We start from the raw sequence: 121896 nt of genomic DNA, 5'->3' as shown, positions 1-121896 counted from the left end.
GATTCTATCACTCATATTTATAATAGAGATGGGTCTGTAAGCCTTCCTTTTTGGGTATTCTCTTAGGAAAATGGGGAAAGGGATTAGGAACCAGCATTTACTAGGCTACTGCTACCTCTAGGACAATGTATTAGTGTCTTACATATATTTCATTTTTTTGGGGGCAATTTTCTAAGGTTATCTGGTTTCATACTAGTTTGATTAAAAGTATTGCTTAAATTTATTTTTCAGTATTTTCTTCAATGCACATATCATGGGAATTATCAGTTCCTAGAAAGTTTGAAGAAAGTCAACCTAGTTCCAAGACTTTTCTGGAGGTAATTATTTTATAATTGTTTCCATTTTTCCCGTGATTGTGAATTTGGGCAATTAAGAGCTTAAAAGGCCTTTCCTGACTTAGTCCTATGTACTCACATATTCAGAGTTCTCTCACTTGGATTCATTCTTACCCTCATCAAAAAAAAAAAAAAAAGAAAAAAAAAAAAAAAAAAGACCTGCACACACAGAGGTACTACACATCAACAAAAAGCACTACTTTTCAGCTCTACTGAATTTCAGTAAAATCACCAACTCCTCTGACCCCTGAGCCTCCATACTGATTCCCTTATATAAACACTCTCCTCTATGCCTGGCTAGCAGTAATTTACTCTTGAGATGTGCTACACAATACCCTCTATTCCCCTTTCACAGTCAGATCATTACTGAAAAGGTTTTTCTGATAGAACACATGTTTTACCTATTCTGTTTATGTCATACTAGTTCTGCTACATCTCTGTAATATTATCTTTGCCTTCTCCCTTTTTGGTATCCTAGTTGATTCTTTCCCCTGACTTTGCCACACACACAGTATTTTGTGCTTTGGAGGATATACAGTCTATTTTAAACTCTACCAGTGGATAGTTAGAGCCTCTTATTTTTTTAAAAATGCTTAAATGTTTATAATTCAAAGTTTAAAATCAGTGAGAAAACATTTTAAATTCTCATTTTATGGAAGAGGAAGAATTTTGCACTTTTGATTTCCAATGCCAGTTCCCCCCTTCGTCTTGTCTAATTTCCTTTTTACTTACAATAGATGAACACTTTCACATTTTACATTTTACAGTTGTGAACCAGCCAGGGTTCATCAGTGAGGGAAGGGAAGGAGGACCTTCTTCCGGGAGGACGACAGCTATCTCTGAGTGTGATCCTGAGGTGGGAGGAGGGGCAAGCAGGTGGGAGTGTGGAAGGTTGGGGAGAGGGGTTGCGTTCAAGTTTACAACGTTACAAGTAGTCAGTCTTCCCTCTAACAGTTTAATACTTCTTGCCAGTCCTTTTAAGCCTCAGCTTCCTATGCTTGGATTACTTTTGATCAATGTTCCCTATGCTTTGGGTACTATGTTAATATACTACCTCTATATAATTTGTGTTAACTTTAGAAATGAATCGCTAAACAGCTAAGAGTTTTGGGGTCAAATTTTTTTTCACTTAAAAGTATTGCCAGAGAAACATGACTTTAAAATTTTTTTTTATTGCTTGGATACTCACACTACTTATCTTTCCAATTTACAAGTCACCCAGTATGTCTAGGTTTGGACATCTGTTCATGAATTCCACCTGGAGCACTATGAATTTTCTTATTTCTAAAACTCTTATTTTTTTTTTAAGAAAAATGATTAGTATCTTTAATCACTGATTCTATTCCAATTATTATTATTATTTTTTTGCACCAATTATGCAAACACCGAGTCTCCTTAACTCATCCTCTGTAAAGTCATGGCCTCCAATTGCAACTGGGCCATCATGTTTTTTCTTCACGTCTGCTATTCCAAAACTCCTCTGCTCTTCTCAAATCTCTGAAATCAGCAAACTATGGCACCAAAGTTAAATCCTGCCCACTGCCAGCTTTTGTGAACAGTTCTAATGGAAACAGCCACCTCGTGAGCTTACATATTGTCTATGGCTGCTTTCACATTACAATGGCATAGCCGAGTGGGTAAAACGGTTACTACCTAGTCCTTTACAAAGTAAGTTTGCTGACCCCTGATCTAAACCCATCATCCACCCCCTTTACTCTGAATAGATGACTTCACAAGGAATAAAAGACATAAAATGAGTATACCAACTATCAGGCCAAAAAAAAAAAAGTATTAAATCTGACTCGACATCCTTTGCATTTCCCCTTCACATGCGTTAGGGGCAGTCTGTCTGGCATCTCATTCCACTCCTCTTCTCTTCAGACTAGGACATCAGTAATCCCTTTTGTATTCTACTTTTCTGACTCCTTATTATGACATCCTAATATACTGACATTTCTCCCACCATAAAGGAAAACAAATCAAAGTAAGAAACTGAACCTAAACCCCATCTTACAGCTACGGTTTCTGCCTTGCCATCTTCGCTGGACACCCCACAGTCTCTACTCAGAGCATACATTTCCTTACTCTAATCCTACTGCTCTCCCCACTCCAAAGACTCCTTTCATTTGCTCCCTCACAAATTGAATTTATATTTTAGTTGCCTATTTGACTGCTCAGTAGCACTTGACACTGTTAACCATCCCTTTTCTTGAAGCATTCTCTTCTCCAACTGCTAGGATGGACAGTCTTCTGGTTCTGACTTTGTGATCACTCATCTTCTTTTGCAAGCTGCTCTCTCTCTGCTCGTCCCTGTCTCTGCCCTGTGCTGCCTTCTCACCTCAGCCCGCATACACTGGTTACCATCTGTAGAATACTAAGGATTCCTGACTTTATAACTGAGATCACCCTCATGTTTATGATTCACATATCCAACCAGAATGCCCTATAAGAACCTTAAGATCAACAGGCTCCAAATCAAAATAACCTTTTTTTTCCTCCACAAACTGCTGCTACTCTTGTGATTACTGTATCAGTGAATGTATCAGTACCATCCTCCACCCAGTTGCTCAAATATCAAACCTGGGAGTCACTCTTTTGACTCCTCCATCTTCCTTCTACCATATGAATTTCCAAGTCCTCTCAGAATTTCCTCTCCAATCTCTCCATCCCAGGTCTCCTAGCCTAGCACAGAGCACTACTATTGCTCACCTCTTAAGAGGGTCTCCTTACCCTCTCTCCTCTAGCGCCCTCCAACCCACCTGAAGATTGACGGATTGTTGATGACATACTCAACACTCATAGATTAAGTTCGACTCTTCTAATAAGATCTTTAAACAATCGTGATCTTTGCTAACTGGTTTACAACATGAGATTTCTCTTCCCTTTATACAATGGGATATAGCCACACCTGTTTTTACTCCCATAAATGTTCCATATGAACCTTGCCAACACACAATCGGTTGGATGATACCACCACTAAACTGCCTAACTCCCACTCAATTTGAGATGAGCATCACTTCCTCAGGAAGGTTTATCAAGTTTAATGCATCTAACTTCACTACTCTTTTTCAACTGCATGCCACTTTCACTTTTCCTCATTTTTGCCCAATTTTCATAATAACCTGCACATTTCGGGGGCATTTATAAAGTATACATTCTAAAAACCTTCTGCTGTGGCAGTTATATCAGAGTCCTCAGGACACTGGTTGCCTTTGTGTGTGTGCGTGCTGCAAATGTTATTCCTAAACCTCACAATTTTTCTTTCTTTGCACTTATCCTGGTTTGAATTTGGACGAAAGGCCTGGTTTGAATTTGGACAAAAGGGTAAGATTAGATACCATAGGAACTGTTTGGCTCTGATGTCACAGACTGAAGCAGGACTACACTTGAATCCTTTACAAAGGAATTAAGGGTGGAGGGCAAGAGATGAGGGAGAGGTGGAAAGGAAGCACTCCTAACGGGAATGACAGACTTTTTTGCCACTAATCATTGCAGACATCTGCATGCAAACCTCCCTGGTACAAAAAATAAGAAGGTAGCAATCATGTAAACATCTCTATCAATGTCTTCTATTTAAAAACAGTGATCAAAAAGCAAATGCCAGTCTTGGCCTTCTCTTAGAAACAAATAATTCTGAGGTGATAGAACAGAGGAAACACAACATTCCAATTTTCTAAAACAAAGTATGAAGGGTGCTGGCTGCTACAGAGTAAGGGAAAAGGTTATATACAGTTCATTTAAAGTTTAGAATATGACCACTTGTCCTATCTTACTATAGTTGTATAGGTAATATTTTTTAAGTGTTTCAACCCTTCTTTTATTCTTTTAAGGGTAATTCAGTGTGTGTGGACATGTGTATGTGTGTGTTGAGAATATGGAAGGTTTTTCACTGTGCATTTCTGTGACTTTGGCCGTAATTTTTAAGCACTAATTATGTTGCTGTTACTAAGCTGGTGTAGGCATACACTGCCCCAAATTTGCTCTTTTTGAGAGCAGCAAATAATTAGCTGAAATTAAGAAAGGGTAGGAGGACCAGGGAAAGGTGATCTAAATTACATAGCATTAGCATAAGTCACACAATATTGATGGTATGCATATGTTAAAGTACATATATATGTAACATCTCAGAGTCAAGGAATAAGTTTTTAGTAGATTCCAAAAAAACACTAGTTTTCTTATGTAGAAAAGACAATTACTAAGCATAATTCTAAAAGTTACCATATCAAATACATGGCTCTTTTTGTAAAGCATCACAGTAATCGGATAAAGAATTATTCATAGTTTTCAAATAAACACAAAATAAACCAATTAATTCTGAATAAGTAGTATCAACTTTATTTTAACTCAATGTGCTGAAATGCAAAAAATATTTTCAGCAACAAGATACAAAAAGTATGTATCTCATCATTGACATCAGCTGATTAAAAATGAGGCTGAAAAGTTCAAAATGTCTTTATACATTTGAATCTTGAACATCAATTTGCCCCAGAACTGATTTTTAAATAATTTCAGCAGAATTTTATTTTCAAAAACGGGACTCACTTAAGTTATATCTTCATTCTAAAAAACTGAATGCAAAAATTAACTGGGTTACAGTATACAAGGATAAACCCTTAACAACAGAAAAAGATTTAAATATAAGAATTCTTTTTCAAACGTGAAGTCCACATACTGCAAACAGAAGACACAGTGTGGTGATTTCATTCCTAGTGAAGAAGTCTCGCATGGTAGGCACTCAATATTCGTTCAACTGGACCTAAAATTTACATCATTCCATTTAACACTTAAATAAACTAGAGCTCATAATCTGTATAAAAGAGGTTTGCAAAATACTCTTATGTGTGTTGAAAGTGCTGTCTTTATAATCTGAAAAACACTAAAACCCAACCACCCACGTTGTTTTGCAAGAAGACATTGAATATTTTCATTTTATCCATCAAAGAGCATGAACATCCAACTCAGGACAATTCACCTCTTCAAGGAGACTTGGCTTTGAGAAAAGCTTGAGTTGGATTTTAACAAAACAACTTACTAAAGTCCCTAGTGTTCTATTTTAGTAACACTGGGTAGCATCTATGATCCACAATTTTATAAACAATTCTGCTTAGGTTTTAAATTTATGCACAAAACAAATGGGTAAATAAATTAATAACTATACTTTTGGCAATTTAAGCTCTAACTTAGGTCTCGTTTAAAAATAAACCAATAATGTTCATGACAACTTTTTAAGAGATCTTTGTTAATATTTTACAACTTAATTTTAAAATTGATGTCCTTAAAAGGCACTGTTTTCACATTTCATCATGCAGTAAATTGGTCACATTTTTGAGAATTATAATTTCCTCTCAATTGTCCCCTCAAAGCACATTTAAATGGAATACACTTCAACTAACCTAAACTTTCAACATTTAACTGAGTTCTATTTTCAGAAATTCACTCTTTTGAACATACCACACACAAGTCCAAGCAAATACAAGTACATGTACACACACACGCACGTGCACGCACGCACACACACATGCCCAAATGACCACGGAATACATGCAAGAATCTCCAATTACTATTTCAAGACAATGACACATGAGTATTCAAGGAGGTAACAATGGCAGGCCATAATGTTATGGCACCTTCATATTTGTGCTCCAAATACCGATACACATTAATATTAAAAAATGAAAAAGGCACAAATACAGTGTTTCTGTATCTCAATCTAAAGAACAGTTCTCCAATAGTTACTTTTATAATATGGAACATTTAAGACCAGTTACTACTTTTCTAAGAAAAAGCTCTGTTTAGGTGACAAAAGGGAAACAGGAGCAGGCTTTAGTTCAAAAGTCAACACTGCTCAGGACAAAATCTGTGCCTACCGAAAACAATGTCTGTAGTTTAAAAATGAAAAAAAAAAAAAAGCTATTACAGCACTCACGTCAGAATACATTAACAGTTTTGTATCATTGTCTCAAGAACCCACAATACCAAAAATATACATAATAAATAAAAAAAATAAATCAACTACCATATGATTCTGTTAGTATAATGGTAGTAATTATATTATCTGAAAAGTGGACATTTCTACAAATGTGGATATTCTTACAGCACAGTGTTGGACGTTTTTGGTACAAAATGTGCTACCAAACTAAAAAAAAAAAATCTTTATAATAAAACCCTTCAGATTTGCAACAAACACTAAAGTAAGTATGTAAGTAAGGGTAAGCTGAAATGTTCATTATAATAGGTGTTATCACTGAAGTCACTATGGTTAGAAATGTAGACCCAAGCAGTGAATTAATTCAGAATGCGCCTGTGTGCATCTGACATAAATGAATACACCAGTATTTTTTTAATATATGACAACAAAATTCTAGGGCCTGAGGGATGAATTTTTGTTTTCTTCTAAGACCCTGGCAAAATCTCAAATTCTTAAAGTGTATATGTATGTGTGTGTGGTTTCTTTTTTAAATTGCACATTTTAAATTTAAAGGGCTCAATCTTATGGTGAAGTTAAGGAAGTGAATTTCTGCTCCCTATAATACTCTTACATAGGATGGAATCCATTCATATGTAAGAATCTTTCTTCTATCCGAAGGGAGTCTTCCAATTTCAAATTTAGGTTAACACAACAAAGACTCAAGCTACACAGGAAGAAATGAAGATATCTGAAAATATGATCTTTTTGAACTCCAGTTTGATGTGGATAACAAATGATTATTTGACAGTGTTTGTTCAATGTAAATATGAATCACTCTTGGTATATTAGGATTGCTTCAGTAAATACCTAACAGACAGATAACAAAAATAAAATCTATTTTAAAACTTCACGCTTCATCTTTTTCTTTTTGTCCTAAATTCAAAAACTAAATAAACGAATTATACAAATTTTAATCTGGAGAATAAAGTTATATATGTAAATATATAGGTATATGCATTTATTTTTCCAGTGAAAAAAATTTTTCCCTTGTGGTCAAATGTAAATCTTGCCTAAGAAGCATACTGCCACTGTCACAGGAAATCAGATGCAGTGACTTGACACCGATTGCTCCTGCTTCACCAGGACAATGCACCAGAACAGACTTCTGTTGTAAACAGAGCTATCGAAAACTGAAGATGTGTATGTGTTTAAAGCTAAAATTCATTTATAATAAAGAACTGGCCCGTGAAAAGCAGTTTATGAATAGTTTATCCTGTTCACATTATGCAGAATTTCACTATCATCCACAATGTTGGTACAGTAACTGAGACAGAAAGGAGAAAGCTAGGGAGGAAAAAAGGTTTCAGAGTGTAGCCTGACATATTTCTAAGGGTTCTCTCCTTTAGTCTGCAAATAATAGCAGTTCATTGCTTTTAGAAGGAGAGTAGGCTGTCCAGGATTCATTTACTGTCAGGTGCCTTCTCCAAAGCGTGATAAACAGGCGTGAATTCAATAATGAATATCTGGAAGTCAAACCAATTTAACTATAATCGAGAATATCTTCCTTATCTATTATCACAAACATCCCAGTTGCCTCCATCTGTCTTAAAAATTCTTTCAAAAGTTAAGACAATTAATTATACCTTATCAATTCTCTCAAAAGCAAAAAAAAAAAAAGTACCATTCAGTATAAAAAAGTTACACATTAAAAGTGCATATATATCTTCTTAATTGGCCCACTCATTAAATTTACATTTGGTCATCCTTACTTTTAACATGTACAGAATTCTTCATATAAATGTAGGTCACTATAAATTAAAAAAAAATTAATTCAGCACAAAACATGCTTTCTTCTTATTGAAATCTTAACCTCAATCAGTTCTCAATCACTGTAAACTTGGATAAACTCACAAAGAAACACAAGCAAAGGTTTGTTATGCTTCTCTTAGTTTGTTGGACAGATAACATAAAAACACTACAAATTTCATTAAAAATTTGGGCCAACTCATTGCATATTTGCCCCCTGAAATGAAAAATAAATTAGAATTGAAGCAGTGTATTGCCATAACTTACCTTGAAGGTAAGCAGGTTCTCCTGTATTTATAGAACTTAGACTGGAGACGTTACCAGTAATCTCCAATAGAAGTGCTTTTTTTAAGGAAAGCCTAGTTTTAAACTTTGAGATAGCATAGGACAAACCCTATAATATTCATTTGCCTTTCTCAAACTAATGGAAGATCCTTTTGAAACTTACTATCTTCAGTTATCAATATTACTGCATTATGGAGCTAGTGCAATCCTGCATAGCCTTAGTCACAATGACAAGGCACAATAAAAAAATTAAAGTATATATATGAACAAGAGAAGTCACTGAAGATAATTTAAGGCCTTGAAGTGAATTAGAGTATAATCAGTCTAATTTAAAGCTGAAGAATAAACCATAAATTATCCACCTGAAATTCAAGCAATATGCTTTCTCAGCTTCTGTTCTGTGGACAAGACAACAGAAACAACTCTTGCTTATGGTTTGTGTATTAGAATCCTTCTGGACCTGGAGGAGTAAAAGTCAGTTCCATTTTTCTACAGTTCATGGAAGATTTCAAGACTGTTTTAGCCGTTTTCGTGGAATACCAAACTGTGGACACTGTGCAGATGCTAGTGCTCGGAAGGCTTCTGCTACCAAATGTGGGTGAGACTGAATCATGGACTTCCACCCAGATGTTTCCATTATGTCTGCTGCTTGGCTGAAAAATAAAATTAAGAGATGTTTACTAAAGAATACTTTTCAAAATACACTGTTGCACTGTCAATTTTTTTTTTTTTTAATTTACAGATTTCAAAATGTCTGGAACATTCTGTTTGCCTCTCTATGTATTCAAACCATTTGAATTCATTAAAATATCATCTTTGCCTTACTGGTATTTTCTTTTGTAAATGAAACTATTCAATTTTTCTGGAAATTCTACTCTTGGAAGTGTGTGACACTTGTCTGCATAGTTCTACTCCCACTGTTACCATTTCTATACCCGCTCTTTCAAGAGCTCTTTTCCCTGGCTCTTACATGCAGGTTTTCTTTAGAGTTCTAAGTTTTGCCCTTGACTCTTCTCCCTTAACATTCTTTACTTATCTTATCTTATCCACTATTCACAATTTTAACTATCATATTCAGTGATGATAAATAATGATTTGCTAAGTCCTAGGCCTCCCCACAAAGGTTGTTCCCAACCACTTGTTCTCTTTACTTGGATGTGCCTGGAGACCCATAAATTTGGGACTGTCGGAAGGGAACTCAACACGTTTCTCCCAAGGCCCAAATTCTTCCTCTCTCATTTCCCATCAGCTAATGCTTCCACCATCACCCAGTGATTCAAGTCAGAAACCTGGAAGTCACCCTAGATGCCATCCTTTCCAATCAGTCATCAAAGCCCTATTTTAATTCCCAAAGGTATCCTGAATCCCTAGTTAAGGCCCACATCATCTCACATTTGAATTATTATGGGAGTCTCCTAATTTGTCTTCTACTCTCCTATCTTGCTCCTCTCAAACCAGATTCCATGCTGCCTTAGTAACATAAACACTAACATGAACACATCCTCTTCTACTCTTCTCCATTGCCGGTACCCAAGTTCTTTAGAAAGAGAAAGTTTCCTAGTTCTTCCCCCTAGCTTTCTACCTCCCACTTCCATGCTCTGGCACTCTGTATAATAATACTGAACTGTTTACTGTACCTGATGTACAACATGCTCTGAGTAAACACAATTACCCAAGCAAAAAATCTAGTTATCCCTCCTTGTCTCCTGTCTTCTCTCCTTTGTAACCACCCTCCATCCAAATAATATCCAAGTATTATAGATTGTCCATTCAAAATATTATATCCTTTTATTTCCCTCTGGCCACACTGTCGCCAGTCAAGTCTAATTTTGCCCTCATCTTTTGCCTGAAACACTCCAATAACTTTCCAACTGGCCTACCTATATATAACCTTGCTCCTCAACTACCACCACCAACTCAACCTCCCCACAACCATGCTTGTGGAGACATTGCTAAAAACACACACCTGATCACAGCCTACTCTAGGTTAAAACCATTTACTGTATGCCCATTCCTGTTCGAATAATGTCTAAAAGGCCTTCCGTGATCTGATCTTTGCTCTCTTCCTCCAGCTTCTCATGCCCCACCCTCCATACTGTTCTTTCTTATCACCAAAACTTTGCACACCTGAATGTCTTTTTCGGGATATACTTTCCCACCTCTTTGCTCTTCTTCATCAGGTCTTTATTTATACAACAATTCTTCAAAAGGGCTTTCTCTGACCCCTAGATTAGGTTCGGTCCCTTTGCTATATGCTCAGATGGGTATGCTCTACATTACCTATTATTACACTTAACTTCAACTACTTGTTTAATTCTTATACATCTCCTGCTAAAACATGAACTCCATGAAGGCAGGGAAAACATCTGTCATGTTCACCATTATATTCTTTGTACTAAGTAAGCACAGTGCCCTGGGAATTTACTGGATAATAAACATAAATATCTATCAAACGATTGATCAACTATTGCTTCATGCGTCTATACTTTGATTCAAGCTATGCTGTCTGCAATGCTTATTTCCTTCCTAGTTTGCTAATTCCTATTCCTGTTTTAAGACAAGCCTCAGTCATCTTCATCCCTAAACCTCCAGCCTTAGTCAAGTGCCCTGCACATAACCTTCTTTAACACATTACTTACCATATTATAATAAAATGATATATTCATGGATGTGTTCCTGTCATTAGATCAATTTCTCAAGGACAGGATTTTTCCCCATAATTGTTTTTATATGCAGGACGCCAGCATGGTGCTTGAGACACAATAGATGCTACACAAATGTTTGCTTCACTAAATAGCAGCTAATAACAATTTTAAAAAAAATTTGCCTAACATCCAATTACCAGTGTGTCGTCATGTTTATAATTTCAACTCGTTTAGAATCACACAGATACTTCTTAATTTACCTGACATTTTCATTTATTTAATTCAACAAATAGCTATTGAAGGTCTCTACACGGGATATAAAATAAGCTTATATTTTTTGACATTGAAAAAGCTATACAAGGCAAAATATTTTCTTAACAGAATAAAACTAGAGCTTGAAAGTGGCAAAGTACAAAGAATCACAAAACAGTCATTTGATTTTTTTCTAGGATAACATACCATGATAATGTATTATCACACACTGACCAATATATAGAATAATCAATATCTTAAAAGTAGCCACTAATTTTTACTTTCATAAAACAGAATTCACAAACTGTTAAGAATTCAGTTAACCAACTTCAAATTCTATCAAAACAGACAAAAGCAAGGGGCCATAAATCAAACATTCATTTTCTTGTCTCTAATGCAATTTATCAAAAGTTGTATCAACTTTTGATAAATTGCAAAAATGTAGTTTAAGGGTTTACAGGCAAAAACTAACCAAAAGCATATGCAAATTCTTCAACCTCCTGACTCCTGATACTGAATAATTGCAAAGAGTAAAAATGTTACTCTAAAAATGAGTGAAGGGCTTCCCTGGTGGCACAGTGGTTAAGAATCCGCCTGCCAATGCAGGAGACACGGGTTCGAGCCCTTGTCCGGGAAGATCCCACATGCCGCGGAGCAACTAAGCCTGTGTGCCACAACTACTGAGCCTGCGCTCTAGAGCCCACGAGCCACAACTACTGAAGCCTGCGCACCTGAAGCCCGTGCTCCTCAACAAGAGAGGCCACCGCAATGAGAAGCCCGCGCACCGCAACGAAGAGTAGCTGCCGCTCGCTGCAACTTGAGAAAGCCCACGCACAGCAATAGCAACAAAGACCCAACTCAGCCATAAATAAATAAATAAAATGAGAGAAGAAGAAAAAAAAAGGGAATAATAAATTCTAATAGTTACATCATATTCCGAAGAGCCAGGCTTAGAAAGATGTCACAACTACCCTGCTCATTATAATCTACCAGGGAAAGGAAAGATCAAATTGCTACTATTTCTGGAATGGTAGGCAGTTAGCCTAATATAACATGTGATGCAAGTTATCTGGCTACCTTAAGAAGCAGTGGGTTAGCATTCAAATGTCAAGAGTTTCTAGGCAAATATGGAGGGTACATTTCCTCATGGGATAAAATAAATATTTCCCACATTTTTAGAAATGCTTTCTGAAGGGGCAAGGGCAGGATCTCCAGCCACTGAAATACCTGGACTCAGCTATATACTACGTGAACATACGTGCTTAAGACATTAGAGCGTCCATCCCAATTCACATTAGAAGCTGATCTACAACAGAACACAGCCTCAAGAATCCACTAAGTAGTCAAATTATTATTTTTTAAACTGGCAGTTTGCTTCATATAACTAATATCTGGATTCATACTTATTGGAGATGAACAAAAGGCTATGCAAACACTTAATTTCATGTATGCAGATCAACTTTAAGTCAGAAACTGATGTCATCTTACTTGCTGTTCCAGTTTTTCCCATCTTTACACCCAAGCTGTCGAAGTACACTGCACCTGCATTGAAGATTTAAACACACTTAAGAAAAAGGTCGGTGAAGAATTGTTGAAGGTGTCATGTCCACTGAAATACAAGCATAGCTTACCTATTAATAAAGTCTATGGCTTGTGCTTTCAACTGTTCCGCACTGTGCAAATCTGCAAGGACAAGGGTATCAGCAACATTTTCTACTGAGAGGTTACTACACAAAGCTTCTTCACACATGACCTTCAGCCGTTCCAGTGCATACTATCCAAAAGGAAAACATAACATTAAACATTTACTCAAACTAGCAAGTTTTTAAATACACGATATTTGTAACTTAGAAAATGAAGTTTAAGCCCATTACACATTGAACTGAGGGTACTTTAAAAGTCTTTAAATTACTTTAAATATAAAGAAAGTATGAATTAATGCATTCAAGAGAAAGACTAATTTTTCTTAAGAAATTTCTATTTGCATAAGTGCAAGATACAGGATATTTTTTAAATAAGGTTTTATTCTTTAAAAACCCCTTATTACTCAATACTCTTAATGAGTATATTTCGCTTTTCTACTATTTTAAACACCAGTCAGTACACTGCATGTTGTCACTACTTAATTCTGAAAAATAAATTATAAGGCTAAACAAATCATATTCATAACCATTAAAAACTTAGTGTATGTTATCAGAACATCCTTGGCAATTTATTGAGGTAAAATTGACATAAAATAAATAGCACATATTTAAAGTATATACTTTGATAAGTTTATACAGCCATATAACCATCATTAAATCAAGAGAGTGGACATATTCATTACTCCCCAAAGTTTCCTTCTATCTCTCTGTAACCCTTCTTCCTCACCCCACCCCAGGCAATACCTCTGATGTGTTTTCTACTGCTACAGTCTGCATTTTCTGAAGTCTTCTATAAATGGAATCATACAATTTGCATTTGTTTTTGTCTGGCTTCCACGCATTATAATTATTTTGAGATTCACGCATGCTGTTGTCTATGTATCAATAGTTCTATGCTTTTTATTGCTCAATAGTATTCCATTGATCTACTGACAAACATTTGGGTGTTTCCAGTTTTTAGCCATTACAAATAAAGCTGCTATGAACATTCATATACAAGTCACTGTATGGGCATATGCTTTCTCTTCTCTTGAGCAGAAACCTATAAGTAAACTCGCTGAATAATATGGTATGTGTAAAACTTTAAAAAAATTGCCACATGGTCTTTCAAAGTGGTTGTATCATTTTACATTCCCATTAGCAGTATATGAGAGTCCTAATTTTTCCACATCCTTGACCATACTTCGTATGGTCTTTGTAATTTTAGTTATTATAATATAGTTACAGAAGTATCTCACAGTGGTTTTAATTTACACTACCCTAATGTGGTTGAGCATCTTTTGATATACTTGAATGACACTATTTTAGGAAGTGTCTGTTCAAATATTTTTATTTTTAGAAATAACTTTGTTTACTTATAATTGAGTTTTGAGAGGTCTTTATACAGTCTGAATACAAAAGTCCTTAATCATTTATATTCTGGACAAAAGTTGTTCATCATCAAAACAAAAAACAGGGGCTTCCCTGGTGGTGCAGTGGTTGAGAATCTGCCTGCCAATGCAGGGGACACGGGTTCGAGCCCTGGTCTGGGAAGGTCCCACATGCCGTGGAGCAACTAGGCCCGTGAGCCACACTACTGAGCCTGTGCGTCTGGAGCTTGTGCTCCGCAACAAGAGAGGCCGCAACAGTGAGAGGCCCGCGCACCGTGATGAAGAGTGGCCCCCACTCACCGCAACTAGAGAAAGCCCTTGCATAGAAACGAAGACCCAACACAGCCAAAAATAAATAAATAAATAAATATACAATTTGCTAAAAAATAAAACAAAACAAAAAACAGAAACAAACCCCAAAGTTGTTCATCAGATATATGCTTTGCAAATATGTTCTCCCAGTCTGCAGCTAGTCTTTATTTTCCTATGTCTTTTGAAGAAAAGAAGTTTTAAATTTCATTGAAGTCCAATTTATCATTTTTCCTTTTACGTATTATGTTTTTGGTGTCATAGCTAAGAAGTCTTTGCCTAATGTAAGATCATGAAGACTTTCTCCTATGTTTTCTTTTAGAAGTTTAAGATTTTTAGGTTTATAATCTATTTTGCGTTACTTTTTGTATATGATGTGAAGTTCGCATACAAAGTTTTTTCAAATGAGTTCAACCACAGTTCATCTGTTTGGACATAGGCTATCCAACTCCTATAGCACCATTTATTGAAAAGACTATCCTTTCTCCACTAAACTATCTTTGCACTTTTATAAAAAATTAAGTAGTCATACATGTGACTCTATTTCTGTACTCTATATTCTGCTTCAATGAGTTGTCTCTCTTGTCACCAATACAATGCTGTCCTAAATACTGAACCTTTATGAGTTCTCCACTTTGATCTCCTTTTTCAAAGTTATCTGACTATTCTAGGTCCTTGCACTTGCGTATAAAATTTTTAAATCAGCATGTCAATTTTTCCCCTGCAAAAAGCATGCTAGGATTTTGATAGTGACATGTTGGTTTTACTAATCAAAGGAGAATTGACATTTTAACAATGTTAAGATTTCTAGTCCATGAACAAGTTTTTTCTCTCCATTTATTGAGGTCTACCTTAATTTCTATTAGCAGTATAATTTTCAGCATACAGGTCTTGAACATATTTTGTCAGATTTATGTCTACGTATTTCAAATTTCTGACTCTATTATAATGGCATTTTTACATTTAAATCTTTATTGAGATAGTAATATACACTTGGCCCAGTTTCTCCCAATGGTACCATTTTTCAAAATGAGTATAATTATCACTATATATACATATACATACACACACACACACACACACACACACACACAGAAGTGGCATGGACATTAATACTTTTGGAGAAAGCTCCCAAAGTGCTTTAGTGCTTTGAGGATTGAGAACTACTGGCTTTGAGATTTCCTGAAATTTTTGTAGTTTCCCTACCTTCAGGAAATCACCATTATAAAAGAACATTATAAAATTAACACTGTTTTTTTCTCTATACTCTTATATTAGAAAAGAAATCTATGAATACAAGATTAAGTTAGAAAAAAATACCCAATATTTTTTTCCTTTTTTTAGACAAAGGTCATGCACTGTATCTTAACACTAAGAATATCTCAAAATTGCGATAGACTATATATGCTATTGTGTGTGTGTTCTCATAAAACAGGGTAATGATACACTCAAAACTATTGAGTCTACAGTTAATCTGCCATTTCTGTAAATTGGCTCAAGATACTTTTATGTCTTATTGATTTAAAAAAATTTCATTTCTATATTATCCCACTGTGTGTTATTTCATAATACTCTCAAGAGCCATCCACAAACGGTATAAATTGGTTCAATATTTCAAGTTATTGGGAGTTCTCATTTGATGATAGTTTTCTAGATACATCAAGCTTGAGGACATTTTTCAGCTCTTTAAGACCGAATTACTTACTTTGTCTGCAGCTGCCAACAAGTTGTCAGCCATTTTGTCAAGATTTGGCGCTTTCCCTGTGTAAATGAATCTCATCATTTCTTTAAAAACCTCAGGGTCTACATCATTTATTTCCACTCGATTCTGGTATTGAAAACAACAACAAAAAAGTTATATTTCAAGAACACACACATACACAAATGAACCAAAGCAAAACTGACAGCAACTTAAAAGCCCCAAAGTGTATTTTAAAATTGAGGTAAGTAAATCTTCAGTAGGCTAAGTAAGTAGGCAAAGTGAAGCAGGCAGGTCTAAGAGAAGTACACCAAGTCAAGCACTACCATGGAGGAACATAAACCCCAACTTCCCAGTTAAAAAGAGTTCAAACAGAAACAAAAAAAACCTGTAAGGCCAAACTAAATACATCTGAATTCAGTTTCTGACCTCTATCTTAGAAGAAGATGGTTATTAACTTTTTTTGTTGTTGAAAAGAATTAGGTGGTAATACAATGCCTAAGACTCAATAACCACTGGTTCTAGTCCCAGCTTTAAGCAAAGGTAAGGTCAGGTATTTGAGAACATACCAGAGCCCACTACCTCAGAAGTCTCCTACAAAAACGGCATGTAATATTATCTACGGGCACCTCACCTCTTTACTTGAGACATACTCAAGTCCAAAGAGGACCAGTTGCTTTTTTGCTCCTGTATCTTTGTATTTGGTCTCTCTCCTGAGATCAATGAAGCTAAATAGTTAACACTAAACAATACCAAACTTTTCTGACCCTTTGATGACAATAACATTTGACGTCACTGATCAGAAGACTGATCATACTACCTGCCCAGACCAATAATCAAAGGAAAGAAAGAAGCTACTTCGTTGCAGCTTCTAGTTCTGCAGGGAGAATAAAGCTGAGACATATAAATAGACTCAGGAGTTGCCTAGTTGGAGCAATAAGGCTCACGTGTAATGCAACCCGCAAAAATCAACCTCTGGTCTTTAATCTGACTACATTTCAAGATGACAGGTGAAAGAGAAATATCTGAGAAAACCAAATAGGTAGTATCTTGATTACAATTCATGCATACTAATAATGACATAATTTATGTCCTTTATTAAATCTAATAAATATCCTCTTATTATAGTGGTAAAAAGAATGTAGGAATTGTCTTTGTTCTAGAAAACAAGTTCCAAAATCAATTCAAAGTCTAGAAAGAAGGAATATACATCTTAACTGGAGAACTCTCAAATAGTTATGGACCAGTACAGTCCTTTTGGATAACAACTACCCACTTATTTTGCGAACAGAAGGGTGCTGAAATAGCAGTTATGTGGAATATTCACCCACAGTAAGCTACATCTATTTTTCTATGATAGAACATATTTCCCCCCATCCTTCTATTTCTTTCTAAAATCATAGTAAGAAAATGCACCTTTACTTTTAAAATATACATTCCACTATTCTACATTTGTACAAATATTAGCCCTTTAAACCATGTTTACCTTTTTGCTTTCTTCCATTTCATGCTCAAACATTGCATTAAAAACTGGGGATCGAGCTGTAACAAGATTAAGCATCATTATTTAATGTACAAATTTATGAAAGAAAGGTACTATATTACCCAAAAGTAGAAAGTACCTGCAAGTACAGATTTATGAGCTTTAAATTCTTGTCCTCTCACGAAAAAACTGCAATCTGTAAATCTTGTGTTTTCCCAGAGATTACCTAAATCATCTGCTAGTCGACATTCAGGCACCTTTAAAGTATTTGTATTAGTATGTCCTGATATATTTACTGAATCTTGGACCACACTCACCTAATAAAAAAGGGACAGCAAGAAAAAACACTTTTATAAATTAATATCAATAATAAGCTACTAAGTCTAAACTTAAACTTCTTATCATTAAAATCATGTAGAAAATTCAATGTACTCCTGATCAAAAATAGTAATACTTGGGAACTGAATTTAAGGACACAACTTAAAGGAGAGAAATAATATAGAAAACAATTGAAACGAACTAGATCATTTTAAAGTGACATTTTATGTAAATAAATGGCTTAATGATTCCTTGGAATGCTCGGCTATTAATCACAAAAAGTATTTCTCAACAAGAAAAAGGTCATAATATGATTCCAAATTCAAACAAGGAGAAGGTATTTTTGTGAGGAGTAAGAAATTTCTTTAATTTTTATTTCCTCACACTACAAACCTATCGACATTTAAAGTTTATTATACATTCAATAAACACAGCATCACACTTACGACTTTTTAGAGTATTTTAAAATGTTTTTTAAAACTACGACTACAATATGCAATTTGGGAAGTATTTTAAGTGTTGTCCCTATATGTTTCAACTCTAAACAAATTGATTTAAATATCTAGTAATATTGATTTAAATTTTAAAGTATGAGAATTCTCACAAAACCAATGTAGTTATTAATGTTTATGGAAATCTTTTATTTAAAAAAATCAACAGTAAGAACAATATAAATATAATTTAATTCGATTTGCAGACCTTTTATTTACCTGTAAAATAATCAATAAATAAAACTTGGTATGACTGCAACATCGCTTTTATATGGAGTCCAATATATATGGATTAAATTATCTCTCAGATGACTACATACTGAATGAAGTCTTAAAACACTACTGACTAAGTTTGGCACACTAATTTTTTAGGAAAAGGAATATACTATTACTAGGAATTTCATATTACATTTAATAAATTGAAGAAAATACTACCTCAACTAGTAAATCAAATGTGTCAAGAGTAAATGAACCATCTTTCACAAAAAGTGCTATATTAGTTATCTACTATTTCAAGTTACTAAGTTTTATGGTTGTTTGTTATGCAGCGATAGATGACTGTTCATTTAAAAACATATTTCATAAGGCTTTTGTTAATTAAAAGTAAGTATAAGTAAGGACAAATACAGTAAACTATGTAGAAATTGTAAATTGGAAATGGATAAATTGGACCAAACTACTAACATGCTAAGAAAGTATAATGGTCCAATATAAAATGTTTGAAGAATATTAAATCTCATTAGTCCTCACTCACCCAGATGTAATAACATCTATCTCATATGAATGAATAGACGGCTTCTAAAGAAAACTTTATTTTCTGAGGATATTTTTATTAACCATTTTGTTTGTCCGCTTTTATTAACCTTTTGGAATCACATCATAGAAATCATCTAATCCAATCACCTCATTTTTAAAAAAAAATTTGAAAAAGTGAGATCCAGAGAAGGTAACTAAAGTGTCCTAAATCCACTGCTAGTCAGTATCAGAGGACGACTAGACCTACATCCCTTTTTATAGCATTCTTTGTACTAGACAGTATTTCTTTGGATTTTTAAAGAAATTAGTAGTACGTTAATGCAATTATGGTTCTGAAGGGATTTATCACAACAATCTTCTGAGATGTTCTTCTAAATATAGGAGCCAAGACATTGTGCACATAAGTAAGTTCATGAATAAAGATTCTTCTATTAAGTTTTTAATTATTCAAGTTGTTTCTAAAATTTTACAAACTACAGAACAGAAAAAAAAAGCTTCACTAATCCTTACCTTATTGCTCTGTTACACCATACATTATAACTTAAGGATACATAAATCAAAAATGTTGGTATTAATATTCAGGGTTTAGTTAGGATCACAAAGACAGTGTTTGCTTGTTCATATCAGCACTGCTCTTGAAATTTCTAGAGAGCAGAAACTGGATTAAACTGAACAGTTCAATTACTTGCATAAAGTATGCAGTGGAGTCATGAAAATGTGACCATATTATTTAAATTTAGGAAAAGATTTCTTAAATTCTACTTATTATCTAATTATCTTAATTCAAAACAATATATTTAATGTAAAAATTTTACAAAAATCAGGTGATAGAAGGAAAAAAGGATCAAAAAATAAAGCCATTATTATCGGGCATAGATACTGATGATGATATATTTGTACTTTGTATATATAATCACAATTCAGAAGAATTTATATTATTGGCATACACATCTACATACTATTATCACAGCAACCACAAATTTTAAGTAAGACATAATTAACATTTCATATTCTGAAGAGTATTCAAGGGACTATTTATAGAGCAGAAATTAATGATCTAATTAAAACTGATATGCAATGAATTCTGATGATTATTTTCTTTGATACCTATAATTAAGAAATTGGTAAAATTTTCATTTTTTCTAGTATATATTCAAATATAGGTAATGAACATTCTTACTGAATGGAAGCTAGAGTAAAAAATTCAGAAGAAAGGCTGAGATTCTTTCCTGAGGTTAAACTGTTGTTCTTTCAAAATAAAACAGCAAATGCACAATACTCAAAACTGACAACGTAAAACCTCAAACTCATTTGACAGCTCCTTTTCAAATTTGCTTTTGGATCAACTCTGAGAATATAATTTAGACTAAAGATGAACATGTGCAGGCTCTAATCAGCTGTGACTTCCCTGGAAATCTGGGACTACTGATTCCTATTTTTAAAACTCTCAATTCTCTAAACTAATTCTGAAGGCTAGCTAGGAATATCCAAAGGTGCATAGTACTACAAATTTTGCCACTCTAATCAACTACCTAACCATCCCCTACACTGGCTCCAAAGTGATAAACTTTTAGTAGTCCAATTTCATATCATCTTCTAGAATACTGGGTCTTAGACTTTCTGGCTTTCATAGACAGGTATCCTTTTTTAGAATGCAGATGATAGAAATCAGGTTGTCAGTTTTCCATTTTGTCATTTTTAGAGAATAAAACCCAACTTCCATCCACTATCAAAAGTATTTTAAAACAGAAAGGTTAACTTAGCAACAGAAAAATAGGAGGGGAAAAAAAGTCCTTCTAAATGAATTAATTTAATTTTATGAACAATTCATTACATATATTCTACCTGTATATATAGTCTTCTGTATACCATAGAATAACATGGGTCTTTGGACCATAAGGTTATTTAAAATCTGCTGGATTCCAAAAGATAAAGCAATTTAACCAATTTTCTATTTTTCCTACTTATTCCTCAATGCCTGTTTTCTGCATCACTTTGGGAGAGAAGGGGCAGAACTGTTTACACTGCCAGAAATTTCTACCTCTGGCTATTTGACTCATAGTATGGAACTTGCAAGATTATTTACATCTTGCACCAAAGAGTAGCACCAGACTGCCTTACCTGTCTACAGCACCACTTGCAGGGGAGGGGAGGAGGCAGTTCTTTAGGTAGGCCAGTGCAATGCTTCCTCCTCTTCTGCAAGCAGTGCTGGAGATGCTGTAGAAGGAAGGGCATCAGTGAGAGGTACGGAATAAAGAGGGAAAGGGCACAAGGAATGTTTGTTCAAAGCACTTTTTGCCCACCTATGTTAAATACAGTGCCCAGGGTATAAAGGTCTACATCAGTAAAGGTATGTATTACAGTATCCAAAACTGAATTTGATCAATGTCAACTTAAAATACATGTCATGGTGGGTTCGATTTTTAGGAGGTCACTAGCTTGTATAATTTAGCATGTGAATAAAAAGTATACTTCAAAAACTTGTATCAGAAAAAGATCTTAATTTCAGCCTTCATTCTGAACTTTTTGGTTGTCTAGGTTCCAATAAAATATACTTAGGGAAATATACTTAGTAAACAATATTTCAATTCTAAAAAAAGAAATATTTTCTTAAAATGTTTATTCACAAAAAGACTTTTAGCTGCAGTAGTTTTTTTTCTTAACTGGATTACACAACCTTTAAGATCCTTTAAATTCTAAGATTATGTGATTAAAAAAAATTAACATGCTGAAATTTAAGATAACTGCTAAAATTATGAAAAGATTCTACGTTAAGAATGCTTAAATAAATAAATAAATAAAAAGAATGCTTAAATAACATAACCTACAATTATTTAAAATACTACTTAGAGCATCTTATCTATTGGCAACAAATGCTTTAGTATGTATTTTTATCAAATTATTTAACGATAAGCTCTGCTCAAGACACTTGCGGTATGTGCTTTATCAACCAAATAATTGTATTCATAACAAATTCATCATACAGTTCATTTAACTTGTCTAAGTGAAAATAAGATGCACTATATTTGCACTATGTAGTCTCTGGGGCCATATTTCAATTAGTTTGTAAATCTTGCCAAGAAATTTTACACATTTTCTATAAAAAGAGTAAAGCTACCTTAGTAGCAGTTAAGGAAGTTATTGTGCTTCCAAGACACTCATCTGTCTACAATAACCTACTGAAATATATTTAATGCTGAGGTTACCTGATCATCTCAACAATTCATATAGATAAAGCTACGTAATAACAATGACAGAACCAAGTTCAAGCCTCAAATTAAGACAAATCATAAGTGTAAATTATTAGAAGGGGCAATGCTGGTAAGTTTCAAAAGATGACATTTCATGCATATAATTATATCTTATAAGTCTGTCAACAGACATAGGTATATCTTAAAAATTTTGAGATGCTTTTGCTTATAATGCTAACATCTATTTGAATAAATGAATCTAACTGCTTGAATGAACAAAAAGCTTCCCAGCCTTTTTTCAGTCACTTTCACTTCCGTTCAAGTACGGATTCAAACTGATAAACTAGTAATAATGTTTAATATCATCAATCTGAATATGACAGAAAATACTGACCATCTATTTAGAATTATTCAGAATGAAGAAGATATTCAGAAATCTTGATATGAAGCTATACACATCCATAGTCTTCCTATGAGGAAGAAGTATTTAGTATGTGGTAGTATAACTGTATATACAATTTATAGCTTAAAGACATGACAGAATTTTTTCACACTGGGCTACTACATTGATTTCTAAGAAAATCCAGTCAGCTTTTACATGGTTAAATATTTACATATAAAATATTACCAATTACACCAGTTACTAAGTGTATATTTTTGCTTCATCACTAAATATAGCCAAACAGTGAGTTCCTTGAATAAAAAATGTACCCACCTCACAAAATAATGTAAGCTTGTCATCTGGTAAAAGACCATTAGCTTCATCAAGCAAAAAATCCCTTCGAATGAATTTTTTAAAACCCCAGTCTTTCCCTTGTACAAATCGATATGCTCTTTGGCTTTCTGGTGGAAAACAGAATAAAAGTTTAAATAAACAAGTATCCAAGAAACATTCTGTTAATGATAACACAGTTAAATGAATGTGAAAAATAGGACTGGGCCAATACATCCATCATAAAAATTACAGATATGTGTGTTCATAGGTAAAATGTCAAAAGAGTTACATTAGGTAGAACCAGATCATTTCACAGTCTACCAAAATTTCTGGCCATTATCAATGAGCTCACTTTCAGATTCCTAGATATCTAAGTAGAAGAAAAGCCAGATCAAATGTCAAGGAGAAGGAAGAGATCTTTCAAACAATCTAAGCCCTTTAACAATGAAGTAGGATTAAAATACATTGGCATAGACATACTATTCATCATCTAATATCAGAACCAACTTAGAAACATACCTCTCATTTCTTGTTCCTCCCTTTAAAAATGGATGCTCTATATCACCAGGGCATCCTGTAAGCTTTCCTGGGATAACCATCCCACTGATTTAAGTTGCATTAACTAGAGAAAAATCCATTAACTGGTAAAAAAGCTAAATAAAGTCCCCTATCATTTCTAGGTCTTCAGACACAGTCCCATTACCTCTAAAAACAATTTTCATAAAAGTCCAGAAGACGGTCTTAGTATGATTAGTAAAAGATTTAATAAATGTCTGAAGTAAATGTTTCAAATGCCTAACATACTGATTAACAGCTGTATACTATGAAATAAACAAGGTCCTTTACAGAAAGTATTCATTATCTGTTATACAAGCTGAAGGTAGAAAACCAGTAATAAATTTAACTGAGATACTCCATGTTAAGGACTGAATGTTTGTATCCCCTCAAAAGTTTCATGTTGAAACCCTATCCCCAAAGTGATGGTATTAAGAGGCCAGTGAGTGGGATTAGATGAGGTCATGAGCGTAGATACCCTCATGAATGTAAGGATTAGTGCTTCCTAGCCCTTTCCATCATGTGAAGACACAGTGAAACACTGGCAGTCTGTAAGTACAACAGTCGGACTAGAATCTGACTATGCTGGCACCCTGATCTTGGATTCAAGTCTCCCGATTTGTGAGAAATAAATGTCTGTTGTTTATAGGCCACCCAGTCTATGTTACTTTGTTATAGCAGCCTGAACTAAGACACTCGCCTGTCTTGAATGTCAGACAATGTGAAAACACATGTGAAACTATGTATTACCTTAGCAACAAAATATATTATTAACGTGTGTATTTGGAGGGTTTTTTGTAGTGAGGTTAGTACTTGCTTTTTGTTATTCACTTCCAGAAATCACTTCAAATTTAATGTAGCAGTTCATATTTTCCTACTATGCACGCTGTACATTTCCTACAATGATCTTCTGTTATGAAGTGCCAGGCTACATGGTTTCAGCTGGCTATAATTCAGAAGCTTGAATTGAATTTAACAGGTCCTGAGACTAAGAAAAACTGATTTCCTTTCGGTCAGTGTTCAGCCCACTGCTCAAAAAAATTCTAGTGACAAAATATCAGGACATTCAAACTCCTTTCACATTGTTCTTCAGATTTTATTATCTGGCAAAAATGGCAAGGAAGAAAAAGAAATGTTTCCTGAACACCTATTACATATGCCAGGCATTGAACCAGGCATCTTGCCCTGACAGTAGCTGTTTTTACAAGTGAAAAGTGAATGTCATTTTAGGGCATAAAAAATTTAAATTTTAATATGATTTAAAACTAATTTTACATGTCTTAGGAAGTCTAAGACTTAGTAAAACAACTGTAACTGTACACTGGTATTTAAAATTAACAGCCAAAATGAAATGTTTTGGGTTAAGCAGATTTTAGGTTTTAGGGAAAAATATCCGAAGTTTTTCTAAGTAAAAGTGCGGAAGTCACAGTACATAGTTACACAAAGACTTCTTCAAGTCAGTTTGGAAATCACTTACCCATTGCTTTTGTTTCTTCCCTTTTAGCGTTCAGAAGGGAAAATTTGAATTTTGCTCGAACTTCACTTTTTGGACAGCTGACTAAAAGCAAATATAAGGACAAGTAGTCTTTACTTTCATCATCTAATCCCTTTGGATTTACCCTCAGGCACCTAAAATAAAACAATAGGCTCACAAGGAGGAAAATAATACTTTAAACATTCAAGAGAGAGGATACTGAAATCATTTGTTAAATCTTTTTTTTTTTAAGAGAACTGGTTTTAATTTAGAAGTGTCTTCAATTATCCACTAATATATATATATATATATTTTTTTTTACAAAGTAAGTTTATCTTCTTTTTTTTTAATGTTAAATCTTAATAATAGAACAGCACTCCTGTCAATATCCTCACAGTTCTTTACAATTCTCTATACTATTAGGAACTTATTATAAATCTAATATAAAATTAGACAAATATCCATTCAGAAACAGTAACAACAAAATTTTAAAGTAGCCGATGATCATATCAAAAACAAATACCCAAAACAAACAAACATCTTACCATTTCATTTTGTCACTGGGGCTCGATGAGAATGTTGAACTTTTTAACACTTCACCCATTTCCTCTCGACAAAAACTGAAGTTATTAATGGTCCACATGTAGGAAAACTTTACAACTTTAACCTAAAACATTCAGAAAAGCACTTTTACAATGATGACTTTTACACTCTTGACCTGTCACATGTTAAACATTCTTTGACCCACTCTTCTAACACTTCTAGTAACAATGCCAAAGTGCTTCACAATATTCTCAAAATACTACACAACTTGTAAGTGACATAAAGGAAGGCATTTTTAACAGTATGTACCTGTGTGTAACACCAGCTTTCTGCTATAGGACCAGTAGACATATCTCCAGAGAGAGGTGGGGTGGGTTCCCGAGACATTGCCACTTTATTGTAGTCTTCTAAGATTTATGCAATATCCCACACAGTTGAGTGCTTTACTACAAAGAAAAGAAGTTTAATTTACTAATCAAAAAGTTTAACTAACTGAATCAAGAGGAAAGAAGTATTTAAACAGTCATAAAACAATTACTTTCTCAAATTACATTATGAGGAAACATGAGGATTTCATTTAATGAAAATTAATTTTTTAGAAATAAAACCATAAAACTTTATGGCATATAATGCTTGAAATCTGAATGAAGTTAATACTTACAGATTTTATTATACAAAGGCATGCTTTCCAAAACTGTCACAAATCAAAAAATAACATATAGCTTAATAGTAAGATCAAAAACATAAAATCACAAAATAACGTGGAAACTTGTAACAATTAATATTTGATTCACCTTCCTTCACCTTTCCGTTGACATATTTATGAAAATCAAAAGGGCTACGAAGTTAGAACAGCCCTGGAAACTACAAATATTACTCGTCTCTCAGACCCCCAAGTTCTGACCAACTAAAAACACAGAATGAGACATAACAGGCAATGCTGAAGAATTATATTCAACAGAAATCTACCTCTGTCTCAGACACACAGGTTCTCAGATAAGACTTTGTCCCTATCAGAGTGTCCCCTACCAGATAATATGTACCGTCTCATAAAATTTCCTCCCAATTGGCTGTTCTTGAACTACATCTATTTGGACACATAATTAATCATCATAACCTGGCCAGGACATTAGTGACTAGATGGTGCTTTGCAACTTGGAAAAGAAAAGAGGCAAAATCCAGAAGAGCTATGTAAGTATTGCACTTTGCAGGGGTGTAGGCGGCGGTGTTGAGATTACATTCCAGTACAAGGAATCAAGTCTGGAGAACACTGTTTTCATTTACGAATAATTAATGAGTGAAGAAAAGCACATGAGTCCTATAAAAAGAAACTACTAAGGGAAAAAAAAGAAAGGACTTCATTCAAAATGTAGAAGAAAATATCTGCTCTGTGTCTACAACCAATGAAACAATAGTATGAAATAAGAAAACAAAGACTGAAGAAAGCTACCTGAAAGATACATAAAAACAAAAAGAGGGCTTCCCTGGTGGCGCAGTGGTTGAGAGTCTGCCTGCTGATGCAGGGGACACGGGTTCGTGCCCCGGTCCGGGAAGATCCCACATGCCGCGGAGTGGCTGGGCCTGTGAGCCATGGCCGCTGAGCCTGCGCGTCCAGAGCCTGGACTCTGCAGTGGGAGAGGCCACAACAGTGAGAGGCCCACGTACCGCAAAAAAAAACCCAAAAACAAAAATCAAAAAAGATATAAAAGGTATAAAAAAATGCCAAACTACAAATAAAGATGCACATTCAAAATCTGTACTAGAAATAAACAATAAAAATAAGAAACCACCACCAAGATTAAAAAAAAAATCACAAGTATCATGTTTGATTAAAGGAACAAAAATCAGGATGGCCCCATTTTTCTCCTCATTGTTAAATACATATAGAAAACAGGATTAATTACTACAGAGGTCTAAGGGGAAAAGGGCTGTAGCACAAAGATTCTGCACTATATCATGTTTCTACTCCTTTATGATTGGATTGTTTGAGTAATTCCCCCTTTCAATAATGGCATCTCTACTAATATACTCACCCAAATGTATTTATGTAGGTTCCTCACATACAAGAGTTCCTGTCACATCATGTACTTGCAGCATGACACAACTAGGCAATCAGCAAAGTAGCCAGGCAAGAAAGTCAGGATGATAACATTGGGAACACTCTATGAGGAGCACTTAAAAGTCACAATCAGCATTAAAGGAGAGGTGAAGAAAAGTGGATGTCCCTTACTTAAGTAAGCTAGAGGAGATAAATGGTTGAAGGAAGGAAGAGTGCCTCAAAGAAAAGTGAATACACAATTTAAGAGCATTGTACACTGTCACTTTAACAAGAATTATTCACTTCTACATAAAAATGAGGTACTGCTTGTAAGTACCTCCAGCTGTTATCTTCAGTTACTTTTATAAACCACAAATGGTTATGTACGTTTGAAAACAGAACAGCAAACAGGTAGTCACAACAGGGAGATCCAGAGCACCATCAAAGATGTTGGTTCCCCCTCCATATTTAACAGCTTTACTGAGGTATAATTTACATATCATGAAATTCATTGATTTTAAATGTACAGATCAATGATTTTTAGTGAATTTATACAGTTGTCCACTCATCAATACAGTATTAGAGTACTTCCAGCATCCCCAAAGGTCCTTCCCACCCCCAAATTTAGGGAACCACTCATGCTTTCCATAGTTACACCTTATCTAGAAATTCCATGTAAACAGAATTGTACAACATGTAGTTTTATGTGTGGCTTCTGCTCTTTCCCCTGAATATGTATTACAGTTTCCTGTTTCTTTGCATATCTGATAATATTTGGCTGAAAGCTGGACTTGTTAGTCAATACACTGTAGCAACTCTGGATTCTCATTTGTTTTTCTATGGGTGGTTGTTTTCTTTTTAGTAACCTGCTAGGACTTAACTGCAGTATCCATCTCCACCATATTGTATAGCTGCTGATATCTGTTTGGCTTTTTATTCTTAACTTTTTTTGCCTGGTTAGCAAAGCTGCAGGCTGTCCCCTTTCTTTCAAACCAAGTTTGCTACTTTTAGCTGACAAAGCCAAGTTCCTCCCACTCCCTCCTTGGCCCCAAATCAAGCCCTGAATCAAGTCCACCTGATCTGGCAGCAAAGCTGCTGGTCTTCCTGGCTAGCCCCAGACTAGTAAAGCTACCACTGTTTTCTACCGGGTTGAAGGTGGAAATAGGAGCAGAAACACGAGTTGGATATTTCTCTTAAGCAAATTCACAATTAATAAATGTACCGAAAGGGCAACGATTATCAACTTACCCATTAGGAATATGTGAAAGAGCCTGTCCTAGTCAATACTTTTGCCACTGATTCTGAAGCAAGCTAATAAAATAAGCCACAATAACCAACCTTGAAAACAACAAACCAAGAAAAGTATCTGCAATGCACATAGCACACAAAAGGGTAATTTCCCTAATACATAAAGAATTCCTAAAAATCAGAAAGAAAAAGTAAAGAATACAAATAATTCATAGAAAAAGAACTTTACTCATAATTAGAGTAGTATAAATTGAAACTAAGTTAAGAAGCCGTTTTTTAACCCAGGACACTAGTGATAATCCAAAAAAAGTGGTGAGAGTTTAAGGACAGGCATTCTCATACATTTCTTGTGGGAATGTATATAAATTGTAAAGTTGTTTTAATAACCTCCCTCATTTTTTTTTGCGGTACGCGGGCCTCTCACTGTTGTGGCCTCTCCCATTGCGGAGCACAGGCTCCGGACGCGCAGGCTCAGCGGCCATGGCTCACGGGCCCAGCCGCTCCGCGGCATGTGGGATCTTCCCGGACCAGGGCACGAACCCGCGTCCCCTGCATCGGCAGACGGACTCTCAACCACTGCGCCACCTTCGGGAAGCCCCTTCCTCATTTTTTTAATGGTGAAATTTCTGGCAAAAGGGAAAGGAAATGATGCTAATAAATAAACTACTATTTTACAAGTATAAAAATGCTGATGCTTCTCATGGACATCAAATAACACTAATTATATGGTTTCTGTCAACTAAGAATGATTTCAGAAAGATTCAGAAAAAGTTAGTGAGATGAAAAAGCAATTTGCAGGAGAATAGCTAAAAAGGGGAGAGTGGAGTTTAACCTCCTTTATAATCAGTTATAAAAGAATCCATGGGGCTTCCGTGGTGGCGCCGTGGTTGAAAGTCCGCCTGCCGATGCAGGGGACGTGGGTTCGTGCCCCGGTCCGGGAAGATCCCACATGCCACGGAGCGGCTGGGCCCGTGAGCCATGGCCGCTGAGCCTGCGTGTCTGGAGCCTGTGCTCTGCAACGGGAGAGGCCACAGCAGTGAGAGGCGCGCGTACTGAAAAAAAAAAAAAAAAAAAAGAATCCATACCATTTTTCACCTATAGTATTTATTTTCAAAGATTATTTTAAACTGTCAATTCCTATAGCCAGGAAAACTGCAGAGAAGCAGATATTACTTTACTGACAAATCTTTTCTGTAGGACAATCTTACAATTAGTATCAAAAGAAATTTTTTTCTCAGATTCATTCTAGAAATTCATCTTGGGACAAATATCACAACTGTGGGAAAAGATAACTAAGTATAAGCGTAGTATGTTTTTGTGATATATTTATATACACAGAACTATGCAACCATTAAGAATGTACTTAATTTTCTTAATGACAGGTAAAGTATTCAACATATGTTTAAAGTAAAACATTAAACAGAGTATGCCTTAAAGGACCTCACTTTAAATAGCACATACAGGCATAGCTCAAGATACTGAGGGTTCGGTTCCAGACCACCACAGTAAAGCGACTATCACAAAGTGAGTCACATGAAATTTTTGGTTTCCCAATGCATATAAAAGTTATGTTGACACCATGCTGTAGTCTATTAAATGTTCAATAGCATTACGCCTAAAAAATGTACAGACCTTAATTAAAAGATACTTTATTGCTTAAAAATGTAACCATCACCTGAGCTTACAGAGAATCATAATCTTTTTGCAATAGTAACATCAAATATCACTGATCAGATCACCATAACAAATGAAAAAGTTGGAAATATTTTAAGAATTACCAAAATGTGACACAGAGACATGACATTAGTAAATGCTGTTGAAAAAATGGCACTAATAGACTTGTTTGATGCAGGGTTGCCATAAACCCTCAATTTGTAAAAAGTGCAGCATCTGTGAAGTGCAAAAAAGTGAAGCACAATAAAACGAAGTATGCTTGTAGAGTTATTACAAGTATGGGTGCATAGAGAAAAACAGACTGGCACATAGACACACTGAGTTGAACTTTGGCACTGATAATGCTGCTAAGATATATATCTTAAGTATTAACAGAGGCTACCTCTGGGTGGTGGGATTTTTGCTTATTTTTATTTGTTTATATTTTCTAAGTATGTTATTATGTTTTAATTAACAGAGATACAAGTCATTATTTTTAAAAGAAGTAGAAAATCAGTTATTTGCATGCTTACATTAGCCCACAGAAAATGTGTTTGTGTGTGTGTGTGTGTGTGTGTGTGTGTGTGTATGTGACAGAGAGAGACTTTTCAAGTAGTAGACATTGAGAGACATTAGGTCAAAGAAGATGGTAAGTCAAAGAAAACTTTAATCATAATCTTTAATACTTAACTTTCTATAAGAAGATGCTAAGTTAATACTAATAAAATAAATAAAACGTAAGTTTAAAGAATCTAGAGTAAAAAACAAAAGTTCTTTAATGCCTCTACAAGAGTTTTTACCTTGCTCAAGTGTAACTCACAACATAATCCATGTATGTGTATATATATATATATATATATATATATATATATATATATATATATAAAGAACCAAGTAAAAGGTTACAAAGATTTTTGTCTTTTTTCCAACTACTTCAAATGATGTAGTTATGTAATGGGGGTATGAAGAATACTGGTGAGCAGACTGCATTTGTGCATACTTACAAGACATTATGTACCTTGTTTATTCCTCCACAACTCTATGAGATGGATGTTAATAACCCCACCTTAACCATGAGAAAATGACTAGACAAGTTAGAAAGCTTACTTTAGACTTTATTAACCAGAAAGTGGCTGAACATAAATGTGCCTGGCTCCAAAGTCTATACTCTTTCCATAGAATAATGCTGCTGCTCCTGATATAATAGAGCTGAAACAGCCCTTAACCTGTCTGGTCCAACTCTTACTTTACAGTTGAGGACCAAGATGAGAGAAATGGACCAAACTAGAAAAATACACTGCCCATGTTTACATTGCTGGATAAATATCGGAAGAAGAACAAAGACAAAGATCTCCTAATGTCCATTTCAGTGTTATTGCCAGTATTCTATTTTTTCTTCTCTTCAAACGTTAAAAAATAAAAAAAAAGATAGTAGACCATCAGCTACATTCAGGACTTCCTATTCTTGTTCTTGCAGAAAGAGCCCAACTAATATAAAATCTAGAGAATAACTGTAAACAATCTACACAAATTAACAAATAAAGGTTTCACCCATATTCTAAATATGTTTCTTTTAAAAATTTTAAGTGTGATGTTTTATAGCTTTATTTTAAAAAGCAAGACTTATTAGAATAAACATATATGTAATTTTCTACTTAAAAAAAAAATGTTTGAGTGCCAGACTTAACGTTCTATTATAGCAGTCCCCAAGCTTTTTGGCACCAGAGACTGCTTTCATGGAAGACAATTTTCCCACGGATGGGGGTGGGGGGTGGTGACATGGCCCAGGCGTTAATGTGAGCGATGGGGAGCGGCAGATGAAGCTTTGCTCGCTTGCCTGCTGCTCACCTCCTGCTGTGTGGCCCAGTTCCTAACAGGCCATGGACCGGTACTGGTCCACGGCCCGGGGGTTGAGGACCCCTGTTCTATTAGGCATACGTAACGGACACACACTCAGCTACATAAATTCACCATAAAGAATGTCAAATATCCAGAATATATATAAAGAACCGTATGTCAAACAACCATCTTCCTACCACCAAACCTCTTCTTCCTACCAGAAGTTATCTGTATCTTAAAGTTCTAGCATAGCAAAGAATTTCTTCACATTCTTGTGTATCTGTGAATCCCTAAATTATATAGATAGAAATTTACAGATGTAGTAAAGTATATGCATATAGACCTCACTGAAAATGGCAAAGTGGGGTGTGCTTTGTGCAGGCTGGTAACCTTCCTGAAGGATCAGCTTAAGGGCTTGCCTTTGTCTCACCTGTCTTGGAGCTTCTGCAGGGTAGAAGCAGCATTCTGGGTGGCAGCATTTGTCAAAACCATTTAAAAGCAAATGTATTACTGTACCTGTCTGGAACAGGGGAAAGTGTTGGGGCAATCATCAGCCAGATAGGAAAGCCTGAGGAGAAAGAAACTGAGAAAGATACTTGGGAGAAAAGGGCTTTTAAAAGCTCTCACACATACAGGGGAAGTTAGAAGGTCATGTGCATAACTGAGTCCAAACATATCCTTGGAAAAAATGTGAGACAACCCTGAGCTATCAACTCTGGCTGACCTTTAGGTGTCACACAAGCAGAAAGTGAAGACTAAGGCAGAGCTGTAAATGGTGAAGCTTTGAAGGAGTGCTCAAAAGAAAAAGCCAATTTCTACAAAACTAGAAAAGCATGTTTTTGGCTCCGTGTATTTATGGAAATCAAAAATAAGTTGAAAGTAAAAAGATGAGAAAAGATATTCCATGTGAAGAACCAAAAGAGAGCTGGGTAGCTATCGTAATAAGACAAATGGACTTTAGTCAAAAGTTATCACAGGAGACAAAGCAGTACAGTACATATTGATAAAAAGGTGAACCATGACGAAGACATAACTATAAACATATATGCAAACAGAGCTCCAAACTATATCAAGAAAGAACTAATGAAATTGGAAACAGTCAATTGCTCAATAATAGTTGGAAATATCAATATGCGACTTTCAATAATACATAGAACACCCAGGAAGATGATCAATAAAGAAACTGAGGACTTGAACAACATCATAAAACAACTAAACCTAACAGACATTCACATGTCGACAACAGAATACAAATACACATTCTTTTCAAGTGCACATGGAATATTCTCCACTTAGACTGTATGCTATGCCACAAAACAAGTCTCTGACAAATTTTAAAATACTGAAAAAGTATCTTCTCTAATTGCGCTCCCTCTTTCCCCTTGGGGCTCAGGTATCGATCTTACTGGGAAGAGCAGGATGTCAACACTTCCCACTCTATTGCTGAAGCTAAGCTCCCAAGTGAATGTGGCCAAGAGATGGCGGGGGTTGGGGGGCGGGGGGGGGGTGAATGTAGGATCTACCTTGGGTGTGGTGCTGTTGTAGCACTGACTGCTACTGTTGTAGCCTGTAAGGTGGGAGTCCCATACTGGGAGGACCAAGCCAGGAAGACCCGAGGGTGCCATTCCCCTCCTCTACCCCCATTCCACCAAGTGCTTAGCTCCTAGAGCAGAGATATCACTGGGAGAGAAATACATCACTGTACTCACTCCAGACTCCAGAAACCTGACCTGGAGATACTGCCTGTGGGGCAAGGAGGCCATAAAACTGAGAGCTTCAAATCTTTTCCTAGAGAAATAGCAATTCATTTGCAAGGGAATGAGCAAGGGTGCTCTGAAAAACAGGAGAGGTCCTGGTGAAAGGCAATTGAGAGGAGATTAGAGGAATCTTGGGACGTAAAAGCTAAACTGTAGGCCAGTTTGTTTGCTAGGGAGCAATGGAAACAACTAGGAGGAGCCTTCCTGGGGTCAGAACATATCTCAAGCACTGATTTAGGAAAACTTTCCTCCAAAGGAACTCAAATTTGATTAGTACCTGAAGCAATTAATGCCTCAGGCCATTGCTAACATTATAGTGCAATTAGCCTTAGATTAGTGGACCATAACAGTTCTAAGTTGTCAGGGAAAGAGACAGTCAAGAACTCTGCCAATATCATTGTCATCCCAGCGTTAACCATTGGAAAACGTAGGGCTATAACCCTAGAGAAGTAACATCAGAGGCTGTGTGTGTTCGCGCACATGTGTGTGTGTGTGTGTGTACGTGTTGGGGGGTGTGGTGGGGGAGTGGGGTGGATGGAAGGAGAGGAAAACAAACTCCACTAAAATAATCCCGCAAGTCACTGAACAAATAAACAAACAGGTAAGAATAATATGCACTGGAAGGGAGAAACCAACTCCAAGAATTTCTAACATTATATAAAATGTTCAGTTTCAAACATAAAATTATGCAGATTTTCTTTGCAAAACACATGCAAAGAAACAAGAAAGCATGACCCATATAATGGGGAAAAAGTAGGTAATAGAAACTGTCTATGTAGGAGATGTTGTATACACATGTGAAGAACTAAAGGAAACCGTGATTAAACAAGTAAAGTATGTTGATAATGTCACAAAAAATAGAGCATATCAATGTAGAGGTAAAAATTATTATTATTTTTTTAAAGAAACTCTGGACTTGAAAAGTACAATAATTGAAATGGAAGAATGACATAAGGGGCCATGTTCATATACAGCAGATATGAAGGTAGAAGAATTACTGAACCTGCTGAGAGATCAAGAGATTATGCAATCCATAGATGAAAGAATGAAGAAAAATAAACAGAGCCTAAGAGAAGTGTGGGACCCTATTAAGTACACTGACATACATATAATGGGAAAAAAAAGACAAAATGGAGCAGAAGAAAAAAATATTCTAAGAAACGTTGAAAACTTCCCAAATTTATTGAAAAACAACAATATATACACATTTAGGGAGCTCAACTAACTCCATGTAGGATACACGCAAAGAGATCCATAGACACATCACAGTAAAAATGATGAAAGCCAAAGACAAGGAAAAAATAGTCACTAGGATGGTTATGCTACAATTAAAAAATGGAAAATTACCAGCATTGGTGAGAATGTGGAGGAATTAGAAACCTTGCATATTGCTGGTGGAAACAAAATGGTTCATTTCAGCTGCTGTGGTATATTTGGCAGTTCCTCAAAAAGTAATTCCATTCCTAATTATACATCCAAAATAACTGAAGACAGGTGTTCGAACAAAAACTTGTACATCGATGTTCACAGCAGCACTATTCACAATAGCCAAAAGTTTATTGGCTAATAATCCAAATCATCAACTGATGAACTGATAAACAAAATGTATAACCACGTGGGGCTTCCCTGGTGGTGCAGTGGTTGGGAGTCTGCCTGCCGATGCAGGGGACATGGGTTCATGCCCCGGTCTGGGAGGATCCCACATGCCGCGAAGCAGCTGGGCCCGTGGGCCATGGCCGCTGAGCCTGCGCTCCGCAGCAGGAGAGGCCACAACAGTGAGAGGCCCACGTAACGCAAAAAAAAAAAAATGTATATCCACGCAATGGAATATCATATAGCCAGAAAAAGTAATGAAGTATGTGCTATAACATGGATGAACCTCAAAATATCATGCTAAATGCAAAAAGCCAAACACAAAAGGCCACACACTGTATGATTTCATTTACATGAAATATCCAGAATATGATATGACATATGGACAGAAAACAGATTAGTGGTTGCCAGGGGCTAGAGGGAGGGTGAGACATGGGGAGTGACTGTTCAGTGGGTATGGGGTTTCCTTTTGGAGTAATAAAAATGTTCTGGAACTAGATAGTGGTGCTGGTTACACAATACTGTGAATGTACTATAAACACCAATGAACTGTATACTTTAAAACTGTTAAGGGACTTCCCTGGTGGTCCAGTGGGTAAGAATCTGCATTCCCAAAGCAGGGGACCTGAGTTCAATCCCTAGTCGGGGAACTAGATCCCACGTGCATGCCACAACTAAGAAGTCTGCATGCTGCAACTAAGAGCCCACATGCTGCAATGAAGATCCTGCGTGCCACAAATAAGACCCAGCACAGCCATAAATAAATAAGTAAATATTTTGGGACTTCCCTGGTGGCACAGTGGATAAGACTCCGCACTCCCAATGCAGGGGACCCGGGTTCGATCTCTGGTCAGGGAACTAGATCCCACATGCAGGCTACAACTAAGAGTTCACATGCTGCAACTAAAGAGCCTGTGTGCTGCAACTAAGGAGCTGGCAAGCCACACCTAAGGAGCCCACTTGCTGCAACTAAGGACCCCGTGAGCCACAACTAAGACCTGGTGCAACCAAATAAATAAATATTAAAAAGAAAACAACTGTTAAAATGGTGAGTTTTATGTTATATGAATTTTACCTCATTTAAAAAATATATGCACATACATGTCCATATCTACATATACACACATATTTCTTTTGTCATTAAAAATAATGGAATTATAAAGTCTCTTCTGTAACTGTTGAGACTAAATTAGCTACTATTAGAGAATAAAGTACTAAAGAGATTATTTTTAATAACTCCCAAGAGAGACATTTTCAACAGCTGTGTAGTATTCCTAGTGTGTTAGCTATCAAGCTTCCAGACTATTGGAATATATGAATTATCCAGCAAAGTTCGGGTTTTTTTTTTAAAGCCATACTGTCTGAAGAATATTATCGAAATTCTATCCAGTTATAAAATGTGACTCGTGTATTTACGAGGTACCTCTTTTGTACTGTCATCTGTAATCAGTGCAAGTCTTCTAGGAGCTTTCTTAACCAAATGTGATGTTGATCATAACATTTTTGTGTATTAATTCTTCAACTAACAAAATGTAAATCACGCTGCAACTGTGAAATACTACCATATTTATCCTAAAAGTTATAGAACTGCTTCATGAAGTTATAACTGAAAATACTGTCTGAGGTCAAGGCAATTTTATATATATCAACTATAATTACATAATGAAATAAGTTAGTATGTAACTTAATATATAATAATATATAATGTTCAACAGTTTTGTTAAGACTTATCAGGAAGAATAAAGATAAAATAATAACAATACATGTATCATAAGCTTCTTAAATCTCTTTAAATTAAGCATATGGGGACTTCCCTGGTTGCACAGTGGTAAAGAATCCATCTGTCAATCCAGGGGACATGGGTTCGAGCCCTGGTCCGGGAAGATCCCACATGCCGCAGAGCAACTAAGCCCATGAGCTACAACTACTAAGCCAGTGCATATACAAGTTATGTTTACACTATACTATAGTTTACTAAGTGTGCAGTAGCATTATGTCTAAAAAAATGTACATACATTAATTTAAAAATATTTTCTTGCTAAAAATGCTGACCATCATCTGACAACACAGGGTTGCCACAACCTTCAATTTGTAAAGACACATTATCTGTGAAGCACAATAAAGCAAAATGCAATAAACGTTGTGCCTGTATAAGGGTAAAGAAAAGTTTAGGTTAAAAATAATGAGAATAAATATATAACTGACAAATCCTATCCAAAACAAAGCAGGTACAGCTACATTAGCTAAATTTAAAATTTAAAAGAAATTTTAAAGCAAGAAGTATTCAGAGACATAAAAAGGAAAATAATAAGATGAGAAAAAAGGTCAATCATAAAAACATAATACTAAATGTGTCTGTATGCAATAGGATGATTCCAAAAATCACACTGGGAGACTTTACTTCACTTCTCTCAGTAAGTGAAAGAACAATCTTAATGACATATATAGGTAAATATACATACACATATTCATATATATATATGAGGGGCCAGAGGGAGGGAGAGAGGCAGGAGTTGAGGGGAGAGATATGGCACCCAACAGCAAAAGAATGCAAATTATTTTCAATGGCACAGGAATCATTGCCCAAAACTGACCATATTACTGCAAGATGAAGAAAGCCTTACAAACAAACACTGGTCAATGAAATCAATCAAAGTATAAACCTTAATCACAGTGGGATTAAGTTAAAAATCAATAAGCAAAAAGATAACTAGAAAATACTTAATCTCCAAAAATTAAATAATAGCTTTCTAAATCTATGGGTGAAAAAAGAAATCACAATGAGAATTAGAAAACATTTTGAACTGAATATTAAAGATAAGAAATTTCCAAACTTGTAAGATGTAGTTATATCAATGCTTAGGAAATTTATACCTTTCATGCATCTATCAGATAAGGAAGGCTGAAAATCAATGACAAGCTTCTATCTAAGGAAGCTAGAAAAGAGTATGTCAAACCCAAAGAAAGGAGAGTAATAAAAGTATGAGCAGAAAGCAATGACTAGGAAAAAAAGTGTACGACAGACAACAGAAAAAAATGCAAAGCCAAATGCTTTGTATTATTTTTGAAAAAAATAATAAAATCGATAGCTTTAGACTAATCAAGGGAAATGAGAGAGGACACAAATTTACAACACCTAAAATGATGCTCTGAAGGATAATGAGGCTATCATGAAAATGTTACACCAACTTAATTGATAATTTAAGTAAAATGAGAAAATTACCTGAAAAAATCACTTTCCAAAACTGACATACAATATGAAAGAGAAAATTATAAAGTCCTATTTTTGTTAAACTTTAATTATTAAAAACCCTCTCACAAGGAAAACTTACAGGAATGGCTTCACTGCACAAGCTCTTCCACAAAATGGAAAACAAACTTCACAGCTTGTCTGATGAAACCAGTGTAACTTTTATACCAAAACCTGTCAAGCACATTACAAGAAGGAAAAATATAGGAAAGTCTGTCTCGTGAACATACATATAAAAATCCTAAGCAAACTAATAGCAAGTCAAACCTAGGACGGCATGAAAAGTATATTTCATGACCAATGAAGTTTTATTTGAGTAATGCAAGGGTGATTAACATCAGAATCTATTAGTTTTTTCTATTAACCAAAAAAGGGGGAAAACAGATCACCCTGACAGATGCAGAAAAAGCATCTGATAAAATTTAATACCCATTTGGGATAAAAACTCTTTAAAAAACTGTGAATAAAAGAGAACTTCCAAAAAAAAAAGAACTTCTTTAATTTTACAAAAAGTGTCTTAAAACACATACCCACACCCCTACAGTAAGAGTTCCAGGTGAGATGAGACAAAGAAAGACCACTATCAGCACTTTCACGCAACACTGCACTTGAAGTCCCAGGCAGTACCTTAAAGCAGGAAAAAAATAAAGGCATAAGAATTGGAAAAGAAAAAAGAAAATCATCATCATTCCCAGATAACACACATGATTGTGTACAAAGTAACAGAATTAACAAGGAATTTTGTACAAGTTGCTGTATAACATATAAAAATCTATTGTATTTCTATATGTTAGCAACAATTATAAAATAGAAAATTTTAAAGATACCATTTATAATATAATTAAAAAATCCACTTTTCCTAGAAGTAAATCTAATGAAAGATGCTCACGAACTCTATACTGAAAACTACAAAATGGTACTGAGAGAAAAGTAAAGTAAAAAGAAATATGCCATGGTTCATGAAATGTAAAATAAATCTTATAAAGAATTCTCCCCAGATTGACAAAAATTCAGTACAATCACTATCAAAATCCCAATTTTGCTTTTTGTGGAAATTGTCAGATGAATTCTAAAATTTATATGGATATGCAAAAGCATTCTTGAAGAACAACAAAGCTAAAGGACTATAAGTACGTCAAGTGTATGACATCAAGACTTAAGTATAAAAAACAAGTATAAAATTTCAAGACTTAAAATGTAGCTATTGAAATTAAGACAGAGTGGAACTGGTGAAAAAATTAGAGAAACTGATCAATGGAAGAAAACAGAATCCGGAAACAGATGTACGCATATTTAGCATATTTATGACAAATAACGAAATGCAGTACAGAAATGATGGTCTTTATGGTCCTGGGTCAAATGGACGGTCATAGAGAAAAATAAAATCTTGACTCCTACCTCATGTCATATACAATGATCAATTCCAGATTTAGTTCAGATATAAATACGAAAGTAAAGCAATAAAACTTGGAGGGAGTGGGGAATGGGAGAATATCTTTACAACTCTGGGGTAGGCAAATATTTCTTAAGCAGGACACAGGGTAGAAAAAGATATTTGCAATACAGGGATCTGATACAGGGCTTATATCCAGAGTATACAGAGAATTCCTACAAATTATTATAAAAAGTGCAGGGAATTGAACAGAAAAATTGGCCAAAGACTTAAATACTTCATAGAAAGTGAAAAAAAAAAAAAGATATCCAAAAGGTCAGTCAACATATGAAAAGGTGTTCAACTTCATTAGTCATCAGACAAATATATTAAGACAACAGTGTGATAACCACTACTCACACAACAGGATGGCTAAAATTAAAAAAGATAATACATGTTGCCAGAGAGGGAGAAATGAATCTCTAAAATTACACTGATGGTGAAAGTATAAATTAGTCTAGCCACTTTGGAAAACTGCAATATCTATTAAAGCCAAACAATTGAATACCTTTGAAACCCATCAATTCCACTCCTGGGTATACAGCCAGAAGCATACATTCATATGTTCTTCAAAATATGTGTACAAGATTGCTCATTGATGGGCTCTACATATAAATATAAAAACAAAGCAGTAAAGCTCTTGTGATTGTCAAAAACTGAAAACTACCCAATTATTCCTAAGTAATAGAATGGGTAAACTATGGTACATTCATATAGTGAAATATTATACAGCAATGAGAATGAAGTCAGAAGAGCAGAGGTATAAGTGACAAGGTTTTGAGGAATTATGGATATCAAGGTTTGTAGTTTAGAAAACAGACTTAAGTCAATGATAAAGGTGATTCATGTAAGAGACAATAAGAAGCTGCGTTTCTGGACAATTTAACAGTTTGGGGGTAGGAGAGGAAGTGGAATTATCATCACATTCAAGAAGACCATAAAAATATACATATTTATTATAATTTACAGAAGTACACACACAGAAAAATGATACAATGAGATGAGTGTTATTTATTAGCTTCCTATGAGTCCAATCATGCAAAGAACCCTATTACTATTCCAGTAGGTGCTTACTAAGAGGGAACAAAAATCTCTAGCAGTTACTGCAAAGTATATTTGCTACTGATTCCAGCAAGTCACCAACAGACTTCATCCAAGGTTTTCAACTCATGGAATTGAGGAAGTTTTCTCTGCAAATGCATCTTCAGTACTATACAAAGAATCATTGTGAAAATTGATTTTATAATAATCAACTTCATAGCCAACTTTAGAGAAACTTATCTGTTCTATAAGGAAAGAGTTATCTAAAATGTGTAACTTTTTCCTGAATAGAAGCAATCTAACAATATCAAGAATAAATATTTTGTAAAGGCTTTCTATATGCCAGGCCTAAGTATTTGTCTAATTTGATTCCCAAAATAACTCTACGAGGAGAGTAATCACTGCTTCTGCCAATGTTATAGGGGAGTAAACTAGAGTGCAAAAAGGCTACATAATCTACCCAGGATTATAATGCTAAAATTTCGCAATGTCTGCCTGCCTGCCTGGATTCAGCCTAAGCTTATAATTCTTAAAGATGACCTTTCTAGCATGTTAGTAACAGAAAAAAACAACAAAAACCAAAACAAACAAACAAAGGGGTTTCATACTCTCTTCCAAACTCATGTGACAGATTATATGGCCTTCCATCAACTTTCTAATTTCTAGATGTCTGGATCAGATATTGTACCCAAGATGGAACTTTGAAAGCAGTACACAGTTCAAGGCAGTCAAGTGAGCATATTTATCTGTCTTTTTTATTTCTCAACATACCAATGAGATGAAAACAAATTTTTGCAAAAGAATGTAGTCATAACTGGGCTGGAAAATACAAAAGGATGATATTGGTGGATCAGAAATTTTGAGAAATTTAAGGCAGATAAATGGGAACAAATTAGCAGAGAAATCAATTAGATAGGAACAAGTCAGCAGAGAAACTTAAAGGAGAAAATCACAACAGACAATTGGGAAAAGGTCCAAAACTGTAAAATAAAACAAAATAACCCTGGTAGAAATGGAGACAATTTAGGGGACAGAATGGTACACTTAAATAAAACAGGAATAAGCTGCTTTGAACAAGTGGTTAGAAAACAAGAATTCTTGTTAAGTAAAAATATAAATGGGGGACTTCCCTGGTGGTCCAGTGGTTAAGAATCCGCCTTCCAACGCAGGGGACGCTGGTTCAATCCCTGGTCAGGGAACTAAGATCCCACATGCTGGAGGGCAACTAAGCCCACGTGTCACAACTAGAGAGCCCAAGCATCGCAACTACTGAGCCCACACACTGTGGAGCCACGTGCCACAACTAGAGAGAAGACTGCACTCCACAACTAGAGAAAAGCCTGCACACTGCAACAAAGAGCCCGTGTGCCACAACTAAGACCTGACACAGCCAAAAATAATAAATATTAAAATATATATATTTAAATAATTCCAATGGGTAAGATAAACAATAAAATGTTTATAATTAATGGAGAATAAAAGATAAAGACTACTTTTGAAGACACAAACTAAATACACAAAGAATATAGGAAATAAGAGAAGTTAGGGACATGGAGGTCAGACAGAAGAGATCCAGTATTCCAACAGGAGAGCCATTAAATGCTCCTGAAGGGGATTAAGACAGAAATAACAGAGATACATCAGAGAAAAAACCAGAAGACTATTTCCACGATCTGAAGGAAGACACAAGTTCCCAGTCAGGCCTCACCAAGTACCAAGAATGCTTACTGAAAAAAGATCTATACCTAGACACATCCTGGCAAAATTTCAAAGTTCCACCAAATAAGAGAAAATCTTAAAACTTCTCATGTTATCTACAAAGGAACCAGTCACACTGAAATCTAAATGCTGTTAAGATATAAGGAGAAATGCTTTTAAGGTTTTTAAGAAAAATTTTGAATTTAGAATTTCATACTCAAAATTCTTCAGGAATGCAAGCTGAAGAAAGGACATTTTCAGACAGCAAATACTTGAAAAGTCTGTCATTCTATATTGAAAATTACTCAATGAACCCAATGAACTCCAAACTTTTGTATGACGTGCCTTTATGATTAAAAATCATTTGCTCTCAGCATGCATGTCTATTTATAAATTAATGTATTATTATAGTAATATATTTACGTATATTATAAAGCATATCAAAATTTAAAATAATCAGATAAAAATTAAATAATTTTTAATATATTCTGACACCCCCCCAAATTATCTTGTGTAACCCGTTTATGTGGATGCTTCGTTTTGAAGACCACAGCTCTAACCAAATGAAAACGAACCCTAAAGAAAGAAACCATGGGCTTGAAAAAACAACAGAACTGAACAGGTCTCAGTAGAGAAGGAAACTAAAAAAGAACTAGGAGAATTCACTACAGTTTGACACTTAGAAAATTTTCCACTGGTAAAGTTTTTATGTACATAGGATTACATTTCATTTTCTGTGAGGCCACCCTACTTTGTTCTATAGTAAGTATTTATATAATCACATTATAAATATTTCCAGGTTTAAAAATTTTAGAATTGGTCTGCAAATAAAGCAAAAAAGAAATTAAAATGCAAACACATTGATGATGTAGCCTTAACAACGAATAATAATTGGGAGATTGACGGAGTGAGGAGAGAAACAAGACTATCATTCACAGAGGTAGGCAATACTGTCTAGAACTAAAAGCAGGCACAATTTACAGTGGGAAGTGGAACTAGGGGTGGGAAGGTGACCTCCTATTCTTTTGACTCTTATGTAATATGAATCGCAATATAATTACGAATTCTATTTTTAAGAAGCATTATAAGCAGGAGGGAAAGCAGTACATAACACAGTATGCCCATTTAGAAAACTGAAATTGGTTACTGATTGCCATAGCCAGCTCCCATTAAATACACCTACCACCTCCATCACCCTCCATTCATTTACTGCCTTTTACTACTGAGTTTTACGTGCACAGAACAGCTGTGTTTTTACCTAAACTATGATCTTCTTGAAGGTTTTTCTGTTTTATTCATTTCTGCAATGCAAAGCCTAGCACAATGCTCAGTGTTTATTTTTTAAAAAGAGGGAAGGGACTAATTAAATGGTCTGAGGAAAATAATGGAGAAAAGCCATCTTGTAGTTCCAATCACTTAAAACCAGTTTATCTCAAGTTTACTAAAGTTCACTAAAATGCATATAACACGGAGAGAAAGGCTCCTCTTTGAAACAGAAACAGCTGTGACTCTCAGGAGAGTGATTCAACTCAGTGGCAGCACATCTAGACACAGGTTCTAGTAAAAATCTTAGGGGGCAGGAACAGGGGCTGATGAAGGATATAGCAACAGAAATATTCTGAACTCTCAAGAAAAAAAATGGCTGGGGGTGGGAAGACCATTCCTGCTTCCTGACTATATATACTCCTATAGAAGAGGAAAGCTAAAAGAGCTGGGGGGGAGTGGACGGGCACACAGGAGTCACGGCTTATGATGAAATCACCCAGGGCGTGCGCGTCAGCGCGCGCGCGCACACACACACACACACACACACACACACACACACGTTGCGCAAATACTTCCATTTACCTTATAGTCTCTTACTGGGGCCCTTAATTTTTTCCTACTTTGGTTATTGAGAGGCCTAAGTGAAATAGCAGTTTTACAGTTTGAACTCTCTGCCCAAAATAAAAGGTGACTTTTCTTTAAACTTGGTAATTTGAAATTTTGGTAAATCAAAAGCAGGAGACTATGGGTAATTTGATAGGGTCCAACCAAGTACTGCCAGCCTCTAAGTGATTACAAATGGCAGACTCACAGGTTTACATTTTTCTAGGGCAGTGATTCTCAAATTTAACTGTGCATTAGAATCACCTGGAAGCCTTGTGAAACCAGAATACTGAGCCCCAACCCTAGGATTAATGATTCAGGGGGTCTGGGTTAGGCCCCAGAATTTGCATTTCTAACAAGTCTCAGAGGGTGCTGATGCTGCTCTTCTAGGGATCTCACACTGAGAATCACATTTCTAGTGTGAGGATTAGTCCAGAAAGCTATTATTACCAATAATACAAAAATCTCACCATCCCTGCTGCAGCTATCCATCTGTCCTCTACTTATGACTAAGTCTTCCATTCTACCTGAGTATTATCCTGAGAGGTAGATCTCTTGGGCTAGTTTTCAACTTCTTTGTTTCAGGGTCTTATTCCAGTGTTATGGAATCTGTTTTGAAATCTACAACACCCTCTAACACCGATAGTAAGGAGGTAGTTCTAATAACATATATATGGAAACTTTATTAGTAAAGGAAAATACAGACATTTTAAGATGAACTCTTTCTCTATTTGATAAATCCTAAAAGCCATTAATACATGTTAGTGAAGGTTTGTACACAATCAGGGATTTAAAGCCTCTGCTTACTGCTGCCTTGTCATTCAATGCCAAGGTTCTCCCTTAAAAAAAAGAACAAAAAACTAAAAGTCAACTCCCGTGTACACACACTGTAACCCCAAAAAATCACTCCATTTCTGTCGCTTTAATGTATTTTTTTAAAAAAAAGATTAAAACTAAAAGTTATTTAACATTTCTTGACATAGATGCAATGTCATTTTCCTTAACAAAGGTAAAAATGGAAAAAAGCCCTGGTGTCCATGTGTTGGGAGACCTGGATTCTAACCCTGGCCGTTTTTGGTTTCAGAACACATGCCCTTTTGCACATCACTGAGCTGTTGGCTAAACAAAGCATTCAGGGCGAGAATCACTAAATCCTATCCAGTTCTAACATAAGCTTATACAGTAAGACTCATACACTGTAGACTAAAATGTACTCAATATCACTACATGATTTCCTCACAGTGCAATGAACTTCTTGGGGAAAAAAAAAAAATCGACTACAGATCACTTCAGAACCTGACTGCGTTTCCTGTAGCATTACATATTAAGGACAGTCTGGCTCTTTGACAACCATTTAAAAAAAAAAAAATCGTCATTTAAAAACAACTAGATTAGGGGCTTCCCTGGTGGCGCAGTGGTTGAGAGTCCGCCTGCCGATGCAGGGGACATGGGTTTGTGCCCCGGTCCGGGAAGATCCCACACGCCGCGGAGCGGCTGGGCCCGTGAGCCATGGCCGCTGAGCCTGCACGTCCGGAGCCTGTGCTCCGCAACGGGGGAGAGGCCACAACAGTGAGAGGCCCGCGTACCGCAAAAAAAAAAAAAAAAAAAAAAAAAAAACTAGATTTATATGTCATGCTAGTTGCTACAAGTTCAATTGTTTTCATATTACTTGTGTAATAACATATACAAGGCACAATAAGAAAATTATAAGCCTATCTGCATCTATATTAATAGTCATATCCCCTTAAAATGTATGAAGCAAATATTTCACTTTTTAAAAGGAGGCTATTTCCAGAGGAGGGTGAAGGAAAAAATATAAGTAAAAGGAGGCTATTTCCAGAAATCTTATAAAGACAGTATTGGGAGTTAAAAAAATCAGCCTTATTTAAATACTCACCATGGCAGTTTATGACTATGATCATTAAACTTCATGAGGTAAGATTTTAAATTATAGTGATATATAAACTGTGGTGAACCAAAACAGGGCAAGACTAACAGTCAGGAGACTACTCACTATGGCCAAGCTGCAAGACCCCACCCCACTCCCCATTCCTTTGGGTTTTTTTTACTCATTCATTTCTTCCTTTATAGTCTCTCTCTCTCTCTTATTCACTGACCTGTTTGAGTATCTTGGGAGGTTCTACACTGAGCTAAGCCCTGTGGAGACAAGGAAGGATGGCATTATTTGAACTGATCTCAGGGGTCCCTTCAGGTAGAATCTTTATTCAAGATCTAATTTATAAATTATAACAACACACTCTTTATCAAACACAAGAGGAGTAAGTTATCTCAATCAACAAACAATAGATAACTTAACCTTATTCCTTCTTTAAGCACCAACAGTGTTTTAATCTGTTGATCTTGATTGCCACTTCTTCTGTAAAATGTTTACTAACCAACCGTTTGTTTACTCCCATACCTTTTTCTTCAGTAAAATGAATTACTCCTTAGCTACCCAAGCACTTTCATAACCAATGCCTCTTATATAGAATTAATCAAATTTATTGTAATTATTAGTACAATAATCTGTAAGATCTTACTTCACACTTTAGAATTTTACTCCTATACATATTATCTCATTTGATCCTCTAAACAACCCTGTGAAGTAGTTACTTCTATTTTACAGACAGGGAAACTGAAACAGAAGCAATATGATCTAAGGTCATAGAGTTTAAAAAAAAAAAAAAGACAAAAAAAATTCAGAAATTTAATCCAGGATTTTTTTTTTTTCCCCACTTTTTGGCCATGCCCCACAGCGCGTGGCATCTTAAGTGCCCTGACCAGGGATTGAACCTGCGTCCCCTACATTGGAAGCACGGAGTCTTAACCATGGGACCACCAGGGAAGTCCCTGAATCCAGGATTTTTAACTGAAAATACTATCGTTTTTTTCAATCCATCAAATATGCTGAACTCCTTGAGATTATATTTTCACCTTTACGTAACCACTGCCTAGTGTATACGATGGCAGATACTAAGCAAAGACATATTGACTAGATTTGAAGTCAACTACTAGAAAGGTATTACATATTTACTAGACAGTACATAATTTATTGCCTCCTAAAAACAAAGTACCAGATATAATTTAGTATTACAGAATTATCCATGGAACACCATCAGGGTTGAGAATTTGGTTTCTGAATTTAGAGTTAGGTGCAGATCCTGAAGCTGTGTAAGCTCTCTGGGCCTCAATTTTGTTTGTAAAATGGGAATAATAAATGGTAATTATCTCAAATGACTGGTGTACTGAATGGGAATGTATAGAAGACACCTAGTATAGTGTCTGGTACACAGAAAGCACTCAATAAATTAGTTTAATGTGTATGAGTATTAATATGAAACTAAAAAGTAGAACTGGTTTACAAAACAGTAATAATCTCATGAACTATGAAGAAGAACAGAGTTAAATTTGCCTAAGTATGTTGTTGAGGTTTTGTTTTTACTTTTTCAACCTTTATCACTTGGCTCTCCATGAGCTATTTACATGAGCTATGAACACTGCTCTCACGCTGCTGCTCTCATACTGCTTATCTCTAACAACTTCCGTCTCCCTTTTAATGCAAGTAATGTGGAGGTGTAGTTGTAAAAAGATAGACTGACATCCAAAGTGTCTCTCAGGAATTGTGTAACCTTCTAGAGAACTTCCTGGAGTAATGGAATTGATCTGTCTCTTGACTGGGCTGTTGTTACACAGGTGAACGTATCTGTCAAAACTCACTGAAATGTACACGTAAGAAAAGATGTGTATATGAAACAATGCAAGTTTTAAAAAAAAGTTTTTTTAGGTTTTATAACCCTTGAACAAGTTACTTTCCCTTTTTGGCCCTTAGATTTCTCAACTTCAGAAAGGGAATAATTTCTCATACAGAAAGAATATAGTGAGTGTTACAGGAGATAAGGTCTATAAAGTACTTAGTTTCTGCACAGTTAGTTGCCAGTTCTGGATCCACTTAACATTAACCCTAGGCATTTTTCAGATTTATTTGAGTCCTAAAACATTCCTCCAAAATACAACCTACATTCTCTCCCTCTCCCTTCTCCTACTCTTCGCCTCATCTCTTTTATTTTAGAAAAATATGAGTAAACATTTGATTAAAGCTTTTGCCTCCTTAGTTTTTTTTTTTTAACAAATCATAATACAGTCTTTTGCCTTCATATTTCTCTTCCTTCTCATTTAATTATAGTCAAAAAAGTGAGAATTCCCTGGGGGTCTAGTGATTAAGACTCCGCACTTTCACTGCCGAGGGCCTGGGTTCGGATCCCTGGTCAGGGAACTAAGATCCCGCAAACCACCCGGTGCTGCCAAAAACAAAACAAAGTAACAATTCCTGTTACTAGTTTTCAAATCACTTTTTAAAAGTGTCTAAGCAATGTTCTTTGTTCTAGAATTCCAGGACACTGGAACAACTTCACATTCATCTAGCATTTACTGAGCAAACATTTATTAAGAACCTAAATCGGTCAGGCACTGGAGAAACAAAGATAAGGTCAGAGAGGCAAATACCTAACTAAAGCAGATCAAATAGAACTGCTAAAATCATATCCTTTTCTTACACCTGTGAAGGATCTATTGGGTTGGCCAAAAAATTCCTTTGGTTTTTAAGTAAAAATAAAAGACACATTTTTCATTTTCACTAAGAACTTTACTGAACTTAACGTATTCACCATTTTGTTCCACTACTTTCTGCCATTTTTCAGGCAACTTCATAATTCCATATTCGCAAAACTTTTTATCTTTTTGAGCAAAGAACTGTTCCAGGTGCCTTTTGCAGTCTTCCAGGGAATTGAGATTTTTTCCACTAAGAGAATTTTGTAAAGACCGAAATAAATGGAAATCCGAAGGTGCAATGTCTGGTGAATACGGTGGATGATCAGAACTTCCCAGTGAAGTTGAACCAGTTTTTGCCTGGTCATCAAAGAAACGTGCGGTCTTGTGTTACCCTGATGGAAGATTATGTGTTTTCTGTTGACTAATTCCAGACACTTTTCGTTGAGTGATGCTTTCAGTTGGTCTAATTGGGGTTCAGTGGAACTTACTACCTAGGATAGCTTGACCCACTACGAAAATAAACTTGAATATATTATTTTAATAACAGAACTTGTTGGAATTAATCATTTAGTTTTCTGGAAGGAGCTCATAATAGAGGACTCCCTTCCAATCCCCCCATATACACAACATCATCTTCTTTGGATAAAGACCAGCCTTTGGTGTGGTTGGTGGTGGTTCATTTCACTTGCCCCACCACCGTTCTACATTATTGTACAGTATCCACTTTTCATTGCCTGTCACAATTCGTTTTAAAAACGGAACATTTTTGTTACGTTTAAATAAAGAACTGAATGCGGAAATATGGCCAAGAAGGTTTTTTTTCACTTATGTGGAACCCAAACATTAAAGCAATTCACATATCCAAGTTGGTGCCAATAATTTTCAATGCTTGATTTGGATATTTTGAGTAGGTCAGCTACCTCCCATGGTATAATGTTGATTATTCTCAATTAATGTCTCAATTTGATCGTTATCAACTTCAACTGGTCTACCCAACCACGGAGCATCGTCCGCAAGAAATCTCCAGCATGAAACTTCGCAAACCACTTCTGACACGTTTGATCAGTCATGGCACCTTTTCCATACACTGCACAAATCTTTTTTTTCCGTTTCAGTTGTGTTTTTACCTTTCTTGAAATAATAAAGCATACTACGCTGAAAATGTTGTTTTTCTTCCACCTTCAATATTAAAATGGCTACACAAAAATTCACCAATTTGATAAGTTTTCTTTAATGCACGCCGATATGACAGCTGTCACAATACAATCTAAAAAATTTGTTTCGAATGAAGTTAAAGACACCTAAGCATCACTAGAGTTATCTTATGGAAAAAACCAAATGAACTTTTTGGCGAACCCCATAGTAAAAGGAGTTGGAAGTAGTTAAAGAGTTCTGCTGACTCACCACTGTTGCTTCCAGACTACTTTTGCAACCTAACAAAACTGTATGGCAACTGCATGAGTCCATTCTTACAAAATTCTCTTACATTCTTCTCTCTTGCAATCACCTACTCACCTCTCTGAGTTAGACTCCTTTATGGAGGACTTCAACCACTGTCTCCATTGTCTTCTTTACTATTCCTGCCACCACCCTGGATGACTGCACTCCAGTGGACTTCTTCCCTACCAGCATCAAAGTTCTTTTACCTTCCTGAATGATCTCACCCACTTAAAATTTTAGCAATCTTTTTCAGAGATTCTGACTTGGAACTTACTACCTAGGATAGCTTGACCAACCATGGAAATAGACTTGAATATATCATTTTAATAAGAGAACTTATTCCTACTCTGTCATCAATTTAATCCCCCAACAGCTCTTATTACCAACACTTCACTGAGTCCATACCACTCTTCTTAAGTCATTACCCCCTTATGGCTTCCCTTCCTTCCTTATCAAACTCAAAACCCACAGTGGATCACCTCAAAAACTCTCTAGTAAGCACGCTTAACATTTCACTCCTTTGTTCTTTTATCACAACAATTCTGTAAACCCTCCATTCTGTATCAGTCTAACCACCCACTGTACGCTGTTATTTGGGTTGCTGAGCAATGGTGTAGAAAATCTTTAAAAAGAGCAGAACAGCTTCTGAAGTGTACACTTTCATTAAATAGGTACTTCTGTTTTTAACTAATTGATTTCAAGAGGATTTGTTGCAAAATAAAAGTCTTACCAAATGATGAAATAATTAAACTAGAAATTCAGCTCCTTAGTTGTACTAGACTCATTTTCAGTGCTCAACATACACAGTGGTGAATGGCTACCATAATGGAAAGTCGGAATCATAGAACATTTCTATCATTACACAAAGCTTTACTAAACAGTGCTGCTTACTCATTCTATGGCAGAACTGCTCAACCACTATTTCAGCTTACATAACCTACAATTTCTCACTGACACCACTTATTGCTATCCTTGTGACTTCATGAATCTTGCAAGCTGCATGAACGTGGAACAGGCTGGTACCCAAAGCAGTCAATGAAGGCGGAGGCATCAAATCTCTTACCGTCACCTGAGACCAAGAGGAGTTAGTTACCCCTAATCATTTATGTCCCAGCCCACTTCTAATCATGGAGATCCTCACCTTGATACTGTCACTGGTTACACTGTATCTGAGATGGGTTAGGGAAAGAGAGGTGTACTTAAGATTCCTTTCAGATTTTACCACCTGTTAAAGGCAGAACTCATTATTACACATGTCTCTCACCTATCACTAGACTAGACCATGGCAGCAGCTGGAAATAAAAATTCTACCAAACCCACTAAGGCTTATTTTAATGCAACTATTAATAGTAGTATTTCAGTAAAAATTAAACAATCATTACAAATGTTAAATTGGACAAGATGCTGGGACAAAAGACATAAACTAGTACTATCCTAGACAAAAGCAGGAAAAACCACCATCCTTGAAAAAGATAAGAGGAACTACCACTTTGGGGAACTCTAAATTATAAAATCTAGGGGAAAGAAATGGGCAAAACAGCATGCCTTAGGATACAGGGTTGTAGGGATCTATATGTCTCTATCATTACACTCTGCATGTCTACAACCATTAAAATGGCTTACTCCTCCTTAAGGAATCACACTTTCTTAAAGAAAAACATTTCATATAGTTGCTTAGTTTACAGGGGAAGAAAAGAGGAAAAAAAAGGAAAGAAAGAGAGAAGTTGAAAGAGAAAGAAATGAAGCAAAATGATCCATGAAAAGCATTGTGTTAGGACACCCTGGATTTTAATCCAGTCTTTTCTGAAATAATGTAACACATGGTCAAGCTAGACTAAATCAAAGGAGGCTATTGCCATCCACCTACCAGCCCTGCCTCTCAAGGAAATGCTTTGCAAAAAAATAAACTGAGTTGTTCTTATACCTCAAGAGAACACTTTAAGTACATGAATGCCATCTCAGCTCTTCTGATGATGAGCTAATAATTCCAAGATTCTTATGACTAGCAATAATCAGTAACTACTTATGAATATGTAGAGCACAAGTATTTATCAAACAGCTGTGCTACCCACGAACAGTACTTTGCAGCAGTAAGAAATAAAGTCAGATATTAAAATATTAGCTCTAAAAAGGCATAAGACAACGTTAAAAAGGGAAAACTATGAGCTTATCTGCAGTTATGAGTCTGTATGTGTGACTTAACAGAAGAAATCAACAACTAATTATGATTCACAAAAGGTACAGGAATGGTGCATCCCTACATATGATTCTAACATGATCTACTTGACTGGGGAATGAGAAGAGACTAACCACAATCCTAACCCTGAAAAAGATACACAGGCAAAAGTATTTTTCACATCTTTGGTATTCACTACACAATTCGATAATTAAAAAAAAAAATTAGTAGCAACACTGCCTTCTGTGACACAAGAAAAACTCCATAAATAACAAGAAATTAAGTCTAAAACAATACGTAGCATGCTGTGGGCATTTGGTAAAATTTGCTCAACTTTCAAGTTCTGAAAACTGAGTCAACTCTGCTGGGTAGACAGCACTTCCCTTATTTAAGGGGTAGCAAAACCTCACAAAATAATGAATGAACATAACCTACAATCTGGGTAGATAATCAAGTAAGAGCAAGAGCATTCCAGTATTGCATAATTAGAGCTTTGGGGAAATGTTGCAGACTCACTCAATAAAAGGGCCTACAAAACTTTTCACCAGCTTGCAAAATCTTAAAACCTGTCCCATGTTTAGCAATAGTTAGGCAGAAATGCACCATTTGTAAGAAAGTCAGTAAACTATACAGTGAAGTTGTAATTTTCATGACAGTCTCATTTTCCTTAAATTATACTTACTTTGTTTTATATTCTGCATCTTATCAACTGACAAGGCAACCAGAAGCATTTGATGGGTTTTATGAAAATATACACGTCTCTATTCCACTTTCCCTTGGTGTGCACAAGGGAGAGGTACGTGGGTATGAGTGAAGAAAGGAATCGTGTATATTTTGAAAAACTAGCCATACCACTTTACACCCACCAGAATAGCTAAATAAATGAAACAATATCAAGCAAACGTTGCAGAGTATGTGGGACAAATAAAACTCTCATTCACTACTGAAAAGACACTTTGGAAAACACTGGGTAATGTATACTAAAACTGAACAAAAGCACACATGGTCCAAAAAAGTTCTACTACAGCAAGATGTGCAGATGTGCAGCAAAAGACATGTATTGATAAAAGAATATTCTATAAGGGGCACTATTCATTGTGACTCAAAACTGGAAACAACCTATATGTTCATCAACAATAAAATGGATAAATTACGGTACATATACATAGTCATACAATGGGATGGAATACAATAGAATGAGAATGAAGAAGCTACCACTACACACTACATGGATGGATCACATAAAAACTGATGTAAGAAGCCATAAACAAGGGTGTTGATGCTGTACGATGTTACATGCTTGTCTCTGAATGTATGTTATACTCCATAAAAGTTTATGTAAAATAAAAAAGCAAATAAATATTCAATAAATGAGCAACCTTGATGCCTAAATGTTTATAATACAATCCTATTCCCAGTGTCATGTTCCCTCCACCCTAAAATTGGGACAGAACACTTTTAAAAATCTTCCCTCATGCTAATCTAATACATTTTTATATTAAAACAATGAAGGCTATATTAGGGTAACAATGCAAGAGTCATATCCTTTTTAGGAGAGAAAACACTAATCTGAAAAGAATTTTAACACCAAAGCTCTCCCTCTCCACATTATCTTCACCTTCCATCTACCAAGAGTTCACTCTTCTCTGCCATTTATTTAGTGGAAATATTTTTAAAGTAATGAACTACCCTAGAAAGGTAGTTATGAGGATTGAAACAAAAAGAGCAGATATATGAAGTCTTCAGCACTGTGCCTAAGCACTCAATGACTAAACAGTATTAAAAAATCCCAAATAGTGACTCTAACAGGGCAAGGGCTATTTCCAATTCATCACTGTAAACACAGAACCCAGCATTTAACAGTTGGTCAATTAATGGAGTAAATAAATGATCTGAGCTCAAAACAAAAAGAATAAAATAAAAACAAGGCAAAAGTGGGAAAAACGGAAATATCAAGAAGTTCAAAGGAAGGCCTTATTTTTATATCAGGGTAAATGACAAGATTTTAAATCTCAAATGAAGCAACAGAATCAGGTACATATTAAAACCATTAAAATAAATAAAAACTGCCTCAGTATTACTTTTCCTCCATATACTTCAAAATGAAGAAGTCAGATGTCTTAACTAAAATTTAAACATGGTTCTTTAATACTGAAATCCTTTAAAAATATTTCTGAATGAATTTCCTATGAGTTTGACAGGAATCATAAGTATATAACAGGTTATTTTTAAGACATCTATCATAGCACATCAATATTCTGACTAAATATGTCGTAACAGAAATGAAAGGAAAGCGGATTTCAGTTGAACCTTTATACAGTGGTATTATTTTTATGAATTTAGATATCAAAATCATCAAGACTGCAATCTTACATTAGACTTAAAAGACAAATTAATAAGATACTTTAATCTCCATCATGTGCACAAAACACCAATGAACCATTAGATAAGGTTCTAATGGTTCCCTTTTTCCCTTCCTTTTAAGAACACTGTCTACTTATTTATCTTAGATCAGAAATAACATCACTGTTTTAATTAACCAACATTTACACAAAGCAACTTATGTGGAAAGCACTATTCTAAATGTAAATATAACTCATTTGGTTCTTGTAACAACTCTTACAAGGGAAGTAGTTATCCTTTCCATTTTACAGATGAGAACACTGAGGCAGAGATGCTAAGTAACTTACCTAAAGTCACAAAGCTACTAAAAAGCAGACTGGATGCACTCTATTAACCTCTGTGCTATACTGCCCAGAGATCTCTGAAGTTAAGCAAAACTAAATTTATCCTGACTTCACTTGATGCTGGGAGGTGAGCTATTTTGAAGATCTTGCGTGATAACATAAAATGAAACAGCACTAATGGCACCATTAATAAATTCTAAGATACCCATTTTTTTTCATATTTTAACATATCTAAAATTGATGGCATTTTACAATTTTAACTGACAGTGCTGTCTCTCTGTGGAGTACATAAGGCAGTGGTGCATCTGGTAATTGCAGGCAAGTACGATTCAAAAACTTATGGTATGACCCTCATGGGTTAGTGATAAGAAGTAAATGAGATAAAATATCTAAAGTACTTGACAACTCTGGTACAAATGTTTTAAAAAAGGGCATTTTTCCCCTTTAAACCAAAATGATCTATGAGGATATTCCATTTACACTGTAGTAAGCTGTCAGTTTCTCAGGCCCATGTTCAACTAAACCTGGTTATATTCTACTAGGGAAAAATAACTGGTTTCATTATACAATTTGATGAACAAATAAAGGACTTTGGCTGGGGAGAAGGCAGGCAGACAAAACAACAGTGAAAATGAGACACCTGAGAAAATAAAAATTATCAACAGTAAAGCATAACTCAAGATACCTCCCAAGTACCACTTGATTCAAGCCAGTTCTCAAATGCCACTGATAAAATGCTGACATGAAAAAGTATCTTCACTTTTTAAAAAATACACTTTGAATGCAAATAACTAAATATGCTTGGTGTGTACCCATGCCCTACTTGAGCTTTTCTAACGAAACTGGACATATCGAACTTAACCACAATGTTAAATAACTGGTTAACAAAAGTTTAAACTGATACTAAGAGTGGCCACCAAAAACTTTTAATTAAATAAAATTCAATTCATTTAAATATTCCTGTGTCAATACTTGCCTTGGTAATTTCAGGATGACTTAATTAATATTCAATATTTTGGCGGGGGGTTGCCTTTGTCTTATTGGATGAAAACTACCTTTCAGGGTAATTTCCCACTAAAACACCAAAAATTGCATCCAAATTACAACAACAAAAAAACCACCTTGAGCACGCTTTACCTTAAAAATCACTTAATTTTGATGGGGCAGAAGGGAGGGGATTAAAATGCATTTTCACAAGGAGAAACTGAAATTTGCTTAGAAAACATACCCAAACAGGAAACAACAGTATCTTCTTTTAACATATCTCAAATAAGATTTTAAAAGCCTCACACTACATTTCAGTTACACTACAACCTTTGAGACCTTGCATTACCTAATATCAGAGTGAAACCTCTTTCTTTTGTATTTGTTACTCCTAAGTATTTTTATTACTATATTACTTTCCCTTCAAGTGTATAAACAACATACCCCAACCAAAGTCTGAGGTAATGCAATTTTATATTTGTAGGTCAAATTTTTTAAAAACTGCTATTTTTTATGTATGTAAAGTGCTGTTTCACAGAGTTATATAATTCAGAATTTAATGCTAATAATTATTCTGTCCTTTAGAACACGTAGGCAAGTCTGAAGAATATCAGAAGAATTCTACTTATGCATATAAACAAAAGGCCTGGGAAAGTATACCTATAAGAACCATAATATATGAAAAATATATAGTTGTCGTACAAGAATTTATTAAGATTTTTTAAAAAACCAGGGAGAAGACAAGAGTAAAAGCCAGTAGGAACAAATAAAAACAAAATTTTTAAGTTACAACTTTCTTAATATAAAATATAAGGAAGACTGCCTTAGCAGATCAGAATAACACAACAATGTTTCTACAAAAACTCAAGAAGGTATTTCAGAAGCAAAAATTTTGATTGACCCTATCTTCCTGTTATTTCAAAGCAGATGTCTTCTAGAACCTTTATTTACTGTGTTTTTAAAATCCATTTTAACATCATTTACCGTTCTAATACACTATTTTCTTGTCAATTAAGGTTTTGCCAACTACAGTATTCTTCATAAAGTAATTCCTGAAGATGAACTGTGTTCTACTATGATGTAAGACTTAAGTCTAGGGACATTTAGACAACTACCTAAAATAGCATTTAAGGTATCAGGGGAGTGTTATTATACCACTGAGCCCAAAACACCATCATTGACCATATAACTGATGTTTAGCAGTAAATTCTTAGCAATCCTTACCAAGGCTTTCATTTTAATTTGCTAAATCTGAGAAAAAGTTGTATGTATAAAATTTCTCCCATTCAGAAAAAAAATCATTAAAGCATAACCAAAATATTTACATTCTACTATTACTTAATTATTCCGTAAGTATAGATATAATAAATAAATTATAAAGCTAGCCAACAAAAACAAAACACCACCTTTGACAATAACAAAGAAAATCTTTAAATCTTTTTTTTTTACATCTTTATTGGAGTATAATTGCTTTACAATGGTGTGTTAGTTTCTGCTTTATAACAAAGTGAATCAGTTATACATATACATATGTTCCCATATCTCTTCCCTCTTGAGTATCCCTCCCTCCCACCCTCCGTATCCCACCCCTCTAGATGATCGCAAAGCACTGAGCTGATCTCCCTGTGCTATGCGGCTGCTTCCCACTAGCTATCTATTTTATGTTCGGTAGTGTATATATGTCCATGCCACTCTCTCGCTTTGTCACAGCTTACCCTTCCCCCTCCCCATATACTCAAGTCCATTCTCTACTAGGTCTGTGTCTTTATTCCTGTCTTACCCCTAGGTTCTTCATGACATTTTTTTTTCTTAAATTCCATATATATGTGTTAGCATACAGTATTTGTTTTTCTCTTTCTGACTTACTTCACTCTGTATGACAGACTCTAGGTCTATCCACCTCATTACAAATAGCTCAATTTCTTTTCTTTTTATGGCTGAGTAATATTCCATTGTATATATGTGCCACATCTTCTTTATCCATTCATCCGATGATGGACACTTAGGTTGTTTGCATCTACGGGCTATTGTAAATAGAGCTGCAATGAACATTGTGGTACATGACTCTTTTTGAATTATGGTTTTCTCAGGGTATATGCCCAGTAGTAGGATTGCTGGGTCATACGGTAGTTCTATTTGTAGTTTTTTAAGGAAACTCCATACTGTTCTCCATAGTGGCTGTACCAATTCACATTCCCACCAGCAGTGCAAGAGTGTTCCCTTTTCTCCACACCCTCTCCAGCATTTATTGTTCCTAGATTTTTTGATGATGGCCATTCTGACTGGTGTGAGATGATATCTCATTGTAGTTTTGATTTGCATTTCTCTAATGATTAATGATGTTGAGCAGTCTTTCATGTGTTTGTTGGCAGTCTGTATATCTCCTTTGGAGAAATGTCTATTTAGGTCTTCTGCCCATTATTGGATTGGGTTGTTTGTTTTTTTGTTATTGAGCTGCATGAGCTGCTTATAAATTTTGGAGATTAATCTTTTGTCAGTTCCTTCATTTGCAAATATTTTCTCCCATTCTGAGGGTTGTCTTTTGGGCTTGTTTATGGTTTCCTTTGCTGTGCAAAAGCTTTGAAGTTTCATTAGGTCCCATTTGTTTATTTTTGTTTTTATTTCCATTTCTCTAGGAGGTGGGTCAAAAAGAATTTTGCTGTGATTTATGTCATAGAGGGTTCTGCCTATGTTTTCCTCTAAGAGTTTGATAGTTTCTGGCCTTACATTTAGGTCTTTAATCCATTTTGATCTTACTTTTGTGTATGGTGTTAGGGAGTGATCTAATCTCATACTTTTACATGTACCTGTCCAGTTTTCCCAGCACCATTTATTGAAGAGGCTGTTCTTTCTCCACTGTACATTCCTGCCTCCTTTATCAAAGATAAGGTGACCATATGTGCATGGGTTTATCTCTGGGCTTTCTATCCTGTTCCACTGATCTATATTTCTGTTTTTGTGCCAGTACCATACTGTCTTGATTACTGTAGCTTCATAGTACAGTCTGAAGTCAGGGAGCCTGATTCCTCCAGCTCCATTTTTCGTTCTCAAGATTGCTTTGGCTATTCGGGGTCTTCTGTGTTTCCATACAAATTGTGAAATTTTTTGTTCTAGTTCTGTGAAAAATGCCAGTGGTAGTTTGATAGGGATTGCATTGAATCTGTAGATTGCTTTGGGTAGTAGAGTCATTTCCACAATGTTGATTCTTCCAATCCAAGAACATGGTATATCTCTCCATCTATTTGTATCATCTTTAATTTCTTTCATCAGTGTCTTATAATTTTCTGCATACAGGTCTTTTGTCTCTTTAGGTAGGTTTATTCCTAGATATTTTATTCGTTTTGTTGCAATGGTAAATGGGAGTGTTTTCTTGATTTCACTTTCAGATTTTTCATCATTAGTGTATAGGAATGCCAGAGATTTCTGTGCATTAATTTTGTATCCTGCTACTTTACCAAATTCATTGATTAGCTCTAGTAGTTTTCTGGTAGCATCTTTAGGATTCTCTATGTATAGTATCATGTCATCTGCAAACAGTGACAGCTTTATTTCTTCTTTTCCGATTTGGATTCCTTTTATTTCCTTTTTTTCTCTGATTGCTGTGGCTAAAACTTCCAAAACTATGCTGATTAAGAGTGGTGAGAGTGGGAAACCTTGTCTTGTTCCTGATCTTAGTGGAAATGCTTTCACTTTTTCACCATTGAGGACGATGTTGGCTGTGGGTTTGTCATATATGGCCTTTATTATGTTGAGAAAAGTTCCCTCTATGCCTACTTTCTGCAGGGTTTTTATCATAAATGGGTGTTGAATTTTGTTGAAAGCTTTCTCTGCATCTATTGAGATGATCATATGGTTTTTCTCTTTCAGTTTGTTAATATGGTGTATCACGTTGATTGATTTGTGTATATTGAAGAATCTTTGCGTTCCTGGAATAAACCCCACTTGATCATGGTGTATGATCCTTTTAATGTGCTGTTGGATTCTGTTTGCTAGTATTTTGTTGAGGATTTTTGCATCTATGTTCATCAGTGATATTGGCTTGTAGTTTTCTTTCTTTGTGACATCCTTGTCTGGTTTTGGTATCAGGGTGATGGTGGCCTCGTAGAATGAGTTTGGGAGTGTACCTCCCTCTGCTATATTTTGGAAGAGTTTGAGAAGGACAGGTGTTAGCTCCTCTCTAAATGTTTGATAGAATTCGCCTGTGAAGCCATCTGGTCCTGGGCTTTTCTTTGTTGGAAGATTTTTAATCACAGTTTCAATTTCAGTGCTTGTGATTGGTCTGTTCATATTTTCTATTTCTTCCTGATTCAGTCTTGGCAAGTTGTGCATTTCTAAGAATTTGTCCATTTCTTCCAGGTTGTCCATTTTATTGGCATTAAGTTGCTTGTAGTAATCTCTCATGATCTTTTGTATTTCTGCAGTGTTAGTTGTTACTTCTCCTTTTTCATTTCTAATTCTATTGGAAAAACTTTAAATCTTGAAGACACTCTGAAGATAACTCCATATTTGGTGACTAAATGGGTAGTGATGACATTAATCAAAACAGCAAACTTGTATGCTTTCAAATTAAACTCCTCTACCATTGCATTGCCCTTTCCATCTCTCCACTTGTCCTTTGGAAACACTCTGCCCAACACTCTACTTTCCTTAGAAAGCCTTCCTTAAGGTTCCTTTTCTGTGCTTACAAGGCAACCTGAATAAACTGCTATGACAGCGCTAATCACACTGAACAATATTTAATTGTCCACTGCCCCTAGACTCTGAGGTCTAATTGCATTTCTAAAAGTCTAATAGTTACTGCCTGATAAACAGTACTTAAAAAACATATTCTATTTGAGTAGGTTCTGAATGAACAAGTTGTAGAGTCTGAGATGCTTATAGAACACCCAGATGGTGATAAATAGAAACATGGGTCTGAGCTCAGGAAGGAAGACATGGTTCATGTTACAGATAAAATTCTACCCTAAATTTAGAATTGTGGCTTTGGCAGATTAAAATAAAAATCATCAAATAGTTTATGGATGGACTGACGACTGAGACATAAAATTTTCTCCCTGTCACTAAATGCAATGTGTACTCTTTAGTTCCCAACTTAATTGATTTCTCAGCTTCAATCAACATAGATTAGCCACACCCTCCTTTTTTGGTCTATTGCCTTGACTTCAGTGACGCTAAGGAAATTTTCCTCCAACCTCTGGCTATATCCTCTCAGTCTCCTTTGCTCCATTTCTTTTCCTCAACGTTAAATGTTGAAGAATCATAGGGGACCACGTCCCTTTATCTTCTCTCTCTATACTCTCTCCTTAGGCAATCTCATCCCCCACCTTCCATACTGAAACATCCATTATCAGCTATGTACTGATTATTCCCAACTGAATTATGATCAATACTCCCCCGTTTCCATAAACTAACAAAAAACTGCTCCTCCCCCAATATTCCCCTAGGTTAAGCACAAGAACCACTAACCCTGGAAATCGGCCTTCTCCTCTCCCTAGACCCTCAAATCAAATCCATCACCAAATCCTAAACTTTACTTCCCAAATATTTGTCAAATCCAGCTGCTTTATCTCTATCACCACCAGTCTGGACCGAGATTCTATCGTCTCTTGCCTAAATGACTATAATAGGTGAATTCAATTCTACTCAAAGTGTGAGCTGTGGACCAATACCGACCCATGAACTACTGTTATTGGCGTGAGACAAGGTAAATACAGAAACTGAGAGGCAGCATTTAGAAATTTTTATAGCAATTTGACAGACACTGCCACAACATCCATTTTACTGTGTATTACTAAAGTACCAGCACAAACTAGAAAGTAAAACAAAACAAAACATGTCCTTCGCCACAGGTAAGTTTGAGGAGCCCTGGCCTAACTCGTCTCCCTGCTTTTACACTTGCCTCTCCAATCTGTCCTCCACAGAGCAGCCAAGTGATGTTTTTAAAGCAAAAATTTAAGTAACTTACTCAGCTGTTTAACATTGTCCAGTGGCTTCCCACTGCTCTTAGGATTAAGTACAAAGAGCTTAGCAATAATTGACCACTGTGATCTGCTCCTGTCTCATTTCATATCACCCAGCCTCATGTGCTAAGGTCCAGTCTCCACAGGACTTTTCAGTCCTAGAAAGCTGAAATCGCCAGCATCGCTTGGGTAACTCCAGTTCATCCTTCAGACTTCGGCCTGAAAGTCATTCCTTCAGACAAACGTTCTCTGATACATTAGTGAGCTTTTGTTGTTTACAATAATTTTCTTTTGTGGAAGTTATCGTAACTGTAATTATTATTTTTGTAATAATTTGCTTAGTTTCTCTATTCCCCAACAGAGTTTTGCCATCATGAATACAGGTACACTCTTTCCATAGCGTGTGTCACCACAGCTTAGCAAGTGCCTGGCACAGATCAGATGTTCAATAAACTTTTGCTAAGTGAATAAACCTAAGTCAGGAAACAAAATGGTGACCAGGACCACCGAAATGCAAATGCCTGCGATATCTAGTCATATATAAGACTTGGGATACATCTGTATACCAGGTGCTTTACAAAGTTAAATCTTCTTTACTCCCCTAAACAACCTAAAAGACAGGGAAATCTCATTGTTGAGATTTAAAAAAAAAAAACGATTTTTCAGAAAGGTGAAGAATCTTGTCTAAAGTAACCAACAAAAAATTGGAAGGTTGGAAGGTCTGAGAGGCAACGAAGGGTAGCAGTCTCTACAACCATATTGTCTGGCTCCATTGCTTACTTAGCTGTGTGACTTTGTGGAAGTAATCTGATTCTCAGGTTCCTCATTTGTGAAATGGAGATATAATAAAGCCTTCTTCAATGGATTGTTGAGAGGTTAAACAAGGTAATATATATAAATCATTTGAAAGAGTGGCTGGCATAGTGCTTTATAAGTATTAGCGGTTATAATTGTTTTTAACATTATCAGTGCTCTTACAACATAATTTTATCTTCTTACTTGCTTATTGTCTGCCAGTGCCACACTGATATAAATTACAAAAAAAGCAGAGTCTGTGCTATTATTCTCTGGTGGAGCTTTTCTCAAAGACTTAAACCTTACAGAAACTGAGTTAAGTAACTATTTCCTCAGTTCTCTCTCTCAAGGATGGGACATACGACCATTTTAGGTGCACAGGAGAGTAGTTATTACATACCTTGGATACTTTAGAACATTAGGGCTTAATATTTACTGGAACCCCAGTTGGGAAGGGCTGCTCTTGTGTATGCCCAATGCCTGGCATGAAGTAGGTGCTCATTAAATATTTTTGGAAAGAATGAATATTTACAAAACCAAAGGAATAGTGCTCAGCACAGAGCAGATACTAATTATCAATTCTATTCCACCCCTTCAAAGTTTCTACAAACTTTAAAAGTATGATTCTATGGGAGTCATTTTTCTTGAACTGGGGCAGTCTGCATTATTCAGAGCCAAATGCAGAATACAGACAGTAGGAAAGCCAAGGAATAGAAATCAATGTTGGCAAGAACTATGAAAATAGTAAGAGGTGAAAGATAAGTAGAACTTGAATATGCAGGGGAAAGAGCAAAGGTTATTCTAGGCCAGGGAATAGCATAAGCAAAGGCAGTGTTACCCAAAGTTTAATGAACATTCCATTGGTGACACACAAAAAATATTTTAAGCTATACACAGGCAAACAACTTTACTTTGATAGTTCCATATGCACACATTTTTATGTGTAATTGGGACAGCAAATTGTGATTTTAAACTTTTACTACTTACAACAACATTGAGTTAACAGTACCTATTTGGATTTTTTTTGTGAGGTGTTTAAAAAATGTATCAAGAAAATAATAATGCACAGGAGGTAAGCAAATATGACAGAAATTGTCAGGGTTTTAAAGAGTAAACTTTTGGACACATCAAGGCATGGTCATGTGAATAAAACATAACATGTTAGTAAGAGAAAAGCCACCAGTCTTTGGAATGAAGCCAAAGCTCTATCCTGAGTAGCAATTCAACATAAAGGACAGGTAGGTGTGAAGTATCCAACCAGGTTTGAGTATTTAATTGTAGTACTAAAATTCTCATTGGCAAAAATCCTCATTTTTCCCTATGATAAATCTGCTACATAATTCAACTTCAGTTATTCCCAAAACAAAGATAAAAATTAAAAACTTCCAAACAGGTACCTGAAAATGGGACTGCATGTAGCCTGGTAACTCACCTGAAAATAGGGAGCTAAAACTGTACTTTTCACACCAGAAGGAACTAATTTATAGAGTAACAAAATATGAATCATGGCTACCTCAAAAAAGGTGTTAAATAAAAAAGAGCAAAAAGACAGTTTTCCATTCCCCCTTCCTCTCTCAAAATTATCCTACCAATAGCCAAACCAAGTCAAGCTAAGAGATGATGATAAAGAACATTTATTGAACTCTTACCAGGCACTGTTGTATTTTACCTGCATTAAGTTATGCAATTATCACCACCATCTTATGAAGTACATCACTAACCCTATTCTACAGCTGTAAGAATACTGAGATTAAATAACTTGCCCAAGGCCAGACCTGGTAGACAGAAAGGCAGGGATTTAGATCCTGGCAGTTCAGCTACAGAGTCTGAGCTCTTAACCACTAGGCACCATTTCTCTCAAGAATAATAGAAGGATAATTTGAAATATTCCACCTTTCCCATTATGGCAGGAGAAATGTAATTTTCCAAGGTATGAACCTTTTATTACTTAAGTTTCCAGTCTAAGAAACAGGAGGTTCAGCTATATGGAAAAACTGGGAAGATGAGTACTACAATAAAACAATCTAGGCCCAGGAGTATTCAAATACAGACAAATCATCAGAAGCCTCAAAAGTATGGCTGAATGGCACTATTCACAGAGAAAGATGCCAAAAGTTGGGCTAAGCAGAAGGTGAATCCTATTTCTACTGGATCTACTGCTTTGAGAGAGGAAATCCCACCCATCTCCTCCCATTTCTGTGATTCAGTACACAAATGCATCAATTCAAGAACTGTAAGGGGAAAGGGCAGCAGAAGGGAGCAGAAAGGGGTAAGTCAGGACTTGGACCCTGAACTGCAGAGTGAGCTTGATGTACCTGGGGAGAGAGGACGGATGAGAGGGCAATGTGTGCCTGGAGGTAGGCAGGTTGAGGGCATGACCACTGGGGTGAAGGCACCGAGTGGCCTGGCTGGAGAGCTGAGAATTCACCCTAAAATGGGCTAGTGGGGACTGTTTCAGGCGTATACGTTTGGGATAAGGAGGGATGGACGTGAACGCGGGGGTGGCCTGCAGTTTCTCGCTTTGGGCAGTACTGCCAAGGGCCAAGGTATCAAGGTGCGGGCGAGGAGGTCTACAGGTACAAAGGGGGGAGAATGGAAAAGAAAAAAGGCGCAAGGCTTGTGGAGGAAAGTCGGGGGGATCCTGGTAGACGGAAGCTGGGAGATCAATGGGGGAGGGGTAATTCCCAGGGGAAGTAGAGACGCGCGAGGTTAGGGAGGTCCGGGGGGCGGAGGTGGGGCTGAAGGGCGGGGGCGGAAGGCACGCCTCAGGAGCGGGGGTCCCAGACCGAGACGGATGGGGGCGCCGAAATGGGAGAGGAGGAGGTCGCTGGGTTTCAGTGCAGGTGAGTCCCAGGAAAGAGGGGGCAGCCAGCGACCAAGGCTGCGGCCGGGACCCCGGAGGGGGAGGGGCACCTACCCGGACGTGCGGGGCTGCGGCGGGCAGCCCCGGCGGCGGCTCCTCTCCGGCTGAGGCGGCTGAGGTGATGGCGGCGAGTCCCTGTGGCGGCCGCCTCCGCCGAACCGCATCCCTCCTCCCCGGCCCGCCCTCCTTCCCTATCTTTCGCTCCTAAACTTCTTCCCCGGGATAAACAAACCCGCCGCCAGGGGCGGCCGTCTCCGGCGCTCCCGCCCCCGCGCAGGCTCCCGCCCCCCCGCCCCGGGCCCGTCTGGGCTCCGGCTTCCGAGTTGCGACTCCAGCCCCCAGCCCGCGACGGCGCGTGCGCGCGGCAGCGTCTGCTCGCAAGGCCCTTCCTCCCTCCCTTCCTCCCGCCGGCGCCGGGCACTTCCGGGCCGGGCCGGATCGGATCAGGCTGGGGGTTGAATGTAGCCGCCGCTGTTTGCGCGGGCCCCTGGGCTGCTAGCCCGGCGGGCTCCGCATCCCGGGCCGAGTCTCGCCCGGTGAGGACGCCTCCTCCCCCCCGCCCCTCGCCTCCTCCGCCCAGCGTCAAACTTTCCTTAACTAAAAACCCCACTGAATAGCTCCTCCTAACTGGTCTGATTGACCACGTCGGGTGAGAGGCGACTGCCGCTTCTGTGCACGGTTTCTTTAGAGCTGTACCAGGCTAGAAAGCCAAGGTACAACTTGTACCAAGCTCCTGTTGCGAGCCAAGAGCCGTATGAACTGCCCAAACAAAACAGCAGTATACAGTCTCCAAAGAGGGATAACGATAAAGACAGCAGTGTGGTGGACAAAATGAAGTGCCACGGTGGAGCGGTTCTCGGTTGGAGATGAACCTGAAATCTCAGGCTTAGGAGGGGAGGGGTCTGCCGAGGGGCTGCTGAGGATGCTTGTGAAGCACGGAAGAGCAGGCTCCCGAGACTGGACGTTGGTGGTAAATAGGGCTATGTCTAAGCAGATGTCTTAAGAGATGAGGGGACTGCCTCGCGGAGTTCAGAGAAAGGTGACCACGATACTACATTGGCAATCTTATTCACGTGTTTTAACACAGAAAAACGTGCGTGGAATACAAGCAGCTCCACCTAGACTTTCAGGAAGGAGATAGGATCCGCATAATCGAAGTTGCCTTAGGCCAAGAATTAAAAAAACAGAAGTGGAAGTGAGCATTGATGTGTTGGGGCCTGTGGGGAGAGGAAATTATTAGTGCAGAATTTCTCGTTCTCCAAACATGAACAAAAACCAGTTGATATTAGTTGCTGTACTCATTGTGGGTCTGTGTTAACTTTATGATATGTGACAGAAAGGGTGAAAATTACATGTAATTTTTGCCCAGGCCTTTTAGCTCTGTCAACCCCTTAGCACTCATGCCCTTTCTTTTGCTAATCAACCATTATTAGGCACTAATGAATGTAATAGGCTCAAGGAATCAAACTGCAATAAATCCTTCAAGTAGATTTCCAATTGGGAGTTAAGAACTGAGTGGTACTTGGGGACTCTTGATACTTGACTGAGTTCTAGTTGGGGAGTGGTTCAATAAACTTCCACCACAAGGATGTCAGACTGCTCGTCGAGGTATTATCAGAGTCTTTCCCCTAGGCTTGATCTCTTTGCAGTATTAGGATATATCATTCTTTTCTTGAAGTATTTGGTGACTTTATCCACTGATAATAGTAAATAGTTAAGAGTAAATATGGCTTGTAAATAATGCTAACAAAAATGTGATCGTTTGGCAAAGTAAAAGATGGCTCTATGGTCAATAAACCTGGATTAAAGCTTGGTGCTATATTATCAATCCCCTAAAGAACTCCCTTTCTTGATCTGATTTCCTACTAGCTGGATACCTGTTGGAAAACTAGATTATTAAAATAGGCTTTAGTTGGGAATTCCCTGGCAGTCCAGTGATTAGGACACTGCAGGGGGCGCGTGTTTGATCCCTGGTCGGGGAACTAAGATCCCGCGTGCCATGTGGCCAAAAAAAAAAAAAGAAAAAGAAAAAGAAAAAATAGGTTTTAGTTTATTGCAGCCATAAGTGACTTTTATAGATAGAGAAATAAGTAACAGCTCTATCACTGATGTAGAGCATAGTGTGCTTCCACTCATATTTGCATTGCTAAGGCATTAGCCATTATGACCATCCAACTCCTTAGATGCCAAGAAACTTTATGATACTCATTTTGGTGCTCATTTTCAGTTTTCTGTAGGAAACCATTCAGATTTCTCAATGAATGTGGCTGACTTGGAAGTTCTACTTATTGTAGATAATAGGTCAGCAGCTAGTAAAGATCAGAAGAGCCATTTATTCTCTGACCTTAATGCATGCAGATGAGGACCAGATTTTGAATCTTCTTGACTCAGCCCTATGAGGCTCTGTCTGAGGAGCTATCCAAGCACTCCACTTTGATATTTTAGTGACTGCAGCATCTTATTCCTCTTTTCTAAATTAAACATCACAGCTCCTTCCATTTCATGGCACAATGGACTTGCCACTGCCTTGCATGCCACTACCCTGTTTTGTATTATCATTTTCCAATTCTGTCAAAACCTAAAACATACAGTGGCAAACAATGAACAAATCCATTATTATCTTCAGTTTAGAGAGCAAAAAAAGGTAATAATGTGCTTGTTAGCAAACATTGTATTCTTCGTGAATCCTAAGTGGTGTGCTCTCTGAGCTTCCCTGAACATTTTGCTCATACCCCTACCCTTGTTAATGTGGTCCACCAAGCTCTTCTCTCAGTGAGCTGGCTTCCCCATGTTTTTCTAACCATTATCCCTTCCTGTCTTAAATTTTCTTCAAGGGAACCAAACTCAGGTCTTACTTCCCACAAGCTAACACTTGTGATCAGACACTTAACATTTAGTTTTTGGAATTTAGGTGGAAAGAAAAGAACAACTCATTTGTTAATTTTTCATTGTTATAAATATTAGGCCTTTTATTTGGAGGAAAACACTAAAACCCTTGTTGAATAACCTGTAAATTACCTGTAAATTACACGTAATTTCATTTTCTGTTCCCTTGTCTCCATTTCTTCTATCTCTGGCTTTTCATCTTGCATATGAATTCCTACTTTTGTAGTACTTTTGCATTATATTATTATTCACTTTTTAAGGATCTAAAAACTTCAGAACACTAGCATTATACCTACAACTCTTGTGTAGTGATGCCTGTAGCAAAAAAAAAAAGGGCCAGTAAACTTCATGTACTTATCACTCAAAAGCCATTCTCAGAAAACTGAGAACAGGACCTGCCCAGAACTCTGAGAACAGGATCTTATGTCTTTTAAGTCTTTTAAGTCTTAACCCTTATTTTCATGTCCTCAGCCACATTATGTCAAATATTTCAAGTTGCTCCCTTGTTTCAAACACATTCATATATTTAATGCTTTGGTCCTTTGCATAATCTGTGGGGTCTGCTATAGGAGGGAGGACTTTTGTTGTTCTTCTATCACCACGTGAAGAGTAAGTAAGGGTTGAGTTGCAGCAGTTCACTAGTTGGCATACTGTTACATTTTCTAGACATTTAATTAAATACTAAATTTAACCAAGTCTGAAACACTTTGAGGCCCTTAAACCATCAGCAATCCTAGATTCTGGATCAGAAATGCCCAGTTAATGAGAAATAGTGATACCTCTACCTACACAATATATCGTCTTGGAAAAAGCTTGGTCACCCAACTTGCAAGTCCTCTATTCACAGTGTAATAGGAGAAAAACATCCAAAATGTTCTCTTCTACAAGACTACCCAAAGCCCCTACAGTATCGCTCCAGATGTGCCCTGAGAACTCTCATCCAAGGTCACTTACGGTTGCTGGAAATATTTTTACTGTGCCAGGATCCAGGTGGTCGCTGCTGCCATGATCTAGCAGTCCCTGATGACCTCTCCCTTCTTCAGCTTGGCCAGCTAAGTTCTCTCTCCTCTGCTGGTGCACTGGCCTTGCCCCTTCTCTGCTTCTCAGGTAACCCAAGAAGTTGCGGTTGATTCTGGACCCTGGAGACAGTCCCAGGGAAAGGCTGGAGCTCTCCACTGTGCTCTCCAGCCAGGGTCAGCAGCCTCTGCAGCAGCCCCAAATGGCTCTAGAGGTGTAGCAGCTCTGTCTCCTCCTCTTTTACCTCTGCTCAGTCATCACAATGCCTCCGGGTCAGGGTCTTCAGTCCCCTCCCAGAGAGACACACCCTAATGCCTATCAGGGCAATTTCTGGCTAGAGGAGTTTGTTTAAACATCTGTCCCTGCAACGCCCACGCATCCCTGCCTCTCTGGCCTTCTTCTCCCCGAAAATTGGGGTCACTTCACTCCACTTCCTTCTGACCCTGACTCAAGAAATGGCAGCTGCATGGCGTTTTCTCTGGAAATATTAAGGGGCCCTGCCTCCAGCGGAATCTCGGAAGGGCTTCTGTTTCCCTCAGACTAGGCACTCCTCCTCCAAGGGGAAGCATGTAGAATTGGGCCCTGCTCCCAGACCAGCAATCTAGAAGCCCTATAGGGCCCACTGGGTGAGCTGCAGCGGTGTTCCTGGGACTGTCCTGCGGCCAATCAGACGCTAGGTGAACCCGGGAGCCTTGGAACCTCCGTGTCTCAGTGTTCCCTGACTTGCTGCTTTTCCCCTGCTCTGCAGCCTCAGAAGGACTGAGTTCTCCCACTCTCTTCCCTCCCCTTCTGCCATCTCCCTGCTTTAGAAACTAAGCCCTGCTGTCTAGCTGTTGCCAAATCTGCATCCATACCCCTACACAACACTGAATGGCCACCTGCCTCCAGATGGTTCTCTCTGCTATTCAGAGCCCTTCGCTGCCAGCCTAGCTGCCAAATTGGAAATCCTGGTATGGCCATTTCCAAAATTAGAAACCAGACCACGCCATCTCCGGGGACACTGTGCCTTCACCTCCCAGCAGCCTGTCAAGCCCAACCTCTGCAATGGTGCCAAACACCCTCCCCCCAAGCCTTCCTCCCCCCTTCCCCACCCCCGCATTTCTAGCCTAGGTGGTTTGTTTTTTTTGCCTTCCCCTCCCTGCCTGTCCAACCTTCCCGAAGTTTTAGCACCCTTGACCTTCTCTGCCTGAACTATGCCAGGCTGGAGACGGGCCAACTCAAGGGCTATATAACCCCTGGATTATATAGGCCTCTTAGAGGCCTCATCCCACATTCTGTCAAACACGGAAAAAAATGCAGCCGTGTCTCACATGAAATATACAATGTTTTGTTATGCAAAATGAAAGAGATTCATCTAATTTTCCTTTTGAAATATTTAATAATTTCATTTTGCAGTTTTCTTTGTATTTTAGAGCCCCAAACCGTTTCTTTTCCAGCTCTCAAACCATTTGATAAAACCTGGAAAAGCTTATGGGCCCTGGGCACTTGCCTATAGTGAGAACCTGAGCCTTCAAAGGATTAAAACAATGGCTCTGGGAGGGAGGGAGGTAAGCCCTTCCACACCTGACTCCTTCCCAAGGCTTCTCTCCCCAACCTCATCATCACTGAAATCTTTCTCTTCTGCAGTTTTTAATCACTGGGCTTCTCTCCCCAACCTCATCATCACTGAAATCTTTCTCTTCTGCAGTTTTTAATCACTGGGCTTCTCTGTTTGATCCCTGCCTTGGCCACTCACCTTTTACCCATGCTGCTCACACGTGACATTCCCCTTATTCCCAATGCCGGCTGGCCAGTCTGGGTTTCACAGCATCACCAGCCCCTAGATTCCCTTTCGCAGCGCTCCTTCCACCACTGAGGGCCCTGGGTATTGTCTTGAAGCCCCTTCGCCATCTGAGGCTGCAGCTTTCAAATATGGCGTTTGTTCGCTTGACCCTGTAGATATGATGATGTTCTCAGACTGGACCTCTGTAAATCTACAGCTCGATCCAGCTCTCTGGAGCTCCACCTGCCACCCCCTGCTGTATGAGACAGTGACCGCCCACCCGTACTGCATTTTGGATGCTTCAGTCTTACCCTGTCTGCTAGGACTGACCAGCAAAGCCCACTTGTGACTGAAGCAGAATAGCTATCAGAAACCACACGTTACATTTTTCTCCTTAAGTGCCTGCTCACATTTCTCTCTGTTTTGAGTGTCTCCTTCCCTGAAGGAAGCACTATGTACGCCTCTGTTACATATGGCATCACTGCTACACTTCTCTGGAAGTTTTCCTGGTTACTCATTCTTGCAGATTGAGCTTATATATAAGAAACCAAGGGACTTCCCTAGTGGCGCAGTGGATAGGACTCTGTGCTCCCAGTGCAGGGGGCACGGGTTCGATCCCTGGTCAGGGAACTAGATCCCACATGCATGCCCCAACTAAGGAGCCCGTGTGCCATAACTAAGGAGCCTGCCTGCCGCGGCTAAGACCCGGTGCAACCAAATAAATAAATAAATATTAAAAAAAAAGAAGAAAAAAAAAGAAACCGAAATGTCCCCAGCAATTACCCCAGATTACATCTCTTCTAAGTATTAACTGTTAATAAGCTGAAATAGCCATTAGTAGTTTGGCTTTTACTTTCTAGGATTTCTGGATTTTAACTAGTGATTCTATAATTTCAATATACTTCTTAAAATTGAATTATGCATATTTAGTGCATAGAGTGAACCAGTTAAGAGAGAGAGCCTGCAGCAATATACTATTGCCTCTTCAGTCGTCTTTTCTTAATATTTTTTCCCCAGAAAGAAAATTAGGCTAGCCTTTTAAAAATTGTGTTCTGCTATAGTCTACAATTTTGAGAGGAAAAGTGATGAATGTTTTTATTTTCATGTCAAGAGCTCAGCAAGAATTTGCTTCTATTTTGAATGTGGAGCCTACTGTGTGCAAAACAGGTGTGACAAAAGCCCAGCTTCCTTTCTGAACACCCGTTAGAGCTGTTTTCTTTCTTTTGTTCTGTTTTTTATTTTTCTCAGTTGTAATTACTTAACCATAAAAAGTCTGGATATTTATACAGACTGTTGTGCTTCATTTGTCACGTTCCTTTTCTGAGTTTGATTTTTATTTTACTTGTTTATTTGTTTGGTCCAGGATAGATTCAAGATACGTTTTCCTTGACTTGAAGGAAAACATGATTTAGCTCCTGGAATATTCACCTGATGCCGTACGCTAATTAGTCGTGGTGTCCTTATTTTGGCACAAAGCCTGCAGGACATGCTATGGTTCTGAACCCGTTTGCCATCCCAGCCATCCCTTGCCCTTTCCCTTCTCTGCTCCACATCTCAGCCAGCTCCTGCAGGCTGTTTCCCAGCCTCCTGTGTCAGCTGGCTTCCTGCCGGCTTCGGCCCATAGGAGGCACTGTCGGGATCCTGGAGGGAGGGAGGAATGGAGAAGCCAGTGTATTCCCCCTCTTTTTATGCCTTAGGCACCCTCCCCGGCAGCAACTGTGTTTTCTCCCAGGCTCCAGCTCCTGCTGCACAAGCCTACCACCAAATCAGCCCTGGCAATACTGCCTCCTCCCTCCGGCCTGTTTAAAAGTGTAATGGCTTCCTGTGGTTGTTAATCCCTGAATTCTTCTCAGTTTTTCCGTCAGCTGTACAATGGATGTATCAAATCCTCTGTTGGAAGTAATGAGTGTGGTTTCTTTTTTTCTGGTTGGACTCAGCACATTTGTCCATTTTATGTTTTCATAAGGGTCTTATCCTATTTACAGGGGAAGGAATGATTTTCACAGAGAAGTAGTCATTTTCTTTTCTTTTCTGCAATGCTGTGTGCCTTGTGAGATCTTTGTTCCCTGGCCAGGGATCAAACCCTGAAGTGGAAGCACAGAGTCTTACCTCCAGGGAAGTCCCAAGAAGTCACCTTTTTAAACTTAGGGATCTATCGGTTCTCCTCCATGTGGCTTGGCTAATGTCATCGTTCTTTTAGCTCCTTACCTTCCATACTTCCATGCTTCCCAGCTCTGATAATACCCAACCCAGGCCCAGTCCTTCTCCCATTCTCCATCCTTAAAGCATATGACATATATCTTCTGTCTTCTGTGCACATAGATACACAACAATTTGCTTTAAAATTTTTTTTTTTTTTTGCGGTACGCGGGCCTGTCACTGTTGTGGCCTCTCACGTTGCAGAGCACAGGCTCCGGATGCTCAGGCTCAGCGGCCATGGCTCACGGGCCCAGCCGCTCCGCGGCATGTGGGATCTTCCCGGACCGGGGCACGAACCCGTGTCCCCCACATCGGCAGGCGGACTCTCAACCACTGCGCCACCAGGGAAGACCGGCTTTTAAATTTTTTAAATCCTGTTTTATATAGTGTTCTTAACAAGAGTGTCACAGCTATAGGGTAGCAAAAAGGGCACTAGATTATCCACTCAGAATTTGAGTCTTTGTGATCTTGCTTGAATCCCTCAGCCTCTTCCTGCACAACAGTGCCCTTGGTAGTAAAACAGGGGAAAAGATGACTTCTTCATCAGAGCTATGAAGAGCAAATGAGATTAATGAAAGGATTTTGTAAATGATAAAATGTAAGAAGTTATTATTTAAAAACAGTGAATAAGACTATCTTTTCTTGAAACAGGTGTAATTTTATTTTATTTTTTAATATTTATTTATTTGGCTGTGTTGGGTCTTTGAGGCACGAGAGATCTTCATTGCCGTGTGCGAGATCTTCACTGTGGCATGTGGGACCTTTAGTTGATCCATGCAGAATCTTTAGTTGCATCATGTGGACTCTTAGTTGCGGCGTGTGGGATCTAGTCCCCTGGCCAGGGATCAAACACATGCCCCTTGCATTGGGAACGTGGAGTCTTAGCCACTGGACCACGAAGGAAGTCCGTGAAACAAACGTAATTTTAAAAGTTAGCACAAAGGTGTTTCTCAATTCGAATTTATAGTGAAATTTAATAGCATCACACAGCCTTCATCTAACATGGGATTTCTTAGTCATGGTTCTATTGATGTTTGGGACTGGATAATTCTTTGTTGTAGGAGCCTGCTCTGTACATTGTAAAATGTTTAGTGGAATCCCTGCCTCTAGCTGCTAGATGCCAGTAACACCTTCCTCCTCATTTTTGACAAACAAAACATTTCTAAACATTGCCAAACTTCCCTAGGAGGAAGGGTGGAGCAAAAAAACAAACAAACAAACAAAAGCCCAGGTTGGGAACCACTGATCTAACCAAACCTACTTGGGAAACGTGTCACCTCCTTTTAATTTAAGCTGTTAAAAAGAGTTTGACTTTCAAAGAAGATTTCGGAAAAGGACTTTTAAAAATACAGTTCAGGGACTTCCTTGGAGGCTCAGTGGTTAGGAATCCACCTGCCAGTGCAGGGGACATGGGTTCGAGCCCTGGGAAGATGCCACATGCCGAGGAGCAACTAAACCAGTGCACCACAACTACTGAGCCTGCCCTCTAGAGCCCGTGTGCCACAACTACTGAAGCCCATGCGCCTGGAGCCCGTGCTCCGCAACAAGAGAAGCCACCGCAATGAGAAGCCTGCTCCCCGCAACTAGAGAAAAACCCATGCACAGCAACGAAGACCCAACACAGCCAAAAATAAATAAATAAAATTAAAATTAAAATGCAGTTCGGTCATGAAACATACCCTGTTTTAGAGATGCATAAACCCTGCAGTGAAAGTCAGTGATCACTATCATAGCAGTCATGTGTCTTACTAAAGTATTTATGTTGGAGAGACTCATCTTCCTGCTGAATATGTGATTGGACTGCCTAATTAAGTGGGTTTCTTCATACAATTAATACCTTTTGTTATTTTTACTAGGTATTAAAAAACCACACTAATACTTTATATCTGACTATCATATGTTGATATCTTTTGATGTCCTTTAAGGCAAGGGAACTCGAATATTAGTAGGAACGTATATTTCAGTCATAATATGACTCATATTCTGGATCTATACTTATACAGGCTACCTTGAGTAGCAGCAGGAGTTAGAATTTTATGAGAATCACTGCTAGGTCATAATCAGTAGAACTTTTCATATTCTTGATTCCTAATGAGATACTGTTTATGTCATTGGATTTCTAGGACACTGGAAACCCAACTGTAGCTATTTAAAATCAAGAAATTATTGGGAGTTTCCCGGTGGTCCAGCGGTTAGGACCTGGTACTTTCAGTGCCGTGGCCCCGGGTTCAATCCCTGGTTGGGGAACTAAGATCCCATGAGCCTCCCACAATCTGTACAGTGTGGCCAAAAAAAAAAAAAAAAAAAAAAAAAAATCCAGAAATTATTATTTTAAAAATATTGATGCCAGGTCTCTAAAACTATCTCTTCTAGCTTATATTGTCAACAGATTTCCAAAACCAGTTTCCCGTCTCAACTGTGTCAGTTAGCTTTCTTACTAGCTTAAGAAAATATTGACCAAAGCAGATTGTAAAACAGGAGAAACGGGTTGTAGCAATAGGGCTACTTTTGCTGGGAAGACAGAAGAGCTGTATTATCCTTAACACGAATATACTGCTAAGCTTTGTGGACATACAATGTTTCCAAGATTGGTAAAAAAGGATACTGCATCAGGAGAATTAAATTCATTTCCTCATCTATGATATTTTTTGCATTCTCCTGGTTAATCTTCTTTGGGGGACTATGGACCCTCTTTTTTTTTTTTTTGGCGGTACACGGGCCTCACTGTTGTGGCCTCTCCTGTTGCGGAGCACAGGCTCCAGACGCGCAGGCTCATATGGACCCTCTTTGAAGGACTTATCAGCATCAACAATAATATCAGTAAAATGGTTAATACTGTAATAGGGGTGGAGCGGGCACGCAGCTGTTAGCACGCGGCCGTCAGCGCCAGACTGTTATCGCGAGACATGGAGCTCGGTGGTTAGTGGTCCCGCTCAGGCGACAGTGAGCCTCGCGGTGGTGGTCGCGGCAGCGAGTGCAGTGAGGGGCGGATCGTGGCTTTCTCCCTGGAGGCCGTCCAGGTCCTGTGGCCTCGGGCTGGCGGGTGAGCCGGGGGGCCTGGGGACAAGCTGAGAGCTGTGTTCCGCAGAGCTCCAGAGCCCTCACCATGGCGGCCCACTGGCGGCGCCCAGGCCTTGAGGCAGCAGTGAGCCTCTCGCCAGTCCCCACTTCCTCGACCTAATGGCGGCGGCAGTCTCTGTGGGTCGCGGTCCATGGAGACCTCAGCAACTGGAGTATATGGACACTGCCATTAAGGTAACAGTTAAAACCAGCCTTCAGTCTCTCCAAGTTTTAAAAATTGGTCCCCCTTAGATCTGTTGTCTACCGCTAGGTGGTGGCCAGAGGTCAGGGTTAAGTTGCAAGGACACGGCGCAGCATTACTTCAGGCCTACCTGTGTGACTGGGGCTGTTCTCAGAGAAGGGCAGCTGTTGTGAGCTGGGAATTCACCTGATTGGTGTTTGCTACAACATGTATTTGATCCTATATAAGTGATTCTCTCCAGTTTAAATGAAAAGCCTCAGGGCTGGTTGGGTCCTGGGCGCCTTGCTTGCTCAGCCACGACGGCTGAGCAGGGTCTGCAGACCTGGCCCTCAGGGCGCCGCCAGCTGAGATCTAACTTCAGCGGGGCCTGGGCGAAAGTTGAGCCTTGGGACCTTGCCCTTTCTTGTCAGAACAAAGAATAACATTTGTTTTGGTGGAGGTTTACAGGAACATTGTGACCTGACTGTGACCTAACCTCAAGAACAAAGGATCTGACACCAAGAAGTTTGTGGCAACTAACTCCGTCCCTCCCTCACCTTTCCTATAAAAGAGCTTTGCTAAAAGCTTTTGGGGAGTTTGAGGTTTTTAAGGCATGAGCCACCTGTCTCCTTGTATGACCCTGCAATAAACCTTTCTCTGCTCCATACTACTACGTTTTGGTATTGTTTGGCCTCACTGTGCCTCGGGCACACAGACTTGCGTTTGCTTTCAGTATTATATATTGCTCTTAAAGGTTTTTTTCATAAAGTACTTTTAAAAAAACAATCTTATGATTGAGGTAGGTGGTAGGAGTTTAGGATGTAGACAGTGCCATTAAGTTGGTTCAGAAAGTTAGAGTCCTCTTATTTGCTATCCTACTATTGAATTTAGATGACTTTGGACCAGGCCTACCTCTACATTCACTGCCATTTCCCCAGTTTATCACATATGACTTCTGGCCTGCAACTTCGCATCTATCAGACCCCTGTGGACATGTTTGGATCTGTAAATTCTGCCAGAACAAAGCTTTGGCTAGCATCCCACACTATAAATCAGTATTCCCCAGTGGAAGTCTCTTGTTTCTGGAGAAGGAATCCATTTGAAGTATCAGTGTTTGCCTCATATGTTTTTTGAGATCTGAGAAACGAAAAACTGTAAATATGTATAGAAATGATCTGAGCCAAATTTCCCATTCTCATCATAAACAGAGAATGAAAGATGTTAATGATGGGCCATTTCAGATTCCTCCCTGCTATCTTTGATTAAGAAAAGGTATATGACCAAGAATTAAATTACAGGGATTAGATTTACCTTCCCACTTGTAACAACCAAAACAAAACACAAAACAAAAAGAAAACAAAACAAAAACAATACATGAAACAGTGGTTTTCAAGATACTGGCTATTAGGCAGTGAATGACAGTTATTCTTGAAAGAAAGGAAACATGAGAGATGAGACCAACTATTGCCCAGGTGTATTCACTTAAGAGAGTTTTCAGGCCATGACATATGGAACAGGAACCGAGGTGAAGCCCAGTTAGGACCATGAATTGAAGAGACAGAGGTGAGAGTCCAGGGAAATCAAGACAGAGTTGATAGGATGAGTGACAAAGAGGACAGAGCTGCACAGAGAGAACATCGGCAGTCTGCAGAGGGACCCCTGTCCAATATTCAGCAGAGTCCTGATCAACATGTACCAATGAGGAAACTACGTGAAGCCCAGGAAAGAATCATCTGGAAGCAATAGAGAGAACCCATGCCATTGCCAGTTCTCACCAGCCAGGCTGGGAAAACTCATAATTCATAAGGTACTGGGTAGATTATTCAAGAAGGTCCTGCTTCATTAGTGGGGAATAGTTAGCCTTAGACTGAGAACTGCTCCCAAGCTGTCAAACCATAAAAGCAAAAACTGAAGGGATCAAACTATTTCCAAGTAACTTACCATCATTCCTGAGCGAAGCACAAGAAAATGTATGAGAATTCAAAAGTATCCAGCACCCAACAAAATAAAATCCACAAAGTATGCATGCAACCAAAGACTACCAGGCATGCGAAGAGATAGGAAAATGCAACCATAATGAGGAGAATAACCAATAAGTCAAAGTTGACCCAAATTGACACAGTTGATGTCATTAGCAGCAAAGAACATTAAAACAATTAGTGTAACTATACTATACATACTCAGAAAGTTAAGCAGAGATTTTACAAGCAGATCCCAATCATATATCTAGAGATGAAAAGTACAGTGTCCAAGATGAGAAATACACTGGATGGGATTAACAGCAAATTACATATAGCAGGAGATAAAGATTAGTGAATTCGAAGGCATAGCAATGGAAACCATCCAAAATGAAACACAGAGAGAAAAAAAGAATCCAAAAAAATTAAAGAGCATCAGTGAGTTGTGGGGCAACTTTAAGCAGCCTAAGGTGTGAGCAGTTAGAGTCTCCACAGGAGAAAAGAAGGTAGGGAAAAAAAAAATGTTTGGGAAAATATGTCCCCAAATTTTCCAAATGATAAAAACTATAAGCCCATAAATCCAAGAGGCTCAATGAAACTCCATCACAAGAAACATGAAGAAAATTACACCTAGGTCTATTATCACAAAATTGTCAAAAAAATGACGATAAGGAAGAAGAACCTAAAAGTATCCAGGATAAAAGACATCTTACATACAGAGCAATAAAAGTAAGAGTGACATGAGATTTTTTTTTTATTGGAAACAATCCAAGTGAAAACACAGTGGAGCAACATCTTTAAAGTAATGAAAGGAAAAAACTTGTCAGCCTAGAATTGTATGTCGCACTAAAACATCTTTCAAAAACAATGGTGAAGTAAAGATATTTTCAGACATACAAAACCTGAAAGAATTCATTAGCAGCAGATCCTCTAAGACAAGTTACAAGCCATTCCTCAGGCAGAAGGAAATTAAGAATGAAATTAATAAAAGAATTGTGTGCATAGCAGTATCAAAATAATAGTCACATAACATATACAAAAATTAGCTCAAAATAGATCAAAGACAAAATGTAAGAGCTATAACTATAAAACAGTTGAAAGAAAACATGATTGTAAATCTTCATGACCACGGATTAGGCAACAGTTTTTTAGATATGACACCAAAAGCACAAACAGCCAAAGAAAATCTAGATACATTTGACTTCAAAATTAAAAACTCATGGGCTTCCCTGGTGGCACAGTGGTTGAGAGTCTGCCTGCCGATGCAGGGGACATGGGTTCGTGCCCTGGTCCGGGAAGATCGCACATGCCGCGGAGCGGCTGGGCCCCTGAGCCATGGCCGCTGAGCCTGCGCATCCGGAGCCTGTGCTCTGTGACAGAAGAGGCCACAACAGTGAGAGGCCCGCGTACCACAAAAAAAAAAAAAAAAAAAAATTAAAAACTCATGTATTAAAGGACACTATCAAGAAAATGAAAAGACAACCAAAATAATGGGAGAAAATATTTGCAAATTATATATAAGGAACTTGTATACAGAATATATAAAGAAGTTTTACAACTCAAAAATAAGATGAATAATTCAATTTAAAGTTTATGGTTAATTATATCACAATAAATATGTTTCAAGAATGATTATAATCAGAAGGGAACCAACTTACCTTCCCACTCTCAAATCAGTTATATAAACTCTCCTCCATTTAACTCCTCTCATTCTCTCCTTAATCCATCCCACAGCTCCACTGACACAATCTTCTCAAGGTCATCAATTACCTGCATTTGTCTAATTCATTGTCAACCTGTGTCCTAATTGTATTCACTCTTAGCAACATCAAAAATAGTTTACCACTGCATCCTTTTCAAAATATCATTTTACTTTGTATAGTTTTCTTTTATCAAATTTATATAACCAGCTGCATATGCATAATCTTCACTTAGATGTCTAATAGGTCCCTAAAACCCAGAATGTACATGACAATTCTTATCTGTTCATTGTAACCCCATCCCATATACACATATCAGACCCATTCTACTACTCTTCCCTTGTCTTTCTTATGAGAGTTAACACACTCTCAGGCCCAAATGCTCAGGCCCAAAACTAAGGAGTCATTTGCCATGTTTGATTGCTCTCTTTCCCTAATCTTACCACATCTAACCCATTGGCAGGTCTTAATAGTTCTAACCCCCAAATATATGCTGAATCTGCCCCACTCTGCAGTTGTGGGCCATTGTAAGGACTTTCACCTTTACTCCAAATGAAATGCAGGAGTTTGAGCAAAGTACTCACGTGATCTAACAAGTCTTTAAAGGTCACACTGATTTTTGTTTTGAAATTGGCCTGGGGAGGGTGGCAAAACTGAACATAGGAAACTCAGAAAACTATTACAATTTTTAAAAAGTCATAGTTTGGACTAGTGCGTTGGTAATGGAGGTGTAAGTGGTGGTTGAATTCTATTCTACTAAAGTAGAGGTAGATCATGAGAGAAAAAGAAGAATCAAATGATACCAGCAGTATGGTCTGAGCAACTGGAAGGATGGGTATGCCATTCCCCAAGTTGGAGAAGACCATGGAAGGAGCATGTTTGGGTAGGAAGAGATAAGACGTTTGACTTGAACATTTCCATTTAAAACCATTTATCAGGTATCTAGATAGAGATATCAAGTAGAGTTGGATATATGAGTTTGGAATTCAGAGGAGAGGGCTAGAGAAGTAAATCCTGGAGTTGTTCATGTGTATATGGAATTTAAAGCCATGAAACTGGATGAAATCTCTAATGTAGGCAGCATGGATAGAGAAGAGACCATGAACGGAACCTTGGGGTGCTTCCATCCTTAGAAGTCAGGAGAATAAGGCAGAACCAGCAAGGAAGGCTATGATGAAGCAGCCAGTAAAGTAGGACAAAACCCAGGTGAGTGTATTAATATTTTAAGATGGGCAGAATTACAGTGTACTTGAATGCTGAAAGTAGTAACCCAATGGAAAGGGAAAAATTGGTGATGCAGATGGAGAGATGTGATTTCCTGGAGTCATGTCCTTGAGTAGGCAAGAAAGTATGCAGTTCGGATACTAGAGAACGTGTTGGTCCAGATAGGGGAAGGGACAGGTCATCTGTAGTAACAGAAAGGAAGGCTGTATGTGGCATAGATGCAGAGAAGTAGATAGATGTCATAGTGGGAACTTCTGGAGGTTCTCTTTTGAAGGACAGATACAGTCACTGGAAAAGAGAAGAGAGAAGGTCAAGGAACTGAGAGGCCATGGTAAATATTACAGTCACCAAGAATTATTGTAGGAGTAGTGTTGGATAAAATGACAATTAGCTAGGGGCTAAAATCTTCAAGGAGTAAGGAGGAGTCTTCAGGTGGTACCCCTGTGACGAGGGATAACAGTACATATTATGGTGGGAAGGAATGGGATTCAAAGCTGGAGTTGGAGGGGAAGAGTAAGAGAAAATGATCTGGAAGCAGTAGAAAACAGTAAGGAGGATGCCTAGCCCACCACCAGGCCCAGTGGTAAGAGGAACATGAGGGAAGACATTGGTACTGCTTGTGAGGGCTGTGGAGAAGCTTTGTTCCCAGGGAAGAGACAGGGACATGTGGAAACGTAGAAATTCATGGATTAAGTTTTTCATTAAGTAGCTGGAGTGCTATCAAAGTTTAGTGTCCAGGGAAGACGGATACTAAAAGTCCTCAAAGGTAGGGGCAGGCCTGTACAACATAGACTTACTCTGCCCAAATGCCAGGAGCACCCGCATTGGGAATCTAACCAGAGAAGAGGTTGAGAATTCTCTTATTTGGGTTCCTCCAGAAAGCAACATTGGTTATAAGTAGTTTGTTTAGAGGCGCTAGGAAGACTAGTAAAGGAAGGGAAAGTGATCCAGGGAAAAGGAGGCAACCAGTGGTGCACGGTTAAGCCAGGTACCTCAGTGGGTAACTGGAGCTTAACCTCACAGGAAGTTAAAAATGGGGAAATCCGAGAAAGGAGCAAAACACATCCCTTCCGATTACTCAGTCTCGAGAGTGAGAGAGAGGAGGTAAATACACACCAGCATCTGAGAGTCATTGACTGAGGTCGCAAATCTGAGGGATATGGGCAAAGCACTGACAACATCTGTTACACGGATGTAGAATAAAGGTTCATCTGAGGATAAATTACAATAAGCAGAATTGTAGGGTCAAAGGACAAGAATGTTTGTAATTTTAATACACATCTCCAAATTGTCTATTACACAGAGTATGCTAATTTACATTCATACCAGAAATGTATGAGAGTGTCTATTTCTTCATACCGTCCCTAAATCTGTGTTCTTTTTCTTAACATCTTTATTGGAGTATAATTGCTTTACAATGGTGTGTTAGTTTCTGCTTTATAACAAAGTGAATCAGTTATACATATACATATGTTCCCATATCTCTTCCCTCTTGAGTATCCCTCCCTCCCACCCTCCCTATCCCACCACTCTAGGTGGTCACAAACCACCTAGCTGATCTCCCTGTCCTATGCGGCTACTTCCCACTAGCTATCTATTTTACGTTTCGTAGTGTATATATGTCCATGCCACTCTCTCACTTTGTCACAGCTTACCCTTCCACCTCCCCATATCCTCAAGTCCATGCTCTAGTAGGTCTGTGTCTTTATTCCCGTCTTACCCCTAGGTAAGTTCTTCATGACATTTTTTTTTTCTTAGATTCCATATATATGTGTTAGCATATGGTATTTGTTTTTCTCTTTCTGACGTACTTCACTCTGTATGACAGACTCTAGGTCCATCCACCTCACTACACATAACTCAATTTCATTTCCTTTTATGGCTGAGTAATATTCCATTGTATATATGTGCCACATCTTCTTTATCCATTCATCTGTTGATGGACACTTAGGTTGCTTTCATGTCCTGGCTATTGTAAATAGAGCTGCAATGAACATTGTGGTACATGACTCTTTTTGAATTATGGTTTTCTCAGGGTATATGACCAGTAGTGGGATTGCTGGGTCGTATCGTAGTTCTATTTGTAGTTTTTTAAGGAGCCTCTGTACTGTTCTCCATAGTGGCTGTATCAATTTACATTCCCACCAACATTGCAAGAGTGTTCCCTTTTCTCCACACCCTCTCCAGCATTTATTGTTTCTAGATTTTTTCATGATGGCCATTCTGACCTGTGTGAGATGATATCTCATTGTAGTTTTTTTTTTTTTTTTTGCGGTACGCGGGCCTCTCATTGTTGTGGCCTCTCCCGTTGCAGAGCACAGGCTCCGGACGCGCAGGCTCAGCGGCCATGGCTCACGGGCCTAGCCGCTCCGCGGCATGTGGGATCTTCCCAGACCGGGGCATGAACCCGTGTCCCCTGCATCGGCAGGCGGACTCTCAACCACTGCGCCACCAGGGAAACCCTCACTGTAGTTTTGATTTGCATTTCTCTAATGATTAATGATGTTGAGCATTCTTTCATGTGTTTGTTGGCAGTCTGTATATCTTCTTTGAAGAAATATCTATTTAGGTCTTCTGCCCATTTTTGGATTGGGTTGATTGTTTTCTTGTTATTGAGCTGCATGAGCTGCTTGTAAATTTTGGAGATTAATCCTTTGTCAGTTGCTTCATTTGCAAATATTTTCTCCCATTCTGACGGTTGTCTTTTGGTCTTGTTTATGGTTTCCTTTGCTGTGCAAAAGCTTTGAAGTTTCATTAGATCCCATTTGTTTATTTTTGTTTTTATTTCCATTTCAGTAGGAGGTGGGTCAAAAAGGGTCTTGCTGTGATTTATGTCATAGAGTATTCTGCCTATGTTTTCCTCTCAGAGTTTGATAGTGTCTGGCCTTACATTTAGGTCTTTAATCCATTTTGAGTTTATTTTTGTGTATGGTATTAGGGAGTGTTCTAATTTCATACTTTTACATGTAGCTGTCCAGTTTTCCCAGCACCACTTATTGAAGAGGCTGTCTTTTCTCCACTGTATATTCTTGCCTCCTTTATCAAAGATAAGGTGACCATATGTGCGTGGGTTTATCTCTGGGCTTTCTATCCTGTTCCATTGATCTATATTTCTGTTTTTGTGCCAGTACCATACTATCTTGATTACTGTAGCTTTGTACTATAGTCTGAAGTCAGGGAGCCTGATTCCTCCAGCTCCATTTTTCGTTCTCAAGATTGCTTTGGCCACTCGGGGTCTTTTGTGTTTCTGTACAAATTGTGAAATTTTTTGTTCTAGTTTTGTGAAAAATGCCAGTGGTAGTTTGACAGGGATTGCATTGAATCTGTAGATTGCTTTGGGTAGTAGAGTCATTTTCACAATGTTGGTTCTTCCAATCCAAGAACATGGTATATCTCCTATTTGTATCATCTTTAATTTCTTTCATCAGTGTCTTATAATTTTCTACATACAGGTCTTTTGTCTCCTTAGGTAGGTTTATTCCTAGATATTTTTATTCTTTTTGTTGCAGTGGTAAATGGGAGTGTTTTCTTAATTTCACTTTCAGATTTTTCATCACTAGTGTATTGGAATGCCAGAGATTTCTGTGCATTAATTTTGTATCCTGCTACTTTACCAAATTCATTGATTAGCTCTAGTAGTTTTCTGGTAGCATCTTTAGGATTCTCTACTTATAGTATCATGTCATCTGCAAATAGTGACAGCTTTACTTCTTCTTTTCTGATTTGGATTCCTTTTATTTCTTTTTCTTCTCTGATTGCTGTGGCAAAACTTCCAGAACTATGTTGAACGACAGTGGTGAGAGTGGGCAACTTTGTCTTGTTCCTGATCTTAGTGGGAATGGTTTCAGTTTTTCACCATTGAGGACAATGTTGGCTGTGGGTTTGTCATATATGGCCTTTATTATGTTGAGGAAAGTTCCCTCTATGCCTATTTTCTGCAGGGTTTTTATCATAAATGGGTGTTGAATTTTGTCAATAGCTTTCTCTGCATCTATTGAGATGATCATATGGTTTTTCTCCTTCAATTTGTTAACATGGTGTATCACGTTGATTGATTTGCGTATATTGAAGAATCTTTGCATTCTTGGAATAAACCCCACTTGATCATGGTGTATGATCCTTTTAATGTGCTGTTGGATTCTGTTTGCTAGTATTTTGTTGAGGATTTTTGCATCTATGTTCATCAGTGATATTGGCCTGTAGTTGTCTTTCTTTGTGACATCTTTGTCTAGTTCGGGTACCAGGGTGATGGTGGCCTCGTAGAATGAGTTTGGGAGTTTTCCTCCCTCTGCTGTATTTTGGAAGAGTTTGAGAAGGATAGGTGTTTGCTCTTCTCTAAATGTTTGATAGAATTCGCCTGTGAAGCCATCTGGTTCTGGGCTTTTTGTTTTTGGAAGATTTTTAATCACAGTTTCAATTTCAGTGCTTGTGATTGGTCTGTTCATATATTCTATTTCTTCCTGGTTCAGTCTTTGCTGGTTGTGCATTTCTAAGAATTTGTCCATTTCTTCCAGGTTGTCCATTTTATTGGCATAGAGTTGCTTGTAGTAATCTCTCATGATCCTTTGTATTTCTGCAGTGTCAGTTGTTACTTCTCCTTTTTCATTTCTAATTCTATTGATTTGAGTCTTCTTCCTTTTTTTCTTGATGAGTCCGACTAATGGTTTATCAATCTTGTTTATCTTCTCAGAGAACCAGCTTTTAGTTTTACTGATCTTTGCTGTCGTTTCCTTCATTTCTTTTTCATTTATTTCTGGTCTGATCTTTATGATTTCTTTCGTTTTGCTAACTTTGGGGTTTTTTTGTTCTTCTTTCTCTAATTGCTTTAGGTGCAAGGTTAGGTTGTTTATTTGAGATGTTTCCTGTTTCTTAAGGTAGGACTGTATTGCTCTAAACTTCCTTCTTAGAACTGCTTTTGCTGCATCCCATAGGTTTTGGGTTGTTGTGTCTCCATTATCATTTCTTTCTAGGTATTTTTTTATTTTCTCTTTGATTTCTTAAGTGATCACTTCGTCATTAAGTAGTGTATTGTTTAGCCTCCATGTGTTTGTATTTTTTACAGACCTTTTCCTGTAATTGATATCTAGTCTCATAGCATTGTGGTTGGAAAAGATACTTGATATGATTTCAGTTTTCTTAAATGTACCAAGGCTAGATTTGTGACCCAAGATATGATGCATCCTGGAGAATGTTCCATGAGCACTTGAGAAAAATGTGTATTCTGTTGTTTTTGGATGGTATGTTCTATAAATATCAATTAAGTCCATCTTGTTTAATGTATCATTTAAAGCTTGTGTTTCCTTATTTATTTTCATTTTGGATGATCTGTCCATTGGTGAAAGTGGGGTGTTAAAGTCCCCTACTATGAGTGTGTTACTGTTGATTTCCCCTTTTATGGCTGTTAGTATTTGCCTTATGTAGTGAGGTACTCTTATTATGGGTCCATAAACACTTATAATTGTTATATCTTCTTGGATTTATCCTTTGATCATTATGTAGTTTCCTTCTTTGTCTCTTCTAATAGTCTTTATTTTAAAGTCTATTTTGTCTGATATGAGAATTGCTACTCCAGCTTTCTTCTGATTTCCATTTGCATGGAATATCTTTTTCCATCCCCTCACTTTCAGTCTGTATATGTCCCTAGGTCTGAAATGGGTCTCTCGTAGACAGCAGAAAAACGGGTCTTGTTTTTTTATCCATTCAGCCAGTCTGTGTCTTTTGGTGGGGGCATTTAATCCATTTACATTTAAGGTAATTATCGATATGTATGTTCCTATTCCCATATTCTTAATTTTTTTGGGTTCGTTATTGTAGGTCTTTTCCTTCTCTTGTATTTCTTGCCTAGAGAAGTTCCTTTAGCATTTGTTGTAAAGCTGGTTTGGTGGTGCTGAACTCTCTCAGCTTTTGCTTGTCTGTAAAGGTTTTAATTTCTCCATCAAATCTGAATGAGATCCTTGCTGGGTAGAGTAATCTTGGTTGCAGGTTTTTCTCCTTCATCACTTTAAATATGTCCTGCTAGTCCCTTCTGACTTGCAGAGTTTCTGCTGAAAGATAAGCTGTTAAGCTTATGGGGATTCCCTTGTGTGTTATTTGTTGTTTTTCCCTTGCTGCTTTTAATATGTTTTCTTTGTATTTAATTTTTGACAGTTTGATTAGTATGTGTCTTGGCGTGTTTCCCCTTGGATTTATCCTGTTTGGGACTTTCTGTGGTTCCTGGACTTGATTAAATATTTCCTTTCCCATATTAGGGAAGTTTTCAACTATAATATCTTCAAATATTTTCTCAGTCCCTTTCTTTTTCTCTTCTTCTTCTGGAACCCCTATAATTCGAATGTTGGTGCATTTAATGTTGTCCCAGAGGTCTCTGAGACTGTCCTCAGTTCTTTTCATTCTTTTTTCTTTATTCTGCTCTGCAGTAGTTATTTCCACTATTTTATCTTCCAGGTCACTTATCCGTTCTTCTGCCTCAGTTATTCTGCTATTGATCCCATCTAGAGGATTTTTAATTTCATTTATTGTGTTGTTCATTGTTGCTTGTTTCATCTTAGTTCTTCTAGGTCCTTGTTAAATGTTTCTTGCATTGTCTCTATTCTATTTCCAAGATTTTGGATCATCTTTACTATCATTACTCTGAATTCTTTTTCAGGTAGACTGCCTATTTCCTCTTCATTTGTTAGGTCTGGTGGGTTTTTATCTTGCTCCTCCACCTGCTGTGTGTTTTTCTGTCTTCTCATTTTGCTTATCTTACTGTGTTTGGGGTCTCCTTTTGCAGGCTGCAGGTTCGTAGTTCCCATTGTTTTTGGTGTGTGTCCCCAGTGGCTATGTTTTGTTCAGTGGGTTGTGTAGCTTTCCTAGTGGAGGGGCCTAGTGCCTGTGTTCTGGTGGATGAGGCTGGATCTTCTCTTTCTGGTGGGCAGTTCCACGTCTGTTGGTGTGTTTTGGGGTGTCTGTGGCCCTATTATGATTTTAGGCAGCCTCTCTGCTAATGCATGGGGCTGTGTTCCTGTCCTGTTAGTTGATTGGAATAAGATGTCCAGCACTGTAGCTTGCTGGTCGTTGAGTGAAGCTGGGTGCTGGTGTTGAGATGGAGATCTCTGGGAGATTTTCGTCGTTTGATATTACGTGGAGCTGGGAGGTCTCTTGTGGACCAGTGTCCTGAAGTTGGCTCTCCCACCTCAGTGGCACAGCCCTGACTCCTGGCTGGAGCACCAAGAGACTGTCCTCCACACGGCTCAGAATAAAAGGGAGAAAAAATAGGAAGGAAGAAAGAAAGAAAGAGGATAAAATAAAATAAAGTAAGATAAGATAAAACAGTTATTAAAATAAAAAATAATTAAGAAAAAAAAATTTTAAAAGTATGAAAGAAACACAAAAAAACGGACGGACAGAACCCAGGACAAATGGTGAAAGCAAAGCTATACAGACAAAATCGCACACAGAAGCATACACATACACACTCACAAAAAGTGGAAAGGGGGAAAAATCATAAATCTTGCTCTCAAAGTCCACCTCCTCAATTTGGGATGATTCGTTGTCTATTCAGGTATTCCACAGATGCAGGGTACATTAAGTTGATTGTGGAGATTTAATCCGGTGCTTCTGAGGCTGCTGGGAGAGATTTCCCTTTCTCTTCTTTGTTCTCGCAGCTCCCAGGGTCTCAGCTTCGGATTTGGCCCCGCCTCTGCGTGTAGGTCGCCTGAGGGCGTCTGTTTTTCCGCTCAGACAGGACGGGGTTAACGGAGCAGCTGCTTTGGGGACTCTGGCTCACTCAGGCCGGGGGTGGGGGGGGGGAGGAGTACGGATGCGGGGCGAGCCTGCGGCGGCAGAAGCCGGCATGACGTTGAACCAGCCTGAGGCGCGCCGTGCATTCTCCCGGGGAAGTTGTCCCTGTATCCCGGGACCCTGGCTGTGGTGGGCTGCACAGGCTCCCGGGAGGTGGGTGCGGATAGTGACCTGTGCTCGCACACAGGCTTCTTGGTGGCGGCAGCAGCAGCCTTAGCGTCTCATGCCTGTGTCTGGGATCCGCACTGATAGCCGCGGCTCGTGCCCGTTTCTGGAACTCCTTTAAGCATTGCGCTGAATCCCCTCTCCTCGGCATCAGGAAACAAAGAGGCAAGAAAACGTCTCTTGTCTCTTCGGCAGGTCCAGACTTTTCCCGGACTCCCTCCTGGCTAGCCGTGGCGCACTAACCCCTTCAGGCTGTGTTCACTCCGCCAACCCTAGTCCTCTCCCTGGGATCTAAGCTCCGAAGCCCGGGCCTCAGCTCCCAGCCCCACCCGCCCCGGCAGGTGAGTAGACAAGCCGCTCGGGCTGGTGAGTGCTGGTCGGCACCGGTCCTCTGTGCAGGAGTCTCTCCATTTTGCCCTCTGCACCCCTGTTGCTGTGCTCTCCTCCGTGGCACTGAAGCTCCCCCCACTCCGCCGCCCGCAGTCTCAGCCCGCAAAGGGGCTTCTAGTGTGTGGACACCTTTCCTCCTTCACAGCTCCCTCCCACTGGTGCAGGTACCGTCCCTATTCTTTTGTCTCTGTTTTTTCTTTTTCTTTTGCCCTACCTGGGTACGTGGGGAGTTTCTTGCCTTTGGGAGATCTGAGGTCTTAATGCCAGCATTCAGTGGGTGTTCTATAGGAGCAGTTCCACGTGTAGATGTATTTCTGATGTATCTGTGGGGAGGAAGGTGATCTCCGTGTCCTACTCTTCCGCCATCTTCTGTCTCTCCTGTGTTCTTTTAAACTCTGCTTTTTGCCAGTCTTCTAGTTAAACAAATAGTTCAGTGTAATTTTAATTTTCATTTATCTTATTAGGAGTGAGATTGAGCAGCTTAACATATATTTAGAAGCCTTTTTTAATTTCCTTTTTTTAACATGCAAACTGCGTGTTAATATTCTTTGTTCATTTTTGTTTCAGGTTATCTGTCTTCTTCTTATTGATCTGTAGAAAAACAACATTTTGTGATATGAAGTGCAAATATTTCTCCAGTTCATTGTGTGTCTTTGGAATTTCCTATGGAATTCTGTTTCTCTCCTTCTCCACTGCTGGTCCAAACCTCCATCAGCTCCCACCTGGACTAGAGACTCGGCCTCCTACCAAGTCTCTGCTTCCACTTCTGTCTCCTGGATCCAATTCTCTGTGCAAGACAGAGTGGCCTTTGTCAAATAGGAACGAGATCATACTACATCCTAAAAATACCCCAAGGGCTACTGCTTAGCACACTTAAATCAAAACTCCACTCCAGGGCCAGTATGACTCTGCATGAGTCACACCTTACCTACTTCTCTCAACTAATCTTCTACAGCTGTCTGTCCAGAGAATGACCTTCTTTCACTTTCAGACTCTTGAACAAACGGAGCTTGTTCATACCTTACGGCTATTGTGTTTTGTGCTTAATACTCCTTCTGGCAGGAATGATCTTCCGCCAGGCTTCACATGGTTCACTGTCTATCTCACTTGGCCTTCAGCATGCTTATCACCCCTGAGAGGAGCCTACCCTCCATATCAGAGTCAAAATGGCACATGCACCCGTGCCCACACCCCCAGTTCTCAGGTCCGTCCCTGCCTCTGTGCATTATCTTTGTTTTAGGACTTAGCATAATGCTAAGAATTTAATAGACTTTTAATATTTTACCCAAAAGTATGCCTCAGAATAAAAGGATACTGTGTTACATTCGGAGTCTTGTAAGTCTTTCATATTTTAGGGCATTTTCTAAATTTATTTTAAACAAATACTGTTTGGGGAAAACAATTAAACTGATATGGCCAAAATCAATGCTAGTTTTAAATGCTTATATAAGTCACTTGACTGAACTGTTTTAAAGGGGGAGAAAAAAAGGAGGCACAATAATGTAAACTGCTTTAGTTTTTCTGGCAGGGGTGGGAGGTGATGATGGTATGTGTGACCTTACAAAGATAATCACGTAAGCACGCCTTTCAAGCAATGTAGCAAGTATAAATATTGTGAAGATAGATTAAAAAAAAAACCTATGCTAGCATTATATTTATAGAAGATACTATAGCTTAGAATAAAAATTACAGTTGATAGCATCATACAGCACTTAAAGAATGCCCTCACTCAAATAATTTTGATAAAAGTAAAAATGATATCACCATTAGAAGATGGTAAAAGCAGCCTCAATCTCTTGAGTCTCCTAATGAAGGATATTTGCCTGAAGAGCTACCTTGACTCACAACAGACATATAGTAAACAAGAAAACAAATTTTTTATTTTATTAAGCTGCTAAGATTTGGGGTGGTTTTTTTTTTTTTTTTAACCAAAGCACAGTCTAGCCTATACTAACAAATCAACTGTTTACAATATAACCTTGAATTAATCTAATCATCTAAAGTTAGATTCATATGGGTTATATGTTTTTATTTTCCCCTACATTCTTTCAGGGACATAGCAATGTATAAAGTGATATATAAACAAGTAAATCTAGACATCCTGCCTAGAAATACTCTCACCCATAAATAAAAAATACATAAGAATATTGCTTTTAAAAATAATAATTTCGTCAATCATATAGAATTTACACGAGATTGTTAAAAAATATAACCACAATGCTTGAAAAAGAAATTTGTGGATCTTGGTTTTTTTCTTTTATGCTGCGTTGGGTCTTCGCTGCTGCACGTGGGGTTTCTCCAGTTGCTGCGAGTGAGGGCTACTCTTCGTTGTGGTGCAAGGGCTTCTCATTGCTGTGGCTTCCCTTGTTGTGGAGCACGGGCTCTAGGCACATGGGCTTCAGTAGGTGCAGCACGTGGGCTCAGTAGTTGTGGCGCTCGGGCTTACTTGCTCTGTGGCATATGGGAGCCTCCCAGACCAGGGATTGAACCCATGTCCCCTGCATTGGCAGACAGATTCTTAACCACTGTGCCAACAGGGAAGTCCCTGTGGATCTTGTTTTTAAAATGTCTGTATTTTTATGGTAAATATAAAAACCGAAAAATTTTATCTAAAGCAAAAATAAGAATACACATGGTCACATGCACTTGCGGTTAGGAGTGTTAATTTACCAGATAGAAGTCTTCGTTCTCACTGTTAATGTCAAGAATCAAATGTTCAGTTTCATAAAATATGTTGAAACCATGTCATAGAAATACCTGTTTTAATTACTTTAATAACATTTTATAACAAGATGTATTTTTAATAGTGAACTGTATTTTCCATATCCCTGTTTTTCATTGGACATGAGGATTTCCCAAAGACTGGCTTGAGACACCACCAAGCTTCTTGAGACTATCTGTGGAAATACCACTTCCCTCTTTTTCGTGCATGTTGCATGGTAATCTGCTTCCTTGGAAAACCAGGGTTTTGAGTGAGCTATGCTTGGTGGGGAGTGAGGGCATTCTCTGGAGCAAGGGAGGAAGAGTGTAAAGCTCATCATTCCCATTTGGAAATGTCTAATCCTAGGTTTCCTGTAACCTTATTTTTATTTATTTATTTTTTTGCGGTACGCGGGCCTCTCACTGTTGTGGCCACTCCCGTTGTGGAGCACAGGCTCTGGCGCAGGCTCAGCGGCCATGGCTCACGGGCCCAGCCGCTCCGCGGTATGTGGGATCTTCCCGGACCGGGGCACGAACCCGCGTTCCCGGCATCGGCAGGCAGACTCTCAACCACTGCGCCACCAGGGAAGCCCCCCGTATCCTTTTTTATTAACCCCTTCTAGATCCATCTACTAAAGGACACATGGGATCACAGCAAATTTCTTACCATATTTTACCAGCATGTGCTACCACATCTTTCTGTATAGTGATTTTTTTGGTTTCTTTCTCTGATTGCAATTCTTGACTCTAGAATCATATCTCAGACAGGAATACATTCACTATGATATGTAGGAATTCTATAATTATATGCATTCATATGGGAATCAAAATAATTAACAATAATGCCTCCTATTATTTACCACTTTATTAAAAAGAAATATATTTTATTGCCCACAATATTCTACAAAACCATTTCTTTTAATTATGAAATTTTTATTGTGAAGACACTCTTGAGTCATTGTAATCTAGCTTGGAAATTTCACAGGACTCAGTTACTAAGTTAATGTCTATGGCCTGGTTTATAATAATATAGCTTAAATCAGCCAGTGGTCTAGGAGAGAAACAGCATGGTGTAGTGGTAGATCAAGGCCCTCCACAAGAGGCAGTTGTCCTGGATTCTCATGCTCTCTGAGTTGCAGTGAAACCCCAGCATAACATTGAACTTCACTCCATAAAATGAGGACAGGGACATAATTAAATCTTGGTGGTCAGAACACAGGAGGTGAGGCAAGGTGATCTCTTCAGGCCTCTTCTGAACCTAAAACGATCGGCTAACTTAGAATTAGCACCATATTAAGAATCGAAACTTGTAGAAATTACACAACTCTTTTGGGTGGAATTCCATTTATCCTGAAATACTGTCTGTCTATCTAAAACCCCTAGCTATGTAGAAAACGATTATGTGTCCTTTTTAAAATTTTTTGACATCTTTATTGGAGTATAATTGCTTTACAGTGTTGTGTTAGATTCTGCTGTATAACAAAGAGAATCAGCTATATGTATACATATATCCCCATATCCCCTCCCTCTTGTATCTCCCTCCCTCCCTCCCTATAACACCTCTCTAGGTGGTCACAAAGTGCCGAGCTGATCTCCCTGTGCTATGTAGCTGCTTCCCACTAGCTATCTATTTTACATTTGGTAGTGTGTATATGTCCATGCCACTCTCTCACTTCGTCCCAGCTTACCCTTCCCCCTCCCCGTGTCCTCAAGTGCATTCTCTACATCTACGTCCTTATTCCTGTCCTGCCCCTAGGTTCTTCAGAAACTTTTTTTTTTAAGTACCATACATATGTGTTAGCATACGGTATTCGTTTTTCTCTTTCTGACTTACTTCACTCTGTATGACAGTCTCTAGGTCCATCCACCTCACTACAAATAACTCAGTTTCATTTCTTTTTATGGCTGAGTAATATTCCATTGTATATATGTGCCACATCTTCTTTATCCATTCATCTGTCGATGGACACTTAGATTGCTTCCATGTCCTGGCTATTGTAAATAGTGCTGCAATGAACATTGTAGTACATGACTCTTTGAATTATGGTTTTCTCAGGGTATATGCCCAGTAGTGGGATTGCTGGGTCTTATGGTAGTTATATTTTTAGTTTTTTAAGGAACCTCCATACTCTTCTCCATAGTGGCTGAATCAGTTTGCATTCCCACCAACACTGCAAGAGGGTTCCCTTTTCTCCACACCCTCTCCAGCATTTATTGTTTGTAGATATTTTGATAATGGCCATTCTGAATGGTGTGAGGTGGTACCTCACTGTAGTTTTGATTTGCATTTCTCTAACGATTAGTGATGTTGAGCATCCTTTCATGTGTTTGTTGGCAATCTGTATATCTTCTTTGGAGAAATGTCTATTTAGGTCTTCTGCCCAGTTTTGGATTGTGTTGTTTGTTTTTTTGATATTGAGCTGCATGAGCTGCTTGTAAATTTTGGAGATTAATCCTTTGTCAGTTGCTTCATTTGCAAATATTTTCTCCCATTCTGAGGGTTGTCTTGTTTATGGTTTGCTTTGTTGTGCAAAAGCTTTTAAGTTTCATTAGGTCCCAGTTGTTTATTTTTGTTTTTGTTTCCATTTCTCTAGGAGGTGAGTCAAAAAGGATCTTGCTGTGATTTATGTCATAGAGTGTTCTGCCTATGTTTTCCTCTCAGAGTTTGATAGTGTCTGGACTTACATTTAGGTCTTTAATCCATTTTGAGTTTATTTTTGTATATGGTGTTAGGGAGTGTTCTAATTTCATTCTTTTACATGTAGCTCTCCAGTTTTCCTACACCACTTATTGAAGAGGCTGTCTTTTCTCTGTTGTATATTCTCGCCTCCTTTATCAAAGATAAGGTGACCATAGGTGTGTGGGTTTATCTCTGTGCTTTCTATCCTGTTCCATTGATCTATATTTCTGTCTTTGTGCCAGTACCATACTATCTTAATTACTGTAGCTTTGTAGTATAGTCTGAAGTCCGGGAGCCTGAGTCCTCCAGCTCCGTTTTTCTTTCTCAAGATTGCTTTGGATATTCAGGGTCTTCTGTGTTTCCATACAAATTGTGACATTTTTTGTTCTAGTTCCGTGAAAAATGCCATTGGATGTTTCATAGGGATTGCATTGAATCTGTAGATTGCTTTGGGTAGTATAGTCATTTGCACAATGTTGGTTCTTCCAATCCAAGAACATGGTATATCCATCTCTTTGTGTCATCTTTAATTTCTTTTATCAGTGTCTCATGGTTTTCTGCATACAGGCAGGTCTTTTGTCTAGTTAGTTAGCATTAATTTTGTATCCTGCTACTTTACCAAATCATTGATGAGCTCCAGTAGTTTTCTGGTAGTATCTTTGGGTTTCTCTATGTATAGTGTCATGTCATCTGCAAACAGTAACAATTTAACTTCTTCTTTTCCGATTTGGATTCCTTTTATTCTTCCTCGTCTCTGATTGCTGTGGATAAAACTTCCAAAACTATGTTGAACGATGATGGTGAGAGTGGGCAACCTTGTCTTGTTCCTGATCTTAGTGGAAATGGTTTCAGATTTGCACCACTAAGAACAATGTTGGGTGTGGGTTTGTCATATATGGCCTTTATTATGTTGAAGTAAGTTCCCTCTATGTCTACTTTTTGGAGAGTTTTTATCATAAATTGGTGTTGAATTTTGTCGAAAACTTTTTCTGCATCTATTGAGATGATCATATGGTTTTTATCCTTCAGTTTGTTAATATGGTGTATCACATTGATTGATTTGCATGTATTGTAGAATCCTTGTATTCCTAGGATAAACCCCACTTGATCATGGTGTATGATCCTTTTAATGTGTGGTTGGATGCTGTTTGCTAGTATTTTGTTGAGGATTTTTGCATCTGTGTTCATCAGTGATATTAGTCTGTAGTTTTCTTTTTCTGTGACATCTTCCTCGGTTTTGGTATCAGGGTGATGATGGCCTCGTAGAATGAGTTTGGTAGTGTTCCTCCCTCTGCTATATTTTGGAAGAATTTGAGAAGGATAGGTGTTAGCTCTTCTCTAAATGTTTGACAGAATTCGCCTGTGAAGCCATCTGGTCCTGGGCTTTTGTTTGTTGGAAGATTTTTAATCACAGTTTCAATTTCAGTGCTTGTGATTGGTCTGTTTATATTTTTTTATTTCTTCCTGGTTCAGTCTCAGAATGTTGTGCTTTTCTAAGAATTTGTCCATTTCTTCCACGTTGTCCATTTTGTTAGCATATAGTTGCTTGTAGTAATCTTTCAGGATCCTTTGTATTTCTGCAGGTTCAGTTATTACTTGTGCTTATTCATTTCTAATTCTGTGGATTTGTGTCTTCTCCCCTTTTTTCTTGATGAGGCTGTCTAGTGGTTTACCAATTTTATCTTCTCAAAAAAACAGCTTTTAGTTTTATTGATCTTTGCTATTGTTTCCTTCATTTCTTTTTCATTTATTTCTGTTCTGATCTTTATGATTTCTTTCCTTGTGCTAACTTTGGGGTTGTTTTGTTCTTCTTTCTCTAATTGCTTTAGGTGCAAGGTTAGGTTGTTTATTAGAGATTTTTCTTGTGTCTTGAGGTACAATTGTATTGCTGTAAACTTCCCTCTTAGAACTGCTTTTGCTACATCCCATAGATTTTGGGCTATCGTGTTTTCTTTGTCATTCGTTTCTAAGTATTTTTTAATTCCTATTTGATTTCTTCAGTGATCTCTTGGTTATTTAGTAGCATAGTGTTTAACCTCCAGGTGTTTGCATTTTTTACAGTTTTTTCCCTGTAACTGATATCTAGTCTCATAGCATTGTGGTCAGAAAAGATACTTGACATGATTTCAATTTTCTTAAATTTACCAAGGCTTGATTTGTGACCCAGGATAAGATCTATCCTGGAGATGTTCCATGAGTACTTGAGAAGAAAGTGTATCCTGTTGCTTTTGGATGGAATGTCCTGTAAATATCAATTAAGCACATCCTGTTTAATGTATCATTTAAAGTTTGTGTTTCCCTATTTATTTTCATTTTTGATAATCTGTCCATTGGTGAAAGTGGGGTGTTAAAGTCCCCTACTAATATTGTGTTACTGTCAATTTCCCCTTTTATGGCTGTTAGCATTTGCCTTATGTATTCAGATGCTCCTATGTTGGTGCATAAATATTTACAATTGTTATATCTTCTTCTTGGATTGATCCCTTAATCATTATGTAGTGTCCATCTTTGTGTCTTGTAATAGTCTTTCTTTTAAAGCCTATTTTGTGTGATATGAGAATTGCTACTCCAGCTTTGTTTTGATTTCCGTTTGCATGGAATATCTTTTTCCATCCCCTCACTTTCAGTCTGTATGTGTCCCGAGGTCTGAAATGGGTCTCTTGTAGACAGCATATATTCGGTTCTTGTTTTTTTATCCATTCAGCCAGTCTATGTCTTTTGCTTGGACCATTTAATCCATTTACATTTAAGGTAATTATTGATATGTATGTTCCTATTACCATTTTCTTAATTGTTTTGGGTTTGTTATTGTAGGTCTTTTCCTTCTCTTGTGTTTCCTGCCTAGAGAAGTTCCTGTAGCATTTGTTGTAAAGCTGGTTTGGTGGTGCTGAATTCTCTTAACTTTTGCTTGTCTGTAAAGGTTTTAATTTCTCTGTCGAATCTGAATGTCATCCTTGCTGGGTAGAGTAATCTTGGTTGTAGGGTTTTCCCTTTCATCGTGCCATTCCCTTCTGTCAGAGTTTCTGCTGAAAGAGCAGCTGTTAATAACCTTATGGGGATTCCCTTGTATGATATTTGTTGCTCTTCCCTTGCTGCTTTTAATATTTTTCTTTGTATTTATATATTTATTTATTTATTTTTGTGGTATGCGGGCCTCTCACTGTTGTGGCCTCTCCCGTTGCGGAGAACAGGCTCTGTATGCGCAGGCTCAGCAGCCATGCCTCACTGGCCCAGCCGCTCCGCGGCATGTGGGATCTTCCTGAACTGGGGCACAAACCTGTGTCCCCTGCATCGGCAGGCAGACTCTCAACCACTGAGCCACCAGGGAGGCTCTGTATTTAATTTTTGATAGTTTGGTTAATACGTGTCTTGCCGTGTGTCTCCTTGGATTTATCCTGTGTGGGCCTCTCTGTGATTCTTGGACTTGACTATTTCCTTTCCTATGTTAGGGAAGTTTTCAACTATAATCTCTTCAAATATTTTCTAAGTCCCTTTCTTTTTCTCCTCTTATTCTGGAACCCCTATAATTTGAATGTTGGTGTTGTTAATGTTGTCCCAGAAATCTCTGAGACTATCCTCAATTCTTTTCATTCTTTTTACTTTATTCTCCTCTGTGATAGTTATTTCCACTAATTTATCTTCCAGGTCACCTAGCTGGTCTTCTGCCTCAGTTGTTCTGCTGTTGATTCCTTCTAGAGAATTTTTTATTTCATTGACTGTGTTGTTCATCATTATTTGTTTCCTCTTTAGTTCTTCTAGGTCCTTGTTTAACGTTTCTTATATTTTCTCCATTCTATTTCCAAAATTTTGGATCATGTTTACTCTCATTACTTTGAATTCTTTTTCAGGTAGACTGCCTATTTCCTTTTAATTTGTTTGGTCTGGTGGGTTTTTTCCTTGCTCCTTCATCTGCTGCATATTTCTCTGTCTTCCCATTTTGCTTAAATTACTGTGTTTGTGGTCTCCTTTTCCCAGGCTGCCGGTTTGTAGTTCCCATAGTTTTTGGTGTCTGCCCCAGTGGGTAAGGTTGGTTTAGTGGGTTGTGGTGGAGGGAACTGGTGCCTGTGTTCTGGTGGGTGTGGCTGTATCTTGTGTTTCTGGTGGCCAGCGCTAAGTCCAGTGGTGTGTTTTGGGGTGTCTGTGAACTTAGTATGATTTTAGGTAGCCTCTCTGCTTATGGGTGGGGTTGTGTTCCTGTCTTGCTAGTTGTTTGGCATTGTACGTCCAGCACTGGGTCTTGCTGACTGTTGGGTGGAGCTGGGTTTTACTGTTGAGACCGAGATCTCTGGGACAGCTCTCACTGATTGATATTATGTGGGGCCGGGAGGTCACTGGTGGTCCAATGTCCTGAACTTGGCTCTCCCACCTCTGAGGCTCAGGCTTGACACCAGGCCGGAGCACCAAGACCCTGTCAGCCATACGGCTCAGAAAAAAAGGCAGAAAAATAGAAAGAAAAAAAATTAATAAAATAAAATAACTAGATCGGAACCAAGATGGCGGATTAGAAGGACATGTGCTCACTCCCTCTTGCGAGAACACCAGAATCACAACTAGCTGCTGGATAGTCATCGACAGGAAGACACTGGAACTCACCAAAAAAGATACCCCACATCCAAAGACAAAGGAGAAGCCACAATAAGACGGTAGGAGGAGCGCAATCACAGTAAAATCAAATCCCATAACTGCTGCATTGGTGACTCACAGACTGGAGAACACTTATGTCACAGAAGTCCACCCACTGGAGTGAAGCTTCTGAGCCCTACGTCAGGCTTCCAACCTGGGGGTCCGGCAATGGGAGGAGGAATTCCTAGAGAATCAGACTTTGAAGGCTAGTGGGATTTGATTGCAGGACTTCGACAGGACTGGGGGAAACAGAGACTCCACTCTTGGAGAGCACACACAAAGTAGTGTGTGCATCGGGACCCAGGTGAGGGAGCTGTGAACCCAGGGCAGACTGAACCAGACCTACCTGCTTGTGTTGGAGGGTCTCCTGCAGAGGCGGGGGTGGCTGCAGCTCATTGTGGAGACAAGGACACTGGAAGCAGAAGTTCTGGGAAGTACTCCTTGGTGTGAGCTCTCCCAGAGTCTGCCATTAGTCCCACCAAAGAGCCCAGGTAGGCTCCAGTGTTGGGTTGCCTCAGTCCAAACAACCAACAGTGAGGGAGGGTACTCAGCCCTACCCACCAGCAGTCAAAGGTATTAAAGTTTTGCTGAGCTCTGCCCACCACAGCAACAGTCAGCTCTACCCAGCACCAGTGCCTCGCATCAGGAAACTTGCACAAGCCTCTTAGATAGCCTCATCCACCAGAGGGCAGGCAGCAGAAGCAAGAAGAACTACAACCCTGCTGCCTGTGGAACAAAAACCACATTCACAGAAAGAGACACAAGATGAAAAGGCAGAGGGCTATGTACCAGATGAAGGAACAAGATAAAACCCCAGAAAAACAACTAAATGAAGTGGAGGTAGGCAATCTTACAGAAAAAGACTTAGAATAATGATAGTGAAGATGATCCACGACCTCTGAAAAAGAATGGAGGCAAAGATAGAGAAGATGCAAGAAATGTTTAAAAAAGACTTAGAAGAATTAAAGAACAAACAGACAGAGATGAACAATACAATAACTGAAATGAAAACTACACTTGAAAGAATCAATAGCAGAATAACTGAGGCAGAAGAATGGAGAGGTGACCTGGAAGACAGAATGGTGGAATTCACTGCTGCAGAGCCAAATAAAGACAAAAGTATGAAAAGAAATGAAGACAGCTTAACAGACCGCTGTGACAACATTAAATGCAACAACATTCGCATTATAGGGGTCTCAGAAGGAGAAGAGAGAGAGAAAGGACCAGAGAAAATATTTGAAGAAATTATATCGAAAACTACCCTAACATGGGAAAGGAAATAGCTACCCAAGTCCAGGAAGCACAGAGTCCCATACAGGAAAAACTCAAGGAGAAACACGCTGAGACACATAGTAATGAAACTGGCAAAAATTAAAGACAAAGAAAAAATATTGAAAGCAGCAAGGAAAAAATGACAGATAACATACAAGGGAACTCCCATAAGGTTAACAGCTGACTTCTCAGCAGAAACTCTACAAGCCAGAAGGGAGTGGCATGATATACTTAAAGTGATGAAAGGGAAGAACCTAAAACTAAGATTACTCTACCCAGCAAGGATCTCATTCAGATTCGTTGGAGAAATCAAAAGCTTTAGAAACAAGCAAAAGCTAAGAAAATTCAGCACCACCAAACCAGCTCTACAACAAATGCTAAAGGAACTTCTGTAAGTGGGAAACACAAGAGAAGAAAAGGACCTACAAAAACAAACCCAAAACAATTAAGAAAATGGTCATAGGAACATACATATTGATAATTACCTTAAACGTGAATGGATTAAAAGTTCCAGCCAAAAGAACCAGGCTTGCTGAATAGATGGAAAAACAAGACCCATATATATGCTTTCAACAAGAGACACACTTCAGACCTAGGGACACATACAGACTGAAAGTAAGGGGATGGAAAAAGATATTCCGTGCAAATGGAAACCAAAAGAAAGCTGGAGTCGCAATACTTATACCAGATAAAATAGACTTTACAATAAAGAATGTTACAAGAGACAAGGAAGGACACTACATAATGATCAAAGGATCAATCCAAGAAGAAGATATAACAATTATAAATGTATATGCACCCAACATAGGAGCACCTCAATACATAAGGCAAATGCTAACAGGTATAAAACAGGAAATCGACAGAGACACAATAATAGTGGGGGACTTTAACACCTCAGTTACACCAATGGACAGATCATCCAAAATGAAAATAAATAAGGAAACACATGCTTTAAATGACACAATAGACCAGATTTTTTTACTGATATTTAGGATAGTCCATCCAAAAACAGCAAATTACAATTTCTTCTCAAGTGTGCACGCAACATTCTCTAGGATAGATCACATCCTGGCTCACAAATCAAGCCTCAGTAAATTTCAGAAAATTGAAATCATATAAAGCATGTTTTCTGACCACAACACTATGAGTTTAAAAATGAATTATAGGGGAAAAAACGTTAAAAACACAAACACATGGAGGCTAAACACTACATTACTAAATAACCAACAGATCACTGAAGAAATCAAAGAGGAAATAAAAATTACCTAGAGACAAATGACAATGAAAACATGATGATCCAAAACCTATGGGATGCAGCAAAAGCAGTTCTAAGAGGGAAGTTTATAGCTATACAAGCCTACCTCGAGAAACAAAAAAAATCTCAAATAAACAATCTAACATTACACGTAAAGGGACTAGAGAAAGAAGAACAAAGAAAACCCAATGTTAGCAGAAGGAAAGATATCATCAATATCAGAGCTGAAATAAATGAAATAGAAACAAAGAAAACAATAGCAAAGATCAATAAAACTAAAAGCTGGTTCTTTGAGAAGCTAAAAAAAATTGATAAACCATTAGCAGACTCATCAAGAAAAAGAGGGAGAGGACTCAAATCAATAAAATTAGAAATGGAAAAGAAGTTACAACAGACACCGCAGAAATACAAAGCATCCTAAGAGACTACAACAAGCAACTCTATGCCAATAAAATGGAGAACGTGGAAGAAATGGGCAAATTCTTAGAAAGGTTTAACCTTCAAAGATTGAACCAGGAAGAAATAGAATATATGAACAGACTAATCACAAATAATGAAATTGAAACTGTGATTAAAAATCTTCCAACAAGTAAAAGTCAAGGACCAGATGGCTTCACAGGTGAATTCTATCAAACATTTAGAGAAGGGCTAACTCCCATCCTGCTGAAACTCTTCCAAAAAATTGCAGAGGAAGGAACACTCCCAAACTCATTCTATGTGGCCACCACCACCCTGATACCAAAACCAGACAAAGATACTACAAAAAAAGAAAATTACAGACCAATATCACTGATGAATATAGATGCAAAGATCCTCAACAAAATACTAGCAAACAGAATCCAACAACACATTAAAAGGATCAGACACCATGATCAAGTGGGACTTAACCTAGCGATGCAAGGATTCTTCAATATATGCAAATCAATCAATATGATACACCATATTAACAAATTGAAAAATAAAAACCATATAATCATCTCAATAGATGCAGAAAAAGCTTTTGACAAAATTCAACACCCGTTTATGATAAAAACTCTCCAGAAAGTGGGCATAGAGGGAACCTACCTCAACATAATAAAGGCCATGTACGCCAAACCCACAGCAAACATCATTCTCAATGGTGAAAAACTGACAGCATTTTCTCTAAGATCAGGAATACGACAAGGATGTCCACCATCACCGCTATCATTCAACATAGTTTTGGAAGTCATACCCACAGCAATTGGAGAAGAAAAAGAAATAAAAGGAATACAAATTGGAAAAGAAGAAGTAAAACTGTCACTGTTTGAAGATGACATGATACTATACATAGAGAACTGTAAAGATGCCACCAGAAAACTACTGGAGCTCATCAATGAATTTGGTAAAGTTGCAGGATACAAAATTAATGCACAGAAATCTCTGGCATTCCTATACACTAATGATGAAAAATCTGAAAGAGAAATTAAGGAAACCTTCCCATTTACCATTGCAGCAAAGAGAATAAAATACCTAGGAATAAACCTACCTAGGGAGACATAAGACCTGTATGCAGAAAACTATAAGACATTGATGAATGAAATTAAAGATGATACCAGCAAATGGAGAAGTATACCATGTTCTTGGATTGGAAGAATCAATATTGTGCCAATGACTATACTACCCAAAGCAATCTACAGATTCAATGCAATCACTGTCAAATTACCAATGGCATTTTTTACGGAACTAGAACAAAAAATCTTAAAATGTTTATGAAGATACAAAAGACCCCAAATAGCCAAAGCAGTCTTGAGGGATAAAAATGGAACTGGAGGAATCAGACTCCCTGACTTCAGACTATACTACAAAGCTACAGTAATCAAGACAATATTGTACTGGCACTAAAACAGAAACATAGATCAATGGAACAAGGTAGAAAGTCCAGAGATAAACCCACACACCTATGGTCAACTAATCTGTGACAAAGGAGGCAAGAATATACAATGGAGAAAAGGCAGCCTCTTCAATAAGTGGTGCTGGGAAAAGTGGACAGCTACATATAAAGGAATGAAATTAGAACACTCCCTAACACCATACACAAAAATAAACTCAAAATGGATTAGGGACCTAAATGTAAGACTGGGCACTATAAAATTCTTAGAGGAAAACATGGAAGAACACTCTTTGACATAAGTCACAGCAAGATCTTTTTTGATACACCTCCTAGAGTAATGGAAATAAAAACAAAAATAAATGAGGGCTTCCCTGGTGGTGTAGTGGTTGAGAGTCCGCCTGCTGATGCAGGGGACACGGGTTCGTGCCCCGGTCCAGGAAAATCCCACATGCCGCGGAGCGGCTAGGCCCGTGAGCCATGGCCGCTGAGCCTGCGCGTCCGGAGCCTGTGCTCCGCAACGGGAGAGGCCACAACAGTGAGAGGCCCACGTACCGCAAAAAAAAAAAAAAAAAGTAAATGAGACCTAATGAAACTTCAAAGCTTTTGCGCGGCAAAGGAAACCATAAACAAGACGAAAAGACAACCCTCAGAATGGGAGAAAATATTTGCAAACGAATCAATGGACAAAGGATTAATCTCCAAAATATGGAAACAACTCATGCAGCTCAATATTAAAAAAACAAACAACCCAATCAAAAAATGGGCAAAAGGCCTAAATAGATATTTCTCCAGAGAACACATACAAATGGCCAAAAAGCATGTGAAAAGCTGCTCAACATCACTAATTATTAGAGAAATGCAAATCAAAACTACAGTGACATATCACCTGACACCAGTTAGAGTGGGCATCATTAGAAAATGTACATACAACCAATGCTGGAGAGGGTGTGGAGAAAAGGGAACCCTCTTGCACTGTTCGTGGGAATGTAAATTGTTACAGCCACTATGGAGAACAGTATGGAGGTTCCTTAAAAAATAAAAAATAGAATTACCGTATGATCCAGCAATCCCACTACTCGGCTTATACCCAGAGAAACCCATAATTCAAAAAGACACATGCACCCCAATGTTCATTACAGCACTCTTTAGAATAGCCCGGTTATGGAAGCAACCTAAATGCCCATCGACCGAGGAATGGATAAAGAAGATGTGGTACATATATACAATGGAATATTACTCAGCCATAAAAAGGAATGATATTGGGTCAATTGTTGAGACGTGGATGGATCTAGATACTGTAATACAGACTGAAGTAAGTTAGAAAGAGAAAAAGAAATATCGTATATTAACTCATATATGTGGAACCTAGAAAAATGGTACAGATGAACTGGTTTGCAGGGCAGAAATTGAGACACAGATGTAGAGAACAAACGTATGGACACCAAGGGGGGAAAGCCGCAGTGGGGTGGTGGTGGTGGTGGTGGTGTGATGAATTGGGCTATTGGGATTGACATGTATACAGTGATGTGTATAAAATTGATGACTAATAAGAATCTGCTGTATAAAAAAACAAATAAAATTAAATTAAAAAAACAAAAAACCCAAAAAAGATGAAATAAGTAAAATTTTAAAATTTTTGTAATTATTAAAATAAAAACAAATAATAAAATAAAAAAAGAAGAGAGCAACCAAACCAATAAACAAATCCAGCAATGATAACAAGCACTAAAAACTATACTAAGGTAAACATAAATTTCAGAAACTAGTCAGTCGCAGACAGCAAACCCACAGTCTACAGTTGCTCCCAAAATCCTCTGCCTCAATTTTGGGTTGATTCTTTTTCTATTCAGGTATTCCTCAGATGCAGGGTACCTCAAGTTGATTGTGGGATTTAATCCACTGCTCCTAAGGCTGCATGGAGAAATTTCCATTTTCTTTGTTCACACAGCTCCTGGGGTTCAGCTTTGGTTATGGCCACACCTCTGTGTGTAGGTTGCTCTCAGGCTTCCATTCCTTTTGGGAAGTCTGAGGTCTTCTGCCAGCGTTCAGTAGGTGTTCTGTAGGAGTTGTTCCACATGTAGATGTATTTTTGATGTATTTGTGGGAAGGAAGGTGATCCCCACCTCTTACTCCTCCACCATCTTAAAGGTTCCCCTATCTGTCCTTTTAAAAAGAAAAAATAAAGAAGTACCCAAACTACTAAAAGATTTTTAAATTTTGTTGTTAAATACTATGACTCTGGGAAAGAAAGGAAAAAAACAAATGCCAATGAATGAATGAATGAATGTTCTGTGAATCAAGACCGCTCTCATAAGAAGTGACATCATATTTTCCCTTGCAAGTATAACAGAAGGACAGACAAGGAATTACTCGAAGTTTTCCAGGTCCAGTTGGCTTTACCTGTGGATTAAAAGGACTGGATTGCAGAAGAACGCTCTTTTGATACTCTAAGGCATACTTTCATCCACTTTTTTTTTTAATTTGCCTTAATGTAATTTATTTATTTATTTAATATATTTATTTATTTATGGCTGAGTTAGGTCTTTGTTGCTGCACATGGGCTTTCTCTAGTTGCGGCGAGCAGGGGCTACTCTTCATTGTGGTGCATGGGCTTCTCACTGTGGTGGCTTCTCTTGTTGCGGAGCACAGGCTCTAGTCATGTGGGCTTCAGTAGTTGTGGCTCGCGGGCTCTAGAACACAGGCTCAGTAGTTGTGGCACACGGGCCTTGTTGCTCTGTGGCATGTGGGATCCTCCCGGACCAGGGCTCAAACCCATGTCCCCTACACCGGCAGACGGATTCTCAAGCACTGCGCCACCAGGGAAGCCCCTCATCCACTTTCTTAAGTCTTCTCTTACCAAAGAGAAGTAAAATGACAGCACATTTGGATTTGAAAAAGTGTTTATTGCTAGAACACTCAGCCACCAACACTCTGGGATCAGTTGGGATGGAACAGGGGCCAAAAAACCCCCAAACCTTCAGCCAGATCATTTAAAACATACCAGTTTGAAATCTCTTTGCTTTGTGTCTTTTCTTGATGACTTCTCCAGACATCCGCTTTTATTTCCCTACAAGTTATTTCAAAAGATAATGAAAGGTGGGTAAAAGGATTTTTCAGGCTCTATGGGAAAAAGAAAGTATAGGTTATTTTTGTCTTTGCTTTGATCATTCTTTCCATGACTCTCTAGTTGGCTTCATAAACTGTTACTGAGATCAAAACAATAATTCCTATTATCACTCTGAACGGGTGTCTGTCTGAGTAAATGTGCAGAAGTTTCTTTTCATTGGCCTGCTCAGAGCAGAGTTCTTAGAAATATACAGCATAGAACTCCTATAACTCTATTCATTAAAAACTGATTCGTCGCTGACAAGGTTTCCTTGGACTCTCAGCAGATATAACAGCTTTGAAATGAGACTCAAGTGTCATTTCATCTTATGTAGCTACAGATATGTACCTGTTATCCTTAATAATCTCATTTTTTCTACTTTTGTTGTCTCCAGTTCTGCCCAGCTGGAGACAATATTGTCCTTCTCATGCTGGACCAATCTGACCCCAGTTCCCTAGCAGATCATGACCAGGTCAGGAAGTTAAAGCAGTTTTGTTAGCACCACCTGTAGATAGAACCTAGAACTATTCTTCCTGGTTTATAATTGACTGCAGGAAGCTCTTGAATTGGAGCCCATTTTGTTGCAGGATTTTTTCCCCCTTTTACCCACCATATTAATTCGGATTGTGAATTTGCTCTGCTTTCCTTGCTGGACTGGATATACTCCCTGAGCTGGAGCTCACTTGGTTATGACTCCAACTCCCTATTTGGCTTGCACCAAGCCTCTTTCCTGTGGACTCTAGCTCCTGGCAAGAGCCTTGCTGTGAAGAGAGTTATAATCAACATCAGATGGATTCCTGATGCTGTTCTCTGCCCAACTGAGAGGGGCCCTTAGTTACTCAGTCTTGAGGCTGCCATGTCCTTTGGCTTATGGGCTTTTGATTTCCTGGCTACTCCAGAAGCTAGGTGCTCAAGACTCATTGGTATCCTCATGCCCAGTTTTTAACAGTCTCACCTTCTCTGCCTTTCCTGGTTATACATGTTGCTAAGGTACTAGCATGCATCATGTCTCAGTCTGCCTAATTTTTTTTTGATTGAAGTATAGTTGATTTACAGTGTTGTGTAGGTTCTGGTATACAGCAAAATAATTCAGTTATACATATATATATATATATATGTATATACATTCTTTTTCATTATGGTTTATTACAGGATATCGAATATAGTTCCCTGTGCTATGCAAGAGGACCTTGTTGTTTATCCATTCTATATATAATAGTTTGCATCTGCTCTTCCCAAACTCTCAATCCAACCTTCCCCCAACCCCCTCCCCCTTGGCAACCACAAGTCTGTCCTCTATGTCTGTGAGTCTGTTTCTGTTTCGTAGATAAGTTCATTCCTGTCATACTTCAGATTCCACATGTAGGTGATATCTTATGGTATTTGTCTGTCTCTTTCTAACTTATTTCACTTAGTATGATAATCTCTAGATCCATCCATGTTGTTGCAAATGGCATTATTTCATTCTTTTTTATGGCTGAGTAATATTCCATTGAGTATATATACTACATCTCCTTTATCCATTCATCTGTTGATGGACATTTAGGTTGTTTCCATGTCTTGGCTATGGTAAATAGTGCTGCTATGAACATAGGGGTGCGTGTATCTTTTCAAATTATGGTTTGTCCAGATATGTGCCCAGGAGTGGGATTGCTGAATCATACGGCAACTCTATTTTTAGTTTTTTGAGGAACCTCCATAGTGTTTTCCATAGTGGCTGCACCAATTTACATTCTCACCAAAAGTGTAGGAGGGTTCCCTTTTCTCCACACCCTCTCCAGCATTTATTATCTGCAGATTTTTAATGCTGGCCATTCTGACCAGGGTGAGGTGGTACCTCATTAGTGTTTTGATTTGCATTTCTCTAATAATTAGCAATATTGAGCATCTTTTCATATGCCTATTGGCCATCTGTATGTCTTCTTTGGAGAAATGTCTATTTATGTCTTCTGCCCTTTTTTTGACTGGGTTTTTTATTTTCTTGATATTGAGCTGTATGAGCTGTTTGTATATTTTGGAAATTAAGCCCTTGTTGTTAACATTATTTACAAATATTTTCTCCCAGTCTGTATGTTGTCTTTTTGTTTTGTTTATGGTTTCCTTTGCTGTGCAAAAGCTTATAAGTTTGATTAGGCCCCATTTGTTTATTTTTGCTTTTATTTCTATTGCCTTGGTAGACTGACCTAAGAAAACATTGATACAATTTATGTCAGAGTATGTTTTGCCTATGTTTTCTTCTAGGAGTTTTATGGTTTCATGTCTTATATTTAAAACTTTAAGCAATCTTGAGTTTATTTTTGTGTATGGTGTGAGGGTGTGTTCTAACTTCATTGATTTACATACGCAGTCCAACTTTCCCAATACCACTTGCTGAAGTCAGTCTGCCTAATTTATTATACTATGGTATTTATCCCTATATGTACATATGAATGCATTTGTTTTCATTATTTTAAGCTAAACTCACTAAAGATTAAGGCATTGTATCTCCAACTTTCCCTAGAATTCTCAGATGCTGATGTAGAAGAAAGAACTTTTAAAGTCCTTTGATGCCCTTGAAGCCACTACTCAATTGACCCTAGAGCATTGTACTTACTATTTGTAACCTGTCCATCCACTTCAGATCTCTGACATACCTGGATGACACTTCATTTATCTACCTGAGCCTAATAGAAATCACTGCTCATAATTCCATTACTTGTTAGTTATTGGACTCTCCAGAACTTCAGAAGGCATTCCTTCACCTAACAATCCAATTTATGCCTAAATTTGCTTTAAATTTAGCTTTTGACACAGTTTAGCATAAAACATGATGCTGATATCTAAATAATGTGGTTTTATTTTATAGTCTCTGGCAGCTGAAAGATATCAAAGCTGTTACTCTGACACTGGAGTTTTATTCCCCACACCACGACCTTAGTAGTATTGAGTTTCTTCCCGTCTACTAAAAACATTTTTCTATCAACACAACTTTTTAGTTCTCCTTTTCCTCCTAGAAATCTTTTCCTTCCTGGCATCTTTCCCAGATCATTTCTGCAACCCTATTCAGAAAACTTCATTTTATTTTATTTATTTTTAAAAATATTTATTTATTTATTTGGCTGCTCTGGGTCTTAGTTGCAGCATGAGGGATCTTTTAGTTGAGCCATGTGGGATCTAGTTCCCTGACCAGGGATCGAACCTGGGCCCCCTGCATTGGGAGTACAGAGTCTTAACCACTGGATCGCCCGGGAAGTCCCCAGAAAATTTCATTTTAAGCATTCATTGCTGAGACATTTTTCTTCAGAACACAAAATTGATAATAATCTCAGTCAAAACATACTTATGGGGCTTCCTTGTTGGCACAGTGGTTGAGAGTCCGCCTGCTGATGCAGGGGACACGGGTTCGTACCCCGGTCCTGGAAAATCCCACATGCCACGGAGCGGCTGGGCCCGTGAGCCATGGCCGCTGAGCCTGCGCGTCCGGAGCCTGTGCTCCGCAACAGGAGAGGCCACAACATTGAGAGACCCGCGTACGGCAAAAGAAAACCAAAAAACGTAATTATGGCACATCTGCACCGGAAGAGTTTCGCTGGTGTCCCTGCTTCCTATGTTCAGTGAATTGCAAACTTCTGTGGTTCCACCAATAAATGGGCAGGCAAGGCAACATGTACATTTTTGTCTTAGTCACTAAGAACTCCTGTCAATATTGTTTTAAAATACGTCTGGCTTTTGTCTTCTCAGCTACTAACCTGTTAATCTGGTATGTATTACTAATTTTCAATTTATGAGTATAGTAGTCCCCTCTTATCTGAGGGGGATACATTCCAAGACCCTCAGTGGATGCCTGAAACTTTCGATCGTTCTGAACCCTATATACAGTTGATCCTTGAAGAACAGGGGTTAGGGCTGCTGGCTCTCAAGCAGTAAAAAATCCAAGTATTAGAGTCTACCCTCCATATCCACAGTTTCTCCGTATCTGAAGTTTCTCCATATTTTTACTTCCTCTGTATCCATGGTTTCTCTGTATCAGAGGTTCTGAACCTGTGGATTGAAACAACCTCAGATTGTGTAGTACTACTGTATGATCTACTACTGAAAAAAAATTCATGTATAAGTGGACCATGCAGTTCAAACTCCTGTTAAGGGGTCAGCTATATGCTATGTTTTTTCCTATACATACATACCCAAGATAAAACTGAATTTATAAATTAAGCACAATGAGATTAACAACAATAACTAATAATAAAATAAAACAATTGTAACAATATACAGTAGTAAAAGGTTTGTGAATTTAGTATCTCTCTTTAATGCCTTTTGCGTCTTAACTAAGCACATGTCACACACTGGCTGTAACTTTTGGAGTTTGCAAAACAAACAGAAATTTCTTTTTCCTTCTTCACAATTTCATGGATAGAAGATTCGTTCTTACCATAGATCTTAGCAACCTCAGCATACATTTTTTTCCCCCTTTCCTTATTGAGAACTTTCACCTTTTCCCTTAAAGGAAGCACTCTTTTGGTATATCCAAATCACCACACTTGTGCTTTGGGGCCATCATTAAGTAAAATAAGGGTGACTGGAGCACAAGCACTGTGATACTGTAACAGTCATTCTGATAACTGAAATGGCTACTAAGTGACTAATGGGCAGGATGCTCTGGACAGTGGGATGATTCGAGTCCTGGAAGGGAAGTTGCGAGATTTCATCACACTACTCAGAAAGGTGCGTGATTTAAAACTTTGTTTATTTCTGGAATTTTTCCATTTAATATTTTCAGACCACAGTTGACCATGGGTTACTGAAACCGGGGAAGTGAAACTGTAGATAAGAGACAGCTAGTGTATCCCTTTCTATTTTCCTTAGGGATGTTAGACATCCTATCCAACATGGTCCACAGCTGTTTCCCTGGGAATGTTTAGTCACTATCATCCTGGGATTCCCTTTATCTCTCTTTTAAATTGAATTCCCTGTTTGCTTCATCCTTGTCTTCCTCTTTCTTTATTGATTCTTTCTTTTTGATGACGTACGTTCTCTGTTAGTTGCCTGAGAAAGGTTGTGCAGGAGGATGTCAGTCAGGGTTCAACCAGAAAAAACAGAACCAATAGGAAAGATACAGTAAGGGCTTTATTTCGAGGAACTGGCTTAAGTGATTGTGGGAGCTGGTTTGGCAAGTCTAAAATCCATAGGTCAGGCTGTGAGGAAAGGCAGGCCTGAAGTCTCAGACACAGGCTGTAACTGCAGTCCATAGGAGAAATTCTTTTCTTCTTCCAGAAAACCTCAGATCTGCAATTAAAGCCTTTCAACTGATTGAATCAGGCCCATCCAGTATATCTAGACTAATCTCTTTTACTTATGGTTGGCTGATTATAGACATCTATTTTCCCTATTCTTTCTTGAGATCCTAAAAGTTGCTTAAAGGCTATAAGAGGACTTCCCTGGTGGCACAGTGGTTAAGAATCCACCTGCCAATGCAGGGGACCACAGGTTCGAGCCCTGGTCCAGGAAGATACCACATACTGTGGAGCAACTAAGCCTGTGTGCCACAACTACTGAGCCTGTGCTCTGGATCCTGCGAGCCACAACTACTGAGCCCATGTGCTGCAACTACTGAAGCCCGTGCCCCTAGAGCCCGTGCTCCGCAGCAAGAGTAGCCACTGCAATGAGAAGCCCTTGCACCGCAACAAAGAGTAGGCCCCGCTCACCGCAACTAGAGAAAGCCCGCATGCAGCAATGAAGACCCAATGCAGCCAAAAATAAAAATAAATAAGTAAATAAATTTTAAAAAAAAGGCTATAAGAAAAGCTTGCTAAACCATCCTTATTCAATGAGAGTTTACCTCAGGTCACTTAGATATGGTATCTCTTCTTAGAGAATGTTATGAATTTTTATTTTTGGTTCCTCTTTTCCCAGCCTCAGTTTGAAACACTGTGCTTCCATAAACACGTCCCACCCTTTCTAGAGATAATAAATGGATATAATTGATTGTTACTGCTTTTCTTATTTATGTTTTATTTCTTGCCTGGATTTGGATCTCCTCAGTAAGAAGAAAAGATCTCTTGAATATGGAACTTTTCCAGAAGACTATTTTCATCTATTGTGTTTTAATTCTCATTACTTTCAGTCTCATATTTTGACCTTTTTCTGATCTTGCCTAAGCTTCTGAGAGTTTCTCTTTATAGCTATCCAGTTAATATAAGCCATATATAAATTTGAACTTCTAGTATGAAAATTCTAAGAATATGGACATTCTGTTCTTTAATCATTAGAAAGAAAATTATAAAGTTTAGCATCCAGTTTCCTACTACTAAGACAAATTCCACCCTAAACAGCATGGGAAATATGCATTCTAGCTTCATTTACATTAGCAATGAATTTTAATTCATAACCAGTTGGCTTTAGAAGTACTACCATTCCCTTTCCACATCCTTATCTATAGCTTCAGCCTCCAACCAAGTCCCTGAGACATATGGTTTTGTATTTCTTGGAAGGTTTACAGGAATTCGTTACTACATTCAAAATCCCTTGAGTCCAGCTGCAATGTGGGGTAATTACTCCTATGTGGAGAAGAGTCAAACTGCATGAGAACGTGCTTCTCCAATAATTTCTAATCCAAATATTCAAAGCAACAACACACATCCTTGCTTAGATTTTAGAATTGTAGGGTGGAAGCTCAGTTGAGTGGTGGGCATAATGATACTTTGGACAGTAAGCATTGGGAGTATATGGGCTTTATTAAGCAGTGAACCCTTGGTAAGGATTTAAAAATATTTCTACACCAGAAAAGGGCTTCTCAGCATCACTGCTACTTCCCAATAGTAGTTTTGTCAACAGGCAACTAGATCAATCAAAATGAAATATTCACAGTCAGTCAGTGGGTGAGGCAATATTGCTTATTGTCAAACTATTTTTATGCTATGAAATCCATTTTACAAACAACCTTATTCGGAATTCCAATATATCAAACAGTTAAGGAAAGAACAGCTCAAGGTGAGGAATATGAGATGCACAGAGAGAAGTGAGTTTAGCTTTCTCTTCATATCACAGTGACCAGCAAAGCACATCTGTAAAAACCCAGAGCTCTGCAGATCGTGCTAGGAGAACCTTAAATCTATATTATTTCCAAGAATATTTTGGTTATTTGCTGAATAATATATTGCTTATTTTTGCTGTGTAAGATGTAGCCAGTAAGCAGCAGTCTGCGAGCCAACTTATTGAAGGACTCATTGTACATAGCCTTAAAATAAACATCCAGGGGAAGAAATTGCCTTGGAAAATAAAATATTTGAGCCTGGAGAGAATCTGAGATAAAAACATAAGAAGGAAAAACACTGGGAGCACAAATGAGTATAATCATAAGCAAATATTTTAAAACATGCTAAATAGAGCACACCTGATCTTGTTTGATCCAGGAAACTAAATAGAACTAATCTTGGTAAGTAAGTAGATAGAAAATGCTTAGGTTCCTAAGAGCTATCTACATACCAAATAGTTCTGGAGTAAAGATGTAGTTGCGCTTACCAGGAATCTACTAAACATAATGTTCTGCTCACCAGCACTTTGGCAGTTGTTTTGCTTGCTGAGAGCCCAGGTATAACTGAGACACACCAGGATCCTAAAGTGCTTTATGAGTCACTGAGATAAGATTACACTACATCCAGCAGAGGTATAATTATATGATAATGATATAGTATAATGTATTATAATAATAAATATATAATGTAATTATGTATTATTGCTGGATATCTGTTGGAAAACTTATATGGCATGTCAGAAGCTAACTTTCCAGCAACCAGCCTATCTGTAAGGCCTGGATATTGCGTTAGTTGACTATGTCATGTAAGAGGAGTTCCTATGTACAAGTGCTGAAAACAGCTAAAGTCATTGAGGGGACCAGAAACAAAGATATGAAACAGGAATGTTTTGAGGACCTTAAAGGTTGAAAGGTTTGTCAGAGAAAAGTAGAAGCGGGCATTAATTACAAGATGAATAAGTTCTGGGGATCTAATGTACAGCATGGTGTCTGCAGTTAACAATACTGTATTGTATACTTAACATTTGCTAAAAGAATGTGTCTTAAATGTTCTCACCACATACACACACAGAATGGTAACTATGTGATGTGAAGGATGTATCTAACTTATTGTGGTAATCTTCTCACAATATATATGTATATCAAATCATCACATTGCACACCTTGAATTTACACAAAGTTATTTGTCAATTATATCTCAATAAAGCTGAAAAAAGTAAAAATTAAATTCAAAAAGGAAGAATCTTCTCTTGCTCATATAGGCTTAAATTCACTTTGTTTTTCAACTGGTGTATTTATAAGGCATTTGTCTTCCAGAAGTAGATTTGTGTTTCAGTGACAATGGCAATAATGCTTCCTTTGTAGAACCTATCTGTGTGGCCTTGGCCAAATCAGACTGGGTAAAGCACAGAGCACCCATCTGCTTCTTCTGATTGCTGCCTCAGTTCGGTGGCTGTGCCACATGGGTGGCATTCAGAAATAAGAGTTGTATGTCCGTAGAGTAATGAGCCGGTCCTGGTGATTTTAAAGGCTGAAGGTTTTGATTCTGCAACCAAATGAATACTATCATAGATGCTTAGCCTGTCCTGACTAGGTTTCCTTCCTTCCATTAATTAACATATGTAGTTTTTTATAGGCACTTACTTAGGCACTGTATAGCTGTTATAGGGCATATAAAGTTTAATCCAATACGGCTCTCCCCTCTAAGGATCTTGTTATGGTTATTCTTATATCTTCCCTTCTGCCCATCTCTAAAAATTTCTCACTTTTCTTCTTGGAACACTGCACTAGGATTAGATTTGCTTCCAGGGACTGTCCATGGCTTCGAAAAATGAATCTCTTGCTTGCCAGGATCTCTGTACAGACTCTGCCGAGTCAAATTCAGTGCCAGAGAGAATGTGTGCTTTGTTTGATCAGCACTGATTTCTGAACTGGGCCCTGGAAAAAGAAAACATGGATTTTGTCACTATCTATGGAGCCAGAGAAAAGGGTCCTGATTGCAGTCTGTCCTGATTACAGCTGTGCTGCTACCAAGTGTGGCACTCAGTATGTCTACTGTGGTCTCATGGCAACCAAACTCAGCTTCTGCATGCAGCAAATGTGAGGGCCTGTTAAATAGATGAGCTGTACAACTTGTAAAGTATCCAATTCTTGACTTGGAAGTGACTTTGTCTTTGATAACTTCTCCTTCCTCAAGAAAATCGTCTCCTACTACCCATCCAGAATGTCAAGTTCCTCCCGATCCCCATGATGATCCATAAATATCTACCCTGAACTCATGACGATGATTGGATTCAACATTGTAATTGCATATGCCTGACTTTTCCACTCTGTCAACAGCCTGTTCCCTGGAGTATCTCCCAGTGTGCATGTCATATCCTGTTAGGTAGATTTTGAGCCTATAGGAATGCATCTCATAGCCTTATGAGCAAAGATCCCACTTAATTCTCTGTCATTTTTAGCACTTAGCACATTGTTAGTGCTTTAAAAGGATGAAACAATTCCTTGACTATGTAGGTGTAGGGTGTTTATAAATTTAAAAAATACTTCTACATCAGACTTCCCCAGTGGCACAATGGTCAAGAATCTGCCTGCCAATGCAGGGGGCATGGGTTTGAACCCTGGTCTGGGAAGATCCCACATGCTGCGGAGCAACTAAGCCCGTGCTCTACAACAAGAGAGCCCACCGCAATGAGAAGCCTGCGCACCACAAGGAAGAACAGCCCCTGCTTGCCACAACTAGAGAAACCCTGTATGCAGCAATGAAAGACCCAACGCAGCCAAAAAAAAAAAGACAAAAAACCCTTCTACATCGATTATCTTCTGCAATTTCCACAATTACCCTGTGAGGGATGGCAAATCTCTTTGACAATTGAGGAAACTGAGACATAAAGGGCTGAAGTCACAGATGGTGACAGTACTAGGTTTAGGATTAAGTTCTCCCTACTTCTGGTCTCAGACATTTCTGGTTAAATATTGTCTCATCACATCATTACTCTCTGAAAGCTATTCCCACCAGAAATCTCCTTTTAATTAGATATTTCATCTCTTAAAACTCTATAGGGTGTCTAACATTTACAAAACCATGCTGGGTGGAGGCAGTGAACACTACCTGGGTTGCCAAAAGTAGCTAAAAGGTATAAGGACAAAGCCATCAGACAGATTTTCTTTATGACTCTTTGAGACAGGATAGTGCAACGTCAGATCCACCTTGACACCAAGTTATGTTGAAACTCAGTCTTTATCATGGGGACCACTGGGTGCCTTTCTCACAGCCACTTCAGCTTGGTTTTACAAGTGTTCAAATAGTGAGACTCTGTCCCAGAGCGTCATTGGGTTTCCTGCCATATCTATGGATCTATGATCATGACTTTAATTTTAGAGCATGGAAGGGATCTTAATAAGGATCATGAATCACACTTTACAAATGAGGATAGAGGATGTGAACTTAAGTGACCTGTTCTATCAGGGCCATGGAGCTGGGCAGCCTTCTTTATTCATTAACTGATTCACTTAGAAAACATTTATTTGAAAACATATTTTGTTCCAGGAATTATTCTGGGTACTGGAAATACAGCAGTGGAAAAAAAAAAAAAAGACAAAAATCACTGCTTCAATAGAGTTTCTATCCTAGTGGAAGAAGGCAAATAATAAATAAAAACAAAAAATTAAATTGTAGGGTATATTAAATGCAGCAACACATGAAAAAAAAAGGAAAAAAAAGCAGGTGTCTTAGTCTGTTTGGGTTGCTATAACAAAATACCACAGATTGGGTAGCTTAAAAATAACAGAAATTTATTTCTTAGAGTTCTAGAGGCTGGAAGTTCAAGTTCAAAGCATGGTCACATTCTGGTGAAGGCCCTCTTCCTGGTTCAGTCAACACCATTTCATTGTGTCCTCATATTGCTAGAAGGAGCTAGGAGAGCTCTGTGGGATCTTTTTTATAACAGCGCTCTAATTCCATTCATGAGGGCTCCACCCTCATGACCTAAGCACCTCCTGAAGGCTGCTCTTAATACCATCACTTTGGGCATTAAGATTTCAACATTTAAATTAGGGGGTTTGGGGGAGAGGAAAGGACACAAACATTCAAACCATAGCAGCAGGAAAAGAGGGTAAGGTGTTTTGGGGGTACTGGGCAAATTTTAAATAGGGAGGTCAAGGAGGTATTCACTGACAAGGTCACATTTTTGAGCAGCAACATATAGTAGGTGAAGGAGTAAGTATTGAGAGGACCTGGGGAAAGCCTGTGCAAAGCCCTGAGGCAGGGGTGTGATGACATCTTTGGGAGGCCAGGACCAGGGCCTGGGGCTGAATGAGCAAGGTAGTGGGAGTGAGTACTGGAAATGAAGTCTCAGAGGTCCTGGAGAACCAGATCTATGTGGAGCCTTGTGGGCCTTGGCAAGGACTTTGGTTTTTACTCCAAATGAGTGAAATGAGATATTGAAGAATCCTGAGCAGTGAAGTGATATATTAGTGTTTAGTTTTAAGTGGATTACTCTGGGGTTTTATGTTGAGAATGGATTACAGTGAGGCCAGGGTAGAACCGGGAAACCAGTTATTAGGAGGCTGTTGTAATAATTCAGGCAAGAGAAGATGGTGGCTCAGACCAGGTGGGAGTGGTAGAAATGGTCCAAGAGGTTGAATTCTAAATTTTGAAGGTGGAGCCAAGAGGATTTACTGAAGGATTGGATTTGGGGTGAAAAAGAGAAAAATTAAAGGCGACTCCAAGGCTTTTAGCCTGAGCAATTGGAAAGATAGTGTTGCACTTACCTAAGGATGGCCGAGGCTGCAAGAGGAGCAGGTTTGGAGGGAGATGAACAGTTCAGTTTTAGAAATGTTTCCTTTGAGATGTCTTTAGATATCCAAGCAGTGATGTCAAATAGGCAGGTGAATATGAATCGAGAATTTAGATAAGAGAATTGGACTAGATAATTGAGTGGTCATCAGAGTATTGCTGATATTTAAAGCCACGAGAATGCCAAAAGAGTGAATGTAGATAGAGAAAGAAGAGAGCTCCAGGGATTAAGGTCTCGGATACATTCAGTATTTCAGTCTAGAACTCAGTCTCCTGATGTCCCTACCAACGTACACACTGGAACATTGGTTCAAGGCTTGTATAACTGGTTTAATTCTAATGTGGACTACCAAAGCCAACATTTTATAACGGTGTCTCATATAAAGGCATCTCAGGGATCCAAGTTTGATATAAAACAAGCTTGCCTTAAATTTCAGGTATATGGGGTCTTGTTCATATTCATGAGAGAAGATGAGGGCAATATTTCACAGGGCTGTCTCCACCCGCAACTTCTTGGGTTTGATGCTAGCCTGCCCCTCATTATTTTAGTGCGTTCTCCATGCAGACTACAACCCTTTGAACAATTACCCCCAACAGACTGGGCAAGTACTAAGTACTGGATTCCTACACCTGTGTAAATCTAGTGCTCTGTGGGACTAAAGAGTTTTCAGATATTTTTTTTTTCTTGTGGAATGAGAAGATATTCTGAGAGTAAGTTTAAAGGTGGCTGAATCCACATCAGCCTTTGATCCCTATCCCTTAGGCATTGGATCTCAGATTTAAGTGTATATAAGAATCAGAAGGAGCTTATTTAAAATGTAGATTCTCTGGTCTTATCTTCAGAGATTCACATTCATTCAGTTTGGAGTGGAGCCTATGACTTTGCACAGCCAGTGATTCTGACACTGATTCAGGATCAGAAGAGACACTTACTTTTGATATGGATGAATGAATCTATTAGACAGCGTCTTTGATTCAGAAAGAAAAATTTGTATTGTTCATGGGAAGTTTATGGACAGATTATGATCTTGAAAGAAATCCTCAAAGTGCATTGTATTATAATAAGTCAAACAAAGTGTATATTATAGAAAAGAGAATGTGAGTCCGTACAAGGGAGGTTTTTCTAATAACTAGCTTTATTAAGTCATGGGAAAGTGGCATGTGAATAAATGTGGGTCTTTCATTGAAATGAAAACGAAAACAGTTTGAGATGGTGCAGACTTTTTCTCTGGGAAATAAGATTTTGCTAGTTGCTGTCTAAAGTCACCATACATTAGTAGTAGTAGTAGTAGTGCAGCTTGTGGGATCTTAGTTCCCAGACCAGGGATCGAACCTGGGCCCCTGCAGTGGAAGCTCAAAGTCCTAACCACTGGACTGCCAGAGAATTCCTGACCATACATTATGTTTGAAAACAAAGCAAAAAATGAAAAAGAGGTAACTTCTCAGGTCCCTAACCACTCACAGATTCTTTGAATGTTTTTAATATACTCGAAGGACAGAGGACTGGCCCACATTTTCATCATGATTGTTCCCTACTTTCTTCAACCCAGGGACTTCCTGGTGGGGTAGAGCAATTTGAAACCCTTTCCAGATATTCTAGTAAAAGTTTCCTTCTTTCTGTGGGTAAA

The 121896-nt window shown here is 38.1% G+C and overlaps 1 protein-coding gene across 2 annotated transcripts; it reads right to left on the bottom strand.

Moving 5' to 3' along the window:
- Positions 1-4653: 4653 nt before the first annotated feature.
- On the bottom strand, positions 4654-66826 carry SPOPL (speckle type BTB/POZ protein like). Of its 2 annotated transcripts, XM_082841309.1 has the most exons (12): positions 39687-39852; positions 39239-39330; positions 26088-26224; positions 25781-25902; positions 25239-25390; positions 23207-23334; positions 17875-18052; positions 17739-17794; positions 16259-16381; positions 12863-13005; positions 12720-12773; positions 4654-8987 (listed from the first exon to the last, which is right to left on the bottom strand). In XM_082841309.1, exons 3-12 carry the CDS (start codon positions 26163-26165, stop codon positions 8843-8845), a joined length of 1179 nt encoding a protein of 392 aa, XP_082697435.1. In that variant the 5' UTR covers positions 26166-26224; positions 39239-39330; positions 39687-39852; the 3' UTR covers positions 4654-8842. The 2 variants fall into 2 exon arrangements, with proteins under 2 accessions (XP_082697435.1, XP_082697434.1); XM_082841308.1 differs by lacking the exons at positions 39239-39330; positions 39687-39852 and adding an exon at positions 66704-66826.
- Between the last annotated feature and the right edge of the window lie 55070 nt (positions 66827-121896).

The sequence above is a fragment of the Leucopleurus acutus genome (assembly GCF_964270905.1).
Source record: "Leucopleurus acutus genome assembly, chromosome: 6".
In the NCBI taxonomy this organism is placed as follows: Eukaryota; Metazoa; Chordata; class Mammalia; order Artiodactyla; family Delphinidae; genus Leucopleurus; species Leucopleurus acutus.
The sequence above is the reverse complement of the archived record's forward strand: the minus strand, read 5'-3'. Positions and strand labels throughout refer to the sequence as shown.

What these genes read in the sequence shown, in the direction of transcription:
- SPOPL (XM_082841308.1), bottom strand. Translation starts at nt 26,165, where the DNA reads ATGTCTCGGGAACCCACCCCACCTCTCTCTGGAGATATGTCTACTGGT. An exon ending in GGAAGAAACAAAAGCAATGG is followed by an intron (nt 23,335 to 25,238) that starts GTAAGTGATTTC and finishes GTTTTCCACCAG; the next exon opens with AAAGCCAAAGAGCATATCGA. An exon ending in TGTTGGCAGCTGCAGACAAA is followed by an intron (nt 13,006 to 16,258) that starts GTAAGTAATTCG and finishes CCTTTTGGATAG; the next exon opens with TATGCACTGGAACGGCTGAA.